This window comes from Puma concolor, chromosome E4, assembly GCF_028749965.1.
Source record: "Puma concolor isolate L17-30 chromosome E4, mPumCon1.1.hap2, whole genome shotgun sequence".
In the NCBI taxonomy this organism is placed as follows: domain Eukaryota; kingdom Metazoa; phylum Chordata; class Mammalia; order Carnivora; family Felidae; genus Puma; species Puma concolor.
Window position 1 is genome coordinate 27,662,216 of NC_141683.1, and position 128,943 is coordinate 27,791,158.

Consider the following 128,943-nt stretch of genomic DNA (forward strand, 5'->3'; position numbering starts at 1 on the left):
GTCTCCCTCTCTCTCTCTGCTCCTCCCCCACTTGTACTCTGTCTCTGTTTCCCTCTCAAAAGTTGAAAAACATTAATAAAGTTAAAAAAAGGTGTCATCCACTAATTTTAGCATTCATTAGGACTTGCTCACAGCAATTATTCTGTGGTATCTTTTTTTTTATTATCTTTTAATTCCAGCATTGTCAACATACCGCTCTGTGGTGTCTCGATAATGATTTTCTTTTCCCCTCATTTCTCCTATACTTATTGTTCAGAATTCATCTGGAAAGACAGTTTATTCCTTTCTTCCATTTTATTCATTTATTGGTATGGACTCAAGAATACTTTGTTGAATTATAGATTTGTATCATAATTACTTGTTTTCATTGTTGAAACTGTTCTAGCTTTGCCCCCGGGAATTCTTTTAGTTGACTCCTTTTGACATGCCTTCATCTTTTCTTGTCTTTTCTTTCCCCTTCTTTCTTTTTCTTCCTTCCTTCCTTCCTTCCTTCCTTCCTTCCTTCCTTCCTTCCTTCCTTCCTTCCTTCCTTTCCTTTCCTTCCTTTCTTTCTTTCTTTCTTTCTTTCTTTCTTTCTTTCTTTCTTTCATCTACAAGAAGGTCAAGCTCCCCATGTGTTTTCCCAGTCCCAGCTCTAGAACTAGCCATTTTTCCAAGGAGCTCTGTTTCCTTTTATTGAGAATGATATTTAGAAACCAAGACCTGAGTGCTCAGTGTGTCCATTGCTTCCAGGGTGCCATTGCTTCTAGATGTCCCCGTGGACAGAGCTGAGAAATATATGTATACTAGCCTATTTCTATACATATCTATATTTATTTCTGTATCTATTCATACCTATATCAAAGTAAACAAGAGTTCAAACTATGCCTCCAACTCTAGTTCATCAACACCACAGAGTTTATTGTAGCCTCTTGTACTTGTGTCCTCTTTTTCTGATAGTAAGAAATCTGCTTCTCCTTATCTATATTTACTTATTTGTTCAAACTTAGTATACATTTAAAGAGTTTCCGAATTGCTAACCTGTCCTCCTCTGAGATACAAATTTACCAACTAGAGTACAGTGTTATGTACAGGTTTGTGTGTGTGTGTGTGTCCTTATCTTACAGTTTCAAGTGAAAACATTATTTTCCAAAGTTAATTAGTCAGCTCCTTCCCCCTCGGCCCCACCTTCCGTGAGGCTATATCATACATTCGTAAGACAGTTAGGTTTTATTTGTCTTAATCTGCATTCCATCATGGCTTCCCCTGACAGCGTGGTTAATTAAAAAAAAAAAAATACATACAATAAAAGTCACTCGTTGGGCTGTATAGTTTTTTTGTGTTTTGACAGATTTATAGAGTCACGTATCCATCACCACAGTACCAATACAGAATAGCCCCATTACCCTAAAAATTCCTTTATAGTAAACTTCTCTCCTTTCCCCAAACCTGACAACTACTGACCTGTTTTCCTTCTCATATAGTTTTGCCTTTTCCAGAAGGCCATAGAAATGGAATCATACAATACGTAGATTTTTAGGTCTAGCATCTTTCACTTAGCCAAATGCACTTACGATTTGTCCTTGTGGTCACATGAACCAATAGTTCAATCCTTTTTCCTGGTGAGTATAGACAACCCCGTTGTGTGGACATACCACAGTTTGTTTTTCCATTTACCTGTTGAAGGGCATCTGAGTTATTTCTAGTTTTGGCATTATGAATAAAGCTGCTATAAATAGTCACGTATGGGCTTTTGCATGAACACAAATTTTCAATTCTCTTGGGTAAACGCCTAGTAGTGGAATGGCTGGGTTGTATAATACACGCGTGCTTTTAAGAAACTATCCAATCGCTTTCCAAAGTGGATACTATACTTTGCAATGAATGACAATTCCCGGTGTTCCACATCTTTCTCTAGCATTTGGTTGTCCACACTCTCTTTCAAGTGGCAGCTGCTGCCCCACCCCAACTCTGACTTGTCCCTTCTTTTTGGCCTCTGCCTGGATTACAGACGAATCTGCATTCTTGCTTTGCAGCCTGCTGGTATTTGTGAAGGTAACGCTTTTAGGCTACTTCACGTTTCCACCGTGCACTAAAGTACTCTCGCATTTTTAATCTGCTAACCATCCTATAAGGCAGTTTCAGCAAACATTCTTAGGTTGGTATGAGAGATAACAGCAGCCTGCTTCAGAAGAATTCCTTTCTGGCTTTCCCAGACCTTGGCTTTTGTGACTTCCTTAACTCCTGTGTATCTCGGCCTCTTTGTACTACTCTAACCTGAGCGAACCCACTGAAATACAAGGATGTTCAAGGGTCTTTACTAGACCCTCTGGTGGCTGTGGATCTGGCACCCCATAGCTCTCCAGCTGGGTGCCTGGGGCCTAATTCTTCAGGAAGGAGCTATGCGTCTGGCCCCTTGGGGTCCACGTCTCCGAAGTTGGCAGCTAACACATTCTCGTAGTCATCAGAGGCCTCATTTGGCCTCTCTTCTCCATGTTTCATCTGACTAGTCTCCTTCTGTGCAGATGGTGGATAGGTCACATAATCCCCTAGAGCCACGAACCTCCCTGACTGCATGACAAACTGGACGTGGGTCCCTGGACCATCTGTCCTGCCTTCGACATGGTCTGTGTTTGAGGACGTCACTTCTTCCTCCGCCCGCTGCCGGTTTCCGCTGGCATGTGCCGATGGGACATTTTCATAATCTCTGTAGCACTGAGAAACCATCCAGGGCTGCTTCCCGCGGATGGCCTCAAGATTCAACCCTGCCATGTTGACATAGTCATTTGAGGTCTCAGAAGAACTTTCCTCATCGCTGGGCGGATCATCGCTCTCAGACCTTGGAGACCAAAAACTGGTGCGGTCACTGGCATTCCCACAGCCCTGCTCTCTTTCCTCAGTAAGCTCCAGCTTCTGAGCACTTGGGGGGGCAAAACTGTTCGTGGGGGTGGCGTTGGCAGAAGCCAGAAGAGTCTCAGCAATCTGTCCCGCCGTGGGGACATTGATGTAATCTCTGGAATCCTCTGAAGAAATGCTCAGGCAGTCTCTGGTTGCTGTGACATTGACATAGTGTGCTGAGGGAGTGAGGTCCCCACGCATCTGGAGCCCTGTGGCATTGTCATAGATGCCCACTGTATAGCCGTTGGCAGGATAGTGGTCTCTGTGCACCCAGAGGACATTGCCTGCTTGGGAGAGCTATGAACAAGAAGAGAAGGGTAGTGATAGGATATGGAAGCGGAAATATGGGCAAAGCCTTTCTACTTCCCCAGCCAGTACCACTGTCTGATAGTTCTTGTACTTGTTCTTCCCCTTGGGGGGAAAAATCTCTAAATCTCTAAATCGACTGCAAGGCTTTAATTTTTTTTTTTTTTTAATGTTCATTTACTCTTCACACAGAGAGAGACAGACAGAGCATGAGCAGGGGAGGGGCAGAGAGAGAGATACACACAGAATCCGAAGCAGGCTCCAGGGTCCGAGCTGTCAGCACAGAGCCCGACGCGGGGCTCGAACTCACAGACCGAGAGATCGTGACCGGTGCCGAAATTGGACGCTCAACCGACTGAGCCACGCAGGCGCCCCCCGGCCTGCAAGGCTTTAGATGCTAGGCAGGTATGAGAGAAGTGGAGAGCAACTGTGTACGTGTAACAACATGGTGTAAGTGTAAGTGTAAATTTACAGTGTAGACGTGTAAATTGCTACTAGTTTTTGGCCACAGTATGAGTGTTCACTGGGGAGTGTGTTGGGGTGGGGGGGGGAGTGTGATAAACTGGACACAGCCTGCTGCCTCAGAACCCACTGAGAGACAATGTAGCTAAAAGTAGCGACTCAGCCCCCGACCCAGGGTGCAAATCCCAGCCTCGCTACTCTGTGCTGGGTTTGGGCAAGTTACTTAATCTCTCGGTGGCCTTACTTTCCAGCATGGGAAATGAGGATAATCATAATACCTATATAATACAGGTGTTTGTGAGGAGTAAGTGTATGACCATGTGCCAAGTGTTTGGAATAGCTCCTGCCACGTCAAAAACACTAACAAATGCTTGCCGTTATCATGAAAGGGGCGGCTGACATAAAGGCTCAGATGATTCTGGCCATTTAGGGATGCCGGTCTGAAATTTCCAGAGCTTCTGACTTTTCAAGAAAAGCCTCCAGACTTGAATGCGAAACCTTTTAGATTTTCACCTGTTGGCAATTGGTTCAAAATGTTCTTCACACACTACAGAGCCCAAGCCAGACACGTTGTGGCCTTACTTGGGTGTGGCACTCTGAATGCAAAATCCCCTCAGGATTCCCCACCCCGCCTCGCCCCCACCTCCAAGGGCTGGAACTCACTTTGGCAGTGGAGTTTCCTCTTTCCTGCCCTTCATCGGCCATGCAGGCTTGCTCCCCCAGGAAGTCTTTAGAGGTGGGAGCAGAGCCCAAGGATGGGGTATAGGGGAGGACGGCGGGAAGATGGTCGCATGGTATTCGAACCCTAAATCTTTGGGTTTTGGGTAGGCTGGAGAGCAGGGGGTCAGCAGCAGCGGGACTGTGTTCACTTGAGACGATCACAAACCGATTCTTCGACAAGCAAACAAAGACTTATCTATGGAAATGAGCCCCCTGAGTTTCAAAGTCCTCCCTTTACCGTGTCGGGTGCCACAGTGTTGTGGGAGTCCTCCCTGGGGGCTGCCTTCCGAGCCTGATCACAGGACATGTGGACTTATCGGTACTGGTTACACTACTCCCCTGGTCACCTCAAAAACGATCTCACATTTGGGGCGCCTGGGTGGCTCAGTCCGTTAAGCGTCCAACTTCAACTCAGGTCATGATCTCACACTCCGTGAGTTCGAGCCCCACGTGGGGCTCTGTGCTGACAGCTCAGAGCCTGGAGCCTCCTTCGGATTCTGTGTCTCCCTCTCTCTCTGCCCCTCCCCCATGTACACTCTGTCTCTCTCTCTCAAAAATAAATAAACATTAAAAGAAAAATTAGGGGCGCCTGGGTGGCGCAGTCGGTTAAGTGTCCGACTTCAGCCAGGTCACGATCTCGCGGTCCGGGAGTTCGAGCCCCGCGTCAGGCTCTGGGCTGATGGCTCAGAGCCTGGAGCCTGTTTCCGATTCCGTGTCTCCCTCTCTCTCTGCCCCTCCCCCGTTCATGCTCTGTCTCTCTCTGTCCCAAAAAATAAATAAACGTTGAAAAAAAAATTAAAAAAAAAATAAAAGAAAAATTAAAAAAAAAAATCCCACGTTTGATCAAACACTTTTGACGCCAGCTACGGGGCTCAGTGACATACAAATATACCTGCCCCGGAGGATAATTGAAATAGTTTGGCACAGGCCCCAGAAGTTATTACCACGGCAGGGTTTTTAGGGTGTTTTGAGCACCGACAGCCTTGTTGGAATGCTTGTGTGCCCTCCTGAGGTGATCACTTGGAAGGGGACAGGACTCCTTTGGATAAAGGGTTACCTGTCTTGGTGAAAACAATCCATTTCAGTTCTAACACCATGTCCTTGAATATATGTGCCCTGGTGCCTTGCTTAACATCACAAACACTTGTGCCTATCTTTCCTCATTTCTCTCCCTGGGCAGTAGGGAGGTCCTGAGGCTAGTCTTCCCAACGTATTAATAGGGTCACAGGGTGACTGCCAAAGGACATGTGGTTTGCTCTGTGACCTGAACTCCTTTCCCCCAGTTCTTCTGCCAGAGACACATCCCTTCTCCCAAGGGACTTGTCCTTTCCCTTGACTCTTACCACATGCTCAGAAGGAGGGCTCTCAGAATGTCTGGAGAGGAGGCTCTCGGTACTGAAAATACGGTTACTCCTTGACTGACGTCTCCCTGAAAGGACAGAGGACAAACCCTGAGGATGGCTGGCCAGTGCCCTGAGCGCTCCAGCCTGAGCAGTCCCTGCATCGTGGGTGAAGTAGGTTTGTATGGCGTCTGGTAGTTGGGGCCTGATGTTCTGTGGTGAGAGGGTTGGAGCTACGGGCATGATGTGCTCTGAGCCCGGGAACTGCCCTCAGCTTCTAGCAGAGGACAGGAGGACACTAACTAGCACAGGGGCTGGGGAGGCTGGGAAGTTGGCTCCTGGGGTGAACCTTCCCTGCCTGTAATGCCGGAGGCCATGTTCTCCTCTGTCTGTCTTCCCCATCCCTAGACACACTCACCTGTCCTTTGCTAACCTCACATCAAGGTGAAACAACCCCCCCAACCTTTTTAGAGCCCCCTAACTCTCTTTTTAGAGCTTTCTAGGCCCCCAGTGTTTCCTCCTATCCCCTCCTCTTCCATGCTCCCTGAAGGGCACAACGTCTGAAAGTTTAAAGAAAGCTGCCTCTGGGTGGTGAGAGGTGCATTCTGGGCGTAGAAGGTCAGTAACATCTGCAGTCCATGGATTAGAAAGAAAAACCTACCCAGGTCTTCTTGCCTCTGGGGCAAGGAGTCATAAATATTTTTGGCTCCTTGTCTGGGTCGAGACAGAGTCAGTAAGGGCATGATGGTAACTCGGAAGTAAGGAACTTGTCCTGCAAGGCAATGACAGAGATGGAGATTGTGGCAGAGGCCAGTGGCACAGAACGTGGGGACCTTTGGGGATGAGGTGGTCCCTGAAAATATTCTCCACCCTCACTATGTATCATAAAATATACATTTTCACAGTTGCCCAATTCCATTTGAGCTAGAAGACTTGGTAGACAGAAGCAGGAGGAAGAAACGGGGGGCCGGGGGCGAGGGTTGGGACACAAAAGTCCCAGGGCAATGGCTTTCAAAATGGAGACACAGCGTAGACTCTCGAGTGAGACAAGGACCAATGTGTCAGAGAAGAACAGAGGATTCCCCAGTGTGATAGTTTATCCCTGGAGAATAAACTGGGCTTTAAACGCCAGGCTAGATTATTGACCCTGGTTGGGGGGGGGGGGGGGTCTCAACTCTGGGTGAACAAGGGACTCACGCTTCTTCAATTTATTCCAGTTCCACAGGCCGTAGAAAATCATGGTGGTCAGGAGGATGGCGAGGAAGCCCGCGAACCCAGAAAAGATGGCACTGCTGTGGTCTTTATGTCTGTGAGGAAAACCAAGGGCCAGCTGTAGGAGGCTGAGGAGGTTGGAGAAGGTGCTTTCAACAGGAATTGGAGCCCGAGGACTTGGAATGGGAGCTGAGTGCCGGAAAGCGGAGGTGGGTAGGCTGTTTGGCTGAAGAGAGGGTCTTCTCTATGGACAGAGGGACACTGGACACAGGAGAAGGGAACTGTCCCTTCTGAATGCCAGATTCTAGACTCAGAAAGGCAGAGTAATGTATCAGAGATCCCACGGGTAGGAAGGGGCAGGGATAGAATGCGAGTTGAGGTCTGTTTGGACCCAACGATCGTGCTCTTTCTACCGCACCACATTATCCTCCAAGTTTGCAAAATCATGCTCCTCTGCCCTTACTTCCCCTTATCCCCTACTCCTGGGCTTCCTGTCTTGTGTGGAAGAGGGGTTACCCCACGCACAGTGAGGGAGCTCTCTGTGCCGGAGTCCAGCCTGCAGGCACTTGAGCCACCCCCATGCACCAACGTGTGGAGCTGGCCGCCAAGCAACATTTGCTGTTTCGTGGGGTGTAACCGGTGCAAAGGCAGGAGACGGTTTGTGCTGCTGGCGATTCCCTGACAGGACTGGGGCTGCTGCCACTGTAACAAGAGCCAACAGAGGTTTACGGCGGGAATCGCCAGGGGACCTGCTACCTCCAAATATCAGAAACCCGATCAGCTACCAGGGAAGGGTTTTGTCCTCCTGAGACCTAGGCTTGTTTACCCAATTTACACTGGACATTTCCGCCAGGCTCCCCAGTGGACGTCTCCAGCCAAATAGGCCTCAAAGAGAATGCCTGTTCTTCTCTCATAAGCCTGCTTCTCCTGTGGTGTCTCCCATCATCTAGTGGCTCAGTCGGAAACCTTGGAGCCGTCCTTGAGCGCTCCTTTTCGTTCACACCTCACTTCCGGTCAAGCAGCAGATTCTGTCTGCTCCATCCTGGGCATCTTTCCCAAACCCAGTCACCTTTTGCTCCTCCACTGCCAACGCTCGGTCCATGTGGAGGTTTGTAGCACCCCCCCGCATGCGACGCCTGGCTTTCCCTCTTGACCCCGGCATATTATCTTCACGCACGAGCCAGTGTGGTCCTCCTGACAGTAAACCAGATCACGTCCCCCATATTCTTGTGACCTGCATAATTTCCCATCACACTTGGGAAGACAGCCACAGTCCCTACCCAGTGAAGACGTCCTGGCACCTTATGTGCTGGCCTCTGTCTGTCTTCTGACCTCGTTTCATGCCACTTTCCATCTGACTCTGACAGCTAGGATTCGAGGCTCTTCCTCGTCCGTGCAAAGCGTAGTCCTGCCTCCGACCTACAGGGCCCTCTCCCAGGTGTCTGCGTAGCTCGGTCCATCATTTCACTCAGGTCTCTTCTGAAATGTCACCTGTTCAGACAGGCCCTCCCAGTCCACACTCTACTACTCTTGGTCCCCTTAACTCTGCTCTCGTTTTTCAGACTTAAGGTTGACTGGCATTATATTACATATCGATTTGTTTATCTGTTAAGATCTGACTTTTCCACTTGACTGTAAGCTCCAGGAGGCCATGGACTTGTCTATCCTGTTTATCTGGTGCCTGGAACAGTGCCTGATACTTAGTAAGGGCATGATGAATATTTGTTGAATGAGTGCATAAATTAATAAACACGAAGGAATATAGAAGTGATGATTTCTGGGGGGATTCCGAGTTCTGACAACTTTATGAATTCATTCCCCATCAATGCTCCTATTCACCTGCAGGTGACATATATTTGTTTGTTATGGTAATAACATTTATTTCCCTGAACGACAGCGATTTTAAATTTATCATTTTTGGGGCGCCTGGGTGGCTCAGTTGGTTAAGCGTCTGACTTCAGCTCAGGTCATGATCTCGTGATTCGTGAGTTAGAGCCCCACAGCTTGGAGCCTGGAGGCTGCTTCGGATTCTGTCTGTCTGTCTGTCTCTCTCTCTCTGCCCCTCCCCCATTCACACTCTGTCTCTCTCTCGCTCTCAAAAATAAAAGTAAACATTAAAAAAATGTATTTGTTATCGCAGCACTGAGATTTATACCCACCAGTGTTGCTAAAGCTTCAACTGCTGATGGGTTTTTTTTTTTTTTTATTGTTAGTATGATACTGAAAGTTTTAGCAGTAAAATTTATATCCACGATTAGTTCTGTGAGATTTTATATGCTAAAGATATAGCTTTATCACATCTATGGCTGCATTTTCCATTCATGGAAAGTTTTTAGGACCTAAAAACACATCATTGAAAAAAGTAGGCCTTTTGTTTCCATTATGGGAGGGCCTAGTTTTTTGTGTGTTTTTTGTGGTGGGGGGACTGGTGGTTGGGACCTGAGACAGGAAAGATTGGGGACAGTGATGGACCGGGTCTCTGGGAGCTCAGAAATCCTACCAGGCCAGGCAGCGAGCTCTAGGGAAATCCTGTGTTATCACAGCTACCCCCTGCGACTCCTTTTTTCTCCTTTCCTCCCAGCAGCCCTGAGAAAACTTCTCTAAGCCTGGAGTTTGGTGGTCTCAGTGGACCTGAGCCTGGCTGTGAGGGCTAGGAGCACTGCTGGGGTAGAGCCCCCCCCCCCCCCCCAGGGTCCACCAGGGATGTCTGTCTAAATCTGGGGAGGGTGGAGTCACTCACCTGTCCAGGCTGCCACCAGTTTCCTGCAGAGTCCTGGCCTCCGAGGTCCCCCCTCTGATTTCTGAAAGGGTTGGGGTGATCATATCCATTTCCATGGGAACCTCTCTGGCTTCCGCTTCTCCTTGTAAGCCTTCTCTTAATTCTCATCAGCTAGTGCATGTTGCCACTTCTCCTGGATCTTCCCAAGTTGTCGACCCCCAGGAGAAAAGGCAAAATTGGTTTGTGTTTTACATATCATCATGACCACTTTTTTAAGTAGATAAGAACGATGGACACCCTCCCCATCCCCATGTTTTCCAATCTTTCTAGAACTTTCTTTCCCCCCGCCAACTTTCTACCTTGTATCTACCTTGCAACTGTCAGGCTGCGTTGACCCCAAATACAAAAACAACAGGTTTGCTTCTACCTGGATGTGGTTACAGTGCCGGAGGCGAGAGCTCAGCCGGGTATGGTGTCCCCCAAGCGACGTGGCTCAGGGAGATGCTACGCTCTCTGCCTTCTGGTGGAAGTATGAGGGGCAAGGAGGGGGGAACTGCCAAGAGGCCCGAGAGAGAGGCTCTGTGAGAAGCCCATCCTCCCCCAACCCTCAAAGCAGACAGAAAAGAGCATTTTGCCAGAATGGAAACAGAGAGTCGTCACAGGAAATGACACCACCAATGTGCTAATGAAGCTTGGGGCACAGGAAACGCTGCTCAGTTACAATAAGATAGCAGAAACCATGTCTTCACCCCCTGTTCCTTGGGTTGGCCGGGTGCGCTGTGGTCTGTGGGGAGTGTGGCTAAAGACGGGACAAGGTGGAGGGAGATTCATGACTGTTCCTTTGGGTTCTGAGGCAGGGAGGCAGGCTATTTTCATAGACACTTCCCTGAGTGATTTTGACAAAGCTGGTCTGTGTTTCACGTTCTGAGACTCTCTGGGTATTACCCTAAGGATGAAGCCAATGCTGGGTCAGCAGGGCCCCTGGAGGCCATTCCCTCCTGAAGCCCTGCCCTCCGTGGCCCCTGTCGGCTGGCTGTCTCCCTCACAGGACTCTTCTGGAGATCTGTCACAGTCCTGCTTGTTGTGTGGCTATCTCAGAGGCCAGAGACCCCATACCCCGTGTCTACCCAAAGTGTCCCAAACTTACACAACTGTTCAATATGTGTTTCTAGCTCCCTTCTCGTTTTTCCTTTTTCCATCTCCTAAAACTCTCTTTGCATCTCGGGAGAGTCCAAAAAAGAAGGGGCCACTAAGACTCTTATGAGGATGTGAAGAAGGGCTTCTGAGGGGCGCCTGGGTGGCTCAGTCCGTTAAGCATGCGACTTCAGCTCAGGTCATGCTCCGGGAGTAGTCTGTGAGTTCGAGCCCCACGTCAGGCTCTGTGCCGACAGCTCAGAGCCCGGAGCCTGCTTCAGATTCTGTGTCTCCCTCTCTCTCTGCCCTCCCCCTGCCCCACTCACGTTCTGTCTCTCAAAAATAATTTAACGTTAAAAAAAAAACAAAAACAAAGAAAGAAGGGCCTCTGACTTGGCTTTCCACAAGGCAATGGACTCCCAGAGGGATAGCACGGAATACAGACAGTGCCTCAGCACCATGTCTCTTCTGCCTCTTCCCAGTGGACCCTGAGGCCCATGGCCTCCCGGGGCTGCTCTCCCCGGCTTTGTGCGTCCAGGCTCTCACAAGGCCCTCAGGGCAGGGGGGCCGCTGGTGGGTCCTGGCCGGCTGTCCCCAGAGCTCTGCCTTTCCAGGTGCCCGCTGCCCTACCTCCACGCAGCCTTACCCGGTAGGAAGCAGAGGTGGTTCAGAGGCCGCTAGTTCGAGAACCGGAAGCTGGGTGTCTGTCTGCTTGTCCTTCACATGGGGTCTGCGTAGAGCTACGACTCCTCAGGAGAAGATCCATTGCTCCATGGCCCTGGTGGCCGGGACTGGTGGAAGAGAGAAGCTAGGCTCCCCAGGCCTGTCCTGAGCCTCTGGTACCAGAAGGCTGTGTGCAAACTGGGAACTTGGAAGGCGGTCCAAGAGAAGGGCCAATGGAACCAAACCTCAGAACAGCTACTTTAAAAAAAAAAAAAATTTTTTTTTTTTTTTTTAAAGAAATTCTCTTGCGCGATCATCTTAAGACCTTGGTTCTCTTATCTACCCAGAATGCTTGAGTCAGACTGATCTTCCCTCCGGGTCTCCTGACTCTCTCCTCCCCCCCCCCCCCCCCCAGCTTGAGGGAAACAGCCTTCTGAAAGGAGGCTTTGCAGACAAGCTCCAGGTTTTCAGACCCAGCTGCGCCCTGTCGCCCTGTTCTCCTTTCCCTCCCTGTTGTGCAACAACCAATCAAACCAACAAATGAGAACACAAAATAGGTGTGTGAAATTATTCATCACAATAATGGAAGAAAACGACTCACTCCTGGGAAATAGGGTATATGTTTTAATTTTTTTTTTTTTCAACGTTTGTTTATTTTTGGGACAGAGAGAGACAGAGCATGAACGGGGGAGGGGCAGAGAGAGAGGGAGACACAGAATCGGAAACAGGCTCCAGGCTCTGAGCCATCAGCCCAGAGCCCGACGCGGGGCTCGAACTCACGGAGCGCGAGATCGTGACCTGGCTGAAGTCGGACGCTTAACCGACTGCGCCACCCAGGCGCGCCCCAAGGGTATATGTTTTAAATCTGATTGGTCTGGTGTTTCCCTCTAACGGCTTTCCAAGATTTCGTTCGGGGTTGAACGTGACACAGGATTCTAAAGTATTGAGATTGGTTTTTAAACAGACAGAACTTACGCATCCAAGTGAGCAAAACCCGTTGATGGGGAGAGGCTCTGTGCTAACTCGGCGGATCTTGCTAATACCCGAAACCTTTCAGAGTCCTCAGGCAAGACAGAAGCACTGCATTAAGAGTATCAGTTCAAGTTCAGATCCTAAATGACCTACTTGGGTGATCTTGGGCAGGTCCTCTAATCTTTCTGGGTGTTTCCTTGGGTGTAAATTGACAGTGTAATACTACTTAGGTAATGCTGTTGTGAAAATGAATCGGGCTAACCATGAACCATGCTTAGCTTAGGACTTGGCATATGTAGGAGCTCATTAAACGGGGGCCACTATTGTATGCTTATCTCATTATGCATTCGACTCATTTCTTCATACTTCAGTGGACTGCCCCCTTTGGTCTTTCTCTCTCCCTCTCTTGATGTTTAGCCTGCCTGCCTGCCGTGTGTCACTTTCCTTTTTTTTTTTTTTTAATATTTTAAAAATTTTATTTATTTATTTTGAGAGAGAGAGAGACAGCACGTGTGGGAGAGGAGCAGCGAGCACCGGAGAGAGAGAATCCCAAGCAGGCTTCATGCTGCCGGCACAGAGCCCAACGTGGGGCTCAAACCCACGAAACCACGCGATCATGACCTGAGCTGAAGCCAAGAGTCAGGTGCTCAGCTGACCGAGCCCCCCGGGTGCCATGCATATTTATGGGAAGTCTCCCGCCACGTAGCTCTAGATGCTTAGCACACGGCACTTAGCCTCAGCTGGCACCCCTGTGCGGGCACTCTGCACTCCACGCAGCCCTGGCTCTGGTCACTTCCACGTCCTTGGCCCTTGCTCTGGTTCCTCCACTGTGACGGACAGACTCCTCTCTGTCTCGTAAAATTCCAACAAAATCCATTTGAAGAGTTTTATACTGGTTATTTCTGGGTTGTGGGCCTTGAGGCGTTTTGTTACTTCCTTCTCGGGATTTTATCGTTTGCATTATTATATAAAGCAAGTGTCATTTTTATAAAGAAATAGAGTTATTTTTTAAAACAATATGTCTTGTCACCACCTCTGTGAAGACTTCCCTTTCTGGACCTGGGTTTGCTCTTCTGCGTTCCCATGGCACCGGCCCTCGATTGTTGGGATTAGTTGTTCAAATGTCTGTCTCCTCGAGTAGCCTTTGAACCCCTTCAGGGCAGGGACTTTGTTTTATTTATTGCATCTCTGGCATTTGGCACGGTGCCTGACCATCATCAGAATGAGGGGGGTCCTCTGAGAAGTTCTCTCAGGTGCTTATTGTTGCTATGAGTTTATGACCTAAGTGTGTAACGGGGTGAGATATTGGGAAAGAAATCGGTGTCTAGCATTTTCTCCCGCCGTGTGCTCATCCAGCCAAAAGAAAGAGGCAAGCCCTTCACTGTCCTCGCTGCCCCTTGTAGGAAGGGGGACCCAGCTCCCGTGTTGGGTCTCCTTTGCCCTAGGAAGGGGTTAACAGTGGCGTTTGTATTTCTTTTTCCTCTTCTTCTTTTTCTAATGTTTATTTTTTGAGCCGGGGTGGGGGGAGGGGCAGAGAGCCAGAGACAGGATTTGAAGCTGGCCCCATGCTGGCTGCAGAGAGCCCCAGGCAGGGCTTGAACTCGCGAACTGTGAGATCATGACCTGAGCCAAAGTGGGGCGCTCGACCAACTGAGCCACCCAGGCGCCCCACAGTAGCTTTTGTATTCCTGGGCCAAAAACAAAACCAAACAAACACACGAACAAACACACACAAGCCCACGTTGCCCTGTGTGAAAGACAACTCCAGCCAGGCTTTGTTTGGGAAGGTTTGGGGGCTGCAGCAACCACACCACAGCAGGGTGCCGCTGGAGCCTTAACCCCCCCGCCGCCCCACTCTCCTGTTGGCTTGTTTCTGCGCTGGAGGCCTTCTCTAGTCCAGGCAAGTCTGAAACCCAGAACAAAGGCAGCAAATACTTTCCTTTTAAGTTAAACTTGAGAGAGAGCAGGGTTAGGATAAATAGATTTAGAAAGTATGGAAATAGTTCTCTGCTCCCCCCGCCCCCCGCTCTGCCCAAGGCCCTTGGGGAGAGAGAGGAGAATTTGGAAGCAAGAGGGTTGTCCCCCAGTGAGGCTAGGCCTTCCTGGAAGAGGTGGCTTGGTGATGGGCAAGAGAGCACCCTCCTTAAGTCTGGCGGGCAGACGTCTGCCTTCTTGGTCCCTCTGGAGTTCCGTGTTTGGTAGCCTCCCCTGGAGCCCTAGCGGCTGGAGAGCCACGAAGCAGAGATAACCGTGAGGTGTTATCTCTGATGAGCAAATGTCTGCTGACCACCCCAAGTCTCCCCTCAGCAACGGTGCCTGGCACAGTGTGTGCTTGTTGAATGAATGAGCGGACCAGCGTCCAAGGCTGGGGAGGAGACGAGACCATTAAAAAAATGACAGGCCTCTTGCCGATCTTAGCTAGTTTGGTGCTAGGCTTTATTTAATTAAGAAAAGAAACAGATTTCCTGTACTTTAAGGGCTGCGGAGCAATTTGTCTTTGTTGTCGGTATAAGTGGCTGAGCCCCGGGTGGAGCCTGCCCGTGCACGTCCCGGTATGCACCAACGTCCAATGCACGCACGATAATGCTACATTCCAGGGGAGATCAAGCAATGAAAGAGAAACGCCTCTTAGGCCTTCTCCAATGGCTATTAATAGCCATTTTTGACACTGGACTGAACATGGAAAGAGTGTCGGAGTTGAGGAGACCCTCAGGTCACGCAACACATTAGTAGCAGAGTCAGGGTTATATCCTAGGCCTTCCCATTCCCCGGCCGGCCCTCGCCACCGTGGCTTCAAAGAGACAGCTTGTAACTTCATGCCATTCCGCTGGGTTACATCTCTGCATCCCCAGACTACTGCTCTTTCCACAACAAATTCCAAGGGTGAATCAGCGAGGTCACAATCTTAGCAGGATGGACCACAATCAGTAAGTTTTACTCTCATGCATGTGTGTTGATGTTGCTAACTGTAACAGGAGCCAATCAAGACAGGATGCAAATTAGGCTTGCTGGTGTATTTAATCGCACAAAACTTGTGTCCCCCGTGTTTGGATTGTTTCAGTGTGCTAGTGGGGGGCCTCAGAGAGGACTGGTCCACAGTGCCCTTGGGGCAATTTTTTTTAACAATATTTTTTTAACATTTATTTGTGAGAGACAGAGTGAGACAGACCATGGGTGGGGGGGAGGCGGTGCAGAGAGAGAGAGGGAGACACAGAATCCGAAGCAGGCTCCAGGCTCCGAGCTGTCAGCACAGAGCCTGATGCGGGGCTTGAGCTCATGGACCGCGAGACCATGACCTGAGCTGGAGTCAGGCGCTTAACCGACTGAGCCACCCAGGTGCCCTCCCCCCTCCCCCCTTAGGGCAATTTTTTAAAGCTACCACTGACCTAGAAGCCAAATACCTTAAAAAAAAAAAAAAAAAGGCTACTTGTGTTGAACACCTGTGGGCTCTGAATTATCTCTGAGGAATCCCTTTCGGATCTTCAAAGGGTAACCTGAAAATCATTGATGTAGCTCAACTGTCCCCTTGTTGAGGTGGAGAATCAAGCCCCTCAAGCAGCGGAGTGTGGGGCGCCAGTCTCTTGCCTTCTGGGCTGCCCACACGTCAGGATCCGACTCCACCTCTCGAATTTCTCTGTTTCAGATTCTCCGCCAGAGGGTGAGCAGACAAGATTCAAACCCCTTCTCTCTCCTACCTGAAGAGCAGCAGTTTCAGTTCAAAGGTTCGGCAGGAAGACGTGGGGATTCTTGACGCAGACGAAGGGCTTTGGATGACCACAGGTGTATTTGTTCTCCCTGTCACAGGTGCTGAAGGCCACTGTGGGTCCCCAGCCCTGCCTTCCTCGGCCTCACTTCCTCTTTCAAGTCAGTTTTCGTGTGTATTTGCTTTCAATCAGGCCCAGCCATGAGGATCTCAAGTTCTAAGACACAGATCAGTCGTTCACGGTAGTGTTCCTGGGTCCAGCACGCAAAAAAAACTATCACCCAACGAATGTGCCGTGTCTGGAGGATGGTCCATGTAACGGAGGACGGCCTCTATTACAGGGGACATCAGAGAAACCAAATGTTGGCTGACCCTGAACTCAGGGACCAGGTCTGTCCAAGAGCAGAGGTGGATACACCTGGGTCTGAGTATGAAGGCTCCGACTACTCGGACGGTTCAAGGGGCTCCCCTTGTTCAGACTGTGTGAGCAGAAGCCAAGCTTCTGATGGCAATTTGGCTTTTCCAATATGCGGACCACTTAAATTCTCATTGGAGGCGTCCAGTGGCCTTCTGGTTTTGACACCAGCCTCTGAGGAGATGGCAGAGGCAGGCCATTCCGAAGAGGCCACTCCCTTCTATGTGTGTGTCTTCTGAGGACAAGGATTAATCCCACGTCAGCATACGGGCAGGCCCAGGACGCAGAAGCCACTCCCTTTCACGGCTAAAAGTATTACAGTCCAAGGGTCTAGCAGGTTGTTATCGCTCACGGCTTAGGTTCATGTTGGCGACAAATGAACAGAAATGGCACCGCAAACTTAGGAACATGTTGACGTGTTTTGTTTACATCTGGGTTTCCAGATTTATCTGCCGGTAAAGGACGTGCCATTTCCACCTTCCTTCATGCTTGCAATAACATGAAGGCCATGCCCTAATGGAGCCAGGTCAGGGGCTGGTAACGAGTTCGCTGGTCCCCAATGACTGATCTTTGGATTTGCCACAGATCAAGTCAGGGGGTTGCCCAGCTGTGTGTGTGTGTACCTGGGAGGGGACCAGTGAGTCTTGGTGGAGAGCTTCCAACAAAGCCAGTGACCACAGGGAGAGCATATGGTGGCTGAGAAAGGCTCGCAAACCATTATTAAAGACCATATACCACATACAAGGCCGTAAACCATATATAAAGGCAGAGAAATTGTGCTTTTCTAGAACTGGGGGTGGGGGGAAAAATGGAAGAAAAGAGCATACTCTTTCTTTTGTATAGTAACTCAGGCCCAAGGAGCTGAGCTGGTTTTATTCTCTATTAAAACAATACTTCAGGGTTGTTCGTCTCTGCCAGAGAGCTGCTTTGAAGCTCATGCCTCTCCAGGCCTTACTTACCACACGCTGGGGTTAGGAGGTGAAAATGAGAAAGACCCAGTTTGGCACAGCAGAGGCACAGATCTCAGGTCCAGCCCAGACAAGGTGAGAGTGAGGGGAGACACAGGGCCGAGCCTTAGAAAGGACTCAAGGTGTGTGTGTACATGTCTGTGTGTTTTGCATCCCTTTCTAGCAAAGGTAATGAATGGGGAGGGAATCTGTAATGGGAAAAAAAGAAACTGGGTTGTTTCGCGAATAATTTCTGTTATCAGACAAGGCGTAGCCCCCTGTTAGTTATTACTCGTTTTTTTTTTTTTTTCTCCCCTAGCCCGTTTTAAAGACCCGAAACAGGCAGGGCGCCTGTGCCTATGGAGGGCAACCGGGGACAGGCAGAGAAGTAGGGACAAGACTTCTCATTACAGAAGCCGGCTTCATTCAGGGCTGGCTCCTCCTTTCAGAAGCAGCCTGTTCAAACAGCCAGGAGAGTTTGGGCTGTCCTTCCCTATCATACTTTCCCTAAAGGACCCTGGGGAGCCGACAAAGTCCTTTCCTCTCTTTGATGTTTCCAGAGAGAGCTGTGGAACTTGATTGGGCGCCTGGATGAAAGGCACAGGGAGTTAGGAGTTCTGAAATACTGAAGCTCAGAGCCCAAGTGAGCTGCCAGGGAGCTGTTTTGGCCCAAACGTGGGGCCTAATCAGTCATGCTAGAGACTCACCGAACGGAACGGGACAATTAGCAGAACAGAACAGAAACCTTGGGAAGGGAGGGACTGGAGAACCCCAGAGGCAAGGTAGGTAAAAAAAGTGCTAATATCAGGGGAATGAATTTTTCCAAAGGGCATTCCATTAAAAAAAAAAAAAAAAAAAAAAAAGGATAAAGGCAAAGAAAAAAAAGAAAGGACTGCCACATCGGACTCTTAATCCTTCCAAATCTCCTTTCTCAAAAGCTCTAGCTTTGCAGCGCCACCAAGCGTGGATTCTGCCTGAAGCAAGGGGAGCAAAGCTCGTAACTTCGGCGCAGGGGCCTGGCAAGCGGGGCCACGAGTCACCAGAGGGACGTGCTGGCAGAGAAGCATGTCAGGGTCCAGTGACAAGCTGAGCTCCGGGCTTGCACGGATGGGGTTCCTGATGTGACGGTGGCAGGTTCCCCTTCCCACGGACCCCCGGTGACACGACCCCCCCAGCGGAGACACGTTGAGGACAGCGCAGTTACAGGTGGGCATGGGTTTTTATTTTCAGTGCACGGCAGTACTGATTCTCATCAGCAACAAGCTTTATTGGTTCCAAAAAATATATATATATCCCTTTTTCTCCCCCGTCTTTTAAAACTCCTCTTCTTCCCGTCTCAGTGGACAGCATATTTGAATTTCAGATTTGCCGGTTTACGGCATTTTTTTTTTTCCTTTAAGAACCATATAAATACATGCAAAACGTTGTACAGAGAGCTTCAATAATATCGGAACGCAAATACAGATCGGGTGCACTGTTCGGCTGAACTGCGAATTATGGTAACACACACTGGGGCGCACACTGCTGCTTGGCTGTCGCCATGTTTGTTGATGGCATGCAGACCACACTAGTCAATCTTTTGTTTTGTTTGGTTTTCTTTTTTATACAAAAATACCAGTGCTTGTTATACTAATTACTGAAAAAAAAGAAGAACAGAAAAAAAGAGACGAAGAAACTCAAAGTTCCTATCTGCGTGCTGATCGGCAAAGAACGACGTAGATAGATTTGTTGGCACATATATATGGCATATTCACATATGGCATATATACATATGGGGAGCAAATCTGAACCAAAGGCCAGTTCGGTCACGGGGAGCTCACTTCCCTCCGTCTCTCCTCGTCAAGAGGAAAGGGGACAGCAGGCCTAACAGCAGGGCTGGGAAGGCAGACTGGCACTGAGCTAAATGGAAGGGCGTCTGGTCTATTCTGAGGAAAAGGCTGGAATGGCTTCAGAATAGCAGGCATTTACAAGTGCCTCATCCCCACCGCTGCAGCGGGTGGTCCCTAGATACGGAAAGTGAGGAAGTGTGCACTTTGTGATGGTGTCCCAGGCTGCTTCGATCGTTAGGCAAAAGAAAGCAGGAAAGAAAGGAGGTGAGGCATTTAGAGGTTGCAGGACACATGCGAGCTTGCCACACCCCCCCCCCCCCCCCGGGTTTTCGGCAGCGAGGTCAACGCTCAGATATAACGGTGCAAACTCTCCCCTCTGACGCTCAAGTGGAAGAAGAAACCTAGACCCTAAAGAACCCACAAGTGTCAGAAGGATTGCTCGGTGGTCTAACACCTTTAGGGATGGGGGAGTCACTTCAGAGGGCACCTATGGGAAGGACCTAGCCCCAAGATTACCACCCGGGGTTAGAACCAGCCTTTGATTTTTCCACTTAGAAATCTATCCCCCGTCTAATATATTGCACACAACATTTCTAGGGGAGGGGAAGTCCCAAATCAGATCCTTGCACAAAGACTCATTAAGGGAAAACTCCTGGGACAACAGGAGGTGAAAGAACCATAAAAAATGCAACCCCCAAATCAGAGCATCCTTGCAGCCCGAGAGATATTCGTGTTGTGGGTACCACTCTGCCAGCTACCCATCAAGAAACAAAATCCAACCAAGGCCCCTGATCTTAATTCACCAGTCGCTGAAAAGCCTGGCACCCATCTCCATGGGGGACATACCCTCATTTTCTGCTGGTTATCCCTTCTTTTTTTTTTTTTTTTAAATTTTTTTTTTTCAACGTTTATTTTATTTTTGGGACAGAGAGAGACAGAGCATGAACGGGGGAGGGGCAGAGAGAGAGGGAGACACAGAATCGGAAACAGGCTCCAGGCTCTGAGCCATCAGCCCAGAGCCCGACGCGGGGCTCGAACTCTCGGACCGCGAGACCGTGACCTGGCTGAAGTCGGACGCTTAACCGACTGCGCCACCCGGGCGCCCCTGCTGGTTATCCCTTCTTGCTGGATGCTTTCCTTCCCATTCACAGTCTACTGCCCACTTTTCTAGGTTCATCTAGGATAGTAATTTCCCCTTCTCCCCATCAGACCCTTTTCAGATCTAAAGCACCATATTGGGGGAAAGCTTTAGTAACTTGTGCCATATTGACTCACTGCCAGTTGGATCACTAAAACTGAATAGAAAAAAAACTTATATAAAAAACATATGCACATAAACACTTAAACTTACTCAATTCCATATCAACAAAATTTATATTAAAAAAGTCTAGAACCCAACAAATTTTTTTTTTTCCCTAAGTATAAAGATGGCTGTTTGGAGAAAGGAAGTACGGTGCATTGGTTTTCAAACCAATTACAAGTATACTAAGTCACCTGTCATGTCAAACAGCTGGTTATATGCTCCTTCCACAGGGTAACATGACAGCACTTAATTTCGAATCCTTTAAACAAAATACATATGGCTGACTCAAAAATATCAGTTTCTGATCTAAAGAAAACTATATTTTTTGCATAATATTTCTCTATTTTTTTTCTCTCCTACCACGGAAACTAGAATACACACAAAAACCATTGAGCTTAAACAAGTAGACACAAGCTCTCAAGAGTAACCTGTCAGGCACCATGAGAGTCTTTTGGGAGCAGGAATGGTAAAATAGCCTCCAAAGTTTGTTATTGGCTTGTTTTTCAAACTGATCTGAGGTAATAAAAGACTTGACAGAACGAAATCTTCCAATGTACTTAATAAATATGTATGTGCACACCTAACACCTTGGGTGAGCTGTTTTGTCCCCACAGGAGTATTTAAGACAGAGAAAAGATTGCTGAAGCACGTGACCCTTATAAAACCCAAATCAAATTTGGTGGGTTGCGTAGGAATGGGGATGGGTAGGGGGTATTGTTTCCTTGCTCTTTCTACCTCGGACAGCTCAGATGGAAGGGGTAAGGGATGGGGGATCTAGAAGAGAAGGCCAGAGAGCATAGGTTCAGGCCACCTTACCGTCACAAGTGGACATTTGGCAGTTCATAAGAGCCTCGAGACCTACTCCCTACTCCCATCACTCTTGAAAGAGGGGGACAGGCCTCATTTATTTAATGGGAACCGGTAGACATGAGCTAACAATCCCTGCACAGAAGAGCTGATGTCCACATCAGCAGGGATAAAAATGAAGCTCCTGCAAACGTGGCTCCACCTTGTCCCATTAAGGAACACTTAAAAAAAAAAAATCTCCTGGCAAAGTCCCCAACTCCTGAGAGGCAGGGAGGAAGGGGATGCTTTGGGCAGTGTTCAGGGAGAGAAGGCACAGGGCTTTACAGTCGAGCACATTCTGGGGAGGGCCTCGAGTGGGTCATGTGGGAGAAAGGGAGAGAGGGAGGAGAGAATTTCAGGGTGGGTCTTTTGCTCCTTCAAGTCAGCAAAATGTCACTGGAGTCCACTTGGGATGTGTATTTTCAAAAGCAGAATATTTGAGAAAGGTTGGGACCTGTTCAGAGACCAGACGAGTTAGGGGCCACGAAAGAGCAGAACAAGAAAGATGAAGGGTATGTCAAAGCTGGTACTTGGGCACCTAACCTCAGAGTGTCTGGTTTTCTCGGACGAAGGGTTTCTCTGATCCTGTTAGGATGGCCCTTTGGCCTCTCCCAAGGCTTCTCAGTACTCACTTCCCCAACAATCAGGTCCTGTCCTAGAAGAGCCTTGGCAGAAGGCCTTGAAAGCGGTAGTGGTCAACCCAAGGAGGATTGCACAAGAGTTGGCTTTGATGGTCTGTCTTGTCCTAGAACTGCCAGCTGTTGGTCCTCAATATCCAAGTCCACTTAGGAGGCAGGGCCGGTCTCAATTAATTCCTCTGCTACCACTTTGGGAATAGGAGAACAATCAGGCTTATGGTAAACATTGCATACCAAACATATGAAAGCTTCATGGTCAAGGCTGAGCTCCCTGGCACTTAGAAATGATACACACCTGACAAGATGGCAGTTTAGAAGTGGAAGGTAACCTGACAACAACAGAAACACATTCTTACCAGCTCTCAATTGCTTCAAAAGGATCTTATTAGCAGAGAAACCTTTCCTCCTCTGAGACTAAGCCAAGGGTTCCACTGGGGCCAGAAGGGAGAATGGCCAAAGTTGACTCAATTCAGCCATGTCCTTTCCAATTTCTCAATCATCATGACAAAAAAAAAAAAAAAAAAGAAAGAAAGAAAAAAGAAAAAGAAAAAAGAAAAGAGAAAAGAAAAAGAAAAAGGAAAAAGGGGGGGGGAAAGAAAGAGTGAAAGTAAGGAAGACAATGGTCACAAAAGACCAAAAGAACCTTGGGGAGGTTTGACTAGAAGGGCAGAAAGAGCTAGAGGGCTTTAGGTGTAAGGTTTGAAAATGGGAAAGTCATTTTAAAAACAACCACTCTGTAAGATGATTCTATACATTCCATTCCTATCTCAACACATTTCGTTTGGGGATATTTTATCTCTCTGAACCCTCAACCTCGCTTATAAATGGCACAGACTCATAGGGTAAAATCCAGAAGTCAGGAGTTGATGACATATGTATACATACCGGGAAGAGTCTGGGTTGGGGTAGATGCCAAGAGGATTGTCATCATTTCTTTACACATGACAACTGATACACCCAAGGGGTAGATTCTACCATTCATTACCTGCCTGGGGTTTGACTGGGTCCTGCTACAAACCCCAACTCAAGTTTAAGTTGAAATCCTTGTTGGTCTGTACTCTTGCCTCTTCATGGTCAGGTGGGGGTTCACACATACTTGGGAGCAGCTGACATGACAGTGAAAAGTCCCATCGTCACCTTAGAGATGGGACAGATGAGAAAGGAAATGGGAAAAGCGGGGACGGGAGCCAGAGAATGAAGTTCAAACTGATGTCTCCAGGCTGTGTAGAGGGCTGTCCGCATGGGAGGCAACGATGTGCACTTGGCTGCAGTCCACCGCATTGTTGTTCTTGTTGGCATATGGGGTGACCTCACCATCCAACAGGAGCACCCTAGTCCCAGCCTTAGGAGCCTGTTCGAGATCTTCCTCCTCATGCTCATCCAGGAGTGGTGTTCGTGGCACCTCTTCATCTATGGCGAATTCAGGGTGGGTCATGAAGTTGTGGATGGAGTTTTGGTTCTTGGGTTTCTGAATGCTTTCGTGGAGGGAACTATGGAACGCTTTGACCACTTTGATCTATACCAGGGGAAGGAAAAGGAGGACGAGAAAACACGAAGGTGAGAATCGGCCAGTAGAACAAAGAACTGGTGGTTGGAGGAGAGAAACAAAACCCAAACGACAAGACACTACTGCTCAACAATCAAAATCAAACACATAAGAAATCACGGAACACCAGGAACATCAACTTCCAAGCACGGGGTTGGGGTGGGGTGAGTAATGGCAAACAACTGAATATTTCAAAAGCTGCATTAAAAAAAAAAGAAAGAAAGAAAGAAAGAAAGAAAGAAAGAAAGAAAGAAAGAAAGAAAGAAAGAAAAAAAAAAAAAAGGTAGAGAACCCAAAGCAAAGTTAGCGTTCCCAAACAATCCATTCTTCAAACGAAACAGAAAACAAAGATTCATTAGTTCTTCTGGATGGAAGGCAAGGGCATTGGAACTAGGTGCAAATTAATAGCCAAACTTAAAAGATGATTCAGACACGTGGCTTTCTGTGTTGAGGCCAAACATTTTGCGAATGTGGAACGGAAAAATCACACACCGACGTTTAGTTATCTGCTTAAACCCCTTAAAGAGCCAAACACATACAGGATATACTTTGGGTGATAAGTGACCATGGATACCGTGCAGCAAGGCAGACAAAACAATCTTCGTTTGTGTTGGCAGCATGCAAGAAATTGAGACTCTCCAGCTTAATAGTTGCTCTGTCAGGGAACATGCATACGCTTATATCTTGCCACCTCAACCATGTCCCCCTTCCCCCAAAGAAAGCAGAACTCCACCGTTCAGGCCCTCCCCTGGCAGATGGGGAGGAAATACAGGTATCAGAAGATGCCTTCCTTCTGACTACTGACAGAAGAGGTGGCCTGCATGATTCAAATGCGTGTCGTGTCTCTGATGCACAGCACCTGTGTCGGGCCTTGTGGCTCTGTCCAGCTGTTTGTAAGTTGGAAGAGGAGCACGATCTTAGGCGGAGAAGGGAGAGGATGGGACCAGGAGAGAAGGCACCCAACCCGGGAGGCCGTGCTACAGACAATTTGTAGTTTTAACGGGCAGAGGGAACCGCACTGTCCTAGAAGTGTCAAGGTCTTTTTTTCTACCGTACAAAAAGGGAAGGGATTCAGTCAACTTAGAGAAGAGAGAAAAATCAACAACTGATTCCCATGACCACCTTGCGCCTTGTCCACAGGCACTAGCTCTTTTGGCGGCCTGCTTTTCTGAACCGTAGGCCTCTCTCAAGTATGGTTTAGAACCTGGGTTAGTAGAATTGGGGTAGGGGCAGGAGGTTGGATCCCGACAGGTTGGAGGGAGAGGCTGGGGGGAAGAGACGGTGGTGGTAGGGCAGTTTTAGTTGTTGGGAGGTGGCTGATTCTAGTCTCGTCCAAAAATTGTTTCATCAGAAAAGAAATGGGGGCAATGCGGGAGAAACTGCTTTGTGGGGGAGGGGCAGGGCGAGGAATGATGGATGTCGGCGTAAGGCACCTCTTCCACCCCTCTGCTGTCGCAGCAGAGAATGTGTCCCTGGAGAAGAGGCAAGAATGTGCACACAGCAGAGACACAAAGAGTCAGGCCGTGCTTTCGGTCATTGTACAGAACCTTTAAGACGAATGCGCCAGGAGGATCCACTAACGTTGTGTCTTTGCCAGCCGAGGCTTTCCTCCACCCCACAACAGCACGGCAGGACCCACCCGGGACTGAGGGTGCTCAGAGCTTAGAAGGCAAAGGACTCTCTGCCACTGGGTCGGAGCAGCTCAACGCTTCCGCCAAGAAGAAGCAAGGAACCTGGGCACACGTTCACCACGCTGAACGGAAAGTAAGGACCTACTTTTCCACCCTGCTAGGACTTTTAGTGACCATCTGACGGGTGAATTTTACCTGTCGTGTTGCTCTTTGCTCCAGATCTAGGTCAGATCGGATGGAACAGAGGCTCAAGAGGTGGGTTCAAAGCCATGTCACCCCCCCTGTAGGAGTGATGGCATGGCCCACGCTTTCCACCTGCTCTTGAGATTTCAAAGTGTTTAACAAGTGCTGCTGAAGAACGGGTACCTTTATACCACCGGTTGCTTCTCTTCAATATCAGTGATTTTCAAACTTCCTGCTTCTATTTTTTTTTTTTAAGCCACTGAATACTTAACGAAAACAACTCTGTGTGAAGTCCAATACAGAAAACAGATTTTTAAAAACGGGGGTTGGAGTCAGGGTCTGGAGCCCTGTTTTCTGGCTTTTCCTCTCACCTGTTGGGGTGATCAATAACATTGTTACAGGTAAACAGTAAGGGAAATAAAAGTGAATTGGAATGGGTAGATGGAAAAATAGGGATGATTTCTTCTTTGGGGGAGCAAGGAACAGTCATCCGGCTAGACTGCAGGGCTTCTAGAATCTAAAGGGAAACCAGCATCCTGCATAAAGAGCTCAAAGGAAGAGGGGTCAGGGAGCTAGGTGGCACCATCTAGTGGCCTGGCGGCAGAGAGAAGGGAGAAGGGTGCCAGAATGCTCCTCGGCTCCAGCACTGGCCTCAGAGAGTATGTAACACAATCACACAGATACATCATCACCAATCCACCCCAAGCAGAGGTGGGATCCTCCTTTCTTGATGTCTGGTGCGTGAGCCGTGTAGGGGGAACAAGACACAGCTGGTGAAGAGGGTGCTGTGAAAGCCATTGACACTCTCCCCTCGGCCAATCAGCCCTTCCTTCCCCAGTTTTCATCTCCCGAAACCGCTGGGAAATGACACCTCTGTGGCCCCTGTCCTATGGGTGGAGTCACGGATTGACGGGTAACTCTTTCTCACGTCTTAGGAGTCCCAACCAGGCTGGACTTTCCATTAGGTATAAGGGCTAAGGGCCACTCTCTGGAGCTCTATGAAGGGGCAGATGAAGACTCCATTTCTTCAGCTATATTCTACAGTTTTCTCTTCCCTTTTCCGAAACCAGGGGAAGAGAAGGGAGTAGGGCTTTCCTATAGAGGGAAATCTTAAAGATTTATCTACAGAAAGTTAGATAAATAACTGAATTCACTTTGAGATCTGGAATGGGGAAGGGGGTCTTCAAATGCATGACTATTTCTTCTAGGACGGCCAAGTAAGAAGGCACAGCTGGAGAAAGAGCAGGCGTGGCTGTGTCTCTTGACTGATTTTCTATCTTTGAGGGTGTGGACCACACCTTCTACCGGCAACTCCCTAAGAGCCCAATGGGCTCTGTCTTCTGCTTAGTCTCTTTCTACCTTCACATCACAGGGACATCTGCCACTAACCCTTCCTAAAAGAAGGGCAAAATTAAAAAAGAACAGATGCTAGTTAAAAGGACAGGGAAAAACTAGATGAAAGAAGGAAATAAGAGAGGAATATGGAAGGACCAGAGAGAGAAGGGTAGGACTTATTTTGTTCTTTGACTGCTTTGGGGCCTAGGAAATATGTATCTATAGAAATATGTATCTGTAGAAAACCCCACCTCCTATATGTCACCCCAGAACCCTTAGAGTTGGCTGAAAAGACAACAAATAATCTAAGTCTGGTCAACCTGCACAGGTCACAACCACATGAACCATAGACAATGCAACTGTTCTTTCTTTACCTCCTTGTTCCAGGTTGGAAGTGGGGGAGAAAGAGATAAATAAAACACTCAACTATCTGAAGCTCACAATAAACTTCATACACAGAGACTCCTTCCCCACCAAGTACCTTGCACTATCAGCAAAGAGCCTTCTCTCACCTCTCTGTGTCCCGTTGGGGGAAGGTAAAGTGACCAGGAACAGGAAGGCAAAAGCATTAGCAAGAATCCAGCAATCTACCGAAGGGAACACCAGATCTTAGGTTACACACTGGCAGCATTCCAATTGATAGTTTGGCTGCGAAAGGGGTTCCTAAAACCTTATATGCACAATAAAACGCGGAGGGCTGGCTACGGGCCGACACAATCAAACTAGAGGAAAGGAAAAGCAAACAAAAACAAAACAAAGCAAAAGCTGCTCTTCAGAGATTCCTTAAAAAAAAAAAAAAAGTTGGAGTGAAGAAAAACATGTTATGTTGACCTTTGCCTATACATTTCTCCTGCCCACATGTGAATTCAATTGGTTTAAAGTCCCTGAAAAGTTTGGTTTAAAGTCCCTGAAAAGTGAAACCTTAGGGACACTTAGCCCTGTGCATGTGAACTGAACACCTTCTTTTCTTCACACTCAGCTACTCTATGCCAGTATGACCAGCTCACGACAGAGAGGTAGCCTAAGGGACCGACTTCAACACTGGCTCAATTATGACAGATCTACTGGTAAGAAAACCCCATGGGAATGTAGCTCTCTTCATACTCATTTTCAGGAGATCTGAAACTTGCCCCCAAATGAGGCGAGTGCAGGGTATTCATTGGCCTAAGCTCACATCTAACCTTAGGAGATAAGGTTTAGATTCCAAGGAGCAGGAGGAGAGGAGAGGAACAACATATCCAAACAAAGCAGAACAAACAAACAAAAAACTAAAGTAAAGCAAAACAAACCAACACAAAACTCCAGGAAGAAACGAGCAATGCATAGGAACAATCAGAAAATAGGATTATTGCCTTTAAAATGGCTATGGTTTAATAGTTTTTCAACACTAAAAAAAAGTAAATAAATAAAAGGGCACACAGCCTGGTTTGGGAGTGGGATTTCTGTCCCATTTTTCTTCCCTTAAGTCAAAGATCAAAGGGAAAAACCAAAAGGAAAAGATAACCACGGTTGGTTAAAGTGGATGCCACAGTTGGTTAAAGTGGATGCCACGTGCTCTCTTGTGGTCATTTTAGCAAATCATGCATCATAATAGACTGTCACTCACTGCCCAGAGTAGGAGGTGGAACAGCAGCAGGAACAGAAGTGGTGGGGGGAGATCTGACTGGCGCAACTGTTACATAGGATGAGCTAGGAACATGTTTTACATCAAGGTGTTGACCCATGGTCTGTCGCTTTAGGACTCCCTTAAAAGAGGCTCCCGTCTGGAATGTGTTAATTACGTCGATCTGCAAAGAATCAGAGAGTGAGACAGCTTTGCTCCACAGTCAGAGAGGGGTGAAGAAAGAGGCAGGGGGTGGGGGTCCTGGAGGGTCAGGGAAGGGGGGTGGAAAGTGCTGGGAAAGGGGGACAGGAGCCGGGAAAAAGAGCGACATTCCCTCAGACACAAAGCAAGAGTGAGGAGAAGGGGGAAAACCGTTATTTGCATATTACACTTCATTTAAGGAACAATTTGCCGTGGAGTCCAAATACCCAGCCAGAATCCAGTCTTCTCTTCCCTTTTAGCCTATGAAGGACATTTTAGGTGTGTGGGTGTCCAAATGTATCTAAAATGTAAAGGTACTTCTCCACCCCATTGACTCCTGGCAGATAGTGACAGCTTATTCACTGTGCTGACCTGTCCTCTGAAAAAATAAGGCATGGAATTTAAGACACAAGGCAAAGTATAGATTACTGAATTTTGAGGCTCTGGAACCTCTGAATCAATGAAATCGACGACCTGTTTTTGCAGGTTTTGCAGGAATCTAACTCCTGTGTTTAAAGCAAAAACAGAGGCATGGAGTAGCCCACACACAGGTGGCCGGGGTGGAAAGCCTCCCAGGCCACGACGGCTGGGCTCACCTGCTTCTGGGTTTCTTCTCTGGGACACCCTCTCCCGGGGCTGAAACGGACAGAGCCCCTGAGAAGGGAGCTGAGGAATCCAGCGGCCAGGCTCTTGAGTGAGAACGTTACTAGCTGCGGTCACACACTGGAGATAAATGTCTGACAGATGTCTGACAATGACTCAGTAGCCAGATCCAGGGAGGGGGAGGAAGCTGGCCGGTGGTGGTTAGTGGCTACAAGTCTAACCCACACAAGTGGCCTCTGGTGTTCTGTGTGCTACTTCTCAGAGACAGAGGTGAATTCATGCCATTTGGTTTCCAGCAACGGTCTTGGTCTGGGGCCTGGGGCAGACCTCCCGTCCTTACCCCTGACCCTGAGGTGACAAGGAACAAATCAAAAAGAATTCCTTTCTCCTTCAGGATCTGGTTGAATCATCTCAAAAATGCCCACAGGCTTAATACCAAGGGCTGGTTCCATTTATGTGACTTCATTTCCCCAGGTGGGAAGGTGGGAGGGCAGGCACCTTATGAGTCAGACCGTTCTTATTTTTAAAGCTTCCCGAGAAGCCGTGAAATGTTTAGGGCGCGTTTCTGGATTCAGACCAAAGTTTGAGCTAAACTATCATCCCTTCATCACGTTATATAGTTTTTAGTTCCAGGGGACTGAGGAGCCCAATCCCGTGGTAGGAAAGGGTTTGCACGTGGGGAGGACAGAGCTACGGTGCACACTCCTTCCTTAGTGCCTGTTAGTGTTACAAAGTCCCAACCTCCACAGTGAAAGTGGATCCCAGGGTTATCTTCCCAAGAGTCTAGCCCTTAAGTTTCCCAAGCTTCGGCTCTCTAGTGCTTTTGGGTCTCCCTAAACTAAAGGGACCAGGATGGGACAACAGCTGGGCAACACCTGTCATCCCCCACGTGTGCCAATGAGAATGACAATAAGGACCAACAATCAGATGGCGGGGGTTTCGCTAGAGCCCTGCTGAGGCCGACCGGCTGATGCCAGGAGAGAGCGTCAGGTGTCTGTGACTCAGGTGAGCACAGCCAGGCCCATTTGCTTATGGGGTCAGGTGCACACCGCCAATGGCAGGGATTTGGTCATGGTGGCATCTTCGAGGGTTGCCTTTGCTGCCTAGGCTTTCATGCCATTCTGGCCCAGCTGCCTCAGGCCCCCATAGGGAGAGGCAGTTTCCTAAAAGCTATGTAGGCAGGGAACCGAGAGGTATAGAGTTGAGGGAATGGAAATCGGTAGTGGAGGGGAAGGAAGATCCATGATTCTCAGCCCCCCAGGACAGAAGTCTGGCAAGGGGCCAGGAGACGCTGGAACGAGGGAATCCTGGCTAAGAAAAAAAAATCACATAGGAGGAGGCAGTGACCCTGAAGGAGAGAAAAGCAGACAGGTTATTTTGAAAGGAGCAGACCTGAAGGAAAGCACCGGGCCTTAGAGACAGGAGCCAGTGGCCTGGAAGGGTGGGGGGGGGGGGGGGGGTTGGGCTCGGTTTTGGCAGGTCCCGTGGGAATTTCCCTCTTTGGGAGGAGGAGCGTGAGGGAGGAGCCCCCATGTTTCCCTACCTAGCCCTTCCTTCCCTTCCTTCCCATCTCCATCATTGTCTCGTCTGTGGGAAACATGTTTCCAGCATATTCAGTTGTGAAGGTTCATTTGATCTCTCTTCCCTATGCACTAAGGAGGTGGGCTTGACTAGGGAACTTTCTAAATCATCTGCAAGGCTAATTTTAGAGAGTGAACTTGTTTCTGGGCTCTCCAGCCAACCAGCAGAGAGGAACAGGCTTGCTCTCTGGGGGTGGGAAATCTCAGGACTAGGACAATAGAGGCATATGGAGCAAGGACAGGGCGAGAGATAGGATGACCGGCCTAGACCAGCTCGCCCACCCAGGAGAAGGTGGGTTACAGTTGCTGCGTGGAAAGGGAGGGAACAAAAAGTTGCTGTAGGGCTTCATAGGTGGGGGGCTCAAGCAGCATCGAGGCCATTTTACAAATTTCGAGAAGGGAAAAGGTTTGGGGGAATTATAGCTTCTTCCTTCTTGGGAAGCAAGTCTGAATCCTGCAAAAGATGCTTCGGCAGTGAAAGACTGTTGTCATTTATACACACTTAGCCACCAGATTCCCCACCATGGCCTTAAAGTTTGAGGATGAGTTTCTTTGTTCTCTTTGTTTCTTTGTTCTCCAGGATCCCTCTGGAGAACAGCTACATTATCCTAACAGCAGCTCGAGGATGTGCGTGCAGCGTATGCTGGAGGTGCTGGCTGAGAGCTATTGTCTAACTCCTTCCTCCTCAAGGGTGCGGAAGGACTCTGAACGTCTCCCACCTTGAAGTGAGGTCTGGTGCTTGCAAGAGACCTTACACGGGAAGCTTGCCGGCCCAACGGGAGGGTGGCAAAGTGGGGTTTAGAGCCAACCTGAAGCTAAAGGACTATGCTACCAGTTGGTGTCCCGTGCTCTAGGCCCTCTGACTATGGAGCCCCCGCAGCAGCTGCTGCCCGATCTGTCCTGAAGCAAGGGAGCCCGGGCTGTCCAGCAGCAGTGAGCCTTAGGGAGGGAAGAGATGTCGGCCACCAAGAACAGCTGCTGCCCTCCCAACACCTCCCAACCTGGAGACATTTCTTCTCCCGAAGGGAGGACAGGCCACTAGGAAGAGTACCTGAGTCTGGATGCGGTTCAGGCCCCGGAACCAGAGGATCTGGCCTCGGCGCAGCTCCATCTCCGCGTGGTCAATCTCATCCAGCCCCTCCGCGTCCTTGGTGATCTCCTCTTTCGTGGTGCCATGCCCGGCCTCCTTCAGGAACTTCAGGGATTGCGTAGGTATCGAGGAGATTATCTGAGAACAGGTGCAGCAAAAGGGGAGACACCAGAATCAGGGCGGGAGAGCTGTCACTCAGCTTGCACGGTCAGGCCCCCGGGTAGGTCAGTCTTCACCCTATCACCCATGGTGGGGAGGTAGGCGGTGCCTACCAACTGGCGGACCATCACGAAGGCCTTCTGTATTTGTGGACATACAAAGGAGAACTTCCATTCTAGTATCTGACCAGCCAGCTGCCTGGTTAGTTGTAGACTTCATTCTCCTTCTGTCTCAGTTCTTCCTTTCCATTTTGCCATGGATCTTTTAAGGGACGTAGAACTGTAATGCATGATACAGAGTAGGAAGGGACAGAGACCAGACCAGGGGGAAGACAAGTCTGGGGACAGGACGGTCACACTGCATGTGTATGGGCGAAGAGAAGAGTGCAGGAAGGGAATGACCCTCTTCTAGTTACCACGGGCAAAGTAATTCCTGTGTATGGCACGGGGGTGAAAGGCTACTAGAGGTTTCCTCGGGCTTGGGATGAGGGAGTGGGTGGGACAGGCCAAGGAGGGAGGGACAGAGGAGTATTACCAGAAGACATGGGGCAGTGGGTTGGGCTTGCAATTCAAAATAAACCACACAGGAAGCTCGATCACTTCTCTTCCACAGACAGACGAGGAGCAGACAGGGTTCGGAGGAGATGGGGACTGTATGAGCGTTCCGATGCAGAGTCAAGTATTTTGAAATAGGAAGAATGTCAAAGTGCAACTTTTGGATGACCGGAAGGAGCTCCGTGGTACAGAGGCCATTATCCGGCACCAAGGTTATGTGGCCACACGTGAGACCAGACGCAGACGGGAGTTTCAGATAGTCAGTGAAACAAGCAGGCTTCACCCAAGTATAAAAGGGACCCCCTGATCAATAAACACCGGCAGACAGACGGGGCGGAAGGACTTGTGTTAGGAACTGGGATAGCAATTAATCAGGGAGGCACCTCGGGGATATGAAAGAAGCAACTAGCAGGTTTATGGGGGAAGGCCTGCGGTCCCAGGGAAGGATCTCTGGGGCCACTTAGAGCAAAGCCACCCAGGGGGCCAGATGCCAGTCAGTAGAGAGTGGGGGCCTGCAAAGCAGAGCTTAGCCCGGGTCAGAGACGGGGATGCACACGGTGGTCATAGGGAAGGAACAAAACTTAACCAGACGTGATGATATTGTTATGATATTAGCAGCTCACTCTTACTGGGTATTTATGGGTCCTGGACATTGTTGTAAGTCATTGGCTGATCAACAACAATGAACAATGATCCTATTATCTTAAGTTGAGGAAACTGAGGCACAGAGTGGGTAAGACACTTGCTCGAAGTGATTCAGTTTGTAGAAGGGAGATGGGGATTCAAACCCGGGTGGCCGGTACCAGAATCTATGCTCTGAACTGTGTGATCTGCTTCTCTAGAGACCTTGCGAGTCTGGATATGTCTTAGATGAGGGTCAGGCATGCAACCCAGATGAGGTCGGGGTGAAAAACAGGATGCTGGGGAGCCCTTAACTATGTCCGCACAGTGGGGCGCCTGGGTGGCTCAGTCAGTTAAGCGTCCGACTTTGGTTCAGGTCATGATCTCAACAGTTCGTGGGTTCAAGCCCCGTGTCGGGCTCTGTGCTGACAGCTCAGAGCTGGAGCCTGTTTCAGATTCGGTGTCTTCCTCTTTCTCTCTGCTCCTCCCCCACTCACACCCTGTCTCTCTCAAAAATAAACATTAAAAACAACAACAACAACAACAACAACAACAACCAGACAAAAACTGTCAGCACAACAGCTCACAGCCAGACTGTGGCTTCATCAGAATAAAGACTTCTGCTTGGTAAACTCTTCTGCTTCTAAGACCCTCAATTTTTTTTTTTTTTCTTCTTAGCAAAATCCCATTGACAATTTCCACTCCCATCTCAGAGAAGCTAAGGGACGTGCCTGTCTCTAGGTATGGTTAGAGAAGAGATCCGAAGCCTCTGAAGGGGTGGGCACTTATCAGTCCCCTCTGGGATCCTGTAAGATGGGAAGATCTTGAAAGCTGTGGGTAGGGAGGGGTGGGAAGGAGAAGATGACGGGGACGATCTGGGAGTCCCCGCGGTGCGTGTTCCATCTCCTCTAGAGGAAGGGGCGTCGCCGGCTGTGCGGACCCACACGGCGACCCTGCCGGTACTCACCTGGCCCCACAGCAGTTCTCCGATGCCAATGAAGAGACACCAAAACCACTGAGACAGGGTGAGCTTCGTGCAACTGAAGGGTTTACCCCCGAATTCCACGATGAGAATCTAGAACCAAGAAAGAGGCAGCCTACCGTCAGGTTGATGGGTAACAGGTAGCTAGCTGTCCAGCCAAGGCCATCATGGCCACATCAACCCCTGCCCCGTGATCCCTGCGGTGCAAGCCCTGATCGGCTTGTTGGAGAAGGAGAAGGAAAGAAACCAGAAGGGGAGAAGGGAAGAGAGACACAGTCTTTATAGAGACCCTGATGGAGGGGCAGATATCGTTACTATGACTATGATTAAGGGACGAGCTGGCGATCCAGGGGGGCTGGAGGCTTCTTGTGACTAAAGCCAGTGGGTGACAAAGAGAAGGCAAAGGGATGGAGAGGGGGAATTGAGGAGGGGGGCAAATAAGGGAGATACCTGCTGGGGGAGACTCAGGAGCCCTTTGTCATAGGGCCAGCTCATAGTCTCCTGTATCTGCAGATGTTTTAGTCTACCTCTGACTAGGGCCAGGAGGAAGGAACCCAAACCTTTTACCACCAGGGCAACTGTGCCCTTGACCCCAGTTCTACAAGAGGAGCCTAAGTCAGGCTTATTGTCAACTGCGTGTGAACCACGTACTTCTCTTTCTCTGTGAATTGCACAGCATTTTCTGCCACGAGCCCCTCGTGAACAAAGGGGCAGGGACAAGGGGAGACCCCGTACAGCACCTACTTGCACCTTTCACGCGTGCTGGCAGGAGGCATGGAAAGGGCCTAGGAGAGTGGCCCTCTCTTTGGTCACTTTGTGAAATTTCTGTGTTTTAGAAAGGTAAGCAAAGGATCCCACAAGTCTTATTTGACTGGCTACCAACACGTTGCCTTGCCCTGGAGCACCTGACCCAGCAGGCTTCAGTTCTAGAGCCGTGTGCAAATGGAAGCCACCTGGGAATCCGAAAGTGTTCAATCTACAGCCCGAGTGCCCATCATGCCCTCATGTCTTCTCCTGCGTACCGAGGGAATCCTGTTCCCAGCTTCTGGCCTTTGCCATCCCAGACCTCCTGCCCCAACTCCAGCTGGAGGCTCACCTGGCTGATGAACGTGCCCAAGACCACACAGCAGAAGATGAGGTTGCGGAAGATGCCTGCAAAGACATTCCTCTCTCCGTGGATCTTGCGGGAGTTGATTTCGTTGAAGAGCTGCATCAGCACAAAGGTGTTGAAAATAATGGTGTAGTGTTGGCTGGGTGGGGAATGCAGAGGCGCCTTCCTCCCGCTATCGATGTCAAAGAATTTCTCACCTAGTGGGGAAGAAGGAAGCATTAGTGGGTGAAGTATGAGCTCCACGAGGGCTCAGGTTGAGTCAGAACACGCTGGCATGGCCAAACTGCTTGCTGACGGCCGGTGTCCGTTCTAATAGGTTAGTATCTGAGCTACACTAGTTATCAAATACTTCTAAGTGTTAGTTCTCATCTCAACGCATCTGACCCTCTTTCTCAGTTTGCTCCAGCGATTTCGACTTCTTGTAGTGCAGCGTGGTGGTAAAACTGTGGACCAGGGTCAGGGCAGACACAGGTTTGACCTTAGTACCATTATTTATTCATTATGTGACCTGAGCTTCGGTTTTTATAATCTATAAAAAAAAAAAAAGAAAGCTATAGAAAGCCACCCTTGTGAAATTCTTTTTCTTTTTTTTAATTTTTTTTTTTTTAACATTTATTTATTATTGAGAGACAGAGAGAGACAGAGCACGAGCAGGGGAGGGGCAGAGAGAAGAGGGGACACAGAGCCTGAAGCAGGCTCCAGGCTCCGAGCTGTCAGCGCAGAGCCCGACGCGGGGCTCGAACTCACACACCGCGAGATCATGACCTGAGCCGAAGTCAGATGCTCAACCGACTGAGCCCCCCGGGCACCCCCACCCTTGTGAAATTCTTGAGAGGGGTACATCAAATAGCATAATGTGCCAGGTAGAGGGAAGAGAGGACACACTCAGTAAACGCAGCTGTTATCACTCCCAGTCTTGTGCTCAGTGTGCACCATTGCTACCTTCTTTCCCCAGGCCATTCTCTGCCCCCATCTCCATTTAGCCCTCTGACCCTTCCCCCAGCCCCAGCCTCACCCTCGGCTCACCGGCAAAGACAAGGAAAAAGATGACAGTGAGCTGATAGACTGCGTGGCCCAAGATGTTCTTCATCATAGTACGTGAGATCAGAGGCTTATTGCGGCCATAGGGGCGACGCTTCAACAGAGACTCCGTAGGAGGCTCGGTGGCCAGGGCCAAGGAGGCAAAAGTGTCCATGATTAGGTTAACCCACAACATCTGCACGGCTTTCAGTGGGGAATCCTGGTGGGAAGAAGAACCAGTCCTTTTAGCTTTCCTTGGAAAACACCCCCTAGCTCCCTCCTCAGCCTCACCTTTGCCCCTGCAATGGCCTAGTTCCCACTATCCACCCAGACTTTGGATCTGGCCATTTCTTAGCTGAGTGACCTTGAGAAAGTTACTTAACCTCTTTGAGCCTTGGTTTCCTCACCTGTAAAATGGAGAGAATACCCACTTTCCAAGATTGCTTTTGAAGAAGAGAGATAACACATAGGAGTACCCATCACAGCGGCTGACAAGGATGTGCTAATTAATGGTAAATGAGTTACCATCCTTCCACACGGGCAGATGGAGACTCAACTCAGCAGAGCTAACTTCTGCCCCAACACCACCGGGGAAACTCTCGTCCGTAATCCTTAGTAGACAGTACCCCACCTCCTGCGTTCCCCAGCCCCCGCCTCACCTCTCCCATCTCGCCCACCCCGCACTCCGCTCCTTTCACCTGAGTGATACAGGCTCCGGTGAAGGCCACAATCACGGCCACCACGTTGACAGTGAGCTGGAACTGCAGAAACTTGGAGATGCTGTCATAGACGTTTCGCCCCCACATCACTGCCTTCACAATGCTGGTGAAGTTGTCGTCTGTTAGGATGATGTCTGATGCCTCCTTTGCCACATCCGTGCCTGCGATACCCTGAGGAAGAAAGGGAAGGAGAACAGTGAGAAACTGGCTAAAGCAGAGCTTATCTACGTTCTGGACCAGGGCTGCAGTTCCTGACCTCCAAGAAGCTTCTGGACCAGGCAGAAACGCCAGAGGGCGCACTTGCCTTGCTAATAACCAAGCCGGCGTATTTTGAGTTCTCGCTTCCAAAGATCAAGGGAAAATGTGACGTTGTCAGTCCACAGAAAACAGGGCTGGGGTCTGATGCCACCGTGTTACTCCTGAACCCAGGCTGGAAATGACAGTTATCTTTTGATATTCCTTTCTCCCTTCTCTCCTACTCCCCCACCTTAGAAATGAAGGAAAGGATAGGAAACATGTCCTATCTATTCTACCTCCAAATTCATACATTTCTTTCTTTTTTTTTTTTTTAAAGATTTTATTTTTAGGTCATCGCTACCCTCAACATGGGGCTCGAACTCACAACCTTGAGATTAAGAGTCGCAAGCTCCACTGACTGAGCCAGCCAGGTGCCCCTAAATCCTTATACTTCTTTTGCCGCTGCTAGTATCTCACTCAAGTCCTTGTCCCTCCCGCCCCCCCCACCTCTAAGTCACCTTACTTTTTTTTCCAGGAGGAGTAGTCTGGCAGCACAGTTCAGATGTCCTATCCTTGTTCAAAATTCTCTTCCTGGGGAACCACTAAACGTTTCTTTTTTTTTTTTTTTTTTTTTTTTTAATTTTTTTTTTCAACGTTTATTTATTTTTGGGACAGAGAGACAGAGCGTGAACAGGGGAGGGGCAGAGAGAGAGGGAGACACAGAATCGGAAACAGGCTCCAGGCTCTGAGCCATCAGCCCAGAGCCCGACGCGGGGCTCGAACTCACGGACCGCGAGATCGTGACCTGGCTGAAGTCGGACGCTTAACCGACTGCGCCACCCAGGCGCCCCACCACTAAACGTTTCTGAAGAGACATTATCAATGGTTGAAAGCTGTGCTTTTAGAAACAGTAACTCTTCTAGACTGACAGTCAAAGCCCTCAACAGGTGAACTCGGATGGATTCATTCTCCAGCCTACTCCTATCTAATCTTTCTGCTCAAAACCCACTGGTTTATTCACCGTTCTCTGAATCTCTTCTTCAATATAGACTTCTACTTACACCATTTCCTTAAACCTGGAACATCCTCCTTCCTCATCCATTTAAATCTCATCGGTTGTCGATGGTCCTCGCAATTAAGCCCTACTTGCTTTGCAGAACCATCCCTAACACCACCAGCCCATACTTCCATCCCAAGTCTTGCAAATCCTACAATCCATAGAGGAGTGTATTCATTAACTGGGCTTCTAGGAGTAGATGATTTTGTTCTCTTTACCGGGTAATAATATATTCCCTTTCGGATTGCAATAAACAAATACCTGTCATAGACTATACCAGTCAGTTTCCCCATCAAAAAGTTCTCTAATAAATCCACACAATGCCATAACATGCGCTGTAAAAAGGGGGGGGGAAAAAGGAAGGAGGACTCTATGTACTTACTACTATGGAATAATCTCCAGGTTACGTGAAGTGAAAAAGCAATGCGAAAGAAAGAGTGTATGGTGTGTAAATAGATAAGCATAGATAGTAGTATAGATAATATCACTCAGCTAAGAGAATGGAATACAAACATATTACGTGTTTGATTATGTTTTAAAGGAGCAAACAAAGGATACACCAAAAACAAGAGAAGTTACTTAGGGTTAAGAGGGGAGGAAACGGGGTGGAGGTGAGCAGAAGCTGGATTTCTTGGTGTAGACCTTGTTTTGTATATTTGACCTGAGAACTAGAGAACTACTGTATATGAATATAAAACGAAATTAAGTTTAAAAAGCAATTTCCAAAAGGCAAAGCAACACGATATAAATGAACTGGTATAACCAGTTGGTAGCACAACTACACAAAGGAAAAATGTTCCAGGGGCGCCTGGGTGGCTCAGTCGGTTAAGCGTCCGACTTCGGCTCAGGTCATGATCTCGCGGTCCGTGGGTTCGAGCCCCGCGTGGGGCTCTGTGCTGACAGCTCAGAGCCTGGAGCCTCTTCAGATTCTGTGTCTTTCTCTCTCTCTCTGCCCCTCCCCTGCTCACACTCTGTCTCTCTCTGTCTCTCAAAAATAAATAAACATTAAAAAAAAAATTAAAAAAAAAGTTCCAAACGACAGTTTGAAAGACATAGTCCCTTGATGGCAGAACCTGGTAGGATATACCTCCAGGATAAAAAAAGAACTGTAAGAAAGATCTTGAACTGTTTGTAGTAGAGTAATTGTATTATTATTGCTCTTTTGAGACTATCACCTATATTTTAGGGTAAAGCAAATTATGATTATGTTAATGACATTAGGATCGGAATTTTCAGCTTAAGAGATATAAATATAAAATCAAGGAAGTTAAATAAAATTAGCAGGTTAGAGTTCTATAATTCTAAATTTGCATTGGAAATACGAATATGGATTCATGAAGTATTTTACTTTAAAACAAAGAAACACAAAAACAAAAAAAAGAGGCATAAAAGATATATTTCCTCGCTTTGCCCATTGAAAAGATCTAGAAACAAAGAATTACTCAGTAGTCAGGAACACCCTGACATGTAGACTGTGTTCTCTAAATACCATTTCTCACCAAAAAGCAGGACTCCTTTGAGAAATGGATGATTCCAGGCAGGACGAGAAATATGCATGATGATTGTGGAAACTTTTATCATGCCAGAAACCAAGTAAGGTATTAAAGACAATTGCCGTTGTATCTAAAGACCCAGCAATATTCATGAGGCTAATGATGGGTCAATGTGAATGTCAAAATAACAACAAGGGCAATGGATCAAAACACATCAAGTATACTTAAGTCCATGAGTTCATAATGGTATTAAAAAAATAAGTGGTTTTTTTTTTAATGCTTATTTTTGAGAGAGAGAGAGACAGAGAGAGAGAGAGAGAGTAAACAGGCGAGGGGCACAGAGAGGGGGAGACACAGAATCCGAAGCAGGCTCTAGGCCCTGAGCTGTCAGCACAGAGCCCGACGCGGGACTCGGACCCACAAACCGTGAGATCATGACCTGAGCCGAAGTCGGATGCTTAACCGACTGAGCCACCCGGGTGCCCCTTTTGGTTGCTTTTAAAGAGAGCACCCCAAACACAGATTATTCTTGAATATCGTTCCACGGCTTAAAAAAAATCACCAATAGTGCAATACATATGGGAGGCTTACAATCATAAGCTACTTGAGTGTGAGAATGACATTTGCAATCCGGGGGTTTCTACATTTGCTGGAATGTCAGAATGAACCAGTGTGCCTGCTAGGAAAAGCCAAACATTTCTGGGACCCACCCATGTGCTACCGAATCAAGATATCCAAATGTGGAACCTTGGAATATGCGATTTTAAATAAAGTCTCCAAGTGCTTCTGATGCGCTTGGCCTCACGAGCGTAAAGCAGAGTGACGAACAGTGCTGGCGAAGGAATACGTGCTTGATACGTCGTGGTTTCCCTGCCTGTGTCGTCTAGTCTTCACACTTGATGGCTCTCTCGTTACACATACTCTCACTGGCTGGGTCGTTAGGAGCGACAGAGTCAGAAAAAAGAGCGCAGCGTGGGACGTGGAGGCACAGGAAGCGGCAGGCTACAAGAAGCCTGTCCTGGCTTCCTGATGGAGAAGGCAGCTTGCAGGCAGAGAGATGGTGTACTGAGCTGCTTACCATGGCAAAGCCAACATCTGCTTTCTTTAGGGCCGGCCCATCATTCGTGCCATCGCCAGTGACAGCCACCACCTGTCGCTGTTCCCCAACAGTGCTGTCGATGATGCCTGGGAGAAACAGACACACCCCGGTGAGTCCACATGGGCCATCTCAGTCCTCTGCTCCCCTCGAAGGTGCTTTTGGGGTTTTCCTCCCTGGTCCCTGCTACCACCTCCCTTTCTGTCCTTTCTTTTTTATTTTGTGGGTTACAAGCTCACTTGATAGCATGTTGAAAGTGTAACCATCCTTCTGAGCCCTGACAGATCTGTCAGTTCCTGAGAAGCTGCTACTGCTTTGCATTGTTCTGTGCAGGCATCTGAGTAAAGGAAAGGCCAGAGGAGCACCTTGTCCAGCCTTCGAGGTGGCAGCAGGCATGTAAACACAGGTAATTTACAAAGAGAGGTCCAGCTACTAGCTGAAAACAACCACTGGAAGGGGTGAAGACCAGGTGAGGTGGACTGATCCGGTCTTGGGCAGCCACTCTGGCAACGAGAGCAGACGGTGCACTCCTGCCCTCTGGTGGTGGGAGGAGAGCAGTGTCTCAGCCTCCAAGGCCAGGAGGCCTAGCGCTTTGAAGAGGGAGGAGCAAAGGGCACAGTGACAGCCAGCCTGAAGCCACAGGTGGTATAGACTCAGAAGGCTGGAGAGGATCCAGATCATCTACGCCACTCCCATCACCCTCCAGAGGAGAAAACTGAAACCCAGAGAGAGGAAACGCCTTGCAGGGTCCCGAAGCCAGCTGGGGAAGCCCAGCCATCCTTCCATTCCATCTTAGCCAGAGAGGGCCATGTGCTTCCTGAGCAGGAAGAGGAAGCAAAACAACGGGGGGGGGGGGGGGGGGGGGGGGGGAAGAGTTAAAGCAGAAAATGATACTTCCCAGGAGGCTGGCTTCTTCCGACCAAGGAGAAGACAGGAGAAAGATCGGGAGGTCAGAGTTGGACACCAGCATGCACACACGTGCACACATCTACATGCACATACGTGATACCTGGATGCCTTTTCTCTGGCATCCAGGTTGATGCCCAAGTGTGAGAGTGTGTGTGTGTGTGTGTGTGTGTGACCATCTCCCTTTCTACTTTGTTCTTTCCTTCTTTCTTCTCTATGCTGGAGGTTCTACAGCATCACCCCAGGGCTGTGAATTGTTTCACAGGTGGCACCTTGACCTACGAGTCTGTCTTTATCAGGTAGACAGCTCGTCTTCCCAGCCTCGAACTTCCTTATGTGCAAAACGGGAATCATTTAACCTGCCCTGGTTGAATAAGATATGATGTCTATTTTATTTATTTATTAAAAAAAATTTTTTTTTAACATTTATTCACCTGTGAGAGACAGACAGAGCACTGTGAGGGAGGGGTAGAGAGAGAGAGGGAGACACAGAACCCGAAGCAGGAGGCTCCAGGCTCTGAGCTGTCAGCACAGAGTCCGACGCGGGGCTCGAACCCACAAGCCGTGAGATCATGACAGAAGCCAAAGTCGGACGCTTAACCGACTGAGCCACCCAGGCGCCCCAAGATATTATGTTTAAAAACAACTTTATTATACGTGTTGACTACAGATGTTGGCTAAGCTGTCTGTTCCCCCCACGAGCTGGAGAGCGCTCCTAGGAACTTCCTGTTCAGGACAGGAGAGTTGCTTTGGCCAACGGTCCTCGTCTGCCCTGCCCCAGACTGCCGTCTTCTGCCCCAGGCACCTGGCCAGCAGCCAAGCTTACCTTTTACCAGGGTGTGCTTGTCAGTGGGGGACGATCGCGCCAAGACTCGAAGCTTAGGCCAGATCTTGTCCAGCTTCTCTTGCTCCACCTGCCAACGTGAGACCACACCAGGTCAGGCAAGCCCAGAATAGTCATCCAGAAGAAGCTTACTTCTCCCCACGCTCTGAGATTCTGGGGGAGCTGGCATTCCATGGCCCATGGCGGCTGCTACCATGGCCTCCACGGGACATGAAACATCCAGCTGAGTCTCCAAGGGCAGATTCATTGATGGTGACCATTCAGGCTCCGCGTGTCTCTTTTTTCCTCCCAGTTCCCTACTGGGGAGCCAATCCCCTATTTCTTGGAGCCTTGACAGGAGGTGGGCAGGGGTTAGCTGTTGGCTCCAGGGGCTAAAGTGCTTCTAAGGTCTTAGGTGTGGTTTCTATGTAGACCAGGAAGCTCTGGTCTGCTTCACAGCCAGACCACATCCTCTTACAAACCTGTGCCAGCATTAGTCACAGGGTGGTGACACAGGAGGGTGAGGATGGAGGAAATCAGTACAAAATCACTCCTTAACTGAAAAAAATCGGGAAGACGTGAAAAGTTAGTGAGGCTGTCTCAAAAGTTAGCTTATGAATGAAGATAACGAGGAGAAAGGAAACTCACAGTTTTACCCCCTGAGCAGCTTTGGTAGAAGGAACGTCTCGCTATGAATAGATTTTAGTTTAAAAACCACCCACTTGGCAGTACAACTCCTCACAGCTTCCCCTCCCTCCTCTATGGGCTGCTGCCCGATTCATGAAACCATTTAATAAAGCCGATTAGATCTTCCAAAAAAACAAAAACCAAACAAAAACAAACACACGACCACCACAACAAAAGCCAGCTGCTTTCTCCCGTGCGTCCCAGCTGCGCCACACGAGACCCAGGCTTCCCGCCCGCGACCCACCTCGCCCTTCTCGTTGCGGATAAGTCGGTTGAACTCTTTGCCTTCTAAGCACAAGAAGTCATCCCCAGGTGTGACAATGCCACATTTGGTGGCGATGGCCCGGGCTGTGTTGATGTTGTCACCGGTCACCATTCTGACAGTGATGCCAGCTTGTTTGCATTTGGCGATAGCGTCTGGGACCTATGGAGAGTAAGGCAAGGGGAAAGGAGGAGGTGGGGTGATGAGGCCTGCTAGGCTGTCCCCGTTCAGGGTCCCTTCACTGTACACAGGAGACAGGTACCCCAGAAGCAGTGCCATGGGGCGCTGGCTACATCCGGTCATTTTTATATTGTCCAGTGTCACCTCACTTCTGTCCTACCCACGGTACTACATTTGAATTTGCCTTTTAGTGTAACTTGAGTTGAAGAGGAAATTTGCTTCAGGAGCTGGGTGTGAAAGCTTACTCTCCCTGCGATCTAGACTCCTTAGCAGGGCATATACACAGCCCTTTGAGATCTGGCCACCGTCTTCCTCCCTAGCAGACGTTTTTTGCCATTCTCCACCCCCCTGGCCCATACTCCAACCATATCAGTTCTTTGCAGTTTCCCCAATGCGCACTGCCCTCTCCTGCCTGGGGGCCTTGACAACTAACAGTCCATCTGTCTGAATTTCTTTCGAGCAGAGACTTTTTCCGATGCCTTAGCGTCTAGAATAGTGTTCAGCTACCCTAGGGGCGCTCAACAAGAATGTGTTGCTTGAAAGAAGGCGGCTGGAGGCGGGGATGGTGTCCCAGTTAACTCAGCCTCCTGGCCGTTCCAGGTATCAAATCATAAGCTCAATGAAACCTATACTTCTCACCCCTCAGACGGCATTAACCATCAGAATGGCACCTTCTAGCAGTTCAGCACTCTAAAGCAGTTTTGTGAAGCTGGAAGCCTGGGAACATCCATCCCTGCAAGTGAGAAGCTGTTAGGTAACACGCCTGGGGTCACAGCTAGAAATGGAACCAGTACCCCAGTTCCTGTGACTCCTGGGTGGCTTTCCGTTAGACCGTGCTCAGCTTGCACACGCGCCAGGGGCTGTCGGAAGACTTCCATTCATGTTTTCTTACCCTTTGGCCAAGCCAAAGCCTCACCTCTGGGCGCACGGGGTCCTCAATGCCCACCACCGCGACGCAGGTCAGTTCGGTGAGGATCTCGCTCTCGTTGTCCCACGGGGGCTCTCCGTCATTGAAATCCCGGTAAGCTATGCAGATAGTTCGGAGGCCCTCACAGGCCATGGGCTCGATGACAGTGCGCACTATCTCATCTCGGTCCTTGTTCTTGAACGGCACCACTTCCCCTTTCTTGTCCAGGATTCGATTGCACCTGGGGAGGCACACGGTCAGGAAGCAGCACCCCGTCTCACCCAATATGTCTGTACGGTCACCTGCAGACATTCTGGCAACTGTTCTGAGACCAGACACTGTTCTGAGGCCAGAAATCTCTCATCCCTCTCCCCCAGCTGAGTCCCTTTTTCCAAGGTGGGGAGGTGTGTAGGTGGATAAGGTCCACGTAAGCAGAAGGTGCGGTTCCCCCCTACCATCTGTCCCTACTCATATGTGAAGTCTTTTGGGGATCACCTGCTCTTTTGAACTTCTCAAAGGTGGAGAGACAGCTTTAATTCCCATGACCTAGAATAGTACTCAGTGCATAGGGCGTGTTCCACGGGAATGTGCTCATTGAAGGAAAGTGGCTAATTAGCAGCCAACTAGAGGCACTGGTTAATTCAGCTACTGGCCCTATGCCTATGCCTAACCTTTAAGGACCTGCGAAGAGCCTAGCCACATTGATTAAATTATGCAACTTTCTATAATCAGAACTGAGCGCGAGAAGGAAAACGGAACATAGAGGCACCACTTCTAGTACATGCTGTGTGCCAGGCATGTTATGTACAGGCATACCTCATTTTTTTTTGTTTTGTTTTGTTTTTTACAAACTGAAGGTTTGTAGCAACCCTGCATCCAGCAAGTCTGTTGGCACTAATTTTCTAACAGCATTTGTCCACTTCCTGTCTCTGAGTTACGTTTTGGTAAGTTTCACAATACTTTAAACTTTTTCGTTATTATTATATTTGCTATGGTGATCTGTGACCAGTGAGCTTTGATGTTACTATTGTAATTGTTTTGGGACATCAAGAGTCGTGCGCATGTAAGACAGCAAATTTAATCGATAATGTTGTGTGTGTTCTGATTCCACTGCCCAGCTCTTTCCCCATCTCTCTCCCTATCCCCTGAGAGACAACAGTATTGAAATTAGGCCACTAATAACGCTACAGTGGCCTCTAAGTGCTCAAGTGAAAGGGAGAGGTGCACATCTCTCACTTTAAATCAGAACCTAGAAATGATTAAGCTTGATGAGGAAGGCATGTGGAAAGCCGAGAGAGGCTGAATGTTAGGCCTCTTGCGCCAAATAGCCAAGCTGTGAATGCAAAGGAAAGGTTCTTAGAAGAAATGAAAAGGACTGTTTCCGCGAAACCCAAGTGGTAAGCGCGTGAAACAGCCTTGTTGCTGATATGAAGCAAGTTTGAACGGTCTGGATAGAAGACGAAACCAGCCACAACGGCCCCATAAACCAAAGCCGAATCCAGAGCAAGGCCCTAACTCTTTTAAATTTTATCAAGGCTAAGAGAGGTGAAAAAGCTGCAGAAGAAAAGTCTGAAGATAGCAGAGGTTGGATCATGAGGTCTAAGGAAAGCGGAGATCTCCATAATATAAAAATGGAAGTGCTGATGTAGAATAACGGTGTTGGGAAAACTAGACAGCCACATGGAGCGAGTTCTCCAGAAGGACTAGCTCAGATGATTAACGAAGGTGGCGACACTGAACAGCAGCTTTTCCATGTAGACGCAACAGCCTCATACTGTAAGAAGATGCCATCCAGGACTTTCACAGCTAGAGATGAGTCAGTGCCTGGGTTCCAAAGTTTCAAAGGACAGCCTTACTTGCTCGTTAGTGGCTAATGCAGCTGGTGAATTTACATTGAAGCTAATGCTCACTTACCATTCTGAAAATCCCAGGGCCCTGAAGAATTATGCTAAATCTACTCTGTCTGTGCTCTCTAAATGGAACAACAAAGCTTGGATGGCAGCACATCTGTTTATAACAAGGCTTACTGAATATTTTAAGTCCACCGTTGAGAGCTGCTGCCCAGAAAAAGACTCCTTTGAAAATATGACTGCTCATTGACAATACACCTGGTCACCCAGGAACTCTGATGGAGATGTCCAACGAGATTAATGTTGTTTTCATGCCTGCTAACACAACATCCATTCTGCAGCCCATGAATCAAGGAGTAATTTCGACTTTCAAGGCTTAGTATTTAAGAAACACATTTTGTAAGGTTATCGATAGAGATTCCTCTGGTGGATCTGGGCAAAGTAAATGGAAACCTCCTTCCAAATGCCATTAAGAACATTCATGATTTATGGGAAGAGGCCTGCATATCAACACGAACAGCCGTTTGGAAGCAATTGATTCCAACCCTCATGGATGACTTTGACCCTTTAGGGGTCAAATGCATCTCTATCAAATAGCATCTCTATAGCATCTCATGCTATAGAGAAACTATTCATGAAAAGAGCCAATCTATGCGGCACACTTCACTGTCTTATTTTAAGAAACTGCCACAGCCACCCCAACCTTCGGCACCCACCGCCCTGATCAGTCAGCAGTCATCAACATCGAGGAAAGAGCCTCCACCAGCAAAAACATTATGATCACTAGGGGCGCCTGGGTGGCTCAGTCAGTTAAGCATCTGACTCTTAATTTCGGCTCAGGTCATGAGCTCACGGTTCATGGGATTGAGTCCTGCGTCAGGCTCTGTGCAGAGCCCGCTCGGGATTCTTTCTCTCCCTCTCTCTCTGCCCCTCCCTAACTCATGCATGCGTGCACACACACTCTCTCTGTCTCAAAATAAATCAATAAACATGAAAAAAAAAAGATTATGATCACTAAAGCTCAGACGATGGTTAGCATTCTTTTAGTAATATTTATAAAATAAGGTATGTTATTTTTAAATATATATATATATATATACACATCATGTTATGGCACCCCCAATAGACTCTAGTCTAGTGTAAGCACGAGCCGTATATGCATTGGGGAATCAAAAAGATTCATTTGCCTCACTCTGTTGTGGCGATCTAGATCCGAACTCACAACGTCTCTGACGTAGGCCAAAGTTACATTGAACCATTTAATCATAGGAACCCCATGGGCATTATTCTCTGTTTTCAGGCTAGCAAACGAGAGCTTGGATCATTGCGGTCCGAATCCTGGCTGCGCCACTCTTAGCTGTATCACCTTGAGCAAGTTACTTCACCTCCCGGGACCTCTGTTTTCTCATCCGCAAAAGGGGGATAACAACAGTATCTGCTGCACTGAGCTGTGAAGATTAAATGGAACAGGCCACCCGAAGGCATGTGAAAACTGCGTGGCCCCGAGCAAGCGCTCAGATATTGGTTCTGGGGTCACCGCCCCGAAGCGGGGCTCACGTATCATTCCGCGGGGCTCAGCACGGGCGCGGGTTGCCCGGACCTTCCTGGGGGGGAGAATTTCGCAGGGAAGGAGAAGCGGGGGAAGGAAGTGCTCACTTGCGCAAGATGATCTCCGAGGCGCCCTTGCTGTACATGCGGTAGCCCCCGCTGGGCTTCTCGATGACCGTGCTCATGGATTTGCGCACCGAGTTGAAGGTGTACACCTTGTAGAGCTTCTCCTCGGGCACCTCATTGCGCACCGCATGGTAATCCTGCTTCAGGTCTGTGACAAAGCCCAGCAGAGCGCATTCGGTCTTGCTGCCCACCTGCCGCGGCAGACCTCCCTCCTTCTCCGGAGGCTGAGAGAAAAATCATACGTGGCATTTGAGTAACGGGCCTCGACTAGGGAGAGAGCTGAGGAAGGAAAGGACAAAACTTTCATGTGTTTTCTTCCCAAGGGTAAGTGGGCAGTGGGCAGGGGCGACTGTGGTCGCTGGGCCGTCAGGGGCTCCGTTTACCCTGGGGGTGGTGCTGGAATCTCACCCTGTGCGGGTCTCATTCTAACCCCCTCTCTGACTTTCTGGACAATATGTACTTTCCTCCTGGTAAGCCCAATTCCGCTACCAGCACGAGGTCTCTTCCAGAGATTCCGCCCTCAGATGGTGCCTGGTGGGCGCTTCATGGCCGTAGATTTCTACCTGCCTCCCCACCTCCGCTCTCTTCCCACGGATCATTCCCTAGTCACGCCAAACACGTTCAGTGAGGAGTAGGAAACGTGACGGGGGATGGCAATTCAGGCAGAACAAACAAGAGAAAATTGCTCTGTCCAGGGAAGATTGACGGTCCCTTCCGACCACCCCGTTCGAAGTGTCCAGGCAAAGGGAGAGCTTACCAGAATCTTGGAGGTATAGGCACTGTTGATAGAAATGCCATTGACAATAAGGTCCAGGACCTTGGGCAGGAGGACATCAGGGCTCGGGATCTGATGGTAATGGGTGTCTCCAATATAAGCCTGTACCACGGTCATGCGGTTCATGGTCAACGTGCCGGTCTTATCAGAGCAAATGGCTGTGGCGTTGCCCATTGTCTCACAAGCATCCAGGTGCCGCACCAGGTTATTGTCTTTCATCATTTTCTACAAAGGAGATGAGAGCAGACTTGAGAGGGGACCGAATACAGGTCAAAGGCCACATTTCAGCCAACATGTCTCCACCTCTCCTCCTCTTGTTGGCACAAAAACGCAGGATACCATTGTGGCGAATCCTCCTTAGATTCCACTGGCTTCCCGAAACACTGATGCGGCTGATCAAGAGGGTCTTTCACCTGTGAGCAGTGCCAGCGGCCTCTGCCCCTGCGAGGTGCCATGCAGGGTCTGGGGAGATGGCCCGGCCTTTCACCCCAGGCTACACGGCGCCCTCCCTTCCCATCTCTGTCCTGAAAGAAGAGCCAGCCTCGTTCCCGTCTCACCTTCACGGAGTAGGCCAGGGAAATGGTGACAGCCAGCGGCAGCCCCTCTGGCACAGCCACCACCAGCACAGTGATGCCGATGATGAAGAACTTGACAAAGTACTGGATGTAGATGGGAGTGCACTCGGGCAGCCACGCTCTGCGGTGGATCACGAAGTTGTCAATCACAAAGTACAGGATCAGGATGAGAACCGTGATGGCAGACATGATGAGGCCTGTCCGGGAAACAAGTCACATGAACCCAGGCTCCAGGGCCTTCCCGGGGCCCTAGCCAGAGGTGGGCTGGCAGAAGTTAGAGGCTTTGCTACCAGGGTTTAGAACCACTCCCTCTAGGGAGTCGTACCCAGATCCCCTATCCATTCTCTGTTGCTTACACATCACCATGCAGGGAAAAAGACGCTGGTTTTGTCTCCCACAGACACAGGCTCTAGTCTCGGCCCTGCGCTAACTGGACTCGTGGCTTTGTGCCAGGTTTTGTCCCTCTCTGGGCCTGTTTCCTCATTCATAAACAAGGAGGTGGTCTAGTTTTCTTTTTTCTTTTGGGCAAGGTCATCTAATACTTTATGTTTTTTATTTATATTTATATTTTTAAAAATTTACATCCAAATTAGTTAGCAGATAGTGCAGCACTGATTTCGCGAGTAGATTCCTTAGGGCCCCTCCCCCATTTAGCCCATCCCCCCTCCCACAACCCCTCCAGCAACCCTCAGTTTGTTCTCCATATTTATGAGTCTCTTCCGTTTTGTCCCCCCCCTCCCCCGTTTTTATATTATTTTTGTTTCCCTTCCCTTATGTTCATCTGTTTTGTCTCTTTAAGTCCTCATATGAGTGAAGTCATATGATGTTTGTCTTTCTTGGACTAATTTCACTTAGCATAATACCCTCCAGTTCCATCCACATAGTTGCAGGTCTAGTTTTCTAAAACAGCATTTTATTGGGGTGCCTGGGTGGCTCAGTCAGTTGAGGGTTTGACTCTTGATTTTGGCTCAGGTCATAATCCCAGGGTCATGGGATCGAGCCCCACGTCAGGCTCTGCGCTGAGTGAAGGGCCTGCTTAGGATTCTCTCCCTCTTTCTCTGCCCCTCCCGTGTGCATGCACATGTGCTTTCTCTCTCTACCTCTCTCAAAAAACAAACAAAAAAACCCCAAAAAACAAAAACCCAGCATTTTATGATTCTATCTCAGACCTACCCTCTTTCCACAATTCATAACGTAGTGACTGTATCTGCCTACTTCCTAGTAGTTTATCAATTTGGGTTTCTCCCCTATCAATTCACGACTCGTTCACAGCAATGTCCCTAAGGTCACCTGCATGACTAACTTTCAGAACAGTGTTTCCTGACCTTTCTCTTGACACAGCATAGATAGGAGATGACAATAATTTGTATGTTTACAATAAGCAAATATTTCTAGAGTGCTTGCTATAGGCCAGGTAAGCACCTCACGTATACAGACCCATTTAATCCTCACGAAACCCCTGTGAGGTAAGTTACTATGATCATCCCCTTTCATGGGGAAATCAAGGCACAGAGAGGTTTTTTTTTTTTTAAAAGAAGATCAAAACAAAATTATGATCTTTAAATTTTTTAAATTTTATTTATTTATTTATTTATTTATTTATTTATTTATTTATTTATTTATTTCGTTCATGATAAGTGTACTCTTTAATCCCCATCACCTATTTCACCTATCCCCTCACCCCCTTCCCCACAGAGAGTTTTCTGGAATGGACACTGGCTGGGGGACCAACTATTCTGGTTTGCCTGAGGCTGTGCAGTTCCCTGGGATATGGGACTTTCAGAGCTAAAATCAAGACAGTCCCAAGCCAACGGGGACAGCTGGTCATCCTACAACACTGATGTAAATGGAAGAATCTTTTCAAGGTCAGAAAGCACCTGGCCCGGGTGCGGTCTGACCACTCTGAAGGCTGAGGGAATCACAATCCGGGCACCCTGCACCTCTCTGTGGCAAAATATCTGGGAAGAGCTTTGCTTCAAACCCCAGTCTAGTTTGGGTCTTTGCTCTTCCTGAGGGCCTAATGACTCAAGAGAATCAGAGCGAGGCTAGAGGTGATTATACCAATGAAAGCGTATTCTTTTGAGCTTTGCTTCAGCAGGGTCAGGGCTGATGTGAGGCAAACTGGGTGCGTAGGGTCCAAAATTTAAGGAAGTGCTCCCTCCCAGGGTGGCACATTGCCTCGCCCAACTCCCGGCCTAGCTTGATACGTAAACTAAAACGAGAGGAGACCCGGTGGCCGGCCCACCAGGTAGCTCGCACTCCCTAAAGAGCAGGGCAGGGATCCGGAGGACAATAGAAGGGGTTAGGCGGGGTCTGTTTAATGTTTCACACCTATGCGCCAGGCTCAGGAACGTGATTCCACACCCACAATTCATCTCATCCGTGTACAGTTTATACGCGAGAGATGTCACAGCGGTCAAAATCAGCCGGGTACTAGAACTGAAAGAATAGGGCTAGACTAATGTGGTCCAGCAGAACTCTCTGCAATGCTTCAAACGTTTGCTGTGTGCGCTGTCCCATAAGGTAGCCACGACCTGAGTGTGGACATTGACCAACTGAACTCAGGCTGATGTGACCGAGGAACTGAATGTTTAACTGTATTTGATGGTCAGTCAATGTAAGCGGGAACAACCACACAGGGTTAATGGCTCCGCAAAGCTTCTGGCTCCCCAGTGTGTGGTCAGCCCATTGGCGGCACTGGCATCGCCTGGGGGCTTGTCAGAGATGCAGACTCTCAGGCCCCGACCTCCTGACTCAGAATCTGCGCTTTAACCAGGTTCCGGGTGAATTGTCCACACAGAATGTACTGGTCTAGCCTCTGATTGTGGTAAAGAGAGGGGTGGGGTCAGGAGATAATTAAACAGTGGGACAAGACCGTACCTGAAGGGCTCTGCCCACTGAAGGTGCAATATTCCTTCTGTTTCCTCTTCCAGCCCCGCCACCCTCCCCCTACCCCTTAACCCCCAACAGAAGGTAGAGGGAGAATGTAGAGGCAGTCTGGAAAGAGCCTCTTCAACCACAGGCTTCCTTTTTCCTCCAGTCCTTACTCTGAATTTACTGTCCTGTGCCTGGCCAGATGCTAGGACCACACTCGGGAACTGCCTCCAGGAAACAGGAGCCTTCTCTGCCCTTGAGGAATTTATAAGTCAATACACGAAACAGGTGGGTGGTTACCAGAGTCTTCCGTCTCCCTGAAGTAAATCTCCCCTGTGTGACAGAAGTTCTTTATTTCCCACTTGGCGGCAAGAGACCACGGGGCCTTTAACCCTCGCACGCTGGGACACGCTTCTCCCTGAAAAGGCCCAGGGAGTGGCCGGAGGGTGGCAGGGAGAGGGGGCCTACTCCCTGGGCTGCACGAGCCCCTTGGAAGTTTCGGCTTCTTTCTGCCGGCCCGGTTGGTACAGAAGGGAGACAGGGAGGCCAGGATCCAGAACAGCACTAACGAACAACAAGAAGCCGCCGCCCTACTCACCAGCTTTCCCGATCTGAACAGCCAAGCGCGTCAGCTTGCCCTGCAGCACCGACTTCTCCTTTTTGGGCAGCTTGGCCGCCTTCTTCTCCTTCTCCTCGTTGTCGGTCCCCTCCTGGCTGTTGAGTGGCTGGATTTCCAGGGCCACCCCATCCTGAGTTTTTGCTAGGGTGCGCACAACAGAGAGGACAGGTGAGCACGCAAGGTGACGGTAGCGAGTGGCAAGAATGTGAGAACCCCAACTCCTCTGTCTCCTTCTTGGAATCCACCTCGGACCCCCGATGTCGATTCTGACCACTCTCACCCCATGCCAGACGGGGCACTTGCCTTGCACCCTCCACTGGGGCCTTGGAATGATATTCTGACAACTGGAGACGAAACGGGAGTGCTTTCGGGGTACGGGTTTCCTCTTCAGTGGCAGCTTCGTGGCACCACCTCAGAGCCCCAAGCCAGGCTTATTCCAGCAAGAGGATTAGTCATGCCGCTAAGCGCTATTACCAACAACCATCCCTCCTGGAATTCAGTGCTCAGAATGGTGAATCTTCACTGCAGGAAGGGGCCGATGGGGAAGGCTGGAAGACGTTTCTAGAGCGTAAGGGCCCTCCCGGTCTGCTCTGTTAAATGGTTCATCTCTCTCTTCCTATAGACCGTCAGGGGAGAAACACAGACCGCCCCCAGTACAAGATGTTTTCCAGTTCCTCCTCATATCAGTCGAATGACAGCGGAAGGAAATGCCCTTTCTCCCCTGTCTGACGAAGGTGGGGAGGCACAGAGTGGGGAGGTACAGGGGTAAGTCTTTTGGGGGGGAGAGGGAAGAAGCTGGTATGAGGGACCCTCTGGAATGAGAGGGATAAAGACAGACATATAAACCCATTTTGCTTTCGAAAGAAGAGTTAAAGAGACCTAAAATTAAAGAATTATTTCTGTGGAGCCCTGGTTCTCCGATGGGATGACTTTATTCCTGAAGACTCCTATGACACGGGTCCAAAGAGCAAAATAATCACTAGTGGCTGTCTCAAGAGAGCCATTCTCGCTGGGTCCCAGCACCCCTCCAGCTTCACCCCCGTTGGAGCTCAGCCCTTTTGCTTAGGATGCCCTTCCTGAGATACTGTCTCTGTTGTCAGACTCACAAACAAGACAGAGACGGGATGTAGACACAGCCACCAAAAAGGAAACACACACCAGATCGGGAGGAAGAAAACAGACTGAGGGGAGAACAAAGAAAGAGGTGGGGAGAGGTACAGAGAAAGGGCTCTGTCCAAGCACCCCCGAGAAGACTAGAAGAGAAGACCAGACCAGAAGAGGACACCGATGAGGCAGCTAGCAAGAGGAGGGTGCAGGGACTGCCCACCCCATCTCCCTCCACCGTGAGGACCCTGAAGTCTTCCAGCCTGGAAACCGATGACCTCTGGTGTTTAAATCTGGCCGAGGGCAATGAAGCAATGCGTTCAGCGCCCAGAGAAGAGCTGATCCATCCCACACGCTCCCCAAGAGAAACCTTGACAGGAGATTCCATGAGACAACAGCAGAGGGTGCTGTTGTCCCATTTTGGATTGGGATTGGGACCCCCCCCCCCCCCCCCAGACCGCCCCCAAATCTCTGCACCTTCCTCAGGATGAGGCATCCAGGCCACAGCAGCAGATAACAGATTTATGGAGAGGACAAAGGGAGAAGGCAGATGGCCTGGAAAGGTCTGATTTGAGTGTGGGCAGGTAGAGATGGTAAATGAGTGGGTGGCGAGGTTACCTTTGTTGCGATTTTCAGGGACTCCTTGTTTTTTACCTGTTTGAACAAGAAAGAAAAAAGTGGGGTGGAGACCCAAAGCGACTATTAAGAGATCAGATATCCAATCTGTTGGTCCTGCTCAGAGCCCAAAAGGGCGACAGCAAAGGGGCTGAGCGGCAGGGAAGGGACTGTAAAGGAAGTTCACGTCTCTGCTCACATCCATGCTCACGAGGGGCTCTCCTGAATCCTGGGGGTGCAGACCAGCCACTCGTGCAGGTGAGTGCACACCCACACCTGAGCTGCGTTCTCCCGGAGCCCGGCCGCTGCTGGGAGGCTGCTCCCGGCCTGAGTCACATTGCTGGGAGAAATGGGGTGGGGGTTAGAAAGTGAGAGGCTGGAACTGTTTCTGCCTAATGGCGAAGGCTCTGAAAGGGGTCTCCGTGTCAATTCACCGGCACCAGGCAAGCTTCCTCCTTACTCATTTGCAGGTAGCTGCAAAAACCACTAGTCTAGCTCCTGGGGGAACGTGTTTCATTTCCTTTTGATAACCCGCCCTCCACGAAACAGCCTGAGATGGTCCTCTAGCCAAGGGACAGAAATCCTTCCCTCCTCCAAGGAAAGAAGGAATGCCTAGGGAAAGGGGAAGACTTCTTTTTAGTATCTCTTCTTCATTCACCCTCTGTGTTTCCTCCCTTCAGGAGCACGTGAATGGCAGAGACAGGGCTAACTCTGGGGGGAGACGTTACCTCTCTGTTCCCACTCTCCTAGCTGTGTCTCTCTTCCCCTGACAGCGCACGGTTTTGGCAGTTTACCCTCAGCCTTGACGGGTCATTTAATCCCCCACGTTTGCGGAAGAAGGGTTGGGGGGTTGCACGGAGGGCATCTGGGGCCGGAGCACCTAGCCAGCTCCCTTGGGGCAAGCTTTACATCTTGCCCCTGCACAGCCATTAACAGACATGGGAGTTGAGCCTCAGAGGTGACCTGACTTGGTTTTCATCAGAGCACCCTGGGGAGCCAGGCTTGACATCTTTATCTCGGCAAGACGTTCAGATATCTGTGCTCTTCATCCAGCAGCTTCTTCCACGCAGATGTTCCATCCGGGTCTGTTCTCTTGCCTCCCGCTTTGTCCACGGGCACGGGTGGCAACAGAATCTCATCTCAAACGCCCCTTACCTTTTTTCTTCTTCTCTTCCTCTTCTCCCTCGCTGGCTCCCAAAAGGGTAAAGATGATTCCAGTCTGAGAGTTGATACCCACAGCCGTCACTACCATCCGGCCAGAACCTTCCATGACATGGGTCCCTATGTGAGAAAGGAGAAGGTGGGAGGAGTGTTGTTTTTTATCCCTAGCCAGGCTTTGGTGTGGAACGCAAACTTAGAAAACAACAGTCCCTCTTCCTTCCTTCCCCACGGATAATGATCCGCTCGGCAGATAGTGGGAAACGGTCAAGAGCTGGGCCCATTTAAAATAGACCGAGCACTCCAGCTGATTCCAACGGGTAGCCAAGGTTGAGAATCACTGTTCTAGAACGCTGGTTATCTTTTTTTTTTTTTTTTTAATTTTTTTTTCAACATTTATTTATTTTTTGGGACAGAGAGAGACAGAGCATGAACGGGGGAGGGGCAGAGAGAGAGGGAGACACAGAATCGGAAACAGGCTCCAGGCTCTGAGCCATCAGCCCAGAGCCCGACGCGGGGCTCGAACTCACGGACCGCGAGATCGTGACCTGGCTGAAGTCGGACGCTTAACCGACTGCGCCACCCAGGCGCCCCTAACGCTGGTTATCTTTACTCACCCAAGTACTGTTGCTCCCAGCTTTAGCTAATATGGTTGACCCTTGAACAACACGGGTTTCAACTGCACATGGATTCTTTTCAATAAATATATGTACAGTTAAAAAATAATAAATCAAATCAAATAGACCAAGCAGATTGGGGGGTAAGGAGAAAAGTGCGTCTAACTGCTTTAGGGTAAGACTCCTTCCCCCACCCCCACCCCTACCAGCAGCGCCCTACCAAGGCTCCTAGAGCACTTGCTGTAGAGAACCTCTTTTAGGTTGCCCGATAACCCTGTATGCAACCCACCGATATGCTGCTGCCCCAGATAAAGCTTAGGGGAAGGAGAGGGGGTAGGGCCAGAAGAGAGAGCGAGGCCTGGAGCAGGTCTCGGTAGCCTGGCTGGCTGGGGGAGGTAGAATGGGAAATAGAATGGGGGCCGAAGCAGCCAGAGGCCATACCTGAGAGCAGCATTGGGTCCCTTTCCACAGACTTCTTGACATGGTCTGATTCCCCAGTCAGAGAGCTCTCGTCAATCTTGAGATCGTTCCCCTGGATCAGGATCCCATCTGCGGGCAGTAGGTCACCTAGTGCACAGAGGGGAAAGGGCAACAGGGAAAGAGGGGAGGAAAGAGCTTGGCAGAGGGTAGGAACCATCCAACCCCATTTCAGGGCTGCTTCCACGGGCCCTGCCCATAGGGCAATGGCCCAGGGGGTACCTGGAGAGCCTCTGAAAGATGACTTCATCTCTGACAACCTGTCAACTCCTTGTGAACTAACGGTTACTTCTCATGGCCTCAACATTATGGATTTTTAACCCTAAGACACACAGGGTCCAAGCCTGACACTTTTTGGGGAGAGTTTCTTCTTTCTTTAGATCCTTCTCCACAACCTCCTTCCCCTGACCTAGAAGCTAACACGATTGCGGTCTTATCTTTTTGGGTCTTCGGTGATTCCCAGCCCCCTATGCCAAAGGACCTAGCCCTCAGATAGGGAGGGTGCCACAGGTACAAGAAGCACGAGTTCTCACCGTATTTGATTTGGGCGATGTCACCCACCACGATCTCAGCCACGGGGAGCTGGATGATGTGACCATTTCGGATCACGGAGAATTTCTGTTCCTTTTCGATGCGGTTCTGCAGCCCCCGGAATTGCTTCTCTTTGCTCCAATCATTGAAGGCAGTCACCAGCACCACGATGATCACGGAGAACAGGATGGCTGCCCCCTCAATCCAGCCGGCTTCTGCCTCTCCTTCATCTTCCGGGCTACTTACGGGTAGACCACACTCTAGCCCAGGGAAAGGAGAGAGTGGAAGGGTCAGCTGGGGGCCTTTTGGTAACATTCAGAACGGAAGTAGTGTCTCCACAATCCCCAGAACGGCAAGTCAGGGAAGGAGAATAATAGAAAATAAAACCCTTGGGTAGTAGAGCCATCCTCTGAGGGTACTGGAGGATGGCACTATTGGGCACCGTCTCGTTGCCAATAGAATTATTTGCGTGCTAGATAGCACGAAACATGTCATTGCCAATGACTGGCCAGTCGCATGTGCAGAACTTATGATTCCTAACGTGGTCAGGCTCCAGGTCTCTGCTATTTCCCATGATGCCAAATAGCTGGCGGGGGGGCACTGGGAGAAGCAGGTTTTGTTGGTTGGGTGAGGGTAGAGGACTCCTGATATTCTGCATGAGGATTTGATAGGAGAAGGGGAGGGAGACCCTGGAATCAGGATGGGTTGGAAGAACAGCTTACTAGCTACTTGCTGGTTTTCTTTGGAGAGCCCTGCCCCCCCCCCCCCAACTTTTAAGCTACACCCTGCCAACTGCTAAGACCAGTGCTTATTGGAGGTGCTGGAAAGAACGCCGATCAGAGCCGCGCTGGGCTGCTGTGGACACTCACGTTCATTTTCTTCACCGGGGGGCCGATAGAAGGACAGGACGAGGGAGATGATGGCTGCAATCTCCAGGATGATGAGTGTGACATCTTGGAGGGCTTCCCACACTAGTTCTAAGAAGGTCTTGGGCTTTTTGGGGGGGATAAAGTTCTGTCCGAACACATGCTTACGTTTCTCCAGGTCCGCAGGGTTCCCAGACAGACCTGGGAAGGAGATACGAGTAGGATGAGCAGGTGAGCAAAAAGGGGAAGAAATGAAGGACAGAAGAAGGAAGTTGAAAGACCGAAATAAAGACCCTCCGCTTCCTGTTCTGCCCAAGTATGAGATCCAGCCAGGGTGACCAATCTCCCCACTTTGCCCAGGATGTGGGGGGGAGGGTGTGTGTGTGTGTGTGTGATACCTTCAGTCTCAAAATGGGCAAACTGGGACAAGGTGGTCGCAGGCGGCCACTGGCTGCCGCTCTGTCCCCAGGGTAAGCTAACCTAGATCTAACACCTCACCGCCTCCTCCCAAGGATGCTGCAGGCTCCAGCTCTGAGAACACAGACATTCAAACGGTCCCTGGGGCTGACAGAACTTTCCTCTCACATTAACATGTAACTACTGGTGATGATTCTACAACAGAGTTAGCTTCCATCCACTGCCTCACACACAAAGGCCCGGAAGAATAAGCTCTCTGCTCAAGGTCACACTAGGAAGCTAGGAGACAGCCGGACCAGTTGTCCCGTTTGGAAGTTCCAGGGGCTGTAGGAGAACAGAAGAGGCTTTCGGACTCCCAACTGTGGCCATCCCCTTGAGGCACATGTTCCCCCGTTTTCTGTCACCTCCCCCACAGACACAGACACACACCGCTAAGAGGTGCTACCATTCTAGTAAGTACTGTGGACTTACAGAAGTACTACTTAGACTAAGTATTAGGTATTAAGAGAAGCACTATTATTCACATTGATTGAAAAGAGAACACAAAAGTGAAGCGGCAAAGTCAGACGGTATGCAGTCCTTGTGTACCGGCACGCTCCCCTCTAGCACATATGCTTATAAACCTGTATGAGTGTGCACCCATATTCCAGACATGTTCCAGAGAGAAAAGGGATAGGCAGAATTATTCCCTATTCTCAGTGCCGCCTTTATTTCAGGACTTTTTTTTTTAATGTCTATTTATTTTTGAAAGAGAGAGAGAGGGGGAGGAGGGGCAGAGCGAGAGTGGGAGACACAGAATCCGGAGCAGGCTCCAGGCTCCGAGCTGTCAGCACAGAGCCCAATGCGGGGCCTGAACTCATGAACTGTGAGATCGTGACCTGAGCCAAAGTTGGATGCTTAACAGACTGAGCCACCCAGGGGCCCCCAGGCCTTATATATAGGCTCCTCTGCTGGGCCCCAGGAGGGGGTTATACTGTAGGGGAAGGAGGGAAATCCTAAAACTTCAACGGATGCCAGGTGGCATTTCTCAAGTTGTTTACCCAGAGCAGCAGATAAGCCCTGGGCTTGGCACCTGGAGCTGCACTGTTCCATGGGTTCCCACCCACAGGCAGGGTGGGGCGAGCTTTGTCTGGGGAAAAGAAAGCCCTAGCAGAGGAGAGTTAGAATCAGAGGGCAGGGACACTCCATGAAGCCTCACGAGGGAGAACAGGGGACAGGAAGCTGCAAGGAGAATTGGAGATGCTGATGCCAGAGGGCTGCTTCACACTTTGGTCAACAGAAGGGCTATTCCCCCGGTGGGGAAGGGGGCGTGGCGTGAAGGCAGACCTCTACTCTCCGTCTCTGCTCAACAGGACCCAAGAGTGGTAACTTAAGTGGCAAGAGGAGAGACTTGGGTCAGACCCCGGGAAGGTACTCGGACAGAAAAAGACTTGAGAAAGGGGAAACCAGAAGGGGTGTTGCTTGTAGGGTCTGAGATGGCCTCCATTTCTGGATCCAGAAGACAAAAACCATCAGGAGGGGTACTCAAGATACGCCCCTATCTGGGAGGGTAGAAGAAGGACCCTGAGTGGAGGGAAAGTGTGTGTGTGTGTGTGTGTGTGTGTGTGTGTGTGTGTGTGCGTGTGGGGTCGGGGGGCGGTGGTGGTGAACTGGCTTCCACACTGTTGGGAGTTGGGGAATAGAGACCACTCTCACCTGCCAGCGCTCAGTCTGAGAGGGAAACGGGGAGCCGGTCAGGGAAGCGGTGCCCATATTCTAATCCAGGGCCTCCTGCCTCCCAGTGCCCAGATTTGCCACCCTGGCCTCTGGCTGAGTGGTGTAGCCAACTCTGTGGGGGAGTGGGTTTGGCCAAAGCACTAGAAGCAAGTTGGGCTGCTTCCCAGAGGCTCCCTGCCTCCACCGCACTGCAAAGTTGGGTTCCCAGTGGGAAGGGAAAGCAAGGGCCTGGGAAAGGAGTGTTTCTGGGCAGGGCATCGTGACCCCCAGGCAGGCAGAGGCGGAGCAGTCGGCGGGTCCTGGCTGGTTCTTTCTCCCCGAGGACCTGAGAGAGCGAGGCTGTGCCAGTTTGGGACCGCTCTACTGGAGGGCCAGGTTTGCTCGAGGGAAACAGGAGTTCTGATCATTTGTTCATCTCCCCGGGGGACGTTTCTCAAGGAAGCAGCGAGGAGATGCCATTGCCCCCTTACCAAGGTGAGTAGATGACTGTGAGGGCAAACCAGATATCAGATACTAGAGGTCATCTTAAGGGACATCCCAAGACCCCAACGGAGGCCAAAGCCACAGCAGCAACAACAATCTAGCTGAAAGCACCCATCTGAGGTCACCCTGCCCTCTCTGTTCTCAGATTAATACCCTGTGACCTCCCTCTTTCTCTCTCGTGCTCTATCCATTCAGCCAGCACATCCTGGCAGCTTTATCTTCAAAATATACCCAAGGTCTATTCCCTTCTCACTTTCCACTGCCACCGTCCTGGTGTGAGCTGGCACCCTCTCTTGCCTGGGTGATGACGACTGTCCTCTAACTGGTAACCTTGCTCCCACCCCTGCTGTCCTGTGCCCCGTCTCCTCCCAACACAGTAGCCAGAATGATCTTTTTCAAACCCGACCCCTGGCACTCACCTACTGGTGGCTGTTACTTGGAGTGAAAGCGGGCACCGGGGCCTTTATGATGGCCCGTAAGGCCCCTCAAGAGCCCCCGGCCTCCCACCCCTCAACTCCTACTATTTGCTCCTTGCCCAGCGAGCCTTCCTGCCATGCCCTGAACGCGTTCGAGAAGCTTCTATGTCAGGGCCCTGCAGTAGCTCCTCCTTGGCTCAGCTTGCTGTTCACTAGCTCATTCTCTTACCTCTTTCCGGTGTTTGTACACCGACCCTGACCTCACTGATTTAATAATATGGCTTCTCCGCTCCAGCACTCTCGATCCCCTTATGCTGTGTCACTGTTTCCTTCCACAGGTCTTCTCCCCTAATATGTTATACGATGTGTTCATTATGTCCGTCCACCCCCCCCACCCCCCACCCCCCGCCCCCCCCCCCCCCCCCCCCCGCCTCCACGAGGGCGGGAGCTTTGTCTTTGTTCCTTAGGTCTACAACAGTGCCCGGCATTGTACGCGTACAAATGTGCTGAATGAACTGAGTGGATGAGTAATAAATCAGGTTGCTAACGTTTAAGTGATTACTAGGTGCCAGATGCTTCACCAGGCACATTGGTGCCTTCTCGTTCAGACGCTGCAAACCCCTATGAGACAGTTACTGTTAACCCCATTTTACATATCAGCAGACTGAGGCCTGGAGAGGTTATGTAACTACTCGGGCTGGTATGCGACACAGTCTGTTCCACTCCCCAGGAAGCAGCTGCATGCCTACCTACACGCAGAGGGGGCTGGAGTGTGGAAGCGGCTTCGTTCCAGGGTGACTAACTGGTCCCGCTTGGCCTGGGACTTCCCAGGTTCGGGCCCTGAAGCTCCCGCCTCCTGGAAACCACCCGGCACCCCCTGGGTCCCATGGCTGGTGGCCCGCGTGCCGCTTTCCTCTGCGCCTCTACACCAATCAGCCCTGATCCCACGGTTTACAACCGGGCCGAGTTAGTGTCTCCTTCCTGTCCTCAGGGATGGTGCCACCGGGTCCATCAGAGTCCAACCTATGAATCTCGCACTCGACACAAGGTTCATTATGGCCTTTTTTGGATCCAAGCAAACCAAACAACATACATTACGGAAAACAGAAAGGTCAGGCCTTGCTCTTGCCTCGATGGCCTCAAAGTCATACACGAACTTCCTGTTTGCCATTTTCTCTCATCTCTCTGCTCCACCTCAAGTCACCCTAAGCTGTTGCAGTAGCTATCTTAAGAAGTCAAGTGGCCGGCCCAGTTCCCAGTGTGCCCCGAGGCAGGGAGGGGCCTGTGGGGACTGTTAGCAAAGTAGCCTTGGGAATCCTCACTCCGACTTGTGGCAGGGCACGGGAAAGCCTGCGGGCCTGGGAGCTCAGCCAATCCCCAATTTTGGGCTTTTCATTCCATTCTTCCTGCCCCCAGAGGCTCTCAGGCCCTGCTCTCCACAGAGGTAACTTCGCATAAATCCTTGTCTAGCCGAGGACAGGGTATTAGACCCTGATCTCTGCAGTGGCTTCTCAAATACGCAGCTTCCTGGAGAGAAGCTTGGCAGGGAGAGAATGCTGGAAACACAGGAAAAGGATTTCCCTTAGAAATACATCAAAAAAAAAAAAAGAGAGAGAGAGGAATCTTTGTCCCCAAGAACATGGGAGAGAGAAAGCCCCACCCAAATCAGGAGTGCTTTTGGCTCTAAGAACCAGACTGAACACATGAGCTGGGAGAGGCGACAAAGAATGTCAGGCTCTGAAGTCATCGCCCCTACCCCGTGCTGGGGAGTTTCACGGCCCCTGCCCAGGCTGGCAGGAGACGGAATACGCAGCAGTGGAAAATCTGTGTCTGCTGTGGGTCTGTGCGGGGAACCAGGGCTTGGGAGGAGAGGCAGCAGTGGCCTGGCTCCAGCAGGGAAGGGCCAGGGCCAGCCTCCCTGGGACACCAAGCGCTGTCAGCAGCGGCACCCCTCACGAGAACCAGCTCAGCCCCAGAAAGGGTGGGGCTGGGTCAGACATCACGAGGGACTTCCCAGCTGGCTGAGTTATGACACCTTGCCAAAGAGAAGCAGACTCATCTCCCACACACATAGTACCAGGGACAGGTTGCCCTGGGTGGGGTGGAAGGCAGCCCTCTTTGGTACAGGAGAACAGGCAGCAGAATACCTTTCAAGTCCTACCTTAAAAACCTTGCGTTGGGGGGGCTGAGGGGAGGGGGAGCTCAACATCAGCACAGGGACCGCAGGCTTTCGGCAAATGCCACGACCTCAGCATCTCTAGCCTAGCACACCCACAGCTCAGAGATGTGCTCTCTGGCTGCTGGACCTCCAGCCCCTAGAGAGAAAGCCATCTCCTCAGGGTCACCGCAAGAGGATGCCAGACTTGGGGAAGAATGGCCCCTTCCTGATGCTCAGTGCACACAGTGTCTCCCTTCGTCTGGCCCTCCTCTCCACGCCTTTTCTGAACACCCCAAAGCTGGCGCAGAGCGAGAAAGCTCCCTGGTCTGCCCTCCGCAGCCCTCTGCTCGGCCACCTGCTCCCACACCGCACGCGTGTGCTTCCCTCCAGTGTCACGCTCCCCGGTGCTCACACGTCAGAGCTAAATAAAAAGAGTGAAAGCCCTACTTCCAAGGGTGGATGCGACATCTGCCTCGGCCCAGGAGGGAGTGCTATCTCTCTCCCCCACCGCCCCTAGCTGATGTTCCATGCAAGGCAACAAGAAGGTCCAGAATGAAACAGAACTTGCAAGCTTTTCTGCTGAGCTGCGAAAGGAATGCGGCACAAAGGGTTCCCGGCCTGGAAGTGGGGGCAAAGCAGTGGGGGGAGGGGGTGGTTCTCAGGCTCAGGAAGACTCATCCCCTTTCCCCATCAAGACTGCCCTGTCCCCTGCCTGGCAGCATTATGCCAGCCATCCCAGAAGCCTGGCTCTGGGCGAGGAGGGGCTGAACCGAAAAGAATTCACAGAGCCTGGGGTTGGGCTGGGGAGGGAAGGTCCAAAGCTGTCACGCACTGTTGGCCTCACTCAGCCCTGGGCGCACAAATCACACAGGGGACTCCCAGGATGCAACATGGAATCCCCTGCAGGGGGTGGAGGAGGGGGGGAGGCTCCGAGGGAGGGCGCTTTCACTCTCTTTCTCAATCACCTATTTTCCTCATTCCAGCTGTTGAGACAGCTTCCCCTGGGGTTTGGTGGAAACCTTTCCCACCCCTCCCTCCGTAAAGTACTCAGTATTTCTTTGAAGAAGTTACTAGACTTGGCCTCAGCTTCTCACATCACAGCATAGCTGCTTTCTGGCTGTTTCGCTGGCCTGCCCACCTTCTCTTCCCTTCCCTCCAAGATGTTCTTCCGGCTTGAGTCTCTCTCACATCTTAAAGTAGCGCTGATAGATCTGCCCGAAGCACGATGGGCAGAGAGGGCCAGACTGCCAGCCTCTGCAGCCATGCCCACGTGCATTGCTTTCAGGATCACTTATCTGGCCTTTTTGGTAGCCAGTCGGCTGAGTGTCTGGACAAGAGTTGAAGGTGATGGCTGTGGGGCAGAGGGCCAGAGGGAAGAGAGGTGGCTCGGCTATGCTTCTCTTCTGGAATTGACGAGCTCCTAAGAACAGGTAGTCTTTTTTTTTTTTTTTTTTTTTTTTTTTTAGTTTCTTTATTTTGAGGGGGGAGTCAGAGAGAGCAGGGGAGGGGCAGAGAGAGAGGGAGAGAGAGAGAATCCCCAGCAGGCCCTGCACTGTCAGTGCAGAGCCCAACACGGGGCTCGAACTCGCAAACCGTGAGACCATGACTTGAGCTGACACCAAGAGTCGGCCAATTAGCCGATTGGGCCACTCAGGTGCCCTAGAAGCAGGTGCTCCGAAAACACGCGATCCGCCCTAAAGACAGGGAGGAAGATATCAAAGAGGCCAGTTACCATCTTCCTCTTACGTCCGTTGCATCTCATATCCACTCCCCTGGTTCTGTACCCCTCCCCACCCCTACTCTAACATTTTCTAAAGCAGCGGCCTCTAAGTAGGGGGCACGCAACCATCTGCTGGAGCGTGGGAGAAGCACCAGAACTTTTTATATGACTTCATCCACTTCTATTTCTTGCATCTCTTCCTATGTAAATAATACTAGTGTTAGAAGCATTAATAGTAATATAGTAGAGTTGTGGGTAAGCATGTATTATTTATCATGTGCTCAGCTTTTTTTCCAGATTGAAAATGCTACTGGAAGGGCGCCTGGGTGGCTCAGTCGGTTGAGTGTCCGACTTTTGATTTCGGCTCAGGTCATGATCCCAGGGTCGTGAGATCAAGCCCCGCATGGGGCTCTGTGTTGACTGCGGAGTCTGCTTAAGATTCTCTCTCTCTCTCTCTCTCTCTCTCTGCCCCTCTCTCCAACTTGCTCTCCCTCTCAAATAAAAAAAGCAAACAAAGAAAATGCTACTGGAGATTTCAGTCTGCACAGGGAGGAAGAGCCCATCCTAGCGTGTCCCAGCTCGTGGAAAATGGACGATGCTTGGTGGGATACCCCACTGACCTCAGAAGGCTTGGGGACAGGAACACAGTTAAACCCCAGAGATCTTAACATGGCAGGAAATATTACGCTAAACGTTGCCGTTAATGAACCAGGAAGGTAATTCAGGTGGGACTGTCTTAAAACAGATTCTTTCCCCTCTTGCTTTTTACTCCCCAAAGAATCTCAGCTTCCCAAACTTAGTGGCTGCCCAGTAACTATGCAGGGCGAAGACGCCGCCATTTTCTGTCAGGAACATTCCGCGAGTGCTAGCAGCTGCCGTGGAGCACGGCCAGGCCTCAGCTTCCCCAGGGAATCAGAGGTACAGCGGTCCATGCTCCCAACTAGCCACGCCCACTGACGGGGCAGAAGCCACGGGTAATATTAGCACTGGGTCACAATTAGACATTTTATCAGGCATTGAAATAGAGAGCAAAGTTTTGAATTACCTGTGCTTCTGAGACTCTCTGTGTTCCTGCTCTAGCCTAAGAATAGTCTATTCTGTTCTACCCAGTCGTAAGAACTTAGGGGAGGCATTTAAGCCTTTGGACCTGGAAGGAGGGGAGGGGGATGAATAAAATTAAATCCCACCTGCCTCTAGAATTGTGTAAATCCAGTATAATAAAACCATGCTCGTGTCATAAATATTATAAACTCCCAGTTCCATAAGGCCCCTTAAAGCTATGGTTTAAAAAAAAAAAAAAATCTGTCAGATCTATATAGGTGGTGCTATCAACCCAACAGATAATAAAAAGGAAGGGTCATACTCTAGGAACCAATTTCCCCAGCCTTACTTCACCAGGTTACCAACTACCAGAATTCAAGCACCAGGTGAATGTCTTTATTCTTTTTTTTTTTTTAATGTTTATTGATTTTTGAGAGAGAGAGAGAGACAGAGAGAGAAAGACACTGAGTGCAAGTGGGGGAGGGGCAGAGAGGGAGACACAGAATCCAAAGCAGCCTCTAGGCTCTGAGCTGTCAGCACAGAGCCCGATGCGGGGCTTGAACCCACGAACCGTGAGATCATGACCTGAGCCGAAGTCGGACGCTTAACCGACTGAGCCACCCTGGCACCCCTCTTTTTTCTTAGTCTGCAGGGGCCTCCCACAGGGGACAGGACTACAGTAGGTTGTTAGGCACCTCAGTGCGGTCTCCTGTGACCAGGCTGGCTTTTTACAGCATCAGCTCTTTGAGGCACCTGGAGAGTGAAGTTCTTTTCTCGGCCCTGCTGCACGAAACAGCTCAGCATTGCCTTTGTCTGGGGAGAGACTTCTGTGTCACAGCTCCTCTGTGCCTCCTTTTCTATGCTCGTATTCCTCGCACATGTGAGGAGGTCATTGTTGGCACGGGGGAATAAACATTACTCATGGAAAAGTTGCTTTCGGACTCCCTGCCTCCCCAGCTCCAGGACCGGCCCTATGATTAAGTCTTACACGGAAACAAATCAGGATACAGACTTGTGATCTAAGGAAGCAGGAGGATGGCGGCAGACAGCCGCCCCACTGGTAGGGGGACTGGCGTTGGGGCATGGCTGGGGCCCGTAGCAGCAGAGGCACCTGCCATCAGAAGCCATGGCTTTCCACCACAGGTCTGAAACTAGGAGTGGGGAGGAATCTAAGGGCATTAGTTACATCGACAACATTTGCTGTCTGATGGTGAGATTAAAGCAGCATATATGATGGCCTTTGGGAATGGAAGCTGTCTGGGAATCAGGGAGGAGACAGTAGCAGCTATGAGAAATGGATTAGGAAAACTGGGAGGACAGTCTGGATCCTTCTATCAGGAGCGTCCCAGGTTCCAACTGATTTGGACTCCTGAGCTTTGCTTTGTGAGAGAAACGACTGGCCAAAGCCATCAAGAGTGGTATAGGAAGGGGAAAAAGGAAGATCCTGCCTGCATTGCTCAGTGAAAATAGAACGCGAATAGCCTCTGTTTAAGGTCAACACTACTACAAAAGTGGCAGAATAAAGAAATCTAGCTGACAAAAAGCAGTGCCCAAAGGGCAGTCATTAGATTCTAGCCAGAGGGCAAAGACTGAGCCGTGGGAGAGCGACCAAGCCCTGCCATCTGAACTCGATCTCTTTGACATCCAGAGGTGAAAGGACGCAGTGGCCATTGGTTACAGTCATACAAGCAGGAACCTCTCCAGAGGAAATAATACATCGCACTCCACGGGTGCTCATACTCTGGCAGATACCTTCAGACATGTGGGCTCCATTTTAATCTGAGACAACTCATTAATTGAACACCCATCCTAAGCTTGAGCGCTGGATGCACATGATATGTACGTGGAATCCCAATATTTTAATCCCGATAACTGAATGGGCTAGGTATTAACATCATTTTCAAAGAAGGAAGAGACTCAGGGCGGTTAAGTAAACTGTTCAATGATACTCAGTAAATGGGGGAGCTAGTGTTTGAACTCATGAGAGGTAGGAAACTGGATTCTAGCAGTCAAGAGAACACGGAAGGAAGCTCCCTCAGATTGCGAAGAAAACAAGACATGTTAATGTACAGATATCTAGATAAAAATCTCTCGCTCGTTCGCTCTTGCTCTCTCTCAATCCTAAAGAGTCTGGAAAAGAGACTTGGACTCTTGTCCAAGTCCAAGTCCAAACTTACAGCACTGGCTGGGGGACAAAACTTCTTAGACTTGGCAAAAAATATGATGTAGGTTCCAAGGAAGGCTAGAAATAGTCTACTTCAAGAGGCTAAAGGCATCTGAAGGACAAGATCTTTTTTTTTCTTAATATTTCTTTAATATTTATTTTTATTTTTGAGAGAGAGACAGAGACAGAGACAGACTGCGAGTGGGGGAGGGGCAGAGAGGGAGGGAGACGCAGAATCCGAAGCAGGCTCCAGGCTCCAAGCTGTCAGCACAGAGCCCGACACGGGGCTCAAACTCAGGAACCTCGACATCACGACCTGGGCCAAAGTCGGATGCTCAACAGTGGGATGCTCAACCGACTGAGCCACCCAGGCGCTCTGAAGGACAAGATTCCTGATTTACCTAATGCTACTCAGCCATGTCCTGCCTCACTGACGGGGCCAAGTAAGACCCTGTAACACAGATGCTATAACCATGCATAAGTGACAAAGGAAGGTTCCTTTGATTCTGTCTCCATTCTGATGAGGCAAAATTTTACATTACCATGGCTTATTGGGCAACTGAAGTGAGCCAGGCAAGCACGAAGCCAGGTTTTCCGTTCTCTTTTAAAAGCACATTAAGAAGAACTATATTAAAGTGTGCCAGGCAGGGTTGAAAAAAGTCATCAATAATTCCCTGACATGAAGCAAAGTGAATAATCCAAAGATACGGTAGGTACTACCCTGTGATTTGCCCCCCTATTTCTAACTGTACACGATAGACAGATGCCACGTTGGGCGGATGCACTGGGTCACTTTTTTTGTGCCCGTTCTCCCCAGTTACACTGTGAGATCGGTGTGGGGCAGAATTGTATTTAAGTTCTTCTGTAATCAAAGACTGATATTGAATAAGAGACTTGATCATTTACTGATAAAAGCGTCTCTAACACAAACACTTGTAAAGCAGAGCCAAATCCTCTCCTTTCTGTACACTGACACAGAAAAAGGAAGAAAGTCCGACCATCAGCGAACACCATCGCTGGGAAAGAGATGGCTCTCCATGGTCTCACCTCCTTTCAGAGGCCATGTTTTTCTCAAACGACCCAGATACACCAGTGAGGTCTCTTACTGCCCTCTCGAGAAGCCGGGAAACCATAGTTTTGAACACTAGCCACCTTCCTCTGATTCCCCACCCCTGGTGTGGTTTTTACCTTCCACGGGGTTGGTTTTCAGTCTACTGCAGAGATTCGTTACACCCCCGTAGTGGACGTTGATCTGGTTGATTGCGTCGGTCGAACGTAGCTCCATGAGCTTCCGCAGGTCCATTACTGTGCAGCCAAACTCCCGCTCGTGGCTCTCAACCATCGAGTTGGCCGGCAAGGTACGTTCTGTTGGGTTCGTCATTCTGCCTGCTGTTACCAAGCCCCTCGACCAGAGAAAATGTGGTTTCCCTTCAACTGGTCAGGAACCCCTGCCCTTCTGCCTCACTTCTTACTTCTTGCTTCTCTGGGAGCCTGGGTAGGAAATAGTTGGGCTATATCCTGTGCAGTGAGCTTCAGGGTAGCAGCCTCTAGCCCAGATCCTTTTTGTGTATGAAGCTCGGCAGCGAGGGGAGGAAGGGGATGGGGGAGCCGAGTGGAAGCCGGACCACGTGTCACGACGATTGGTGTCCCCAGGTGGTAATGGAAGCCGTTGTCCAGGGTAGGTAGGTTCCTAGCTTAGACCAGCTTGCCCAGATGGAGGTATAAACAGGATGTGCGTGTTACCATGGAGGCTACCTTAGCAACAACCGGCAACTGCGGTGGTAGAGAGGCGGCAGGAGAAGGAGGAGGAAGAGGAGGGCTCCCTGGATACCGCTGACAACTGGATCTCTGGAATAAAGATTCGAAGACAGACAAAAACAATTAGAGCAGCCATGAGGATCCAGCACCTGCGAGGCAAGAGGTACTCATTTTAGGGCTTAGATGACAGCGGGTGCCTGAGCTGAACCGATCGCCGAGGCCTGAGCTGAGGGATCGGACTCAGGAGGGGCCCGCCTCTCCCTAGGAGGCCCCAGCAGCCTGTACACCCCCATGGAGAGGAGTAATTTCCGATATACCCCAGTCTTCACATCACGCCATTCTCAAGCCAAGTGACAATCTGGCGACTTCAGGAACTTGGAAATAAAAGGTTTGTAACCCCTAATGGCTCTTACGCTCTCCACGTCTATCCATATGAGGGCCCCACTATGAACTCCTTTAGTCTGATTTTAACCGGTCAGAAGAAGAGTCCAGACCAGAGTGGCCTGGAGGGTGGCCTGCCAGTCTGCCCCCCCCCCCCCGCGCCCCTGAACCCTGCGCCCTGTACCCAACACCCACATTGACAAACCAGGAGGGCAACCTGATAGAAGATGCCCAGATGCTCCGGGGCCCCTCCGAATACTCAGCCTCCAGCCTGCTGCAGCTGTGAGCAGGTTGGGGACTACGTTCAGGTCTTGGAGCTAACAAGCCCCATCCCTCCAAAAAGCTTTCGCCGTCTCCAAAAGGGGAGAGTAAAATGCTCTGGCAGTTGGCAATCCAGGGTGCAGCCTTTCTACGTAAACGGGACAGAAGGACCTCTGAGAAGGAGGTTTGCAGCGTATGGTTTCAATGTTACTCGGGGTGGCGGGGATAAGGCAGCTATCAGTTCAGATAGAGCCCAGGGCCATGGCAAGGTCAGCAGGAAAGCAGGGTTAGCCCGCGTGTGAGTCAGCATCGGAGGGTCTCAGATCAGCATTTCTCCCCTCAGAAAGGCATGTGCGTCCCCTCTGAGTTGGAGGAAGGGTGGAGCTACGTGCAGGTGAGGATCTATAGGGCTGAAGGTGGCCAGGCTCCCCCTGCCCCCCGCCCCGGCCCTGTTCTTAGCTTTAGAGAGCAGCTCCTGCGTGTCGTGGGGGACCCATCGTCACACTGCAGCCGTTTAAATGTGAAGCGGCTCTTTCTGAACGCGGCACCAGAACACGGGGGCCCAGCCCTGGTTAAACAGTCCCCAGTCAGTTGAGTTGTTACCAGGGAGTGGCAAGGATCTCAGGACAGCCCCTCTCTAATACATAGATGACATCCTCACTTGTAGAAGGCGAGCAAAGAGGCACAAGAACCATCAGAAAAGGGCTGGGCTCTTTTACCGGTTACTTTTCCCCAAATCACGTGTGGCCAAAGTTTCCTACCAATCCTGTTCCCGGCGGGTCCCCTGGGATGGAGTTGGGTACTCCTCCCTCCCCCAGTGTTCACTCTGCCTCCTCCTTTTATCAGAGATTTTTAGAGCTACTCTGACCTACAGAGGGCTAAGCAAGCAGGGCTTTGCTTTATTGTTGCTATTGTTTTTCAAACATCACACTGCCTTTTGCTTTTTCTGTTTTAAAGAATTTTTTTAAAGTTTATTTATTTATTTGAGAGAGAGGGAGAGAGAGAGAGAGAGAGAGAGAGGCAGAGAGAGAGAGGGAGAGAGAGAATCCCAAGCAGGCTCCATGCTGTCAGCACAGATCCCGATGCAGGGCTCGAACTCCCGAAACCGTGAGATCATGACCTGAGCCGAAACCAAGAGTTGGACACTTAACCGACTGAGCCCCCCAGGTGCCCCCTCCTTTTTTTCTTTTTTAGATGTCATCAGAGTAGCCTGGGGAACAGAGGTCTGGAGAGAACCTGAGGCAGCGTGTCAAACTCCCTTCATTCAGACTGGCCCAATGATAGGCGGTACGACAGAATTTCCCTCCAGTTCAGCTTCTCGTCGAAGCTTGGAAGCAGTGGGAAGGGCTAGAGCAGTAAGGAGCCCATCTTGACCCTTAAGTAGAGCTCCTTAACCTTTCAAGAGGATGTTGACAACAGTGCTGACAGAGTGCTAAACTGGAAATCAGACTTTCCTTTTTCTATCTCGACCCACTATAATGTCTGTCCCATGAAGGCTAAGCTTTGCACTTGTCGCGTTCACGGCTTTATCCCCAGTGCCATAAGGGCGCCTGCACACATGGGCATTCAGCTCATTTTGTTGTCATGGTTGTTGTTGTTGAATAACTGGTAGCAGATCCAGAACCAGATTTACCATCTTCCCAGGCACCCTTGGGGCATGTCCCTTGGCCTTCTTAGGGCTCAGTTCCTCCCACCTTCACCTGGGGGGAAAAAATCAGCCCTACCTCTTCACACCATCTCAAGAAAGTGACAAAGGACTAGAATAAGAGATAGAAATAGTGCTGGAAATCTTTTTTTTTTTTTTAATGTTTATTTTTGAGAGAGAGAGAGAGAGAGAGAGAGACAGAGTGAGAGCAGGGGAGGGGCAGAGAGAGAGAGAGGGAGACACAGAAAACGAAGCAGGCTCCAGGCTCTGAGCTGTCGGCACAGAGCCCAACACAGGGCTCGAACTCACGGACCGCGAGATCATGACCTGAGCCCAAGTCGGACACTTAACTGACTGAGACCCTAGTGCTTGGAAATCTTAGATGAAAGATGACCAGTGCCCAGTATGTCCACTCTCAAGTGATGGGAGAAGGCTTAATTTGATCTTAATGAACTTTTGGTATCTAGCCCTTTAAGCAGAAGGACAATAAGCTCCACGTCCCCCTCTATCTCTCCTTGCCAAAGGGAATGCCCAACCCTCAGAAAGAATGGAAAATTCCAAGGCAGCTCCATTAGCAATAACCATTAGCTACGTTATAACCACTGGCAACACCACTAGGCTATGCAGCCTTCCATTTCTAGAAAAGAAGAAGGGACGGTCTGAGTCAGAGTTCCTTACTTTGAACCTCTCCTCAAGGTATGAAAGGGGAGAAATTTTTCACTCACGGAGGCGACCAGTGAGAAAAGGTCACTTGAGATTAGAGCACGTGGGGCATGTGGCAGAGAATGAGGTCTGTCTGCTTCGGGTTGCTCTAGAGACGCTTACAGAGGAGGTCACGCACTAAGCCGTTGACACAGAGTCAAGGGGGCCGTTGTCAGCTGGGGCCCCCAGCTTAAGGTGGGATCTCTAAGGACGTTCTTCCGGAATTCGGAGGCCTAGCAGGCACCCATACGCCTCTCTGAGCTCTCAGAATGTGAGCGTTCCACAGCTGCTGAGTCTGCCTGGCCCCTACCCTTATTAGGCAACTGGCAAAGAATAATCTGTAAGTGCTCTCACACCCCCTCGGCCACAGCCTCAGCCTCAGACGCAACGCTCAGACGCCTGGGAGGTACCACCTCTTGTCAGGTCAGGATTAGTCACGCAGCCCTGGGGCATTCTGGGTAAGGTATGTGCTTACTCCCAGTTTCTAGCATTTTGCCAGCTTAAAGGACGATAGGACGGAAAAGCAAACACTACCTACAGGGGCAAGACATCCTATTATTGTACATGGTCATTGAATCATTTCAATGTTCTTCGGCCCAAAGTCTTGTAACATCCATTGTACAATTTGTAATGACGGTGAAAACATTGTCTTTAATCAATTCTACGTACGACAGGTTTAAACTCCCCCCCCCTCCTCCATTTACAGATGAAGCCACTGAGGTCCAACGAGAAAAAAAGTGATTTAGTCTTTGGCAAGTCAGCACCCTTGACCATCTGGCACTCCTTTTGTTATACCTTACTCCCTCCCTCGAGTCTGGACCTCCTCCTTTTCTTCCTCCTTCTCCTCCTCGTCCTCCTCCTCCTTCTTCTTCTTTTTTATATTTAATTTCATTTACTTACTTAAAAATTTTTAATGTTTACTTATTTTTGAGAGAGAGAGACAGAGCGCAAACAGGGGAGGGGCAAGAGAGAGAGGGAGACACAGAATCCGAAGCAGGCTCCAGGCTCTGAGCTGTCAGCACAGAGCCCAACGTGGGGCTCGAACTCACGGAACGCGAGATCATGACCTGAGCCAAAGTCAGACGCTTAACCGACTGAGCCACCCAGGTGCCCCTTTTTTAAAGTTTATTTATTTATTTTGAGAGAGAGAGAGGGAGAGCAAGCGGGGGAGGGGCAGAGAGAGAGAGACAGAGACAGAGACAGAGACAGAGAGAGAGAGAGAGAGAGAGAGAGAATCCAAAGCAGGGTCTGCATTGGCAGTGCAGAGCCTTACATGGGGCTCAAGCTCAAGACCCGTGAGATCATGACCTGAGCTGAAATCAAGAGTCAATCGCTCAACTGACTGAGCCACCCAGGCACCCCTTTTCATCTTTTATTTTACAGAGAGAGAGAGAGAGCATGCATGAACAGGGGAGGAGCAGAGAGAGAGAGAGAGGGAGAGGGACAATCTCAAGCAGGCTCCATGCTGAGTGCGGAGCCAGACTTGGGTCTTGATCCCACGACCCTGGGATCCTGACCGGAGCCATAATCAAGTCAATTGCTCAACTGACTGAGCCTCCCGGGCACCCCTGGACCTCCTTATTTTCTGACAAACATCAGAAATGCAGGCATCTCTGGAGTGGAGAAAATAACCATTTCCACCTAGAGGAAATGTTGACTCTTCACCAGCTCTTTCTCCTTCAGAATCAACCACATTGCATCACAACTACATCACATCACAGGGGCTGAAACAGACCTTCTCCTGCTCCCGTACATACCTGAGAAACAAACAAACCACCCCACGCTTCCAGATAACTCAGTCTGCGGCGAGACTTGCTAGGAAGTTCTGAAACAGGCAGCTGCCAGAGACAAGGACCTCATGCCCTAAGCCACCAAACCATAAACAACAGTCAGATATTCTGTTTCCTCCAATTTTGTCCACGGAATCCCTTACTCTTGGAAACCTTCCCGGGCGCTAAAGAAGCGATACATCCCCAGGCTACGAGGAGAAAGGGCAGCTCCCGTGTAGGGATAGAGTAGGGTCTTTTGAGGACCTGAAAGTGAGCCTACACCCTGACTCTTCCCTGCCAGAGGCTCCTATTGAGTCTGGCACGATGCATGGGAAATAAAGTATGAATGGAAACAGGAGAAAGGGAACAGGAGGGGCCAGGGCCCAGGGAACCAGGCTGGCTCAGCACTGCAGCCGGACCTGCCTAGAATAATAAGGGCTACGCTCAGCTCTGGCCTCCAGGCTGCAAGCGAGGGCTGCCTCGTAGAGCCGCCTCTGGTTCCCTGCTCTACCCTGGGTTGACCTCTTCACCAGGCTGAGAGCCTCTGCTCGGGAGCGAGTCGGGAGCACTCAGAGATGCTGTGGTTGGAGTGGCAGCGTCACTGCCACGCAGGACATAAGGTGTGAAAGAGGGAAGACTTCGAGGGGGGTGGAGGGACAGGCCGGTCCTCCTCAGGAAGCACCAAACTGAGATACGAAACCTGCTCCAGTCGCCTCTTCTCCCCAAACCTGTGCCCTTCTCTCTGATCCGGAGGCTCCCTCTCCCAAGCGAGGCTCTATTTTTCTCCCTATCTGCAAGGGGAGGGATGGAGTGAGGGAGAGGGGTTGGAAGGGAGGGAAAGAAGGTTTGCCAGGTACCTTAGGAGGCACTCCGTGGGGAAATGAGAGACACACACACACGTACGATATTTAGTGCCTAGGTGGCGGCTGATACGTACCGGCTGGCCATCACTACGTATATTGTCTCACTGAATCCTCACCAACAGTCCCACGGGGAGGGCACCACCATTTTATAGCAGGGAGATCAAGATTCAGAGAGCGAGGGTTTGTGCTCTAGTTGAATCCAAGCCACCTTGTCTCAAGTACAAGGACATTGCTGTTACAAAATGGAAAAACCAAAAAAACCCAAAAAACCAACCGTGGCTTTACTTCCTAAAGCCTGATGAGAAGGTCCACGTGAACCTTTCTGTCCCTTGCCCATGAGCCCTAAAGGCTCCTAAAGGTCAGGGGAACACCTCCTCAGTAGTGACTTGAGACCGAGAGGTCCTGCTCGACATTCTCTTCTCTGCTGTCTCCGGCAGGGGCACTTCCTGTGCCATCACCCACAGTTTCTGAGGTTTGACTTCTCTCAGGCATTTCCCATGCTTCTAAGAGGGCCATGCCCTGTCAAGGAAGCTGGCAAGCGCTTGAACATGGCAGGCTGCCTGGCTGGTGTGAAACATCCTTGGCTGGCCCTTCTCTCTGAAGGTGTAAACCCCACACAGAGGTCTCTCTGCTCCCTCCTCATTACAGGTCCCTTATTTCCATGACCCAGATCCTAGCTCACTCTTGCCAGTTCTTGCCTCTTGGGTCTGGCAGCCATGCCTATCATGGTGCCAGGCTCTTCCTCCCCGCCCCCCGCCATGCCTGCCCTGCCCTATTGCTTCTCCAGTGCCTCCTGGCTTGCAGAAGCAGACCTGGGCACACACCCTCCTTCCATCTACTGAGGCCCTTTGGAGGCATGTGGGAAGAAAGTACGTTGGCTAAAGTTCAGGTGGTGGGGGTTACCACCTGTCACCGTCACCCAACAGCCGTGCCCATGCCAGGAAGCCAAGTGAGGGCTGGGGCACCAAAACCAGGCCTCCACACTGACCACACGATGGCACAATGTGACCCGTGGTCCTGGTCGAGGTCCTGGAACCTGATGCTAATTCTCAGCCAGCTCCTAGGACCAGGGTTCTAGAGGCTACGCCCTTCCTGAAGAGACAGCATCACTTCCCGGTGAGGAAGCAGGGACACATGAGGCTCTCGTGGCCACTCTTTTCCTCCCCAAGTTGGCCACGCTGAGGAGTCTTCAATTCAGTAGCAGAAACACAGTGCTAGCATCAAAGGATCTTTCTGGAGAAAATACGTCACCTTTGACCCCTAAGCCTCAGGAATCCAGAATTCTTCCTTCTTTTCCACGGTCGCCTGGTACTTCTAAGTCAAAACTAAGTCTATGCAGCGTGCCTGGGTGGCTCAGTTGGTTAAGTATCTGACCCTTGATTTCAGCTCAGGTCAGGATCTCATGGTTTGTGAGTTTGGGCTCCGTGTGGGGCTACACGCTGACAGTGCAGAGCCTGCTTGGGACTCTCTCTCTCTCTTCCTCTCTTTCTGCCCCTCCCCTGCTCTCTCTCTCTCTCTCTCTCTCTCACGTGTGCGCGCATGCGTGCTCCCTCAAAATAAGTAAATAACCTTAAAAAATAAATAAATGAAACTCGGGACTTCATTAAAAAAACAAACAAACCAACTAAGTCTATGTATACCCTGGGCCTAGTCATGAACTACTGGGTGCATCTCCCAAAGAAATAATCATATAGGTTCAGGAGGCGGCATGAGTGAAGATGTTCACAGGGACATTACTGTGGTGACAGGAAGTGGTAGGCAACCTGGGATTCCCTGTCCAATGATGGACAGGCAAAATATGTGTGCTAGACAACAGGGGATATAATCCAACAGTGAGGCACAGATCAGATATACATGCAAGGACACTTGTGATCTTAGAAACAGTGTTGGGGGGGGTGGGGAAAATGCTTTAATAGTTTTTACACAAATTGAAAACACATCATCTAAAGCAATGCTCTATATTTTAAGGGACATATTTATTTTTTGATGAAGAGTTTGCAAAGTCTTTTTTTTATTAAGTCTCTTTTTGAGAGAGAGAGAGGGAGAGAGCACGAGTGAGTGAGGGGCAGAGAGAGGGAGAGAGAGAATCCCCTGCAGCTTCCGCACTGTCAATGCAGAGCCCGAAGCGAGGCTCGAGCTCACCTGATTTAGGGCTTATATCTCACGTGAGATCATGACCTGAGCCAAAGTCAGATGCTTAACTGACTGAGCCACCCAGGCGCCCCTTTAAGGGACATATTTAAACAAAAGATACATATTAGTCCATTGAAATGGGTGAGGACAGGGATAGAGGTGGAATATGGGGTAACGGTGAACACACAAAGGGCCCCTCATGGACCAGTGATAAAATGAGCCATGAACCAATGGTATGGTCAGCTCCATACTCTGCAGCTGACACCCCAACAAATAAATCCAAAACACATGGTGATCCTGAGACCGTGCAGTCCTCGAGGGGCTATACTGTCTAAGATACACTAAGGCAACGGTGACCAAACTTATCGGTTCGGGCCTGATGCCTTCAGGGCGCAGGAAAAGGTAGGGCCCATCGACAGCACAAACTTCTCTACACAGCGATACCAAGAATTGACCCACGGTTGGTAGCCTGTTCCTAATCATCTGGCTTGTTGAGAGTCAGCTCACGTCAGAGACTCCAGGAACCATCAAGATGGAGACAGGAGGCTTCATGGCCTGGGTCGGGACACTAAAGCAGACTGTGCCTGAGAGGGCAATGTCACCCCTCCGGTATTCTCCTAAAATAGCATCAATAGATCAGGATGAAAAAGGGCAGTCCCTCAGGCTCGGAGCCATGGGGAATGTACCCGCTTCCACATAATCTGAGTCATACTGGCCCAGGTCACCTCCGTGGCCTCCTGTGACCCAAGGGCTGTGGGGGAGTGTTCGCAGCAAGCCAGAGCTCAGAACAATGTGGAGGACGAAACAACACTGACCATTCCCTTCAGTCGACTAAGGACGACGAGAGCCGATTGCAGGCGGGAGTGACGGTGCCGCGTGGAAGAAGGCCTGTTGTTTAATGGAAGGGGAGCTGGCAGCCTCCCCCAGGCCCTCCCACTTGCTCATGGGAAATGCTCAGGATATGGGGCAGCGAGGGTGTCTGCTTCTCACTCCTAAGCAGGGAGCAGCTCTTCAGAACTGGGACAGGACACAGACCTTGGCCGGTCACACGCAAATGTCCAGTATGTATATTCTCTCGGACAACACACATTGCCTTTCTTGGGGCTGCTTTCCGTGGTTTTTCCACATTTTGGTTCCAAGGGAACAAAGGGGCTTTTTAGCAGCTGGATTGGATCTTGGGTTATTTTTAGAAACGAATTTCAGCAGAGTCATGCCAGGCTGGTGGAGAGGGAGAGGAAGGTCAGTCTCCCTTGGCTGCTGGAGCAGGACCTCGTAGCTAGCTCCTAGGCCTCAGGTGCTGGCGGGGGGCCCCCAGGGGGGAGGGGGGAAGGCCCTGGCCTCAGCCTGAGAAGGCCACAGCTCAGCCACCAGAAGGGAATGTCACAGAGCTGCTCTGTCCCCCATAACATTCCTGTGTGACCCTAGTCAGAGTAGGCTGGACATCGTGCCTGGAAGACCGTCCCATCTCCTCCCTCCGCTCCATGACAGCGTCCCCTGGACAGAGCACAGAGAATGCCCTCCACCCCCCAGCCCTTCTCCCAGCCCAGCTGTTTCCTGGAAGTCCCAGGCAAGGACCCCACCCTGAGAAGATGACGTGCATCAGGAAAGAGGGCCGGGGCACTCCCTGATAACATGTCGTCCCATTCGCCCGGCTTTGTCTGTCCTTGTCCACAAACTGCACACACAGCGGCCACCACAGCAGCCCCCGGCCGTAGAAAGCGAACTGGCCATTCTCCTCTGCACTCGCGGCCTGGTCTGGAGCAGTGGTTCTCAAACTCAAGTGGGCATCAGGAGCCCCGGGAGGGCTGATGACAACCTATGGCTGGGCCCTGCTGCTGCTGTGGCCAGAGTTTCTGATTCCGGAGGGGAGGGCAGGCCTGGGAATGTGCATATCTAACACGCTCCCTAACAAGGGTGCCGCGGCTGCGGGTCTGGGGCCCACACAGAGGACACCGCACAGGTTACGAGGCATCTCTGCGAGGAACGTCAGGAACCCCTCTCACAACCCCAGGTTAATGCACTTTGGGGGCCTCGAATAGGGGCTGGGTCCGGAAGGTGCTCTCCGACCTAGGCTGACAGGGGAGGCACAGGAGAGTCACATCACACATCCCTTCCTGCCTTTCCCTCTCCCAGGGTGCCAATCGCTGCTTCCATGCATCTCAGGGCACCCCCTTTCCCAGACACCCGTGATCTTCCCCAGGGAAGCCCCTCTCCTGTCAGTCCTTGAGAAAACGGACTCGAGAGGACTCCCCGGAACTTGCCACAGGAGCCAAGGTTTATTCGTAAGTTGAAACGAGCCACCTCGTCAGCTTCAGAGGACACCCAGGCCTCTCCTGGGTCCAGCTGGAGCTAAGCGCCCTCTGCGCTCCTGTTTCCTATGACTGACCCCAGGTGAGAGACGGAGGGGGCCGCCCGCAGGTGACGGGAAGCCTGGGAACCAAGGACACCCACCCCTCGCGTTGGGCTCCCCCAGTGTTCCCGCCACTGGCCCATCCGGACCCCAGGCTGCCTTCCCCCGCCACCCCCCCGCACCCCCTCGGGGGCACCTGCCCGCTGCTCTGGGGTGCGGCTGGCGGGGGGGGGCGGGGGCAGCAGCTGTTTTCCAGTCGGGGTGACAGGCTGCTATAAACACCCGCTCCAGGTTGCTATGGCGAAATGAGGGTGCAGCCTGGCTACAGTGAAGCTATTTATGTGCCTGTAACGGCAGAGTGGTCTGTTTTTTATTATTTTACTTTTCAAGCTTTCCTTTCCCAACCCCCTAGTATGGCTTAAAAAAAAAAAACACAAAAAACAAAAAGAGCCACTGTAACTTTCTCAGGAACAAAAAGAGTGTGCAGCTGTAAAACAGAGCTTGCTTGGGACTTGAGCCAGGAAAGGGAAACCTGAAGTGGGGGATATGGCCCATTCCTTTCAAGAAGGGAATGTGTGGCTTCTTACTCATACAGGTGTGCAGGCACCCCAGCCCCGCAAGGAGAAAGGCCAAACTCGGTGTCCCCCACCTCTGTACCACTTACATTATTAAGCGGAGGCAAAGCCACTTCATCTTCTAGCTTCCTTTCAAAGGCAGGCTCCAGCCAGGAACGTTCCTCACATCCCCCTCGGCCCCCCCCCCCCCCACCGCCATCGGCCCCCAATGTCATCAGGGCGAGGACACGGGAGATTCCACCAGGAGTCCCGGGAAGAGAGCCCAGCCCCACGGCGTCCCCCCGGCTGCAGGTCTGCAGGGAATGGCTTCTAGAGGTACCTCTGAAGGGGACCCGTGTTTCCCCACTTACACAGAGAACTTTCATCCAATTCTCACCCCTCAGGGAGCTCTGGGGTGAAGGGGTATCCTGCACAAGATTTAGAGTTGTAGTCAACGTGGCGAGGACCCCGAGCTGGCACCAAGGAGTTGGCAGTGAAGGCTCAGATGCTGAAGGATGATTAGGAGTCAGATTGATTCCTCCTTGGACACCCATGTCTTCAAGGCGCCAGGCACATGGGGAAGAAAGGTTTTTGGCAGAAGAGGTAGGGAGTGACCAGAGATGAGCCCCTAGATGGGGCACTATTGCCCCCTGCCTTCTCCACTCGTCCAACCCCAGATAAAGTAACAAAAAAGAAAAACGAAATGGGCTGTGGGTCATAGGCATCTCAAGAAGGGCAAGAGAGTGGAAGGAACTAGCCCATGTGGTAATCTCCCCCCCCCCACACACACAAAATGTGTACCAATTTTGATAAACAAGCAATAGGTTGACAATTACTAAATAGCATCTAAGTAAGAGAGTCACCTTCCAGAAACAGCTGGTTGAAATACAAACGATGCTGCAGAATTTTATCAGCCCTCTTTTTCCACCTTATTCCAGCTCCTTCCGGATTTGGTATATCCTTAGGAGGAGGGAAAAAAAAAACCTTCCCGCTGATGGGCGTGTGAATCAGATAGAAGTGAAGTTGGGGCAGTGCTAAGAGCAAATCCCACGAACTGTTCCCATTTCTTCCATCTCAGATTATAACTGAATGTTTCCAGCTGCCACCATAGCTCTGAAAGGGTATTGAGGAAAACAACCCCATGAGGAGGAGAGAGGGCAGAACGGGGCAGCTGCAGCTTTTCCACCAGGGAAGCATCCTCGGCTGCCCCAGGAGAGGTCGAAGGCTAACTGACAGCCCGGGTTAGCCGACAAAGTCTGGCTGGGAAAATCAGAACCTGGGACGGAAATCGGTCCTGGCAATACCTTGGGGTCAAAAGAGCAGAGTAGTCATGGTTGCTAAGCCTGTCAAAGCAAGTGTCATCAGCATCCCATTGTTCCTGTAGGGTACAAAGGGAGGAGGGAGGAGGTGAGGAAAGGGTCCAGTATGGGGCCCTATCCTGGACGGTTGACAGTAGGCCGGGGGGAAGGCTGGTGTCCCAGACGTTAGCGTCTCTGTTCCTAAGTCTCAGGGTATTAATTCAAGCAGAGTGGCCATTACTTAGGAATACACAGAAAGACAAAGAGAAGCAGACACCCCCAAGGTAGAGGAAGCTTCCCAAAAGTCATGGACTAGAAAGAACATCTGTTCAAGAGAGCTCAGATCCGTGGTGATGGACACAGGGCCCATTGTTGAAAGAGACAAAGGGCAGGCGAAGAGGTGATTCAGCCTCAGCTGGTCACTGTAGCTGGAAGAGGAGAGAGTGGAGGGTATGGTGTATTCTTCCTCCAAGTGAGCAGAAAGGTTGTCTCATCTCTCTATCCCAACCCCTGCCCTAGTGCCTGACCTAACATGTGGACTTGATGAATGAATCACCCTTCTCTGCTCCAGTGTGCTTCCATTTCCAAGGGAAGGAGAAGCACAGGATTCCCAGAAGGGGACCCAATCTCCAGAGAGAACCAGGTACCTATAAGTCCCAAGAACCACTCCTTCACCATTTGTCTCATCTCCCCCTGCTCCCTCCTGGGGCCCTGGCAGACCGAACGGATTGGCACATCTCACTTGTTCTCCAGGACACCATCCCAGGGCTCTTCTGGTGCAGGTAGAGGGGAGACCAGCCATCATTGCAGGGGTCCCCCACTCTCTAGGGAGGAGGCAAAGGTAAACACAAAGAATTTCAGTTCTCCCAACACCCATTCGATTCCAAACTCCCACACACAGCATTTTAAACACCACTGCAGTACCTCCAAGGAAAAGTCTGGGAGAATATGGTGACGGTGGTAGGGGGGAGGCCTGGAGGAAGTGACAAAAAAGGCTTCTTTCTGGATTCTATCTGAGGCACTGTGCTGCCAGAAATCATAGGAAAAATACCTCGTTCCAAACTCTTTCCATCTCATTTTCTTCCCTATACCTCATTTCCAAGGTTCTCACTTTGTTTTTTTTTTTTTCTATCTGTGTATATCACTTTCCCCATCTCTCCCTGTCTCCCTCCTTCCTTCTCTCTCTCCTTCTCTATCACCCCCCACTAGCACCGCCCCCCTCATCTATCTGTCTCAATCTCAAAATCCCTCTCCTTCTCTTTTTCACAACTTTAGCAACAGCCTGATTGGATGGAGTTCCATTCTCTTTATGTAGTAGTTTCTGGAACCCATCAGCCCTGTCCAGCGCCCACTGGCTCAAGTAGGGGCAGGTACAGATGTGCTGAGAAGCAGGTTGGGCACTTCCGGGGCTGTCACGGTGAGCACCAACACAGCACCAATCCATGTCACTGGGGTCACAGATGATGGACCGAGGGCACACAGGATGAACTCTGTGAGTCTACCTGCCCCCTCCCACAGCCTTCTGGAGCTTGCCTGAGCCAAGCCAAATATGTAGCATCTAACTGTGCCTGAGGTATAGGCAAATGGCTAACACCAAGGCCCCAGAAGTGAGGAGCTCTAACGAGATGGGGGGAAGAGAAAGGATAGGAGACTATTCCATGGACTAAAAGCTAGAGTCGGGATTTAGTACGCTCAGCCAAGTTCCCAATGTGGCACAAATAAGGGAGCGGCCCGATGGAGGAAGGGGCTGGGAGCCTGGACAGACTGAAAGGCACCCAGGACTACAGTCTGACTCTGGCTCCTTTCAAAGTGTCCACAGAAACGGAAAAGTCCAGAACTGAACACAATAAGCTAGTCCGACCCAACCACAAGCTGCAAGATACTCCACTATCCCACCTCGCCTCCACCCTGAGCCTAGAGAACGTGGGTAGGGAGTAGAGGCTGGAGACCAGCTTCTTGGCCACAGGGCTGCCTTCTGCCCCGCCACTGTGCGAGGATTCGAGGATTCACAGAGGGACCCAGGCCCAGCAGAGCCAGACCTCTGCAGGCAGTCTCACACTATTTGCCCAACACTTGCTTCTGCAAAAGTCCCCTTGCCCCCCCTCCCCCCCCCCCCCCCCCACAAGGCTCACACACTCTGGCCAGCTGTTCCAAATCTGTAAGCTCTCCATCACCAGAGAACAATCCTTTTCGGTCGGAGGGTTGGAGGGAGGGGTCCATGCTCTCCCTTCAGGGTCTCAGCCACTGAACCCTCCCTCTGCAGGCAGCCAAGTCGAAAGAGAAGCTGAGGACATACCGCCAGACCCTCCCTCCCCCCACCTCCCCCAACAGGCAGGGCCAGAAAGAGAACTCCTCCGTGGGGGAAGTCCCAGGGCAGTGAGGCCTGGAAACTTTGCCGTCTAAGGCTGTGGAATTCTTCTACTGGGCTCCTGCAGTTCATCACTGTGGCTCCCTGGATTCCCGATTTGGGCTTTAAAAGGTAGCACCAGAGCGAGAAGGCCAAACATGTTGAGGAGAAGAAAAAGAAAAAACAGCAGTTGGTGGCAGCTCACAGATAACCGCCTCCGACGTTCGTCTTCTGAGTGACTGAGTACGTGGCGGGGGGGGGGGGGGGGGGGGGGGGAAGAAAAGAGCAGAAGGAAAAGAAGTGTCGACCACACCCCCAGAACACTCTTCAGGGTTCCCAGCTAATGTTGCCTTTTTTTCCCACTCCGGACCCTAACCTGCTTGTGCAACGATCACCTAGGGCTTGCTTGGTTGGTTTGAAACTTTCTCCTCTTAGCAGATCTGAAAAATCGGAGGCTCTTGCCCCCCTTTGGAAAAAAGAGAGCCACAGGGCTCACAGGTGTGAGTGCAAGGCTTTGGGACATGAACTTCCAAGATTGAAGAAGTGGCCTCTTGGCCAGGTTGCCGTGGTTTCCATGAGAACAAACAGAGGGTTGGCTCTACAGAGGGGTAGGAGGGCGAACTGCCTTTTTCTCCCCATGGGAATAGTCTCAAGGGCTAAGGCAGGAGGGGCATACAGTAAAACACACAGAGACGGTTACAGAAAGGTTCTAGGGGAAAGACAATGGACAGTCTTTTTTTCTAAAAATTTTTAATGTTTATTTATTTTTGAGACAGAGAGAGACGGCACGAGCGAGGGAGGGTGGGGCAGAGAGAGAGGGAGACACGGAATCCGAAACAGGCTCCAGGCTCTGAGCTGTCGGCACGGAGCCCGATGCGGGGCTCGAACCCACGAATAGTGAGATCATGACCTGAGCTGCAGTCAGACGCTCAACTGACTGAGCCACCCAGGCGCCCCGACAATGGACAGTCTTGACGGTCCCCATTCTTCCCGGGGAGACTAGGGTAGAAGTCCCCCCTAATAGGATGATAAGACACTGCTCAGGCGGTGAGCCAAACCTAGGAAGGAAATAGGAAGATAAAATGCCCAGCCAACCCAACCGTAGGAGGCAGGGAGAACACAGCAGAAGTTGAACTGCTTTGGGAAGGGCGAAGACTTCCAAAGACTCTGAGTTTTGCTTTGCAAGGAGGGCAGGGAGAGGACTAGGCCCCCGCAGTGATATGTAGAGGGGCTGCTCCCCAGAACTGAGGCCCACCCCTCTGCCCACCCTCAATGCCAACATTAGCGCGCCGCCTTCCCAGGCCCCCGGGTCAGGACTCTTTCCAAAGGAGCCAGATGGGGCAGAGGACTGCCAAGTGCCAAAATCCTGCCACGTCCTCCTAGCAGGAGCTGTCTGCTGAACAGGGCCACCTGGCCAAGGAATTCCCTTTCAGACTCATGGGCAGCTCTCTGCATCGTGTGAGAACCCCCTTGGATGCCTCCTCCAGAGCTGGTGCCAGCTTGGCTCACACTGGAGAGACGGAAAGGAGACAGAGCCGCGCAGGACTCTGCTACACCCAGAAGCGGCGATGACTGCACCTCTGTAGGGAAGTCCCACGTACGCCCTGCTACCTTCTCAGAGCCGCGCGGGGCCAGGTCCTGACTGATCACAAGCTGGGAGGCGGGCCGGACCCAATCCCAATTTCATCATCCCTGGCAACCGCACTAGCCAGTCAATTTCCCGGCCTTTTCGGGGAGGAGACCCTCCGCTTTTCCTACCAACTGTATCAGACATCTCACAGAATTCCAGAATCACAGTCGTGGAGGGAACTTGAGGGACAATATAATACAAACCCCTTCATTTTACAGTGAAGCACGTCTGAGTCAAACACGGGGCCGGGCCCTGGGACAAAAAGGCTATGCAGCTCGGCGGAAAAGCAGGGTACAGGGAGAGGCACACGATACAAAGAAATCCGTATTCGGTGTCCAATGAAGGGTGGAAATACCTCCTTTACCTGTTCGCCTGTGTGTGTCCCACACGGCCAGGATCCGCCCTGCAGGCCGGCTTGCCAGCTGCCACCAGGGAGAGCTCCCTCACAGCATGGCCTTTCCCTGCTGGGCTCGGCCCACACCACGAGGGGAGGGGAGCTTTCTCGAGGCTTTCCAGAGCTGCCCCTAAACATGGGTATGAAGTGAAAAGGTGGTTGGGACATGAAACACCCTAAGTTTTGCTGGGTAGGTCATGCGCCCACGGGCCATACTCATCCGAAGGGGGCATGTGTCGAACATCTTCATAAAGGTGGCTTATGGGCACTCAGCTGTCAGCCTGGCACATGGCCCCGGGTCACTAGGCCCTAAGAAATATCTAAGAAACCCAGAAGGGAATCCAGTTTGACCAGAAGGGCTCAGGGCACCACGGCAGCCAGCTTCACGGGCCCCTTCCCTCCTGGAGCTCTGCCTGGGGCGCCTGGGTGGCTCCGTCGGTTAAGTGTCCGACTTCGGCTCAAGTCGTGATATCATGGTTCGTGAGTTTGAGCCCTGAGTCGGCCAGGCTCCTGCCCCTCTCAGCCCACAGGCTCTCCTGTGACAGCTCTTCCCAAGCAGCCCTAGGCTTGCCTCTGCCTCAGCACACCCTTCCTCCAAATCCATTCTTCCTGGGCCTTCGTATCCTCATCTGAAAAGTAGAGATAATGAGAATAGCCTACCTCAGACAGAAGTTGAGAGGATCATCACTTCTTTAGAGTACAAAGTCCCACCGCTCTTGGATGAAGATGAATTGCCTTACTATCGAACAGGGGCGCCTGGGTGGCTCAGTCTGTTAAGCGTCCGACTTCGGCTCAGGTCATGAGCTCACAGCTCGTGAGTTCGAGCCTTGCGTTGGGCTCTGTGCTGACAGCTCAGATCCTGGAACCTGCTTGGGATTCCGTGTCTCCCTCTCTCTCTCTGCCCCTTCCCCGCTTGTGCTCTCTCTCTCTCTCAAAAATAATAAACACTTAAAAAAAAAAGAAGCTACTGAACAATGAAAACAAAGTGACGAGGCTGCTTCTCTGTCAGAGGCCCCCAGTGCCTCCGGCCACCTTGTTCCCATGCTTCCTAGCCCTGGGCCCTGGCTCTATGTACCAGGAAGACAGTGGTGCTCCCCATTCACGGACTTCACTTCTCTAGAATCTCCATCATTTGCAAGCTGTATCCGGGGAACGGCCTGCCCGAGGTTCCTTGTAAGTGGTATCAGCAAGACTGAGCAGAAAGGCAGTAAAGTTCATGAGAATCAAAGAAGATTGTGGTAAGAACTCACATCCGGGCAATGCCTCACCATTTCAAAGCACTCTGATGTGTGATCTTAGGGACGGGCTTTTAAGGTAGACAGGACTGATGATAATACTCCTAGCAATCTTATAAAACATGGTCTGAAAGGTACATGACTCAGTGAAGGCCAGGCAACCGCAGGAAGAGCCAGCAAGAAGCTGAGGCCCACCCCCCTGCCCACCCTCAATGCCAACATTAGCGCACCACATGCTACCAGGTCCTATAAGGCAGGTGGCGAGACAGGAAAAGGGACCAAGAGAGGAGCCCATATAAAACAGTCCGATCATTGTTAGGCCCCACCCAGGACTCTGGAGCTGGGGGATTCCTGTCCTGATGACCTCAGAGGATTAATATAGGCTCTCCCACTTCCTCCCAGAGGTACCTGTGAGACACGCTGAGGGTAGGTGTGATGTCAGTATGTGTCACCCTCTTAGCCTGTGGACACCTTGAGGGTACAGACTGTGGTCCAGACAGAGACAGCGCAGCTGCTGGTGCACTGAAGGGGTGTAGGAGGGAGAGAAACAGAGAAAGGAGAACAGAAAAGGGCGAGGAAGATTCAGGGAAAGGAAGGAAGGGGGCCCTTCCTGAGGGAAACTCCCAGAGAAGCCTAAATAAAGACAGACATGCCTGTACCAAGAAGCCCCCAGGGGCACCTGGGTGGTTCCGTCGGTCAAGTGTCCGACTTCGGCTCAAGTCACGATCTCACGGTCCGTGAGTTCGAGCCCCGCGTCGGGCTCTGTGCTGACAGCTGAGAGCCTGGAGCCTGTTTCAGATTCTGTGTCTCCCTCTCTCTGACCCTCCCCTGTTCATGCTCTGTCTCTCCCTGTCTCAAAAATAAATTAAAAAAAAAAAAAAAAAGTTAAAAAAAATTAAAAAAAAAAAAAAAACAGCACCCTGGGCTGCACCCTCCCCCACCGCCTGGGACACTGACCCCCCCTCAGCTTCCTGCTGCCAGGAAAGAGACTGTTCTCTCCATATCACTGCAAATTATGATAGACCCAAGGGAGTTTGATTAAAGAGAGCATCTGCCAACAGATGGATGGATGGATGAACAAAATGTGGTCTATCCATACAAGGGACCATTATTCAGCCTTAAAGAGGAACGAAATTCTGATACCTGCCACAACATTCCTGGACCCTGAGGATACTACGCTCAGTGACAGAAGCCAGACCCGAAAGGACAAATACTGTATGATTCTGCTTAGATGAAGTGTCTACTCTAGGCCCAAATTCAGAGGCAGGAAGTAGAGCAGAGTGGGCCAGGGGCCGGGGGAAGAAGGTGGGGTGCTATTGTTTACCGGATACAGAGTTTCTGTCTGGGATGATGACAAAGTCTGGAGATGGATGGTGGTGACAGCTGCACAACAGTGTGCGCGTACTTAATGCCACTGAATGGTACACTCCAAATTGGTTACAAGGTTAAATTTTGTGTTCTATTTTACCGCAGTTTTTGTTTGTTTGTTTTGGGGGTTTTTTGTTTTTTGTTTTTTTAATGTTTTTTATTTATTTTTGAGACAGAGAGAGACAGAGTGCAAGTGAGGGAGGGGCAGAGAGAGACGGAGACACAGAATCCGAAACAGGCTCCAGGCTCTGAGCTGTCAGCCCAGAGCCCGACGCGGGGCTCGAACCCACGAACCGTGAGGTCATGACCTGAGCCGAAGTCGGACGCTTAACTGACGGAGCCACCCAGGCACCCCTGTTTGTTTGTTTTTGAAGGAAGTCAGGAAAGCCAATGGCACAGTGCTGGTGCAGACAGGTGAGACAGGCAGAAGGCAAGAGCGGAGGGAGGCTCAGGACCGTGGAGCCCAGTTGCTGCTGCCATCAGGAGCTCAGCCCCACCTTGGTAACGGAGGTGGGGGCCTAGTGGCACAGCGGTCAGTTAGTCCAGACAGCGGCCTCTGACACGTCCAGGGCTGGCAGCCCACGGAGGGCCTGGAACAACATCACATCACTGAACAGGTGGCCTGGCAAGGCGGAGGGGCAAGGCCAAGGGGAGGGGAAATAGACGAGGCTCTGTGTGTATGTGTGTGTGGGGGGGTGGGTACGGGTGGTGGTGGAAGGGTGTTCAGGGCCATGGACCAGTTCTTTTTCCAAGCAGAAGGGAAAATGTCAGCTTTCACCTACTCACTCTCCCAAGGTCACCCCATCACTGGCTCAGAGCACACAGGCATCGGCTTAGAGCTGGTACAACGAAGGCCTTCCTGACTCGCAGTGGAAATACAGGATCTCCGGTCTTTTCGAGGACCTCCTATATTATCTCATTTGATCCTCCCGACAAACTTGGGAGGTGAGTAATACAGCCCCCATTTTACAGAGAAGAAAGCTGGCTAAGTATCTTCTCTAGGGCCACATAATAAAGCAGAGCTAGAATCAGAGTTTGGCAAAGGCTACACTTCTTCCACAATATTGCCTTGAGGGTGCTTTCCGGACATGAGGGCTTGTTGTCTCTTAGAGTACCGTGCAGCGATCAAGAGCCCAGGCTCTGTGAGCAGGCCGACCCAAATCCCAGATCCACCGTCACTACCTGTTTGACCTTGAGAAAGTTAGTTCGTGTCTCTGTTCTTCGGTTGTGATAAACGGGGGATAATAATAGTAACCTGGTGTAATGGGTGGCCAGATTTTGAGATAAGTGAATAATCCACATAAAGATGCACAGTGCTGCCTCATAGTGAGCCCTCAAATACAATTATTGTGGTTATTATGTCATGCTATCTATCAGCCCGTTTCACCTGTTGGGTGTGGGGCCACTAGGGCCTGCCTGCTCACCGGTCAGAAGGTGACTGTGGAAATGGTACGGTATTTCCTTGGCTTCTGCATAAGGGAGAAATTAACACCTTACGGTTGGAAGGGACTTAAGGTCATTTGGACTAATCTTTTGCCCGGTGTTAGAGGCCATTCTCTTCCTACTCGTCCCTTGGAGCCAACTCATTAGCTCTTACTCCCTCTTACATTAAATTGGGCTCTAATTTGTCATCTCCAGCACAATGGTTGGCACGCATTCTCCGTCTTACAACTCCTTTTGTGATAGCTCCTATTATCCCCTCTCAACAGTGGAAGAAACTGAGGCCCAGAGTCCTACAGTTAACTAGCGCTCAAGCTGGGCCATGAACACAGGCCTGCCTGATTCCAAAGCTCATATTCTCAGCTATTACATGATACTTTTGCGTTAGAGAAGAGAGAAAAAAAACTACTATATGGTAGAGGGGAAAGTAGCTGTGGTCACATTCCAAATCTACCATTTAAGTGAACACCTAGCATTTAATGGGCATTATTTTGCGTCAAGGACTCCATGACTTATTTTTACAAAGAAGACGACTGAGGGCCATTAATATGTTCAATACCAGAAATTTCCTAAGTAAGAAAGGCGAATTTCATACTCATGTTGATGCTTTTCCTCATGCTGTTTCTCAGAACCTCAGTTGACTCATCTTTAAATAGAATCAACACTCACTCCCATTTCATTCATTCTTCAGTAAATGAGTGCCTACTAAGTTCCAGACCTTGTTCTGAGCACAAAGATACAGTGATAACAGAAACTACAATTTTTACGCCTTCTTTTTGCCTGGCACTCTTACACATATTACGTGAAATTAAGAACGTTAACAAATCAAAATGATTCCAGGGTAGCCACTCAATAAATGGCGATAGTCATTCTTTTTTCTATCTAGATTACAACTCAAACAACAAAAAAAAATTGTAATGGCCACATTTTCCATGTGGCCATTTACGTTTCCATGTCTTCATTTACGTTTCCTTTTCTTTCTTCTCATTATCTTCCCTAGTTTGAATTTATATTATTCCTAGTTTTTCAGTGTAAGCCTAGAGATTTTACTTTGAAGTTACATTATTCCTGGTGTTTCAGTATCCTTCCTGAATTTTAGACTGCCTTTTAGGTAACTTTTCTTCTTTCTGAACTATTTTCTTCAGAAGTCACTTTAGTGAAGGGCCTATTGGTAGAAACGCGTTTTTGTTTGTCTGCAAAGGCTTTTGCAAGACATTCTTAGAAGATTGTCACTGATGCTAAAATTCTGTGTTAGCACGTCTTTTCTCAGTGCTTTGGAGATATTACTCCACTGTCTTCTGGCTTTTATGTTGAGGTTGAGAAATCAGTTGTTGGTCTAAATGTCAGGCCCTGAAAAGGAATTTACCTTCTGGGTTTACTCTAAAGGAGTTTATCCTTGGTGTTCCGTAGTTTCATTTTGATGTATCTAAGGGTCAATTTTATTTATCGCTCTTGGGATTCATTAGGTATCATACATATAACGATGGTATTGTGTCAATTATTGACCATTGCTTCTTCAAATATTGTCACATTCCTATTTTCTCTATTATCTCCTCCTGAAACATTAATTAAATGTATACTGGGATCTTTTTTAGTCTGCTCCGGGGACGGGTGGACCATAACACATGAGCCACATCTGGCCTGCTGCCCGTTTTTGTAAAGAATAATTTACTCTCTGGCCCTTTGAAGAAAAAATTTGCCAACCCCTGCTCTATTTTCCTGCCTCTACACCTTTTCCACATCTTCCATCATCTTTTTCATCATCTATGTAATTTCTTCAGAAATATCTTCTGGGGTGCCTGGGTAGCTCAGTCGGTGGAGCGTCCGACTTCGGCTCGGGTCATGATCTCGCAGTCTGTGAGTTCGAGCCCAACGTCGGGCTCTGTGCTGACAGCTCGGAGCCTGGAGTCTGCTTCGGATTCTGTGCCTCCCTCTCTCTCTGTCCCTCCCCCGCCCACGCTCTATCTCTCTCCCCTTCAAAAGTAAATAAACAGTAAAAAAATAGGGGCGCCTGGGTGGCGCAGTCGGTTAAGTGTCCGACTTCAGCCAAGTCACGATCTCGCGGTCCGTGAGTTTGAGCCCCGCGTCGGGCTCTGGACTGATGGCTCAGAGCCTGGAGCCTGTTTCCGATTCTGTGTCTCCCTCTCTCTCTGCCCCTCCCCCGTTCATGCTCTGTCTCTCTCTGTCCCAGAAATAAACAAACGTTGAAAAAAAAAATTTAAAAAAATAAAAAAATAAATAAATCCCTTCCGGTTCACTAATATTATCTTCAGCTGTGATATAGTCTTTTTTAAACTATTCATTGAAATCTAAATTTCCTTTACTATATTTTTTCATTTCTGGGAGTCCCATTTGAGTATCTGCTGAATTGAGTTTCTTGTCCATCATTCTTTCAATACCCTCTTATTTCTTATAACATATTAAGATATATATATATGTATATATGTATACATACATATATAATTTTTTTTAACGTTTATTTATTTTTGAGACAGAGAGAGACACAGCATGAACGGGGGAGGGGCAGAGAGAGAGGGAGACACAGAATCGGAAGCAGGCTCCAGGCTCTGAGCCATCAGTCCAGAGCCCGACGCGGGACTCGAACTCGCGGACCGCGAGATGGTGACCTGAGCTGAAGTCGGACGCTTAACCGACTGAGCCACCCAGGCGCCCCAGTATGATTTTATATAATAACTCCTATATCTGCAATTTTTGTAGGTCTGATCTATGCAGTGTTATTTCCATTGCTGGGCTTCACTGGTGATTGGGGAAATGCAAATCAAGACCATTAAGAGATACTATATTTACACTCAGTTGCCAAAATTTAAAAATCTGAGGATACCCAGTACTTAAGAAGACATGGAACAACAGTATCTCTTACACCTCACTGGTAGGGGCAAAACTACTACAAATATATTGGGAAACAGCCTGTCATTATCTTGTAAGGTTGAATATTCATATACCAAGACCTAGCAATTCCCTTCTGAGATCTATACCCAGGAGAGATTTGCACATACACACCAGGGGACATGAATAGGAATGTTTGCGGCAGTACCATTCATAATGGTGGAACAGGGTGAGAACTTCACCAATAGAATATTATGTAGCAGTGAAAATGAATAAACTACAGCCACACCCAACAGGGATAAGTCTTAGTATCCTAATATTGAGTGAAAATAAACAAGCCCCAACAGACCCTACATAATATATATTTTTAATAAAGAATATAAAGCAAAGCTAAGTAATATATTTGCGTAGGCGCACATAAATTTATCAAGAGTATGATAAGCACAAAATTCAGGATAGTGGTTGGACTGGGTGAGGAGGCGAGGGCATGGGATCGAAAGGGCACATAGGTGGATGCAAATTATGGTAGTGATCTTATTTTTGGCTTGGGTGGTGGTTTCAGGTGTCTTTGTTAGGTTATTAGTAAATAACCTATATAAATAAGTAGTAAAGAGAGATATGCATTAACCAGTGAGGAAAATGGATCATGAACTATGGGTTTTGATTCATTCAATTTTGTGCATCTGAGAAATAAAGAAAGCTGGAGATGAGGGGAAAAGAAAAATAGGTTTCCACTCTTTCTGCCAGCAACATTTTTTAATCTGCAAGATCAAAGATAGTCATGGATCTACAAACAGCCTGTTTTAGATGAGAACTTCTATTGTCAATTTCATGGTCTAAAATGGTCATTGAACAACACAGTCAATATACTGCATTTGACCATATTATCCTAACAGGCCAGTATCAGTCAACTTAGAAATTCTGATTCTGGGGTTGTGGGTGCAGGTGGGGGTGGGAGAAAAGGGAAACAGGGCACAGGGGCTGATATTCCTGTAGGGACCAGAGAGCCGGAAGTGAGAAGCCGCACGGAAGGAAAGTGGGAGGGAGAAGGCGGCAGTGACCTGGTGTCCTGCTTTGGTGGTGGCTAGAGGTATAAGAGAGACATCATTAAAAAAAAAAAAAAAAAATTGTTCTTAATGTTTATTTATTTTTGAAAGAGACAAAGACAGAATGCGAGTGGGTTAGGGGCAGAGAGAGAGGGAGATACAGAATCCGAAGCAGGCTCCAGGTTCTGAGCTGTCAGCACAGAGCCCAACACGGGGCTCCAACTCACGAGCTGTGAGATCATGACCTGAGCCCAAGTCGGTCGCTCAACCCACTGAGCCACCCAGGCGCCCGGAGAGACATCATTTCATAAGGGAGGGAGACTCAGGGAATTAGCAACTGGGGGCTCAGGCCCATGTGCCCCGTCTCCTCTTGTATGCAAAGTGAAACAGCTAGGGAAGAGCGCAAACCCCTTCCCGCTGAGACTTCCTGGGTCCTAAAGCTGGAGCCAACCCCAGTGGGACAGGGGGCTCTGGGCCCAGGGCTCAGAAGGGGGACGAGCCGAGCCGTCGAGCCTCCTCCCGGCATCGCGTCCCGGTCTGCCCCCCCACGCGGTGACCTCGGGCCGGGTAGGCGGGCAGGAGGAGCCCGGCACCTGCGTGCCCAGGGTGGCGGCCCTGCAGCCGGAGTGCGCGCGGCGGCCTCCCCTTCCGCTAGCCCGGCCACCGGGCCCCGCGCTCGCCCTCGCCCTGGGCCTGCGGGTTCCGACGTGTCGGCCAGCTCCGCTCCGGCGCGGCTCCCAGCCCGGCCCGGCCCGGCCCCGGGAGCAGCTGGGGTAACTGACGCCTCCACCCTTTCCAAGTCTGGCTCTGCACCAAAGCCCCCCAAGAAGGCGGGCGGCTCCGCCCCGGCCAGCTAGCGATTGCTCACAGGGGGGGCAGTGACTCACCGCAGGCCGGGCAGCCCCACTCCCTCCCTCGGGGACCCACGTCCTCCCTCGCGCCACACCCCGGGGAGGAATCTCCACCTTCCAGCCTCAGGACACGGCGGGGGAGCCGGCCAGTTCTCACCCCGCCCTTCCCTTCCCTTGGCCTCCCTAACACCCCAAGAGCAACGCCCTGTGGTTTCAGTGGCTCAGGCGACGACTCCGCACGGTTTCTCCGGGAGAGCCCTGTTCCTGAGCTGCCACGGGCCCGCCAGGAACAGGCCCAGCTCCACATTTTGCCCTGCAGGCAGGCGTCCTAAATGTTGTCTATCAAGACGTGCATGATGTCCGAGGGCAGGGACAAAAACTGGGGTGATTCTGGGACGTTAGCATGAAAGGCACTGTTCACATCCCGCTTGAAGGGAAGGCAGAGGTAAATCCCAGATGCTCTAACACAGGATATTACAGCATATACAGAGTGAATAGTCTCAGTCCTCACTCCTCGGTGGTAGGATGAGGGAGAGGCAAACTGGAGGGTGCCCCACTGACCATGTGGGGAGCCTGGGCCCTAGAGTGGAGCCTGACCTGGTCAGGGTACTTGCGGGAACCACAGGCTTTCCTTGGCTTCACTTCTTCTGGTCAGTATAATTGAGGGGCTTGAGTTATGGCTCCTTCCAGTACTGATGTAATAGCAGGATTCTAGGACTTCTAGTCTTAATGGAATACTGGCTTATCTCCGCATCCTCAGGAACACCTCTGAGCTCTAACAGTGTGCTTTCACACGTGGATAGTGCTTTCAACTTCTCAAACACTTGTATATACATTCCATACTCTCCCCTTAGATTATCATAACGGTCCTTTGTGATTAGAAACCAACAACAAATGAGGAAACTGCTGCTCAGAGGTTAAGGGGCTTGTTCAAGGTCACACTGTTGGCTGGTGGCATGGTCAAGAGTGAAATTCAGCTAAGGGGCTCTTTAAAAAAGTTTTTTTTAAGTTTATTTTGAGGGAGGGAGGGGGAGAGAGAGAGAGAGAGAGAGAGAAAGAGAGAGAATCCCAAGAGGCCCCACACTGCCAGCACAGAGCCTGACTAGGAGCTCGAATTCACAAGCTGTGAGATCATGACCTGAACCGAAACCAATAGTCTGATACTCAACCGACTGAGCCACCCAGGTGGCCCCTCAGCTAAGGGACTCTTAAATCCCTTGAGAGCCCCAGATTTTTCACCTACGTTGAGAGACTCATTCATACTTGCTGGGACCCACCCTCCATCTACAGCATAGCAAGAATCCACTACACCCAAGAAAGAGGGCTCAAATTTTATATGAGCTGGAGAAACAGCCTTCCCGACCTCAGAGGAGTCAGGCGAATGAGGAGGGGCTTCCTCATTCAAGAATCTTCATAAATTGTAACCCACATACTTGTAGGCACTCTATGGTGTACAAAGCACTTCCACATCCATTATCCCATGCGATTCTTGTAATAACCCTATGAGGTATTCAGGACTGTATTATCTGACACATTAAGTAGAATGAAAAGGCTCAAGTTTAGCAGTTAAGTGACATGTGTCATGGTAGCACCCTGTTCTCTTCCTGCGTTGCTGCAGAAGATTCTGGAGGAACCAATGTAAGAATGAAGATCCCTCTACATTCATCATGGAAACCCAAAGCATCTCCCTCCATTTTTCTCATCTATCTTCCTAAGATGGCCTAGGAGGGAGAAAGGTGCATGGATAGATATCTCCCTGTATGCCAGGGGACAGACTAGGGGCACAGTGGTGGGAGCCTTCCCCAGAGTCACACAGTGAGGTGGTACGGGCACATGGATGAACCCAAGACTTCGTACCTCAGCCCTGGAGCCTGCACTGAACACATGCCAATATTCTTTGGCGAAGACTGTATCTGTCATGGAGACCCCCAGGACTCGGTCACTCTTGAATTCATAATAGGCAGCTGGTGCAACCTTTAAAAGGCTGACAATCCAGGCTGTCATTCCAAAGAGAAGTCACCTACTGCAAGCGTCACTCTGTCCTGCCATATACACTAGACGCTGTCTTTGCCCCCAGCCCTGCATTTGCTAATTATCTTAAGGCTGGTGGCAGCCTTCTGTTCTTCTTACCTCCTTCCTCTGTGCTCCTCACTGCTCTCTATTCTTGGATGATTAACCAAAAAGTTTCTTTAAAAAAAAAAATATATATATATCTGTGGATATATATATATCTATATATCTATGGATATATATATCTATATATCTATGGATATATATATCTATATATCTATGGATATATATATCTATATATCTATGGATATATATATCTATATATCTATGGATATATATATACATATCTATATATATATAGCCACAGATAAAATCTACCCAGCCTCTTTTACACACACATTTAAGAGAACGAAGGCAGGAAAGCCTCACAGTTCTTTCCAACCAGAGGCCAGTATGAGAGCATCAACCCAGCGGGCGGAGCCAGCCTCTCGGCCATTAGGGAGTAATTCCACTCAGGTTTATAGGGGGCTTGAATTAGGGTGTTCAATATCTTCCTCCAGAAAGCCTGGCCCTCAGCTGAGCCTGCTGTAAAAGCCACCTTGCATCTATAACTCTCACTTCAAACACAAGTTGGCCCGCACCTCCACGTGGGATCCAGACACACAGAGGGAGGGAGGGAACTTCTCAAAGGCAATTCAAGAGTTGCAAGTTTTCTGCCCTCTCTCTGATCTCTTCATCCCAGGTTCAGACCTCTGCGCCCCACCCAGGCTGGCTCCAGACTGTCCACTTTCAAGGAAAAGGCCTCAGGCATTCGTATCTTTCTTTCTCTTCTAAAATCACACCGACCTTTTGCTTCTCGTTGCCTGCTATTATTGGATTCCCTGGACCATATTTGAGACTGAGTTGTGGTCAGTTCCTTATAACATAGGAAAATGGTCACAATGCAGTCAGGGTTGGGTAGGAAAAAATTAGAATCAAAACCACAATATTTAAGGGTGGCTGGCTGGCTCAGTCAGTGGAGCATGTGACTCTTGATCTTAGGGTTGTGGGTTCGAGCCCCACGTTGGATGTAGAGATTACTCAAAAATGAAATCTTAAATGGGGCACCTGGGTGGCTCAGTTGGTTAAGTGTCCGACTTCGCCTCAGATCTGATCTCACTGTTTGTGAGTTCGAGCCCCACATCAGGCTCTGTGCTGATAGCTTAGAGCCTGGAGCCTGCTTCAGATTCTGTGTGTGTCTCTCTCTCTTGAACCTCTCCTGCTCATGCTCTGTGTCTCTTTCTCTCTCTCAAAAATAAATAAACATTAAAAAATAATTAAAAAAATGAAGTCTTAAAAAGAAAATCTTCAAAAAAACTTGAATATTTAATGTGTCCCCAGCTTTAAAAAGGGTATATACTTACCTACATATATAAAAGAATACAGAGAATATATCAAAATGTTAACGGCTATCTCTGGGCTTACAGACATCTTATTTTCTCCTTTATGCTTTTCTGAATTTTCCAAACTTTCTAGAATGATCTTGTGTGGAAGCAGTACAGAGCTCAGGTCTCTAGAATCTCAGAGGCATGGTTTCAATTCCACATCCCCCACTTCGTAGCTGTGAGACCTCAGATAAACTATTTTATCTCTCTGAGCCTCAGTTTCTTCTCTGGAAAAGGAGAATACGAATGACACTTTGCTCACAGAGTTGTCCTGAGGAGGGGAGGAGGTCATGCGATTTCAGCATTTGGTGTGGTGCCCGACATAGCAAATGCTCAGTAAAAGTTACAGATTTTTATGCATTCCTTTTATAATCGGGAAAGGGGGGGGGGTCTGTAAAAATACTAAAAAACCACTTTGCTCAAAATCCACCATTTGAATTAAAGGACATTGGGAAAACCACAAAAGCCTTCCAGAACATACAGTCTCACTGCAAATGACTGGGACAACATAATCGTCATGTAAACCGGAGTTTAGGTATGTCGTGTCTGTATGAAAAGGGAAAGGTGTCAAATGAGGAATGATGAGTAATTCATGGCTGGGGAAAGGAAGTAGAGATGTTTTTTTAGAACAACACACACACACACACACACACACACACACACACACACACACACACACACACACAAGACTAGATCAGACCGCAGAATAACTGATCAAACTAAAGGTAACGAGCTGAAGAAAAGCATACAAACTAGAAAGTCTGAAGAAAAGATTCCGTGAGTGAGGAAGCAGGGGATGTTCTCCCTGCAGAAGGTAACAGAGAGGCAGGGCTGCCTGGGGCTCGGGCAGGATGACTAAGGAGTTGGGACATGGCCCTGACTTCACATGGGCCACAAGTTTGCTCCCGGTCAGACATGGGACTTTGGGTTCGGGACCACGGACGGGGCGAGTCCCAGGGAGCTCTGAGGTGCAGCTGTTCACAGCAATGGTACAGGAGACAAGCGAGAATGTTCACTCCACCCATCCAAATAGATTGGCCATCCCGGACTGCCTCATGAGCCCTGCCCCCCTTTGTGCCAAAGATACTAATGGAGGCTGGACAGCAGAAAGGAGTGGAATGGGAATTAGCACCATTGTCAAGACTCTAAAATGGAGCCCCGGCCCTCCTCCCACCTCCGAGCCATGGCCATATAGTTACATAGAGTTATACAGTGTTATCTTCCTGGCATGGGTCCTGGGTCTGAGGGGGAGAGAGGTAATGGAGTGGGGAACAGCTGGGCTCAACAATTCTGGGGGGGGGGGGCAAGCAGAATCTCCTGGGGCACTGGCTACTGTTTCTTTTCACACGCCAGTCACCCAGCTTCCCAGGAAGCTCCCACCCCCAGTCTCTGCCACCTGAACCCAGCTAAGCACGAGCTGCTTCCTGGGGCTGTCACCCCATCCTGGGTGCCCTTGCCTCCGCACTGAGAAGCTTTATTTTTCCTACTCTAGGTTTGCAAATTCAAATGCCTAAGGGACCAGGCAGGCACAAAAATAAGCAAACCAGGCTTAGGTGATGGGGGGGTGGTGGTGGTGGTTAAGGAAACCGGCAAACACTTGTCTGAATGGGGCAGGAGTTCCTCAGCTCCTGCTAAGTGTTGCCATGAGGAGTAGGTTGGCCAGTGTCGTCAGCGCTTCTGACTTTTGAGACAAAGCAAGCAACGTGGATTTCTACTTGAAATCTCCTGATTTTTAAAATTTTCGTAACCAATCACAATTAATCTGCAGGGCTGTTTGGTAGGAGGGGACAGAGAATTGGAGAGTTGAAATGTCCCTGAAGTGCCTTTAGGTCAAACTGCTCATGTGACACACGAACGAATCAAAGCCCGGAAAGGTTCAGTGATTTCCCAAAAGCAAGAGAGCGGCCTGATGGTTCCAATCCCAGGTCTCCCAACTTCTAATCTAGAATTCATTCCCCTAAATGCCCCTGCTCGTCACGAGGAGGCCTTTGCAAGTATTCAGGCACGAGATGATGAAGTGTTGAACAGAGATGGCGACCCCGGGAAGGAAGAGAGTAAACTTGGCTATGATCTCGACTCGAGTCTGATGAAAAATTTCTATTTGTTTATTCAGTTATTCATCCATCCATCCAACATTTAGTGATGATCATTCCATGAACCAAGGGCTGTGCTAAACACTGGGTGTTCAGAGATGACTAAGGCAGCACCCCTCTTTCTGAGTAGCTCCCAGGCTGTGAGTGGGCTTGGCTGACGCTGAACAGAACCAGCCAACTGATGGGAGCCTGGCAACCATGCTGTCATAGGCCCGCTCGCATCGACTCTTAGCTAATATTCACATCTTCACTTCCTCTGAAAGCACTCCTCTTACCAGATGCCATCCTCGAGAAACTGGGAGGGGACTGGAGAAGGTCCCCCCATTCCCAGAGGGCCTGGAGCCCTTATGGGTTCCACAGGCAGCAGCAGGAGCAAGGACCAGGACTCAACCCAGGCACTCAGTGCCAAGCCCCTTCCGGCTCAGGGAAGGTATGTTCTTTATGCATTACCTTGGCCAAGCGGCTATCTCATCCCAGCTAAAGTTTCTGTGTGGGTGTGTGCTGGGGAGAGAGGAGGAGCTCCCAGACCAGGACTCTCCTGCCTGTTTATCAAGGGGCCTGCTCAATTCTAATGGCAGTGGGCAGCTGACCTGGGTGACCGAAGAGTAATGGCATCCTCGGGTCACAGCTTCTACAAGCAAAGAGAGTATTGTGGCCTAGTCTGCCCCCCTCCATCAACAAGAGACTTCCCAGCGTTGGCTCTCATAGCACCTACTTCCAGGGGGAGGACTACAGGGCAGGAGCAAACAAGGTAACATGGTCGCTGCCATTCTGCCTTCTTTTCTAGGACTCTTGTTGCGCAAATAGGAAGCACAATCTGGGAACTGGCATCCAGAGGGTAACCGGTCACAGGAAATGATGGAACCCACAGTTGGCCCCTGGGGGCCCCTTGGTGGAGAGTTGCGGGAGGTTGGAGCCTCCGGGCCTTTCAGTTACTGGAGGATAATGGGCTCTGGTCCTTTTATAAATGTACTGAGCCCAAGGGTTAGCAGGGAGCAGGTAGGCAGGCTCATGGCGGCATCCACGGAGACGAAAGAGAAATGAAGGAATGGAAGAGGAAAAATTTAAATTCAGCGAACGCCTACTATGTGTCAGGGGCGTACAACTTGAGAAAATTGAGTCCAGAAAGTCAAATAATTTGTCCACGGTCCCACGGTTGCCCAGGCAGACTTGTATCCAGTTCCACCGGACTCCCCCAAATCCTCACTCTTATAGAATACCATGCTGCTGGGCTTGTGAATGCTGACCGGATGACTGAGGACACAGGGCATAGCTACCAAGAAAGGCATGGGAAGAGATCCAGGATTTGGTAAACTCCAACCCCTGGGGCTGAAAACCCAACAGAAATTAGCATTCTTTTCTCTAGCGATGGAACACCTTGGCATTCCATTTCCTAGTCCCAGGAAACAGATTTTCCAGTGTCAGGGAAATCTCCTCCTCTCCTCACTGGACCAAATATCTTAGGTCAGATGTACCAGACAGGAAAAACAGATGGGTCAAGGGCCATACTTTCCTTTGGACTCCTCCACATTGAGGGACTGTTCCTAATGTCCCCCATCGAAGCGGACTATGAGAGTTGAGTGGAGATCAGAGGCACACTCAGTTGGTCACCCCAGTGTGTTTCAGTGGACAATTCTCCAAGGATTAGAATGTGTCCTTTCCCCCCCTCTAAACATGGGGAGCCCAGGAGTATAGAAGATACCAAGGTAAAATTCACTCAACAATTTTTTACTGACAACTTACCACGGGCCAGGTACTACTCTAGCTGCTTGAGAAACATCAGAGAACAAAGAGATGAAGAACCTTGCCCTCTTAGAGTCTACTTTCCAGCTGAATCAAAGTAAAACAGTTCTTTTTCTTGGTAAGGGTTGCATTATAAGAAGGCATGAGTCTTGGTGTCTGACAGGCCTGGGTCAAAGATTAGCCCAACGCTGGATGATCCAAGCCTGGATGATCTCTGGATGATGATCTGGGAGCAAGCTACTTAACTCACTGGGTGTTAGCTTTCTTATCTGTAAAATCGGGACAATAACATCCTGCAGTAATGCTGCAAGGATTAAAAATAATGTACATTCAATGCCTGGCACGTCACAGAGTTCACAAATGGCAATCTTATTTTTCCAGGCCCACCTGAACCCACAGATTCTGGGAAAACTCGCAGAGTTTGAAAGCAGGGCATCATCTCCACAATGTCCTGGAGACAGTTTGGTTTGGTGAAGAGCATAGTTGGGTTTGAACCCACCACCTGAGGTCAAGGAATGTCCCCTCTAGAAACATCTGCTCCTACCCGTAGCCCCTGTGGAAGGGCGAAGCCTGGGTCATCATGTTTGATTAGTCCCCGCTTCCCTCCAGCAGGTCACAGGTAATTGGAGCAAGGGTGGACACACAGGACCTAAGCTGGAATCTGTATCTCTTGATATCTCTTTGGACTGAGAGACTGGGTTAATCTACTTGGAGAGCTAAGAGGGAAGGTCATATGGATTTGGAGGCTGAACCCACTGCTCGGGTTAACCACGATGGGTGCTGAGCACACGGACACGGGAGCAGAGAAGGGAATGCGTGCAGCCCCGGAGAGAAAGCACAGTCCACCCAGGGGCCACACTTGCCCCCACCAAGTTTTGTGATATTTCTCTGTCAACTTCTAGTAAGGCCCCCTTTCACTCTTTTTTGCTGCTTTGAGTGGGTTTCTGCTCCTGCAACCAGATGATGTCGAAGACGAATCCTGCACCTGTCTCAGAAGGTGGTTGTTGTGACATAATGTGAAAGCAGCTGGCATTTAGTTGACATTCAATAAAGGCTGTCGAATCTCTCCGTGTTCTTGTCAGTCCGTCACTTGGCAATGGAGAGAAGAAATCTATAGATGTTCTAGCCTAGGGTTGGACCTCAGCCTTATGTTATACGAATGTCTTCATTAAGCTGTAAAATGAAGACGCTGTTGACTTTATTGCCTGCTGGAAATATTAAATGCGATCATCCAAGTTTAGTATGTAGCACATGATGGATGGTAGGTCAGACGATTACTTCTACTGTTGTCATTATTATTTAAGATGCGTTGTGTTGGGTCTTGATCTAGGCAAGGAGGGAGGATGTGGGAAGAGCAGCCTCTGGAGTGGGCAGTGAGAGAACAGAGAAGGATGGGCTCCGTAGTGGGGTTAAGGGGCTGGGCAGCAGAGAGAAGGAACAGAAGTGAGCGGTGGGGGATGAGCAGAAGCCCTAGAATGAAAAGCCTTACACTTACCTAGCACTTCTGTAGCCCTAGCACTTTAGTGTTGATGCAATGCTCTCCCTACCCTATTTCGTTTGCCCATCAAAACACTCCATCGGGTAGATCAGGAAAGGTGACAACATATACAGGTTATGGACGGGAAAGTTGAAGGTCAACAGAGATCTGTGTCCTATGTGCCACCCAACTCTAAATCCACTTTTCTATCCTGAGACACCAGGCTGCCTCTGGAAAGTAGGGTGGAGGGGCTGAAATGAGAAGAAGCATGGGAGGAGAAATTGGACAGTTTCTCTGGAAAGTTTGCTTTTTCATTCCAGGGTTTCATTCAGATCCTTTCTGGGCATCCCAGCAATGGGACAGCTCTGCCCCATCAGGCTCAGAGGCTCTAGGATGTAAACAGAGGACTGCAAAGTCAGACAACACGGGGATGCCAGCCTAAGGACCGGATATACAGGCTAAATGACTGCCCAGCTTCAGCATCAGGCCTTGGCCCAGGAGAAGTCTTCTTCTGGCAAAGGACAAGGGCATGTCCTTCACCATCTGGCCACAGGGCCATTGGTAACACGGTGCTGCCCTACAATGGTCCCCAAGGCCCCTCTCAGCTCAATTGTGTATGGAGTCTAGGCCTTATGTCTCTAAAGTCAGGAGTTACCTTTCCCTGTTCTCCAAGGACACAGATTCAAGTTCTCTGGGACACTGTGCCATTCAGGGCTTGCCGTGGGCCCCCAGGCTCAGGACACTTGTCTTTGAGCTGAAAGGAGTGATTCTTAGCCACTCTGCATCCTGGAGACATGACTTCTCCCCAGATCCTCACACAGTGCCCGGCATACGGTTTGTGCTCACTTCATGTTTGTTGGATGAACAAACGAATATGCGAACAAGCAAATGAATGACAGATTGGCTCCGGCAATAACATCAGCAATAAAACCAGCCTGTGCTGTCACATTACAGCGGCCCCACCATGCTGCTTCTTCGCTCCCAAATCAGAGCTCGGCAGCCAACCTGGCCCAGAGGAAGGTGGAGGAAGGTGTACAGGGCAGAGCACTTCCCCTTCAAACTTCCTCTGACCTTTCGGAGGAGTCACACCCTGTGTGAAAGGGCAGGGCCGGGGACACCCAGGCAGGAGGAAGGTTCTGCCCACCCCTTTCCAGGACTTCTGCTTCCGCTCTCAATCACCCAGCTTCTCCCAGCTCCAGGCCCACTCTCTGGGAGGAGCTACGGAAAGTACCAGGAGAAGAGACCCAGCTCCATTAGGAGCTACACGGCGATCAGGGCGGTGCAGGAGAGCTCCTCCTTTGCATTTTCCTCACTGCTAATGACCCAGATTGGTAAGAAGGGTAGCAGCAGTTACAATCATGGCACAGCACTTTTATGGTTTCCGGCATCTTCCAAAGTGCTTCTATCACACGACCTCACCACACCACACGTCATCCCTGGAGTGGCTGGGGTGCTTCTGCTTGTTACTTGGGTAGAGAGACTGGGCAGTGGGGAGGTTGGGTGTTGAGCTGGGTCACGAGTGCTGCACGGATGGGGTCAGAGGCTCAGTCACGGACTTGGAGTGGGGAGAAGTGGGGTCTAACGCTGGCTCAGCATCAAACTATCAAACTCTCCTGGCGTCCTTGGGCACGTAAGTCTCCGGGTTTCAGGTTTCTCACTTGCCAAAGAGGATACATTGGACCATTCTTCCAACTCTGTCCATCTCAAATGCTCTGGCTCAGTAGCACGAACAGCCACCCCGCCCCCCAGCCAAAGCCTGGTAACTGACCTCCCCTGCACCAAGGTCAGAAAGCCCCTGGAAGTGTGGATGCCAGCTGTGTCTGTCCTAGCGATGCTAACAGATGTCATCTGAGTGCATCCCACAAAGAAGGCTGTGGTACAGACGGCAGGCAGGAAACATCAAAAAAGCATCCTAATGGTCCACAAGCACCAGGAGAGCAGGCAGGCAGCAGGCTGCTGCTGAGGCCAGACGCCATCCGGCTGCCACACGGGTGCTGGCTCAGACACAGGCCGGAGCCATTCCAGTGGGGGGCAGCAGACAGCCTCCCTCACCTGCCAGAGCATCTGACTCTCCAGGACGCTCAGTGTCCTCTGCCGTCCGCCGGATGCAGCATCTCAGCTCTTCGTCCCAACCCGCCTCCCCTCCCCCAAGCTCTCCTCCACCTAGCCTCTCTCCTCCTTCAGATCCTGTTTGGCAATCACCTCCTCCAAGAACAATTCCAGGTGAGCCCTGCCAAATTCTGGCCTCCACATTCCTACTCCCATCCTTCAGACCCCAGCATCACCAGGTCATGTGTCCCTGTGCCAGATGAGGCTTCCTGTGTACGATCCTGCTCTAGTCTGCCCCCAGATGGGGGGGAAGAATAGAGTGGATATTCCCGAATTCCTCCTTTCTGACAACCCTCCATCCTCAGCTCCTAAAATATGAGGCAGGGCAGTCAGGGCACAGGAATAGGGCACTACGGACGGACAGCACTCTCCTCTCTCCCCAGGGGCAGCTGACCTGGCCAGTTACCAGAAATGCTAGTGCTGGAAACTCACCCAGAGTCTGGACAAGGGTTTGGCCAATGTGTCTACCTCCAAGGCCAAAAGTCTGGATGGAGAGGGAGGACAGGCTGGCCCAGCAGCTGGCCACATTTCTCCAAACCCAACCCATAGTTCGGATGAAGACCTCGTCTCTCTATCCCACGGCGCTGACTGTAGTCCCTGATTTCCAGTATTTCCTAATATTAATACGAGGCCGAACCATGTGAAATGCCATCTGTAGGTCAAAAGTGGTTGCCTATTGGCAATTTCGTATGGTTCGTGGTGCAATCTAATCACTCTGGGAAAATCATGTTCTCTAGGAGATGGTAAACTCCCCGAAGGCTTGGACCTCTGTATCTCTCTCTAGCCAGTCTTTCTTAGTTTCTGGCCTAGGACATAGCAGAATCTTAGCTTCGGGAGATACTGAGCCAGAACTTCTTAATTGAACATCCAAGGCAGGTAAGGTGGGGAATCTGAGGACCCGTCCTACTCCGAAACCTTAAAAGTGGTTGTCTACAGGACAGGTTCCTTTATGACTCCCCACCTCTGGTCATCCTGGATAGAGGGATGGAAGTTGGCCACAGGCTGCTACCTTGTGCTAGACTCTAAGGTAAAGAGTTTGGTTTGAGCATTGAGAATTTTACCCCTTTGTGGGAAAGGAGTCTTGAATCGGAAATGCCTTTGTCCAAGCTTGGCTTCATTTTACAGTGGGGGAGACAAAGGCCCAGAGACATCACCACCTTAGTCAAGGTCACACAGTAGGCAAGAGTCCAGGTCACCAGTTTTCTGACTCCCAGTCCCATGCTCTTCTGGCAGGCGTGGCAGCCCATGAGAACAAACTCTGCCCTGTCTGCCCCCTTTCAACTTCCTGTCTCGCGCTCTTACAGGCTCCCTAGCAAGACAGAAGGGGAATTGACGAAGGGATCAATAGCCCCCTCCTGCGTGAAAAGAGTCCTGAGTCATGCCAGGGTTTCCAGGGAGGGGAGAGAGAGAGACAGAGAGAGAGAGAGAGAGAGAGAATGGCAGTCCTGTAAAACCTGATCTCTCTCCAGAGCTGGGACCAGGCTGGAAAGGCGGGGGTGGAGAGTATGGTGATCTGGGTCACTGACAGTGCAGCTGGTACACGGTCCTTGCCAAGAAGGGGGGCCAGAAGGCCTTGCTTAGCCCAAGCATGAAGGCTTGGGGCAGGCACTGCCGAGTTCTTTCAGAATCACCGAATTACAGAATTCAGAAGGGATGCGAAAGCTTGGTCAGAAACAGCCTCAGGGTGATTGGTGGATTCCTCCTCTTACAGCCCGGGGCATCCCCTCGAAAAGTAGGTGGGTGATTCTGGAAGCCTGCAGCTCTTAGGCTTCCTCAGCTGGCCCGTGGCCTGGTGAGGAAAGTCCTGCTCCCACCTGTTGCCCCTGGTCCAGCTGGCCCACCCATTGTGCCCCAGCTGCCCCCACCAGGAAAGGGAAAGCCCAATGCTGACAGCAGCAGGGAGAGAAGGAAGCCTCCCAGAGGTAACTACGTCATCAAGAAGGTCCCTCCATGTGCTGTGTGGGGCTGGAGGAGCTGAGTCACTTGCAAACCCCTTTGCCCCTAAATACTTTTGCATAATCTCTAAGCACGAGGATATGCTCCTATAAAACCATTATCATTACTGCTATGACATATTCCACAATTAACAATAATTATATATCATCTCATATCTGTATTAAAAGTTGTCCAATTGGGGCGCCTGGGTGGCGCAGTCGGTTGGGCGTCCGACTTCGGCCAGGTCACGATCTCGCGGTCCGTGAGTTCGAGGCCAGCGTCAGGCTCTGGGCTGATGGCTCAGAGCCTGGAGCCTGTTTCTGATTCTGTGTCTCCCTCTCTCTCTGCCCCTCCCCCGTTCATGCTCTGCCTCTCTCCGTCCCAAAAATAAATAAATGTTGAAAAAAAAATTAAAAAAAAAATAAATAAAGCATTTAAAAGTTGTCCAATTGTCCCAGGATGTCTCTTACAGTCTTTTTTTTTTTTTTAACCCAAGGTCCAGTTAAAGTTTACATATTGCAATTGGCTATTATGGTTTTTTTTTTTTTAATGTTATTATTTTTGAGAGAGAGAGTGCAAGCAGGGGAGGGCAGAGAGAAAGAGAGGGAGACACAGAATCTGAAGTGGGCTCCAGGCTCCGAGCTGTCGGCACAGAGTCCGACGCGGGAGCCCGAACCCAGGAAACGCGAGATCGTGACCTGAGCCGAAGTCGGACGCTTAACCCACTGAGCCCCCCAGGCACCCCTGGCTATGATGTTTCTTTAGCTTCTTTACATCTCGACTGGTTTCTGTCTTCCTGCCCTTCTCCCCAAGCATATCATTTCAGGGCTTCTTTTAATGACCTTCACTTTTTTGAAGTCTCAATCAGTTGTCCTGTGGAATCGCTCACATTCTAGATTTGGCTTTGGTCTCCTCGTCATTAGGCTCCACAGACACACGTTTGGCGAGACTATAGCTGATGTGGCTGCACGTAGAGCACATCAGGAAGAACTCACGCCAGGTGGTCCCACTACTGCTGATGTTTGGTCGCTTGGTTAAGACGGTCAGTGCCGGATGTCCCCGTTGCAAAGACAGGTTTTTCTTTTTGCAAGGAGTAAGTAATCCACCAGGTGATACATTGAGATCAACCTTTGATCTAATGATTTGTGTCACTCATTAGCAAGCCCAGCCTGAACCAGTGACTATATGAGGGGCTGCAAACTAGTACATTTAAAGTTATTGCCTCCACCTTTCATTAGCTGGCATCCCTGTGTGAAGAGTGTTCCCTCCCTGCTCCACTTTCGCTGTCAGAATGGATATCTTTTATTCAGCGTCTTATAATCTATTACTGTTATTCTTTTCAACGTTCAGTGTGTCCCAAAATTGCCCTGTGGGAGCCCCTTGAAGCCAACTCATGAGTCTTTTTGCCATGAGCACATGCTAGCTTTCTGGCATAACATGATTCAGGTGTACTTTCTCAGTCCCAGATTTAGAATCAGCCATTTCTCCATGGAGCACTGCTTCCTCTTAGGGGCAAGTGGTATTTAGAAATAAACATCTGGGCGTGAGGTGTCTTCTGTGCTACCGGGTAGCAGTACTTCTAGACCCTTCCAGTGAACAGACCTGGGAGATACATAAAAAATCACAGGGTTCTGCCTCACCTTCCCCCATTCCGTATTTTTTACTCTCTTCTTCCAGATCAAAACCCTGACTTCCAGAGATGTCAATATACTCATCTGATCTATCCTACAACAAACAAAAAACCGTTTCCAATTTATGATGCCAACCCCATGACCAATAACACAATTAGAGAGTAAAGTTCAAGATTTTTTTTTGGTAGTGCTTTTTATCCTGAGAATATACATTCCACTAAGAGTCAAGGCATTAAACAAAAAGATTACTCGAATTAATTATTTTCTTTGTAGAGGAATCAAATTGATACTCAGGTTCATTGTTTCTGTTGTGGTTGGCTTTAGGGTTTGCTTTTTTCTTTCTTTTGGATCTATGTAACCAGGTAAACTATTTACCTCGTTCAGAAGTCAAAACTGTCTAAAATAGTAGCATTAGTAAAGTTTCATTCCCATCTCTATCTTATCTATCCTGTTCCTATTCACCCTACAGGGAACCATTTATATTAATTTCTGGTTTATCCTGTGTGTGTGTGTGTGTGTGTGTGTGTGTGTGTGTGTGTGTGTGTGTGTTTGCAAAAAGTATTCTGATTTCTCCTGTTTTCTCAACAAAAGTGCATGCTCTATACACGCACTCTTCTGCATCTTGCATTTTGCATTTAACAACACATCCTACAGGGATGCCTGAGCGGCTCAGTCAGTTAAGTGTCCGACTCCTGATTTCCACTCAGGTCATGATCTCGCGGTTTGTGGGCTCAAGCCCTGTGTCAGGTTCTGTGCTGACAGCGTGGGGCCTGCTTGGGATTCTCTCTGCCTCTCTCTCTTAAAATAAATAAGTAAATATTTAAAAAATATATATATCCTAGAAATCACAGCATGCAAGTTCACAGGGCTCCTACTCTTTTTTTTGGCTGCATAGTACTCCACTGTGTGGCCGTACTCCTGTTCATTCAGCCAGTCTGTTAAAGATGGGCATTGGGTGGTTTCCAGTGATTTCCTTTCCTGCTGCAAATATGCCTTAAAGAATCACCTTGTGCATATGTCTTTTTGTATCTGTGAATGTGCACTTTCTGGATAAATTCCTAGAAGTAGGATGGCTGGGTAAATGCATATGTTGTTTTGTTAGATAGTGCTAGCTTGCCCTCTGTAGGAGTTGTACCGGTTTGCACTTTGAGCACTGATTTTGCAACCTAGGTGAATCTTGCTAGAGGTGTTCTGGGCTGAGAGTTTCCCTGAGTCTGAGAGTCCTTGGTCCCACCAGTAAACACACTGCCTCAAGATCCTCTGGTCCTAGTGACCTGGCAGAAAAGCAAGAGCAAAGGGGTCTCACTGATTCCATTCCAGTTCATCATTCTGAACGGTCCCAGAGATTTCTTTTGTATGTGTGTGTGTGTTTATTTATTTTTTGAGAGAGAGAGAGAGAGAGAGAGAGAGAGAGAGAGAGAGAGAATGTGAGTGGGGGAGGGGTGGAGAGCGAGGGAGACACAGAATCCAAAGCAGGCTCCAGGCTCCGAGCTGTCAACACAGAGCCGGACGCGGGCCTCGAACCCACTAACAGTGAGATCATGACTTGAGCGGAAGTTGATGTTTAACTGACTGAGCCACCCAGGTGCCCCATATGTGAATGGTCCCAGAGATTTCTATACTTGGGAAACCAGAGCACAGAGAAGTGATGGGGCTGAAAACTTCAGCCAGAGAGGAGCTAGAGTGGAGAAGAAAGGAGGGAGCCTTGGCCTTTGGTCGCCTAAGTCCTCACCTCCCTTTTCTCTCCTTTGGCCTCTGCACCATCCCACCCGCCACTCCCCAACACAAATTGGTTCGAACCCCTCCTGTGTTGCTCCTGGGGAGCCCTTGGCTCTGGTCCTAACTTGATCCTGCCTGGTTTCCCTCTTCAACCCACATTCCTGTGGGCTGAACACAGAGAACTGGCTTCAGGTGGAGGCAGAATTCAAAAGTCCCTGTCATTTCTCTTTTAATATGTGCAGAGGAAATAAGTCAGTGGAACAAGACTGGCTCATACAAGGGAAAGAGGAAAGAGGAGACAAAGGGATGTTGGAAGAGGAAGCACCAAACATTCCACACAAGCCTTGGGGACTCCAGCCCGAGGGCCTGCTTCATTTCTATGACCCACTCTACAGAAAGGGGAACCGAGTGGGGAAAGGATATCACCCCGTCTGACCGAGTACCATTTGCGGATGATAGGAATGAGCGCAAGTCCGAGGCGCAGGGAACCGGGCTGGAAGAGTACTGTCTGAGGGCTAGGCTGGGGGAAAGACATCAAAGGGCCGGAAGAATTCCTCCACGAAGCCAGTGAGGCCCAGGGTAGAGCATTCTTCTTCAAGGTCAAACCGAACACCTGGGTCAACCTAAGCCAAGCACGACTCTTAGGTCCTGGGGAGCCAGAACGAACATCTTCCTTTCCTCCCTCCAAAGCTTCCTGGATCTGGAAGGCCCCACAAGGGCAGGGCTTATCCATGTCTTTGGGTGCTGGGTCCAAGACAGAGAACACAGGCAAAAAAGAGAAAAAGGGTCCATGAGGATTCCCGGGAGAAGCTAAAGGGTGGCAGTTTCCCGTGGAGGGTGGAGTTGCCGACAAGGGGCAGCTGAGTCAGAGCCAAGCAGCCCCCAGCGCCCCTCTTCCTCTGAAGACCCTCCAGCCAACGATGCTGGGGAAGAGTGAGGCTCTCCAGTTATCATGGCTCAGGGACCTCCACGCCCTCCTCCTCACCGCTTTCATACCTCCGGCAAACTAACTGGGCATTCCCATTTTGACTTCTCTTCAGACACCCAAGATCACAGAAATCGGACAAATCTGACTCAGCCACGCCCTCCCACCATTAAAGTGGGTGCGGGCTTTCCATCGTGCGGCGGGGAACTGAAGCCCACAGGGCAAGCTAGGCAATCGGTCCCAGGATCTCCCCAAATGTCACTTCCTTCTTTCACCAAACATTGCCCAAGCACCTTAGAACGTGCCAGGCACCGCGCTAGGTGCTGGGAGCCCCGGGGCTAAGCCCGTGCCTCCGTCGACTTGCCCTTTGAATCCGGCCAGGGACGCGGAGGAGGCAGCCGGACGGGGAGGGGACGGAGGCTCGGGGAGGCCGGGGGGCAGCAAACCTGAGCTCTGCGGCGGCTCCGAGCGCCTCCCGCGCAAAGTACTCGCAGGAGCGCGGAGCCGAGGGGGCGGGGCCGAGCTGCGGGAGGGGCCGCGACGGGGCGGGGCCGCCGGCAGCTTCGGGCCCCGGGGCCGCGGGTTTGGTGCGGCCAAGGCGGGAAGGGGAGAGAAGGTGCCCCCCGCCGCCCCCGCCCCGCGACTCAAGGCCAAAGCGGGTGGGGGGAGGGGTAGGCAGGCGCCTCGGTGTGCGCTAAATAGGGACCTGCTCCTCAGCGAGAAGCCCTCCCCGAGCCCACCAGAATCTGTCCCTAGTCAGAAAACTGAAAATAGGAAGGCCAACTGCTGGGAGGGTGGGATTATGGCCCCCCGCCATGGAAGGGCGCGCGCGCGGGGCGGGGGGGGGGGGGGCGTTGGTGATTTCGAGGTTGTACCTCGGCAAGATGGTGGCAGGGAGGATAGGGCTCCCCAGAAGGAGAAAAAAAAAAGAAAAAGGACTCCCCTCCTCCGCCCCCCCTTGCCTACAGAACAAGGGCATGGATCTTGTCTTGGGTCCTCGGCCCCTTGGGTCCTCATTCCCTTCTGGATCAGAAGACAAGGGTGCCCTTGGGGTGCAGTCAGATCAATCATCCAACGCCTCAAAATGAAAATTGATTCCTGTTGTTTCCTGGGCCCCCACTTAAGCTCTCCTCCAAGAGTCCTTTGCTTCCTTCTTCCCAGTTTCTAAGCTCCCACCTTTACCACCCCTCCAACCAAACCAGCTGGGGCAGAGGGCAGGTGCTTCCTCTCCCTCCCCACCCCAGACTGACCCCACTGATCTGTGGGGTCCAGGACCCACTTCCCGGAGCCCGCCCCCCATGCCACCACCCCTAGCCAACAGGGAACCAGGCTCACTAAAGCCATCGGAGCCACCACCGCCTCCTGTCCTCCTCCTCCTCCACCTTCTCCCAGCCAGTCCGTCCGGACCCCTAGGCCCCTCTCCACGGCCTGTCCCTGCCTTGGATGACCCTCTCTTCCCTTTCTTCCAGAGAAAGAGGGCCCGGCGCTGAGGGGGCTGAAGCGGGGCTCGGTATAGGAAGGTCGAGAAGGGGCATCTCTGAGGAGGAGCTCCAGGAGGGAGAGGATCTGCAGCCTCCTGCCAGACACCCCACCCAGAGGAGGAGATGGCGCTGTAGCCTGGGATTCACTTCCCCTCCCCCGCCGCGTCAGTTGCGTGCCCGCGATTTCTCCATCTGACATCCCCCCTACCAGGCCAGCCGGCGCCGAAACCGCGTCTGCAAGTTGTTGTAAGTCCGGAAGGAATGCCCGGGGGAGGCGCCTCTGGCCAGCCGAGTGCCCACTCGCTCCCAGGATGCGCAGGCCACTCCCGCGTTCCCCCCTCCCGCCCCCGCTGCTGGAGAGGAGCGGTGGGTCCTTCGCAGACCTGGGGGAGTGGTGAGGCGGGCCTCGCCTTGGGGAGGGTGCCAGCCGGCCTCATCCACCCCAAGAGCCAGCCAAGTATGCGAGGGAGCGAGCGGGTTGCAGGAGAGCAGGAGCGACCAGCCCAGCCTTCATTTCCAGCTCTTCTGCAAGGGCGCAGTGGCCCAGGACGCTCAGGGACCCTCCCAAGGACGCCGGTGGCCAACCCCCAGCCGCCCAACGCTCACCGGCCCCACAGGCACCGGCCTTGGATCTGCAAACTTTCCAACTTCACCCCCTGCTCTTTCCTCTCCTCCGGGACCCGAGATGTGTGGGGCGGTGCCCTCAGAGACACTCATACAGTTGGTTCTTGACGCTCGGCACACACTCAACAACAGCGGGGCGAGGGAACTCCCAGCTTTTTCCACAGCTAATTATAGACGTGAAAGTCTGAGGATGTTTTGCAAGCGGCAGAGAAACTGCTGAGGTTTCTCTACAAAGCTAAAGAAATTTAATTTGTGCACTCCCCTTCCCCATTCCCCTCCTTCTCGGACCTCCGCCCACCCCCCAGTGAGCCCCTCGGTCGGTCCCCACGGCAGCCCCTCCTTCCTGTTGAAGATTTCTTACTCGGTTCTTTCTTTCTTTCTTTTTTTTTTTCCATCTCTCTTTGGGGCTTCGGAGAAAGGGAACAGACGCGGAAAATATTTTTGCAACAGTTTTCCATTCTGCGTCTCATTCCCAAGCCAAGGGGGAGGGGGAGGGCAGGAACGGATGGGGGAAAATAAATGCTTTTTCCAAAAGCTCAGTTTGGGTGTGAAAAAGACAGCCCCTCCATTTCCTTACCCCCACAGCCCAGGAATGACAAAAACTAGGAAAGGAGAAAGAAATCACTTGTTTGATTATATGGTTTCTCAGAACGGAATCTAGGAAACACAGTATTTGACAAATCTGTGCGCGCGCGCGCGCGCGCGCGCACACACACACACACACACACACACACACACACACACATACACACTCCAAACCCAGTCGCAAGAAACATGCTAGGAAGAGGAAATTCAGGGAGTTTTTAGAAGCCATTGAGAGCAAAGAAAGAAACAAAGTTTGCAAATCGCGACTCAATCCATTCTCTGCAAGCCTACCTCTCTTTCTAGCAAAGATCCAGGCTTCTCCAAGCGGGACTCTCCCTCCGGGTTTCCATGGACGGGGTGGGGTGGGGGTGACCACCCACCGGTCTCCCCAGTGTGGCAACCACGCTAGAGATGCTGGCTTTGCTCTCTTGCCTTTCCAGCTACGGCCGGGGAGTGGGCTGGGTCTCCTCCCCCAGCCCTCCCAAAGGGAAGGACCTCTCAGGTTCCTGGAAGAAAATGGGTGCAGGGGAGCTGGACGGGTGTCTCCGGCCTAGCTCTCTTCGGAGGGATCGTTTCCCAGGAAGTTCGTGCTCCCCTCCTCAACCCCCAGCTTTGGACGGTCTCAACAGCAGAGCTTTCTTAAGAAAATGCTTGTCATGGCAACAGCTCCAGCCAACTCGGGCCAGACTCCGGCTCACCAGCTCTCCCGGAGCAGTGCGGGAGGAGAAGGGGGAGGAGCGAGAGCTGGAACGGAGGTGGGGCTTGGCTGGAGGCCAGACCATTACTCTACTGTTAAGGTGGCCCGATTTGGAGCCGCAGCTGCTTCCTGGTTTGTCTTAAGGGGGAATGGCGAAATGGAGGGGAGAAATCCTCTCTAGGGTTTCCACCCCGCCCTTGATGTCACTTGTAGGAAGGAAAGTAAGGGTGGGGGGTTGGAGGTGGGAAGTGGATGTGGGTGGCGGTATTCAACCGTTGCTGGGTGGAGGGAAAAAAGGAAGCCTCTGCTGGCGGTTGGCTTCCTGCGGCTCGCTCCTAACCGGGCCTCTCAACCTCTTAACTCACTCAGACCCAGAACCCAGAAGCCCAAGGTGTCTGCGGAAATTGTGCCACCGGCCCCCCCCCCCCCCCCCCCCCCGCCCCGGTCTGAACCCTTGCAGAAAAGGGGGCTCCCTGGAGGAGAAGGAATCGCCTTGGATGCACACAGGTACACAGCTGTGCTTACCCATAAATCTTAGCACACATCTCCTCACCCAGACTTCGCACACACAATCCTGGGTCATATTCTGCTCCCTCTTGCCTCTGTGCCGACCAGAGGCCCATCCACAGTGCACGGTAACAGCTGTCCTCTTTTCAGCCCTGCTATGTGTGGGCTAAAGCACATGGCATTGTTTCCAATACTCCTGGCCATCTTGGAAGGTACTTATTGTCCTCATTTCAGAGTTGAGGAAATTGAGGCTCAGTGGCTGGACCAAGGTTACACACCTGATTAATGACAGAGCCAGGATGCAAAGCCAAGTCAGACTGACTTCAAAGCCCACGGACCTTCCCGCTCTTGTATCATGCTCCGACACACACTTCCATTTTAATTTGCACACACGCAGACATCCACGCACACTTATATACAGCCTAGAAACTGTTAATCACACCTCCACAGCCACACCCCCACCAACATTGTGCAAGAGTGCCACCCCTAGCTCTCGCCTGGATTTTGCTTGTGGCTTTCAAGTACAAACATGCACCATCAACTGGTTCACAGAACACATCTGTATTGACTGATATAGTCCCACACCTACCTCAGCACACCCGTCATTTGTATTCATATGCTTGTGGAGGGCAGGTTGACATACACTTCACAGGTTTGAGTTGTACACTGTGTAGTGAAGAAGGTGACCTACCAGAGCTTCAGGGGTTGGGGAAGAAGCCTCTTAGATCCTAACCAGCCCCTCAGGCTGCACCTGTCCTGCTTTGCATCCTGTCCTCCCTGCCCCAGGATGAAGAACCGTTTGCACATGCAGAAACCGACTTGTGAATTACACTCCTAAGGTTTACTTTCCTCCTGGCCTTTACCATCCTCCCCAATTTCCTAACATTTGGGTCCTTCCCCCCGCTCCCCCCTCTTTATTTTCCTATCCTACTGTTTCTCAGTAACCCATCTGCATCCTATTTCTGACCTTGGGAAAGTTAAACAGATCAAAGGAAGGACATATTTTTAGACTTGTTGCGCTGGGCTCAGCGCTTAGAGCTCCCGAATGTGGTGCGGGAGACTGCCTGCCACCATGCCATCACCATCTATCTTGGGAACCAGGTCTAAGATAATCCCCTGCCTGTCCCGTGCCTCTCCTCTCCAGCCCAGCTGGTGGAACGTTGCAGGGGTGTGGAGGGGACTTTAGGGTCACCTTCTAATGGAAACCATCCGTGGACTTCTTTTCCAAGTTTCACCCTCCTTGGCACTTAGAGGACACCAAGGGTGAGATGTGTCCTCTTTCACTCCCTGCCCCCCTCCCAGCTTCTCTGGGCCCTCCCACCCCACTCCCCAGGGCATTTCCATGGAAGAAGCAGGGATAGAGACCATACCTTGTTACGGTTCGGAAAGTCCTACCAAAATGTCGGCTTCAGGAGCCCAGATCAATTTTGGGGGGAAGGCATGGGAAATGGGAGGAAAGGAATCAGCCGAACACAACTTCAGATTTAATGCCTTGTCAGGCTCCCTGCTGGATTGCAATAACTTGACATTTTAAAGCCCAATGAGTGTCGGTCAGTCGCATCTTTATCATGAGAAAGCCGGTCTCCAGGATGGTGCTTTAAATGTATTAAAATATATTTTAAGCTTCTCTGCAGTGGCTGTGCGTGGAAGCATTGCCTAACTGTTCAGTACACTTGTCTTGGGGGAGTAACAATTTAGGCCAGATGTGTGGTCCCATTAAAGGAGAAGTCTACTTTGGCCGCCTGGCAAGTGGGGGCTGGAACATGCTGCCAGTTCGTAGCCAGTTAGTATTTGAAAGGCAAAATCCTTTCTTCAAACTCCCTGGGTCCCAGGGAGACAGGCCCTGTTGGGGAGGTGCCACCAAAGAGGATCTTAGGTGTGTCCCACCTCTGGCTGGCTGGGATTCATGGGCAGACCGGGAACATGGCTTCCATGATAGCTTTTAGGTAGATCCTCCCTTCTCTCAGAGCCTAGTGCTCCCCCTGCCCAGGTGGGGGCTGTGGGATAAGAGAAGAGGAACCTTCCACCCTGTTCCAACCCCCCAGCCCTTGTGTAGGCGGGAGACAAGGATGTGAGAGGGTAGGTCAAGGTGGCTCTAGGGCAGCTGCAGCCTGGTGTCTACAGCTGAGCCAGCCACCGAAACCTGTATTTTCTGGAAACCAAGAAGCCTCGGTGCCTTGTTTCTTCCAGCAGCAGGCTTGAGGTCTACGACACTGGAGTTGCGCCCCTTGTCCCTACCATGGCAAGACGGAGGGCACTGCCTCCAACACCAGAAGTTCCTGATTGGGCTGTTGTGTATGGCTAGCTGCCCTAGCCTCTGAATAGCCCCTTTTTCTTCTTATCCACACTGCCCCCTTGACCTTACACGTTCTCTGCTTCATTAGTTCCAGCCTGGCTTTCCTCAGCTAGGCCATGGCGTCCGCAGAGCAGGCCGGTTGTGGCAGGGAGGCCATCACTGTGGACCCTGTGCCCACTCCTCCTCTCACTTGAAGAAAATGCAGTCGACCTTGTCTCTCCCTTAGGTGCTGAACATAATATGCTCCTCTGGCCTCTTGCGAGCTTCCATCTTGAGGTCCCCAAATCACACTTGCTGTTTGCCCTCACCTCCCTGGAATGCAAGCTGCATCTCTCCCTTCTGGAGGCATCTGCTGTCTAGAACAGCAACCATCCTCCCCGCACCCAGACCCGCTTCTTTAAGACGCTCTTTCTCCTCGCTGTTAACATGGGAACTGTCATTTTATTAGAGGTCCCACCACTACTTGACCCAAACTGAGCCAGCTACATCCTTTCCTGAGGTTCTTGAACCTAAGACCACAGAGAGGACAAGTCTTGATTCCCTCCAGCGGTGTGCATCGTGAGGAGTGAGGCTCTGGAATTATCAGCGGCCATGTTTCCTGCACATGGAAGAAGGTTGCCAGTGGGAAAGAATAAAGCTTACGTGGGGAGAGAGGCCAAGAGGAAAGGTGAAGAGAGGCCTGGCAGCATCTGAATCAACTGTATCTCATATCCTACTATGCCCTCCCTGTTCCTACAAATGAGTTAGTTACATGACTCATTTATGCATGCATAAGCTACACTGAATTGGGTTTTTGTCCCTTGTATTAAGTAATATAGAAAGTGACGTAGGGGGACCTGGGTGGCTCAGTCAGTTAAGTGTCTGGCTTTTGATTTCGGCTCAGGTCATGATCTCACGGTTGTGAGATCAAGCCCCGAGTCTGGCTCTATGCTGGGTGTGGAACCTGCTTAGGATTCTCTCCCTTTCTGTCTTCTCTGCCCCTCCCACACTTGCACACATGCTCTCTCTCCCTCTCTCTCTGTTAAAAAAAAATTATATATAAAATATTATAATATATTATAATATATAATATATACATATACACATACATGTATAATATATATTATACACATATATATAATACATATATATGTGTATAATATATATATATATATATATATATATATATATATATATATATAAAACGGAAGGAAAGTTATATAGAAACCTTTTGAGCTGGTATCTACCATTTAGGTACACTCATTTCAGTGAATTTTATTTATTCATTCTATTCATTACTGAATATGTACTATTCAACTCAGTATGTCTATTGCTTCAACATCTATTGGGTCCAGACAAGATATACAGAGATAATAAAGCTTATTGTTTAGTGGAGGAAAAAGATATATTCATAGCATAAGTAACCACAATAGAAGGTGTTATACTCTTTGAAACATATTTGTTGAGTGCTTACTATGTGCTAGGTAGTACTTATTAAAAAGCGAAGTTGCGGGAGCCCCTGGGTGGCTCAGTCGGTTTAAGTATCTGCCTTCGGCTCAGGTCAGGGGTTCTCTGCTGTCCACACAGAGCCTGCTTTAGATCCTCTATCCTCCTCTCTTCCTGCTCCTCCCCTGCTCATGCTTTCTCTCTCTCTCTCCCAAAAATAAATAAATAAAAACTTAAAAAAATATCTAAAAAAATAAAAAATAAAAAGTGAAGTATGAAAATACAGTAGTCCCCCCTTATACATGGGGGATATGTTCCAAGACCCTTAGTGGATGCCTGAAATCGTGGATAGTACTGAACCCTGTATACTCTATGTTTTTTCCCATATGTACCTACATATATACCCATGATAAAGTTTAATTTATACGTTAGGCACAGTAAGAAATTAACAGTAATAACTGATAACAAATCAGAACAATTATAACGATATACTGTAATAAAAGTGATATGAACATGGTCTCTCTCCCTCTCAAAATATCTTTAAAGAAAATTTTTTTTTGTTGGGCTGAGCACTGGGCATTGTATGTAAGCGATGAGCCATGGGAATCTACCCCCAAAACCAAGAGCACACTGTATACACCGTATGTTAGCCAACTTGACAATAAATTATATTTTAAAAAGAAATACATGAATAAAATAAAATAAAATAGAAAATTTTTATGTTTATTTACTTTTGAGAGAGAGAGAGAGAGAGAGAGAGAGAAACAGAGCACCAGTGGGGGAGGGACCGTGAGAGAGGGAGACACAAGGCCTCAGCAAGCTCCAGGCTCCGAGCTGTCAGCACAGAGCCCGATGTGGGGCACTAACTCATGAACCCTGAGGTCATGGCCTGAACTGAAGCCGGACACTTAACTGACCTGAACCACTCAGGTGCCCCTCTTTCTCAAAATATCTTAATGTACTATATTTACTCTTCTTGTGTTGATATGAGATGATAAAATGTCTATGTGATGAGATGAAGTGAGATGATTGACGTAGGCCTGTGACATGGTGTCCAGGCTGCTATTGACCTTACGGTACATCAGAAGAAGGATCTTCTGCTTCCAGAGTGTGGTTGATTGTGGGTAGCTGAGATCGTGGGGAGGTCAACTGTGGATGGGGTTGGTGGGGGAGGCTACCACACTTCCGTGGAAACTCCAGGGAGTGACTATTTCCGACAGGAATGTGAGAAGGCTCTAGAAAGGAGACAGTATTTGGAGGTACCTGAAGAACCTCGAAGAGTAAGCTGTAATCTGTTTTGGACGGATGGGAGGGGTGAAGCCATGAGGGTAATGGCGTGAGCAAGGGTACGGAGCAAGGGTAGGAAGAATGGAGTGAAGGCTGGCGAGACCGGCTGGGGCTGGACTACTGAGGGCCCTGAGTGGCCTCTCCAGGTCTGCATCGAGCCCGCTCGCTGTGGCAACAGTGTGGAAGATAGATTGGAAACCTAGGTGGCAGGCAGGGATGGTCCATGCCCAGGGCAATTCTGGGCAGTTTCATATAACGTAGTTCTATATGACACTGTCCCTGTGTTCTAGAAGCATCTGATCGAGTTGTGGAAACACATAAAATAGATAACAACAAAACACTGTGTGATCATGTCTAAAAGTTGGATCTAGGTGAAAAATCCATAGAAAGTCTGGTGGAGAAGCTGAAGATGGGCTGGGAGCCTTTGGGGGATAGCTTCTTACAGTTGGTGGGGCTCCAGCTGGACTTTGAAATTCTTCTCAGTGTCTCTCTTCCCACTCCCCTGCAGAGGAGTCTGGTGATAGCTGAAGGCAGGCAGTATCTGTCCCATGCCCTTAGTCCTTGTCATACATAACCCAGGGCAAGGGGAGGAAACCGGATCCGGGAAGACAGAGCTTGGGAAACTAATGTAGCTCCAGGTTGGGCCTAAAGGCTTGGGGACAAAGGTGCCCCTTTAGGGACTGGGAGTAAGAGGGCCAGGCAGATATATCAAGACAGAAGGCCATAATATCGGCCTGGGCCAAGATGAAAGGAGATAAAAGGAGGCTGCAGCTAGGTGCGAAGACAGCCAAGGTTCATCTCCCAACATACTGTAATCAAACAGCTAACTCTCAGGTCTGTGGTGAGGGTTGCTTCTGGAACCGGATAGGGAGGACTCTGCCCCTGGAAGGCAATGGTGACTTCAGCTGGGAGGGTCCGAGGGAGACAAAGGATGGACAGTTCCGGCTGTATTTTTATGAGAGAGGAGCAAATCTCAGCAGCTGTCTCAGCAGCAAGCCGGCCCATTTTTCCACTGCAGGAACCTTGCTGGGTCCTCCACGGGAGGCCTGGCTCCCAGCTCACCCCCTTGCTGGGTGTGGGTGGTCATCTACTCTTGACAAGCAGCAATTTCATTTTTCCCACTTCCTGCAATTCCTGGGGAGAGGACTGGATGGGACAGCCTTTACTGAGCTCATTAGAAAGTGGGGTGTCTGAATCTGCAAGGGGGTGATGCAGAATTAAATCACAGCCCTCTTTCTTTGCTGGCTTAGAGGAGCTGGACTCGGAGGATCGCAGATCTCTGTCACCACAGAGGTCTTTGTGGCTCGACTTTTGTTGGTTGGGGTTTTGGTGTTTTGTTGTGTTGACGGTTTCGTGCTCTGATTCTGGCAATAACGAGGTTTGGTGGGGGTGCTAAGAGCTCCATTTTACTCTGCGATCTCGGGCAGAGCAGTGTTGATGACGGGGAAGGCACTCGAGCTGGGCAGTCGGAGTGTGTTTGCACAGGGAAAACCTGTCTGTTGGACCGTATGCTCCTGGGAAATGAACGAGTGCAGAATCCGATGTGGGAAAGCCAGAGTCCACGGAGGTGAGGTCCAGGAGCATCTTTTGAATGCAGGGCCTTTGATGATATGTGGTTCCAGTTCTCTTCTGGTTCAGTTGGTTCGGAAGCTGCTGGGGTTTGGTTTTAATTTCGCCTTGAACTCAGTAACCAGGTTTTTGTTGTTGTTGTTTTTGAAACTCAAGTTTGGTTCGTGATTTGTCTTTCTAACGAAATCTGTGTCTCTCATTTGTTTCCATGTACAGCAAATTATTGTGTCCGGCAAGGGATCACACAATTCATTTGGAAGGAACAGAACAGAGGTCCTCTGGTGGCTGGCCCAGGGCTCTTCTCCCCTACTTTGAGCTGATGGGCTTTCTCACCCTACGGAAACTCAGGCCGATTCCTCAGGCTGCAGGATCCATAGACCGGGAGGGGGTTGGGGAGACCTGTGGGAGCAGCCTTATTGGGAGGGGCTGCGGGGAAGAGGAGACATCAGTGGCATCTGCCTCCATTCCAGGAATTGAATTCTAGCCCTTCTGGTTTATTCTCAAGCTGAGACTGGATTCTGGATTCCAGAAATTCCCCTTCCCTCACCTTCTCACCCAGCGAAGACCGAGGGAGGTGGGCCCTTACAGAAACCTAGAGTGGAATTTGCTTTGTGGCACAGGTGAGGGCCCTTTCCCCTGGCATCTAGCATTTTCAGTCTCTCCCATTATTTAAGCAGCTCCTTAGCCGCCCCCCCCCCCAACCCCCATGTTCGAGACTCCTAGAACCGAGGCTTCCCACTGGGGCCCGGGCAAGTGCTTGAGTTGGGCACTTACCTTTCAGTCATTCATTCAACTACCATTTATTGATCTCTATTATGTGCCAAACAATGGGTAAGCCACTTCTCTTGCATTATCTCCTTTTACTCTGGCCACCCTAAGAGGCCGGTGTCCTTACACTGATTTCGTGGGAAATGACGCCCAGAAAGGCCTGATGACCAGTAAGTCACAAAGCCAGGGGCCAGCTCCCTTCACTCTGCCTCTGCCTCACCCCTCCGTGCTACTTGAAAAGAAAGAAAAGACAAAGAGAGGGGGCGGTATCCAGGCCCAACCCAGAGGCAGGAGCAGGGAGGAGAGATTGTAAATGTCTGGCTCCTCTGTGTGTCCTCAGTTTAACAGCTTCCAGAAGGCAGGAACTGAGGATGGCAGAACCGTCCCCGCCCCCTGCAAAGGCTCTTAGCAGAGGAAGAAGGAGGAGGGAAGGGGATAATTATTTTCTGTATTTAACCTGGGAAGTAGGAAGGGGTGAAGAGAGGAGAGCGGGGGGAAAAATGGAGGGGCAGACCCAAATGTGAAGGGAAGGGTCCTGAGAACCCTTCCCTCTGGAGAAGTTGGCGCCCTCTGCTCCGGGGAAGTCACTCTGTCTCAAAGCAGACTGGTGTATGACTCAACAGGTAAACTCTCTTCTTTTTTTTTTTTTTTTTTTGGGGGGGACAGAGAGAGACAGAGCATGAACGGGGGAGGGGCAGAGAGAGAGGGAGACACAGAATCGGAAATAGGCTCCAGGCTCCGAGCCATCAGCCCAGGGCCTGACGCGGGGCTCGAACTCACGGACCGCGAGATCGTGACCTGGCTGAAGTCGGACGCTTAACCGACTGCGCCGCCCAGGCGCCCCTCAACTCTCTTCTTTAAAATCCCCCTGGGAAGACTGCTGCCTTCTTCGGTTACACACTCCTGCTTTTATCTGTAAGGAGCAAGCAGATTCTTCCGAAGGTCTAACCGGAGCCCTTCTTATCAAAAATTCTGACAGGCACCCACCAGAAGCAGAAAGAGGACAGTAACTGAGATGTGGGACACTTGGGGACTTCTGCTGAGTCTTCCCCAGCACCTCGCTCCTCACTGACAGCTGTGGCCAGGGGTTCTACCTTAGAGGCACCTTTGTCGCCTGGAACTCAGGGTGTGGATGATGGGGGAAGGGGACCCGCAAGGGCCAAGGGGAGGTTAAGAGGGATTGTTTCAACTGGTTGTTGCAATCTGGCTTCATTTATCTTCTCAGTTTTTTTCCGGGATTTGGTGTTTGGGGCGGGGCGAAAGTGTGTAGGCAAGAGAAGCTGTTGCTTTTTGCGTTGCATGGAGGAGTGTAGCTTCTCTGACCGATGCTAGTGGCCAGCATTCTTTTTTTTTTTTTTTGGAAGTTTAATATTTATTTGTTTTTCAGAGACAGAGCGCCAGTGGGGGAGGGGCAGAGAGAGTGGGAGACACAGACCCCGAAGCAGGTTCCAGGCTCTGAGCTGTCAGCACACAGCCCGACGCGGGGCTTGAACTCACAGACCGCGAGTTTGTGACCTGAGCCGCTGTCGGACGCTTAACCGACTGAGCCACCCAGGTGCCCCGCCAGCGTTCTCTTTATGGTTCGCCGAGTGGCCTTTTGCAAAGTGGTCAACCTCTGAAGGCTTCTGCGGGCTCCCCACATCTTCAGCCCGGGAGCCCGGATGCCTTTCCTATTGTGGTGTAAAATCTGGCTGGTTAATTGGAGGGGAAGGAGAACAGCAGCACCTTGAGCCAAGGTCCTTGGGGTAAGTTGGAAATAGCCAGATTCTCAAAGGATCCTCTCCCCTGATAAGAAGGGACCTCTAGAGGTCATCTGGTTCTTCCCTTCCGTGTTCTAGGCAAGATGGCCCTTGTTACCATCCACACCGTAGCTGATTCTGGATCAGGAGAAAAAGGTGATTCCACGCTCCACCCCAGCAAGCTGCCCCTCCCCATCTCTGTGAGGACCCGGCTTCCGTGCCCACAATTTCCACTGAAGGTGGAGTCTGCCTCAACCTCTATAGTGGAGCCCGCTTTCAGGACTGTAGGACATCGTTCACCACAAGAGGTCTTAGTGCCCAATCTGTCATCACCCTGGAATCACAGGCATCGGACCATAACTTCTGCTGGGTAATTACCCCTGTGCGGTCGATGCGATATCCTCTCCATGTGACAATCAGCTCAACGTTTGGCTTCTTATGTGATAAAGGCTGAGAAACAATGGTTGCAAAATAACTGTTGCTCCGATCTGTTTGCTCAGCAGTCCCTTGAGACTCAGCTCGAGTGTCACCTCCTCCAAGGAGCCTTCCCTGAGTTCCCTCTCCCAAACCCAGGTTAGATGCCCCTTGGGGTTTCCCAAGTGTTCAGAGCTGACCTCTGTTAAGGTGCTTACTGTGTACTACAATGACTCTCCATGGACGCGCTCCTTCCTTCTAGACTCCAGGCCCTTTGAGGGCAAGAGCATCCTACTCAATTTTGTATTTCCGGTAGCTGGCATGGTACCTGGCATAACAGGTGCCCAATAATTATGAGAGCAAGAATGAGTCAACAGTTGAACGACTTCATGAGTAGATGTAAACTGTGGTTGATGCTGGAGGTTTTGGAGTTCGTCACAAGGAAGAACATCCTACCTAGTGGAGTTCCAGAGACAAGGAGGCCAAGAAATCCATTATCTGGAGGTTTTTTGGTTTTTTGTTTTTGTTTTTTTAATGTTTATTTATTTTTGAGACAGAGAGAGACACAGCATGAACAGAGGAGGGGCAGAGAGAGAGGGAGACACAGAATCTGAAACAGGCTTCAGGCTCTGAGCTGTCAGCACAGAGCCTGATGCGGGGCTCGAACTCACGGACCGCGAGATCATGACCTGAGCCGAAGTCGGATGTTTAACCGACCAAGCCACCCAGGCGCCCCTACCTGGAGGTTTTTAAGAAGGAACGACATGCCATCTGCCTGATCTGAGCTAATCCTGGGTTTAACCAAGCCTGGGGACAACGCTGTGGGTCTCTGATGCCATTGGGAGATACTAAGGTACTAAGCAAGAAAGTGAAGAGTAGGGTCAATGTCTCTCCCTCTAAGAACTCAGCCTCTTCCCTCATCTGTTTCTGAGGCTGCCTGAGGCAAAACAAATGTCAAAATCTTAAAAAAAAAAACCTTTGAAATAGGAAATCTTGGGTGGAGTCTCTACTTATCGTTGACAATATACTTTCTGAAGTTCCAGATACTATGATAAAGGTTTTAGTTATGCTGTTGTATTTGAGCTATGACAATTTGAGGGATTAGTATCATTATCCTCATTTTATAGAAGAGGAAACAGAAGGTCAGAGAGGCTTAGTAACCTACCCAAGGTCACATAGGTAGAAAATAGCACTATGAGGTTTCAAACCTAGTTTCCTCACTCTAGAGCCTGTATTTTCTCTTCCAAAACCTAGAGTTCATGGCTCCTGGACCTCCCCCTTTTTTCCATCCCTATTCCCTAGGTCCACTTTCCCTCTCTTAATACAGAGGATGGACTCAACCTGTGAGCTAACTAAACAGCTTCCCTGACTTAGGGAAACTGGGATTTTCCGAGTCGTTTCTGCCTCTTGTAGACACCAAGGAAAAATGACATTTTTGCTAAACATTCTTCACTTTTCTTGAACTCCGTTTTCCTAAATGCCTTGGAGGCAGTTCAAGTCAAATGGTCTGATCTCATGTTTTAAGACTGTATTTTGAGACTGAGGACAAAGGTGGATAAGACTGCCTTTAGCTCTTGGGGGAGTATGGCAGTATGGTAGAAATTCCTCATGTCATGTACCTGCTTAAATGCCTCCCCTAACCCTGACGCATATTTACGTGGTCAATTTGCTGTCCTCCTATCAGGAAGCTTAACTCATGGATCCAAGATGGGGTCAGAGGTGGATATTTTTTGCTTTGTCAGCTTCTGGTAACAGCACTTTGACTTTTATTTGAAAAACTACTGCCCCTCCACCCTCCGATCTTGTAGTGTGGGAGCAGATGATCCCACACCTGACTCTAGGAGTGGGGATGTAAACCCGAACTGGGCAGTAAGACTCAAATCTGGGACTTTGGTCAAAATTCCTTCCAGTAGAATGAAAGCTAGTAAGGTTAACACCTGGGGTTCCTGGGACTACCTTGCCAATGTCTGCCGGAAAGTGGAGCCAATGTAGATGAAAGTCTAACTATACGTTGGAAAGAAATCGGTCTTGACCACGCTGAGAGCTCTGTGTGAAGCCAGCCTGATATATTCACAGATTTAGCTCAAGCCGGGGACAGTTGTGTTTCTTTTCATTGCGATGAAAAAAAAAATCCTGACTAATTTTGGACTTGAGACCCATACTCATTAAAATATGTATATTGTTTCTTTCCACTAGTCCCAGGGAACAAGAGTGAATTTCTCCTCCTCCCCACCTCTCCTGTTATACACTGACCATTTTTTACTTCCTTGCCCCTTCTGAGTTTCCCTGGAGTTTGGTTTAACCTGATTTCGTCAGGAAAAGCATGGTGGAATGTGTCAATGATGGAGGAAGGCCAAGCCTTCAGGCAGTACTGTCCTGATAGGACAAGCAAGGCCATGGGGATTCAGAGGCAAAGCAGCGTGCCTTAGGAGCCCTCCTTTTGAGGTGACCCCAGCCTGCATTGAATCCCAGGAACAGCCCTAAGGATGTTAGGTTACCAGGGTTAGGTAGGGGAATGGCAGTTGGTCAGTAGACAATCGTACATCCTCCTGAGAAGTTGTCCAGGCTGTACCTTCTCATTCTCAAGACCGAACAACTATCTTCTTTGCCTCGAGACCCTGGGACACGTGGAGGCCTTGCTCCCCTCCTTTTCAATCCAAGGCTCCTCCCGTTCAGAGAATCAGCGGGGGGAGATTTTACCCACAAGTGCAAAGGGACTTCAGCCGGTGTTGTCATCAAATCTCAAGGCCACATCTTAGGTCACAGATTTCTCTACCTGTCAGGTAAGATATTGCTATAATGCATGAAGCCAAGAGGACAATGTGCCAGTCACTCCTGTTTGCTCCCTCCCTCTCTTCCCTGGCACCTGCACCCATCTTGGCTTCTGGCCAGCCCCAGTTTTTGAATTACCACTGGGAGAAGCAGGGCTTGTATTAATTACCTCCACAGTATTCTTCCCCTCTGGCCTCCTCTTCTTCATGTGGAGATTCTGTGCTTAGATGAGAGGAAGAACATCCTATCCCAACTAGCAAATGCCTGAGGGAGGCAAGCTGAAGAATGTTCCAACCTAGGATTAATGAGGCAGCCCCGC

At 50.2% G+C, this 128,943-nt stretch overlaps 2 protein-coding genes across 10 annotated transcripts; both read right to left on the minus strand.

Annotated features, from left to right (window-relative positions):
* Positions 1 to 1,194: 1,194 nt before the first annotated feature.
* On the minus strand, positions 1,195 to 11,408 carry LAX1 (lymphocyte transmembrane adaptor 1). Its single transcript, XM_025921212.2, has 7 exons — positions 10,064 to 11,408; positions 9,658 to 9,835; positions 7,443 to 7,619; positions 6,903 to 7,012; positions 6,367 to 6,477; positions 5,709 to 5,794; positions 1,195 to 3,174 (listed from the first exon to the last, which is right to left on the minus strand). The coding sequence occupies exons 2-7, from the start codon at positions 9,750 to 9,752 to the stop codon at positions 2,380 to 2,382; spliced, it is 1,374 nt and encodes a 457-aa protein (XP_025776997.1). The 5' UTR covers positions 9,753 to 9,835; positions 10,064 to 11,408; the 3' UTR covers positions 1,195 to 2,379.
* Positions 11,409 to 20,646: 9,238 nt separating this feature from the next.
* Positions 20,647 to 115,875, minus strand: ATP2B4 (ATPase plasma membrane Ca2+ transporting 4). Of its 9 annotated transcripts, none has more exons than XM_025921247.2 (22): positions 115,442 to 115,875; positions 69,711 to 70,370; positions 58,411 to 58,608; positions 57,544 to 57,801; positions 56,975 to 57,100; positions 55,914 to 56,039; positions 54,762 to 54,797; positions 53,019 to 53,180; positions 49,529 to 49,743; positions 48,954 to 49,196; positions 48,179 to 48,420; positions 44,682 to 44,913; positions 43,568 to 43,747; positions 42,640 to 42,727; positions 40,890 to 40,996; positions 37,004 to 37,195; positions 36,312 to 36,525; positions 35,271 to 35,482; positions 34,160 to 34,267; positions 31,820 to 31,996; positions 28,461 to 28,568; positions 20,647 to 23,602 (listed from the first exon to the last, which is right to left on the minus strand). In XM_025921247.2, the coding sequence occupies exons 2-22, from the start codon at positions 69,901 to 69,903 to the stop codon at positions 23,288 to 23,290; spliced, it is 3,732 nt and encodes a 1,243-aa protein (XP_025777032.1). In that variant the 5' UTR covers positions 69,904 to 70,370; positions 115,442 to 115,875; the 3' UTR covers positions 20,647 to 23,287. The 9 variants fall into 9 exon arrangements, with proteins under 9 accessions (XP_025777032.1, XP_086549511.1, XP_086549512.1 ...); XM_086693385.1 differs by lacking the exon at positions 28,461 to 28,568 and having other exon boundaries at positions 69,711 to 70,013; positions 70,278 to 70,370; positions 115,442 to 115,874; XM_086693386.1 differs by lacking the exons at positions 28,461 to 28,568; positions 115,442 to 115,875 and adding an exon at positions 114,150 to 114,469 and having other exon boundaries at positions 69,711 to 70,013; positions 70,278 to 70,370.
* Between the last annotated feature and the right edge of the window lie 13,068 nt (positions 115,876 to 128,943).

Excerpts from the sequence above, each read along its gene's own strand:
- ATP2B4 (XM_025921247.2), bottom strand. The coding sequence starts at position 69,903 with ATGACGAACCCAACAGAACGTACCTTGCCGGCCAACTCGATGGTTGAG. Across the intron at positions 42,728-43,567 it reads TCCGCAACGAGAAGGGCGAG|GTGGAGCAAGAGAAGCTGGA; the intron begins GTGGGTCGCGGG and ends TCACGTTGGCAG. Across the intron at positions 31,997-34,159 it reads GAGAACTGCTGTGGGGCCAG|ATAATCTCCTCGATACCTAC; the intron begins GTGAGTACCGGC and ends ACCTGTTCTCAG.
- LAX1 (XM_025921212.2), bottom strand. The coding sequence starts at position 9,752 with ATGGAAATGGATATGATCACCCCAACCCTTTCAGAAATCAGAGGGGGG. Across the intron at positions 7,620-9,657 it reads ACTGGTGGCAGCCTGGACAG|TGGCAGCAGCCCCAGTCCTG; the intron begins GTGAGTGACTCC and ends CTCTTGTTACAG. Across the intron at positions 6,478-6,902 it reads CTGGAATAAATTGAAGAAGC|GACAAGTTCCTTACTTCCGA; the intron begins GTGAGTCCCTTG and ends ATTGCCTTGCAG.